The 144,179-nt window shown below is 43.2% G+C and overlaps 1 protein-coding gene across 1 annotated transcript; it reads right to left on the reverse strand.

The window, feature by feature from the left end:
- Positions 1-39,638: 39,638 nt before the first annotated feature.
- On the reverse strand, positions 39,639-91,300 carry LOC126198761 (cyclin-dependent kinase inhibitor 1C-like). Its single transcript, XM_049935317.1, has 2 exons — positions 90,107-91,300; positions 39,639-43,020 (listed from the first exon to the last, which is right to left on the reverse strand). The coding sequence occupies exons 1-2, from the start codon at positions 90,759-90,761 to the stop codon at positions 42,914-42,916; spliced, it is 762 nt and encodes a 253-aa protein (XP_049791274.1). The 5' UTR covers positions 90,762-91,300; the 3' UTR covers positions 39,639-42,913.
- Positions 91,301-144,179: the final 52,879 nt, after the last annotated feature.

Genomic DNA, 144,179 nt, shown 5'->3' on the forward strand with positions numbered 1-144,179 from the left:
TGTGTCGAATGTAATACCTACATTATTTAACGTACCAAAGAAGCCACCGCGACAGTAGCTCAAGGGTAAACCACACAGACGTGATGATAAAACGCCAAAGCAATAAAACTGTTTCCCAACACAGAAGAAACTAATTCCGTAGCTGTTTGTACTTCTGACATAAACTCACGATGGAAGAATGGACCATATTGGAAATCAGTAGGAGTGCCACGCAAATAATGTATTGGTCACTAAATAAGTAGCCACCAGCTGATAAACTACTGACTTTATTTAACGTGTTTCTGGTAAAATCCATCCTGAACGTAATGGACTCTACCTGAAACGCGTCAAATAGTCACTGCTTTATCAGCTGGCGGCTTATTAGTTAGTGACCCAATACAGCAGTTGCGTAGTACTTCTATTGTTCCACAATCGTTGCATCTGAGCCACAAATTACATGAATCTTTAACACATTCCCTTTTGAAGCAGAAGTAATAATTACGTTTACAAGTCTGTTCTAAATGTAAGAATGGCTAAATTATTAGTCTCTATAGAATATTTTTGTATCTCTCAAGGAACTTATCTACTACAATAAGACAACAACAGAAATATATGCTTCTCATGAGTGAAATATGTATTTATATTGTCCTGGTGTCAGCGCAGTAAGCTACAATTATACATATATTCGAAAGGATTTCTTCATGAGTAAGCTGTAGCTTATGTCAGTGAATCAGTCGTAGCTCGTGTCATTGAATCAGTGAGATTCGGCTGTTTTTGCATCTCTTTCACGATAATTCGTATCTCTTGGCATTTTAATAGCGCTTGGAACGCAAAAATATAACAATTATTTCATTAATTAAGTGCAAAATAATTTGAAACATACATTAATTTTACGAGATACGTGACTACTTTCTGACCGCATGCTTTCACACCGCTTGGAGCGCTAGTGTCGCTCCATCTGCCAAACGGTAACAGCTTTCTACCATAGAGTAAATATCTCTGGAGTGAGCATTGCGCTCTGTGCATGTTGTCAACATTAAATCAGGATTGTCACGTGATCTCGGGACTTCGCGGAGCCTGTGTGCTTTCTGCAGCGTTTGAAGTTTGTAATACCAAGAGTTTTTGTTGTGTTTCACCGTTTGTTGATAGTGTAATAGCGATGGTGAATTACGTTGTTGCTACGGATGGAAAGAAAAATATGTGAAAGGAGGGATAGTAACTTTTCATGGGTACATTCCATATAGCTCTAATTATAGTTTTCATTTTAGTAAGAGACACTGTATACGTTTAAAAATTTCGAGACGCATTATAATTAAGACTTGATTCTGTAGACCTATTTTTGTACGATTTTATGTCTATATAATAGATATTACGGCTCGTACAAAAGCTTACAAACAATCGCTTCCTCTCGTAAATTTGCTAGTGGAACAGGAAAGGGAAAGGTTAGTTGTTTCAGTAAATACTATCCTCCATGCATTTATCAGTGACTTGTCAATTATGTATATAGTTTACTCCGTCTACTATTTATTTAATGAACTGGGAGCAAGTACTTAAAATGCGTTAAATAAATACCTCAAAGTGCCACCAGTAAGAAAAATTGTGCTTTAGGTCGCAAAAACGAGAAAATAAATACGCAGAAATACAAGAAAAAAGGACGAATTAGCAGGGATATAATCGCTAATGTGTGGTAAATTCGGTGTTTTTCGGACACTTGCGGAAGTACTAACGTACTGTCAAGTCGTTTTGCAGGACTATCACTGCAAAAATGTACTTCAGGCTCTGTAATACTATAAAGTGCGGTATCATACCAAAAACTACCAAAAATCGAGTGCATCTGAACTATGACACCTATCGCAAAGAAGCTGAATGTAATATCACTTGCCCTTAAAAGTTACGTAGCTGGTTTATTCCCGGTATCAAATAGATACTGTTAAAATGTCTTCGCAACATATATAAATAATCCACGACACGTACGAAAAGAATCCGTCTGTACTAGGGATGTAGTGACATTCTAAATATACAGGGCGCTATACGAACACACACACGACGTCCCGAGATCACGTGACCAGGCCGGCAATGTATGTTGACAACACAAAATATGTTCTGCGCATGTGAGTGCTCACTCCAGAGATATTTACTGTATGCTTTCTACCCTTCGACCATAAATATAATAGACTGGCCCTGACGTCATTTTCGTGGCTCCAACATCTCTGGGCTGAAGTCACATGAATGTTGGCAAAACACGGTTGTTTCGTGTTGCGCTTATGGCTGTACTCAGCGTTTTGTCGGGGAAATGGCATTACATTTCACGTGTAAGTGTTTCTATGATAGTGCAGATGCGTTTATTGACATCTGCTGAAGTGACTTTTATATGTTTTTTACACTTGAAATAGAGTATCACGTAAATTAAAGTGTTGAAAGTGATGCCTGTAAAGTCAGACTCATATTACATTTTGGAAAGTATCTGTGATGATTCGGGTACAGAAGTAAGTATAATCGTTTCTTGTTCCTACTCATAGGTTCCGTAAGGATGAAAACCGAAGGCAGCTTTGGATACAGGCCCTGAAACGGAAAAACTTTAATCCATTTGCACATACGCGCCTTTGCTCGAAGCACTTCGCGGAGAAGTGTTTTGATAGGTTAGTTATTATTTACAATGTATATCTATAATTTGTATTTACAGTGTCTGTCATTTTTAAACCTGGGCTCCAAAATTACTTTCTGAAACTGCAAAGTCTCACCTTTCATCTAAAATATCATTTTTTTAAAACTGATAGTTTAAACTTTTGTAAAAATAGTGGGAACTGAACCTTTGAAGTGCACCTAAAATTTATACTCAAAAATGGACCTACTCTTAAAGTAAACAATTTTGACACCTATAGTTGACATAATTCTCATAGCCCATTTTCTCTTATAAGTGACTAGAGCTCGAAACGTGGCGAATACAATGTTTAAAGTTTTGACACGAGCCCACTCTTATTGTTTAAAAGAATTTTAACTTCTATTATAATTGATAGTTTATAGTAATTTCGTCCCGCTGCCCACCAGAGTGGCGTTCGATGTATTTGTTAGGTTTTATAAATGGTACCGTGAACAAATCCAGCTCAAATGTAGTTCTGGCATAATTTTTCACAAATAAAAAAGTAGTTCTTGTTGGAAGCGTTTGGCAGTCAATTGAGAAATGTGGGGAAAATCCGATACAAACATAGGATGTCAGACCGCTGATTTGAAATCCCGCCACGTTTTGCCAACAGTCACGTGATTTATGTTGGAGCCACACTAGCCCCATAGCTTCTGTACAGCAAGGCCAGTCTACTAGTATCTATGGTCGAAGTTTCTACCAGAGAGGGTCGCGAATATAATATCAGACTGTCTTATTATGTGTTTTACGCTGACGTTGTTTGTGATTAGTGCTTGTATTCTTTGAAACACAAGACACAATGTTTACTCTTTGTCAATAAAGCTGTTGTTAACGTAGAAAGTCACGAGCGTTGCGCAATGATTTGTGTTATTTTACAACATTTTGAATACGAAACACGAGAATCAAGAGATTTGAAGGACAAACGAGTTTCCTGTAGGCGAGCAGTGACTGGTTCTGTCCTCATGAGTGGTGGATGGAGAAATAGCAAGAGAAATACGTAGGATAAGGTACGTAATCCAACGCAGCGACGCCATTAGGCTATATGTATTATATACATATCAACTCTGCATAACTCAACACTGTGTTTTCGTACTGGCTCCGCGTAGGCTTTTAATGGTGGTAAACAAATGTAGTGAAGCGTTTGTAGCAGATTCAAAGATGCACGGATTAACCAGTGACTATTGTCGTTGATATTTAATTCTATCGACGCTCTAATTTACAGGGAGCAAAATTTTCATGTAGCAGTCGAGTTGTTTGACGTAATGCGTCGAACGTCAGAGTCTTAGGCACTACATAAATTATAGACCAATCATGACGTATTACATTGAAACCAAAATCTCGATCAGTTGAGTAGTGGTGGAATCCATTTGCAAGTGACTTCTGAAGTACTGTTAAGATTACCTCACCGGTTTCATTATTACAATGATGAAATCTCGTGCAGTGTTTAGTTGCTCTGAAATGCAGTGTTTAGTTGCTCCGAAGTATATGTGAAAGGAAGTAACATTTCGTTCAACAGGAAGGTAGTTTTTAAAACGCACAAAATTTACGAACACATTTTTCTAGATTAAGTCACTGAGTGTATAGTTCGAATCTAAGTAGTGATATCGTTACCTAGCAGATGCAAATGGTCTTCTTATTGAAAGTATTTATTTTCACCCTCTCTCGCTTCTCTTCGTCATTATACAACACAAACACAATACCGCATAATACACACATCCATTACTCTCACTTACATTACACAAATACACGTAAGATACAACTCTCACATTTACCCAAGAAATAAAGTCTAACAATAAGTAATGTGAATTGAATGATAACGGTCATTATATATCTAGAACACGTTGGTCCTCAGATCAAACTAACCGCGCGACTTTTTTTCTATAACAAACTATTTGCAATTTATACTGACGGCAAAAAAAAGTCACAACACCAAGAAAGACTGTACTTTTAAACGAAAGTTGGTAGGCGTGGTTTCTACATCTGAAAGATGATGTCTACTCAAATTTCGTGCCATTCTCATAAAGCCTAGTTTACACGACGACATTGGGTTGCGCCACTCGTTGGGTGGAATGAGTTACACGCAAATGGTTTCATGTTTGACTGTAGACACGGCTCCACCAGTATACACTTCAGTTTCGTCGTTTTGAGGGTCTCTGAGTCGTGTCTGAAATGAAAGTTTTGACACCTGCACGTCGCACGAGTTGTGATGGAGTTAAATGTAGTTGCGTGGAATCGCTGCATAAGAAAAAAATAAGAAACATGTTTCAATCCGTCTTCGGTCTTCATCAGTTATTTTACTGCCCAAATGAAAAAACTCCTCTAGTAGTTTGAGTGTATCGTTTCTTAATCTAAGCCCCTCAGCATTTCCTGATTCAATAGAGCTTCTTTCAATTACTCTTGTTTTACTTTTATTGATGTTCATTTCACTACCCAGTCCGTTTAATTGCTCTGCCAAGTCCTTAGCCGTCTCTGACAAAATTAAGTACCATCGACAAACCTCAAAGACTTTCTTTATACCTGAACTGTGACTCCTGCTCCAAATTTTTCTTCGGTATCCTTTACCACTTGCTCAGTGTATAGATTGAATAACATAGGGGATAGGTTAAAAACCTGTCTCATTCCTTTCTCAACCACTCCCTCCCTTTCGTAACCTTCCAGCCTCATAACTGCAATGTAGTTTCTCCAGAAGTTGTAAAAAACATTTCGGTCCCGTATCTTACCCCGCTACTTTTAAAATTTCAAAGAGTGTAGCCAAGCCCACATTGTCAAGATCTTTGTCTAGATTTAAAAATGTAAGTTTGCCTTTCTTCAACCTAGGCCTATCTTCCACAGTGTGTCGTAGGGTCAATGTTGTTTCGCGCGTTTCTACATTTCTGCATAACCCAAACTGTTCTTCCCCAAGCGGGGTACACAGGAGAGGGCTGGTTTTGATTTCCGTTCAAAGACCGCTGAGGAATACAACCAGCCTTTCTCTTTGTGGGAGTTGGACTCTGCACTGTCCATATCTCGGGATACCGCACCTGGTCCAGACCTGATATCGTATAGCATGCTGCAGCAGTTGGATCTGCGGTCAAAGGAAGTCCTCCTTCAACTTTTTAATGAAATTTGGAAGACAGGCGACTTTCCTAGTTCGTGGAAAGAATCGATTTTAATTCCCCTTTTAAAACCAGGGAAGGATCGGACCGAACCCAGTAGCTACCGTAGCATTAGTCTCACGAGCTGCGTCGGAAAGACATTTGAGCGTATGGTCAATAGGCGCCTGGTGTGGGTTCTCGAATCCAGATCCTTACTTACCCGCTGCCAGTGTGGGTTCAGGAGGTATCATTCCACCCTAGATAACCTGATCCTACTCGACACAGTGATACAAGATGCTTTCCTACGTAAGCAACACCTTATCGGGGTTTTCTCCGACCTGGAGAAGGCGTACGATACTACCTGGAGGCATACCATTTTGCGGCAGCTTTATGAGTGGGGTTTCCGTGGGCGTTTACCCACACTCATCAGATCCTTTCTGTTGGACAGGTATTTTAAGTATAAGGTTGGGAATGTCCTGTCTGACCGTTTTAAGCAGGAGAACGGTGTCCCTCAAGGAAGTGTCCTCAGTGTGACAGCTTTCGCAATTGCCATCAATAGTATTGCGTCCACAGTACGACGGCCCGTGCAGTGCTCCTTGTTTGTGGACGATTTCTCCATTTTCTGTGCGTCTTCCTCCCTCACAGCTGCTACACGCCAATTACAGCTGACACTCGTGCGATTGGAGGAATGGTCTAAGACCACGGGCTTTAAATTCTCTTTGGAGAAGATAGTTTGTGTAGATTTTAACCGTTCCCGTTCTCTTTTTAATCTCCCTGTTTTAAAACTAGGAGACACTGTTCTCCCCTTTATGGAAAAAGTGAAATATCTCGGGCTTATTTTGGATGAGAAGCTCACATGGTTGCCACACTTAAAGGATCTAAAAGTCCGCTGTTTAAAGGCTTTAAACGTCCTTAAATGCGTCAGTCATAGATCCTGGGGCGCTGACAGGGCACGTCTGCTCCAACTTTATAAGGCCTTTGTGCGACCTCGACTGGAATACGGATGTCAAGCTTATGGCTCTGCAAGACCTTCCTACCTCAAAATGTTGGATGTGATTCACCATGAGGGTATTAGGCTTTCAACGGGGGCTTATCGCACGAGTCCAGTTGCTAGTCTGTGTGTCGAGGCGGGAGAGCCTCCGCTGTCCATTCGGCGTCTTCTCCTCGTGGTACGGCACGCGTACAGGGCCAAGTCCACTCCTCTTTCATTGGCGTCCAACACTTTTTCCCAGCCGGCACTGGCACGTCTCTTCCGCCACCGTCCGGCGGCAACAAAGCCGTTTGGCATCCGTGCAAAGGAGAGTCTCGAGTCAGTACACCTGGAGGGCATTAAGGTACTCCACCAGGGATGGAGTAGGGGATCTCCCTGGCGACTACAAAGGCCAAGATTACTTCTTGATCTGGCTGCTTACAGGAAGTATTGTACCCCGGACCACTTTTTTAAAATTAAACTTACTGAGATTTTAGAACGTCATTCCGATTTTATTACTGTTTACACGGATGGGTCTAAACAGGGGGATTTTATGGGCTGCTCTGCTGTGTTTCCCGATACTGTCCATCGGATAGGGCTCCCAGAGCAGTTCTCAGTTTACTATGCAGAACTGTTTGCCATTCTCCAAGCATTAGAGCATATGCGCCGACATCGTGGCACGAAATTCATCATCTGCTCCGATTCCCAAAGTGCTCTACACGCTCTTGAACAGATGTACCCAGCAGATCGGATGGTGCAAGAGGTGCAGGGCGCACTCCTGCTCTTGCAACAGCAGGGTAAGGATGTAATTTTCTGCTGGGTTCCAGGGCACATAGGGATTCCTGGAAATGAACTTGCAGATGCGGCTGCCAAGGAGGCTTGCTCCATCCCACCTCCTGCTCGCTGTTCCGTCCCCTACAGGCCATTACGTCTTTCGTGACTCGGAAGGTCATGCGTTGGTGGGAGGCTCAGTGGCTGGACGGTGAAGGATTCTGTCCGACAGTGGCTCACCTCCTTCCGACAACGACGCGCTGAGGAAGTAGCCCTTACACGGCTTAGAATAGGACATTGTCCTTTGACACATGGTTTTCTGTTACGTCGTGAGGAGCCACCAACATGTCAGACATGTGGGACACAGCTGTCGATACGACATATTTTAACTGAGTGTGTTTTATATGCGGGTTTGAGGGAAGATTTCAGTTTCCCACCAGACCTACCCTCTCTTTTAACTAATAATGAGGCGAGTGTCGCTAGAGTTTTACGTTTTTGTGTGATGTCTGGCCTTCTTCCCAAAATATTGGGATTGAAGTCTTTAATGTGCTGTCCAGTGGTTTGGTCACCCATTATTTGTAAGTGGTCACTCAGCCACCGTTAATTATTTTTACCTGTTTGTACTGCTATTTTATTTTTAGTTTTATCTCCCTGTTTTGATGTGCTGTGTCCAATCTTGCAATTTGAACAATACCCATTCTCTCACAATTCGGCTCTGAATTGAACTTTTGGGAACGGGCGCTGATAACCTCGCTGTTGTGCGCCCTAAAACACTAATAATCATCATCATCATCATCCCAAGGTCAGCCTTTACATTTTCTCCACTCTACTGTAAATAATTCGTGTCAACATTTTTGAACCATGGCTGATGGTTTGGTAGTACTTACAACTATCAACACCTGATTTCTTTGAAATTGGAAATATTATTAATGATTCCTGAAATCTGAGTTTATTTCACCTGTGTCATATGTCTTGCGCACCATTTGAAATAGTTTTGTCATGGATAGCTCTCCCAAGGATTCTGAGGGAATGCCCTTTACTCCAGAGGTTTTGTTTCCACTTGGGTCTTTCAGTGCTCTCTCAGAGTCTTCTCGCATTAGCGTTATTTCCTATTTCACCTTCAACGACGTCCTCTTCCCTTTCTATAATAGCGTCTTCAAGTTCATTTCCCTTGTAGAAGCCCTAACCCTCCCACCTTTGAGCTTTCCCTTCTTTGCACAGCACTTAGTTGCTACCTGAGCTCTCCATATGCAAGCAGTTGATTCTTTTTTCTTCAGAGATCTCTTTAATTTTCCTATAGCCAGTATCTATCTCTCGTTTACTTATGTATGCTTCTAAAGCCTGGCATTTGTCCTCTATCCCTTCTTTCTTAATATTTTTTCACTTTCTGACAGTTTCATTTTTTGATGTCTGTGTACCCCTTCGCCTGCTTCATTTTTATATTTACTCCTTGCTGCACATTGTATGACGGAGTTGAAGAAAATAATTTATTTTACAAAATACCTTTATAGGCTTCAATGTAGTCTCCATTCTTGCTTGTGACAGTTTCCCACCATTTTGGCAACTTCTGTATTCCGGACAGGACACCTTCGTTGTTGAGCTGTCTGATTACTCCGGTCGTCTCACAGGAATCTTCATCCGTTGTATCAAAACGTTTTCCACGGAGTTGTTCCTTCGGTGTGGGAAACAAATAACGTCTGTTGGTCCATATCAAGACCGTACGGTGGGTTGGGGCATATTTCCCATCCATATGTGTTGAGCATTTCTCTCACTGATAGGGCAATTTGCGATCTTGCATTACCGTGCAAAATGAGAACACCAGCTGCAAGCATGTCACGCCTTCTTTGATGAATTTTAGGGTGCAGAACCAGCTTGTAGTATGCACCTGTTACAGACATCCCCAGGAGCACTCTATTTGTAGCTGTGATTCCATTCATGTCATACACAAAGATCATCATCAATTTCACCTTTTGTTGCTCGCAAGCGAATTTTTTTCAGGCGTGGAGAGGTAAAACTTTTCCATTGTGGCGACTGAGACTTCAGTTCTGGCTCAACATCTCGTATCCAGGTTTCATCAAGTGCAACAATCCTATTCAGAAACTGTTCTCCTTCTTTTCAATAACGCAGAAGCTCTTCTCTCAGATCATGTAGAACCCATCTTGCAGCAAATTTTCTCGTCTTTCATTTTACTGTTATGATTCTGTAAACTGAAGTGACAGATATTCTGTCCTCATATGCAATTTCATCGCACATTTTTCGTCGATTCTCTCTCAAAATGTCATTAACGATAACCGGGAGGTGTAGTTTGTTGCGGTTGACGGCCCTCCAGTTCTTGGTTTGTCCTCAGTGCTCACCCGACCTTCACGGAAACGAGTAGACCATCGTGATACTGCGCTACAATCCAGTATACTATTCCTAGCGTTGCAAATTTCCGATGGGTTCTTTCCATTTAGGGATTCGATTTTCATGAACCACTTGTCGCAACGCGTAATTCGATCTGTCTCAGTATCAGATTCCATTTTAAAACTGTATTACTCACGACATAGCTACGCAAACTCCAAGCCAGCAAACACATGTATAGTTGTCACGCCTGAATCTTGCTCACAACTGACGAAAGTCTCGACTTGATCACTCCACCGTAGCGGTCGCACTTGGGCAGTATGCAGGACTTTTGAAATGACCCTCGCAAATTCAATATCTCCTTTGATATCCAACGATTTCTACTAGGTCTTGTCTTTTCACTTACGTGAGCCTCTGCTGCCTTCACTATTTTACCTCTAAAAGCTATCCATTCGTTTCCTATTGCATTTCTTTCTCCGGTTTCAGTCGAGCGTTATCCAGTGTTCCTTTTGAAACTATCAGCAGCCTCTGGTTCTCTCAGCTTATCTAGGGTCCATCTTCTTAATTTCCTACATTCCTGCAATATTTTTAGTTTCAGTCTACAGTTCAAAATCAATAAATTGTGGTCAGATTCCACTTCTGCCCCTGGAAATGTTTAACCCTCCCTTTACACGGCACATTTAAAGTATATAAGTCAGCACCGGCGCCTCAAGTGTACAAGATGGAACTACAGACTGGTTCACGCCGATTGATTACTCGATATACCTACGTTGTTTGTCTGCACAGGCACCCTAAGAGAATATATTCGGAACTACAGTGTTGTTTATGTCGTCGAGTGCGAAAACTGATCGGTTCGTAGAACTGCTACTCATTCATATCAAATCGTCTGAGAGATCTAGGTTCATATTCATTAAGCTGTTGTTGTTCTCTTGTACAAATGGAATGAAATTGCATTATGATTATACAGAACTGTGGACTAAAGTGTTCTTTTTTATAACATGCTAGTGCACGAAAATTATTATCAATGTTTGCTTTCGATATCATGCTGGTGCATGAAAATTATGTTTGCTTTCGTTTCACAGCGTTTTAGACATGGAGGACGCTGTTTATGCTGCATTTGAAGTGACAGTAGCCTCTAGCTTCTTTAGTAATAAGGAGGACAGAACAGCGACGTAATGCCAGGGGCAGGAATTGGGTTTAGCCTTGGCTGCGAAGAAGGGATGAAGGCTGAGACGCATACTCCCTGTTAATGTAGGAGTTGACTGAAGATCCTCTGGAATTCAGGAATTTCGACAGGATTTGACAAGCTACTGACTATTATAGATGACGAGATTCGCGCATAACACTGTGGTGAGGGAAGCTATTTCACTTAGCGGGAGGTAAGAATCAGACCATTTGATTTATGCGTTTTGTGATTGGACCATCACATATCACTGACAACTGACGTTATGCCCTATTATGTTTCAGACTGGTTGTCACACTTCGATTCCTGGTAACTAGGGAATCATTAAAGAGTCTAGCTTTCAACCATAGAATTTCACAGTATTTCAAAAATTATTGTGCAGGTGTATGCTGAAATTTGTAACCAGCTGAAAGATAAATACTTGAAGGTAAACTACTGTTACTTTCCTAGTGTGGAATAGCTTTAGATGGCACTGAGACACTAATTTTGGTTAAACTGTTAACAGGTCCCAACAACAGGAGCAGAATAATCGAACTTCTGAAGAATTTGGTAAGTTGTGGCAGTTTCCAAACTGTATTGGCAAGCCGCAAAATTGAGCTATGTACTATTAAAAACCTGACATCAAGTGAACATAAATGTGTACAAATGGAATAGTATTAGTGACATATTCTACACTAGTAGAACTTTTCAGCAATTCATTGCAGCTACTATTATGTGTGTTCATTATTAAGTACACTAGTAGAACTGTTCAGCAATTCATTGCAGTTACCAATATAAGTGTGTTCATTATTAAATGTGTGTGCAAATTCTCTTTTCAGGTGCAATGGACGGGAAACGTGTTGGGTTTGTTCTTCATGATCTGCAGGCTCGACATATTACAGCTACAATAAGTTTCACAACCTTGTGCTGCTGGCTGTTGTAGATGCTAGATACATGTTCACTTTAGCTGACATTGATTGCAATAGCACAGTAAGTAATGGGGATGTCTGTGCCAACAGTTAGATCAGTGCTGCATTTAGTGAAAACTGGCTAAGATACCCCAGGAAAAAATACTTCCAAGCAGTAACATAAAAGTGTCAGACACACGAGAGGTACCCAGAAAGCCGGAATTATTTTTTAATAGCTATAGTTTTTCAAATTGTTTACAAAACAACCCCATCCGTCTCAAAAAACTCTCCTGTACAACTAATAATTCCACTGTTCGAAACATTTTTCGTAGTCACCTTTAGAAATGGCTAACAGCTCTTCCCTCATTTTTTCTTGACTTCTCCAGTGTTGTCAAATTAGTGTCCTTTCATGCCCCTTTTCATATGTGGAATTAAGAAAAAGCCAGGTCAGGTAAGAAAGGTGCGTGGGGCAGCGGAACCGTGCCATTTTTAGCCGAAAACTAACAGACGGCTGTGTGTGCATATGCGTTGTCGTGATGGAAGAAACAGTCTCCTGTCTGCCACAAATTGGGTCTTTTTTGACGAACTCTGTCGAATCTTCTTAAAACTTTCAAATAAAATATACGAAGATGGTATCAGTTCTTTCGAACAGGTCCGAAAGAACGGATACCATTGGTGATCTTGCAGCTCTCGAAGAATGAAATTACAATGAAATCCATATCTTTAGCTGCTTACATGCGTTGATAAATATCAACGGAGAGAGTTGAAAATGTGTTCCCCGACCGGGACTTGATCCCGGGATTTCATAATTACATGGCAGTCTCTATCTGACTGAGTCATTGAGGACACAGAGAACAGAGCGACTGCAGGGACTTAGCTCGGGCAAGCTCCCTGTGAGACACACACTTCCAACTTATTGTCTACACACAACATTTTAGTGCCCTTGCCCACTATACTCATTACTCGCGGCAGTTAATCTACCGATTCCCCTAAGAGTTACTTTCTTCATATAGATAAGGCTTACTGGCCAATGATCTTCTTCAGTGCGGATGCACTCACATTGCCTGAACCCTTAAGGGAATCGGTAGATTAGCTGCCGCGATTAATGAGTATAGTGTGCAGGGGCACTACAAATGTAGTGTGTAGACAATAAGTTGGAAGTGTGAGTCTGACGGGAAGCGTGCCAGAGTCACATTCTACTGTGTGTCCTCGATGGCTCAGTCGGATAGAGCGTCTGCCATATCCACAGGAAATCCCGGGTTTGAGTCCCGGTCGGGGCACACATTTTCAAATGTCCCCGTTGATATTTATCAACGCCTGTAAGGCCTGGATTTCATTGTAATTTCATTTCAAATAAAAGGTTTGATTGACAGTCTGGCCTGGGAGAACAAACCCTGAATGAACTGCGCCCTAAGCAAATCAGCATTATTTTGATGAATGATTTGATTTGACATTTTTTTTGGGCGGGATGACGATGACGTCTTCCATTGGCTTGACTGTTGCTTTGCTTGTGGGTCGCAACCATAGCACCATGACTCATCACCAGCAATGACCTTTGACAGAAAATATGGATCAGTTTCAAGCTGTTGTTTCAAAGCACAACATGCTTCAACTCGACGTTCCTTTTGATTATCAGTCACAACCTGAGGAATAAACTTGGCAGTAATCCTTTTCATTCCCAAATCCTCCATTAAAATTCTCTGAACCGAGCTCCAAGATAACTCACTCATTTCCGACAATTTATCAAGTGTCTGTCGACAATCTGTGAGCACAATCTCTCGAATTTTTCAATATTTTCATCAATTCGGGCTGTTTGTGGACGTTCAGAATGACGTTTGTCATCAGTCGACATGTCACTGTTTTCAAATCGAGCAAACCACTTTTATACCTGATTTTTTTTTCCAATAGCATCATCGTCGTAATCTATTTTCAACATTAAAACAGTTTCAGCAACATTTTTACTGAGTAGAAAACAAAATTTCACAGCTGCACTTTGTTCATATGTGAGAACAAAACAGTACTTGCAAAAACAATCACTGCAGATGAACAGACAAATATATATATATATATATATATATATATATATATATATATATATATATATATATATATATATATATATATATTATTATTATTCACGTTTGGGCCCTACTGGACCACGCGAAGTACAATCACGGGGCATTCAGTTATTTTCTTTTAGACTTTCTCTCTGCCCAAATTGTTTTCATTCTCTCGGAATGAGCTCTTTTCCTTTCATCAGACCATGTGGTTCCAGTTTTCTTTGGTTTTTCAGCTTGACCAACTACCCAGTCATGAATTTTTTTCCTAAATATTTTTCTGTCTTGAATTTCATCTTGTTTTATATCTGCCTCTTTCATGTCCTCTTTTATAGCAGCAATCCATTTTATTGTCTCAAATTTAGCTTTACTTCGATTTTCGTAGAATTCCACTACTTGTTTAGTTAGTCTGGTAGCATCCATTCTTTTAATATGCCCATAAAATTTTAATCTGCGTTTTTTCATATCTGAATATATGCTGGTGTATTGTTGAATTTCACTATTTGCTCTTAGCCTGTATGTTCCTTCTTCAGTATATTTTGGACCTAGAATTTTTCTGATTACTTTTCTTTCTCTTTTTTGGATTTCTTGAATGTCCTTTTTTCTGTTTAAAATTAGCGTTTCAGCCCCATAAAGGCACTCTGGTTTTATGACCGTGTTGTAATGTCTCAATTTAGAGTACCTCGAGAGACATTTTTTGTTGTAGATGTCTTTTGTAAGTCTAAAAGCTGTCTCCATCTTTTGACAACGAATTTCATTTCCAATTTTTTCTAGACCAGTCTCTGAGATTGTTTCACCTAAATATTTGAATTGCGAAACTCTTTTGATTTTTCCATACTTAGTTTCCAAAAGTTTGGGTGCCAGTTTGTTGCTAGTCATATACTGTGTTTTTTCAAATGAGATTTGGAGACCTACTCTTTCTGCTGTTTCTTTAAGGATTTCTATTTGTTTATATATATATATATATATATATATATATATATATATATATATATATATATATATATATATATATATATATATATGCTTCTAAAGGACTCAAAGTTCCCGTACTGATCTCATGATTCCTCCAGACTCTCCTATCTTGTGCTGCCTCTTCCAGCTATTTATTCCCAATCTTTCGCATATACAATCAATTTCATTGCACCAAGTACTCCCGGGTCTCCCCCTTGGTCTTTTGCCATATGGCTTCTCCCTGAATATTCTTAAAACAATTTTATCTTTTTTCATTCTCATCAGATGTCCAGCCTGTTGCAGTCTTTTAGCATTTATAACGTTTTATATCGTTGGTTGTTGTGACAGCTCGTGGATTTCTATGTTGTGTCTTCTCTTCAACCATTGGGATACATTGTCATAATGTGGACCAAAGATTTTTCTATAAACTTCAGTCTCAAACACTTGTAAATGGTGACTTATGACCACAGCAGTTGAGTCCCATAGTGCTCAGAGCCATTTTGAACTTGTAAATGGTGGTGTTCTATTTTCGTTAGGACCCATGTTTCTGCCCCATAGATTAGAACTGGTCTGATGATTGTGTTATATAACTGGTCCCAGAAATTTGAAGTGTTCAACATGCTCGAATTTGTGTGCACAAACTATTAGATGTGATTGGTTATCCCATTGATCTCTACATCTTTGAACTATCATGTATTTCGTTTTCTCGTCATTAGTTGCAGGCCAAGTCTTTGATGCTTCTGTTACAAGCTCCAGAAATAATTGCCTAATCTCTATTTCAGTGTTTCCAGTGAGCACTATGTCATCTGCGTATGCTAACACATTGATTTTGCTTTCTTGGAGGATTCCTCTCAACTCTTTCTAAAGCTAAATTGAAGAGAAGGGGGGACAAAGCATCTCCTTGTCTTAACCCAGTTTTATTTTTAAAATGGTCCGACTTTAATCCATTTAGTAAAACCCTGCTTGTATTTCCATCCTTGCATACTTTGCAGAGATTTATCAATTTCATTGGGAAACAAAATTCAGTCATTACATTCCACAAACTTTGTCTATGCATGGAGTCATAAGTTTTCATGAAATCGATGAACAGATAATGTACTTTTTGTTTATATTCACAAACTTTTTCATTTATTGACTTGACTACAAATATGTTGTCAGTGGTGGATCTGTTTTTGTGGAAGCCATTTTGATACTCCCCAATTACATTTCCAGCATATGGTTCTAAGCGGCATAACAGTAAACAGGATAAGGTCTGTTAAGCTGTATAGACTAATGATATTCCTCTATAGTTTCTGAGATCTTCCCTGTCTCCTTTATTATGTATAGGGACTATTAATGATTCTCTCCACTCTGTTGAAATGTTCTCTGTTTCCCAAATTATCTGTATAAGATGAAATAAACGTCTGTGCAATGCTTCTCCTCCACATTTTAGTATCTCAGCTGTGATGCTGTCACAGCCAGTTGCTTTGATACTCTCCTCATATGGTTCAGGAATTTCCTCACAGTTGTGACTGTTGCTGGAACTAGTAATTGCTGTTCCGGATCAGGACAGGTCAGTAGGTTGTCAAAATACTCCTCGCTTGTCGCTAAAATTTTTCTTGCTTCAACCATCATATTGCCATTTAAATCATTCATCACCTTGGTTTTGTAATGAAAACCTTTTCTAATTTTGTTAATTGTACCATACATTTTCCAGATGTTGTTATTTTGATGATATTCATAAATAGATTCAATCTGTTGTTTTAGGAATTATTTCTTTTTCTTCCAGTTAATTTTGTTTGCCTGTGAAACTTCCTTGCAGATTAAAACTGTGTGCCGGACCGAGACTCGAACTCGGGACCTTTGCTTTTCGCGGGCAAGTGCTCTACCAACTGAGCTACCCAAGCACGACTCACGCCCCGTCCTCACAGCTGTACTTCTGCCAGTACCTCGCCTCCTACCTTCCAAACTTCACTTGCAGAAGTAGCACTCCTGAAAGAAAGGATATTGCGGAGACATGGCTTGGCCACAGCCTGGGGGATGTTTCCAGAATGAGATTTTCACTCTGCAGCGGAGTGTGCGCTGATATGAAACTTCCTGGCAGATTAAAACTGTGTGCTGGACCGAGAGTGTTACTTCTGCGAGGTTCGCAGGAGAGCTTCTGTAAAGTTTGGAAGGTAGGAGGCGAGGTACTGGCAGAAGTAAAGCTGTGAGGAGAGGGCGTGAGTCGTGCTTGGGTAGCTCAGTTGGTAGAGCACTTGCCCGCGAATGGCACGGCACACAGTTTTAATCTGCCAGGAAGTTTCATATCAGCGCACACTCCGCTGCAGAGTGAAAATCTCATTCTTGTTTGTCTGTATTTGAGCCTGCCGATAAGCAAGTTCTATTTCAGGGTTCTTATTTGTTTGCAACCATTTTTTCTGTAGTTTCCTAACCATGTCTTCAGCTTTTTCACACACTTCATTGAACCATTTCTTCTTGCGTTTCTTAGCTCTCTTCAGGTTATTATTTGCAGCTGTGAGGATGACTTCTTTACATTGTTCCAGTATTCATCACTAGTCATTTCAAGGCTTTCTTCCATGTTACTTAAGGTCTCAAATAGATTTAAAACTTCAGCTTTGTACTTCATTATTCCTTCTGTCCATATAACATTTTTCAAATAAAATCTGTTCATGTTAACCAGCCTGGGTTTCATTTCTGGCGCTGCCTTCAGCTTGATTTTCATTGTGCTTATCTCTAATTATGATCTGACCCCATTTCAGCTCCTCGGAAGGATTGTATATCCCTAATTGTTTTTCTGTGTTTGCTATCTATGAGAACATGATCAATCTGATTTGCTGTTTTCTTATCACTTGAGTACCATGTTTCTTTATGTATTCTTTCATGAAGAATGCAGCGAAATTTATCACCTGAATGTCATTGTCATTACGTTTCTCATGAAGACTTTCTTTTTCAATAGTTGGTTTGGAAATATCCTCTTTTCCTATTTTTGCATTAAAATCGCCTATTACTATCTTGATATCATGTTTTGGTAGTTTGTTCCACAGGTCTGATAAGTTTTCATAGAAGTTGTCCTTTGTTACATCATCTGTGTCATTAGTTGGTGCATGACAGTTTATTAGTGACAAGTTCAACCACTTGGACCTGATTCTAAGATAGCATAGTCTTTCATCAATGGCTTCAAACTTTATTGCTGTAGGTAGAATATCAATTAGTACACAGAAGGCCATTCCAAATTCGTGATGACCATTTTCTTTACCACTGTTGAATATTGTGTACTTATCCATATCTTGGATATTCCGACCTAATGGTTGTGTTTCCGGTATTGCTAAATTGTTAATGTCTAGTTGTTTACTGAGTCTTTGGAAGGATCCTGTTTTAAATGTACTCTGTACATTCCATGTTACGACTCTCAAGTTTGATGCCCATTGCAAGGTCGTCATATTTTGGGGTCCATTTTTCATCCGAGGTGTATGTGAGATATTCGTAAAATTAGAATTTTCCATAGCTGGGTAATTGGCCCTGCGTTCAACCCCCAACTTGGTATTTTTCTGTACGGGTGTTCCTCCCTTAGCCTTTATAGATTCCTCTACCTACTACAAGGCAGTAGTGCTGAATTTGGTCCATCCCGAGTATTTTATTTCCTCCGTACCCGTCATATCTGATGAGTTTTCCCCTATCCGCCCCCCGGGGAGGCGCCCGATGGGAGACCAGCTAAGTGAATATAGATAGCATATTTCTGCACAAAAGGCAAAATGGAGGTGTGACTTTTTACTAATAGCAACTACATTATATGAGTTGCAGTGGTGTGATCAGATGCATTCTGGGGTATAATATGTCAATGGAGGAGATGCACATAAATATAAAAATCAGTTGCTTGAAAGTTCCTATTAAAGCTAATTTACGTCATCTGTTCTGAAAATGATAGAGAAGCATCTCCACAAACTAATGCACACAGTAGTGTATCTGATTTATCAAAAAGTCTTGTAGCCCCTTCTGTACAACAGAGCATAAAAAAAATGCTCTTTGTTGCACTGTTCTGCCTTACAAATACTTGGGCTGTTTTAAGTGAATTTCACTTATTTCTACCAGTGTGCCTGCATAAAAGTTTCCACTACTGTGCATTTGACATGTGAATGTTTTCATATACACAAATAACATGAAGAGCATAAACAAAGTGGAAGGATAGAATTTTAATGCAGTGGCAGATCATTCGTACACATCAACAGTTTGAGCACCAAGTGCATATTATGTCAGAACTCTGTGAAGTCTGTTTATAGTAAAAGAAATTAATCGTGGATGTCCTATAACACGATAATATATCTTATGTAATGCAGAACACATGCAATGGCAAGGTAACAACAATTAATACTCACGCTTGAGAGTGGGATATTTGGCAGCGGTTTTCTTGGACTGACATAATCCTTTAAAAATGCCAAATGCCCGAAGCACTACACGCTTGATTTTTTGGAAGGTGTGTATGTGGTAGCGCTTGAGCCACTCTGTGATGTTTCCCGAACCTTTCTCAGTTGCAGAGTAATGAGAACATAGGGGCGCCAATCGCGTCTTGAAGTCATCGCTTGTTACAGTCTGGACAACTGCTCTCACTTTTGTATCAGTTCTAGCAATGCTTTCCTTCCTGGCTTGCTGAAATAGTATAGAAGATGTAATGGAATCAAACATATGTGCTACTTTAACCAATTAATATGATATGTACACGTATAGCAAGTAAAATTATATGCACATTAACTTAAAACGTATAAACTCGGAATTAAACATTTGTAGATTACCTTATTATGTTACAAATATCTGTTGAGTCACACAGGAACCTTTTATCAACGCTTCCAGGCTTTCTCAGTTCCATTCAATTCCTACAACAAGAAGCTATCGTTGGGTATAGAGCTTTCTTTCAACTGCAGTACAAAAACAAGAATTTTCATTTGTGTCATTAGTGTATTAGAAAAATTTCTCGCTGAAAAACACACAGCATATTGTGTGCAATCGTCGAAATATTCCTCAACCGCCCACGTCTTTCTGCTACTGACGTAAACAATAAAAAACGGAAAGCCGCTGGAAATGCTGCGTTCTGCGCATGTGCGGTTACACCGTCTCTACTGCACATGTGCGAATACACGGCAATATAGACCACTCCTATTTCTGCACGGCGGATGAACCGTCAGCTAAAATCGTAGCTTCAACCGTTCTGCCGCTAGGTGGCAAGCACTCAAACTGTAAATATTAGCTGGGTCGTGTAATAAAGGCTTTACACTTTCAGATCTTGTTTCGAAATCTCTGTGTTATCATTTCATAAACACTAGGAAACCTTCAGTGTCTTCCACATATACAGTCTTCTTGCATGATTCTTGAATAAAGTATTGGCGATTAATCAATTACGCCCTGTACAAAATTGTACCAGGCATCTTCCTCTTTCATTCATTTCCCCCAGTCCGTATCCACCTGCTATTTTCCTTCTCTTCCTTTTGCTATTTCGAATTCCAGTCCTGCATCAAAATTAAATTTTCGTCACCCTTAACTGCCTGTATAATTTCTTGTATCTGTGAGCTAGTTCGCATATAAAATTGTACTTCTGTCGTGGGTGTTGCCTTTGTGTCTATCTTGGCTATGATAAAAGCATTCATTACGCTCTTCATGGTAGTGTACCCACATTCCTATTGTCTTACTTATTATTACTCCTACACTTGCACTATCTTTATATGATTTTGTGGTGATAAACTTGTGCTGATCTAACCACAAGTCATATTCTTCCTGGTACTAACGCCAGTTACATTTGATTTCAACCTGTCCATTCCCCTTTTTGAAGTCTCTAATCAGCCTACCCGATTTATATACCGGGTGATCAAAAAGTCAGTACAAATTTGAAAACTGAATAAATCACGGAATAATGTAGATAGAGAGGTACAAATTGACACACATGCTTGGAATGACATAGGGTTTTATTAGAACCAAAAAAAAAAAAAAATACAAAAGTTCAAAAATGTCCGACAGATGGCGCTACATCTGATCAGAATGGCAATAATTAGCATAAAACTTAAGACAAAGCAAAGATGATGTTCTTTACAGGAAATGCTCAATATGTCCAACATCATTCCTCAACAATAGCTGTAGTCGAGGAATAATGTTTTGAACAGCACTGTAAAGCATGTCCGGAGTTATGGTGAGGCATTGGCGTCAGATGTTGTCTTTCAGCATCCCTAGAGATGTCGGTCGATCACGATACACTTGCGACTTCAGGTAACCCCAAAGCCAATAATCGCACGGACCTGGGAGGCCAAGCATGACGGAAGTGGCGGCTGATCACACGATCATCACCAAACGACCCGCCATGTGTCGGACATTTTGTGAACTTTTTTTTTGTTCTAATAAAACCCCATGTCATTCCAAGCATGTGTGTCAATTTTTACCTCTCTATCTACATTATTCCGTGGTTTATTAAGTTTTCAAATTTATACTGACTTTTTGATCAGCCGGTATAACATACCGTGCTCCGACCAGTAGAAGTCCAGTTTTGTTTTTCTGGTGCCAATAGCTCCCTCAGTGGTCCCGTCCAGAGATCCGAACGGGGACCTACTTTATTCTAAACTGTTTTACCCGAGAGGATGCCGTCGTCAGAGGATGCCCTCTTCAGAGGATTCAGTACAGCAGGAAGCCCTTGCGGAGTAAAAGTCACAGCTGTAGTTTCCCCTTGGTTTCAGCCTTTCACAGTATCAGTACAGCAAGACCATCTTGGTTGATGCTACAAGACTAGATCAGTCAATCATCCGTCACCAACTGAAAAGGCTGCTACCCCTCAACAGGAAATACAGGTCAGTCTGGCCTCTTCGCACACTCCTTCGTCGCGGTTACAGCCGTGCATTGTTTCACCACGACTATACAGCCTATTTAAGAAAGTTTTTTTTTCAAAAACGCTTCATTTTTATTAAACCTGTGTTACAAATTACAAAACTTTATGAGTATATGAAGACAAAACTTTTTTTTTGGGAGGGGGAGGGGGGAGGGGTGCAGCCTTAAGTGTTCTGACACGGGCGCAGGATCGACTGCTACAACACATTAACAGTCATCTGACTTCTCTGATAATAATGTGTCTCCAGAAGTAGTAGATCACATCGAGATTGTATGTGAAGGTGTCATCGATGACTATATACGACAGCTGAGTGGTAAAATAGCTGATACTGTTCTTGTATCGTAGGTGGGAACCAACACCTGTATTTTCCTTAGACAATCCGACCATATTGATCGCTTATTATGAAAAGGCGGAATAACAAAGGGCCCTTTGCTCAGGTGAGACGCTTCAAAAGCTAAAGCATGTAAGTTGTTTCAAATGTGTATCCTTTATTACCTAATAGCTTGCTTATTAACGAACTGGCTTAAGTATGGCACTGGACATTAGCGTGAAGTACTATTAGGGTTTAATATACAGGGCTGTTTTCACAGAAAGTATTTTTGACGTAAAGCACAATTTATCAGTGAAGTGTCATCCAAACTGCAGACTGCATTCGAGAGAAATATTTTCACTCTCTGCATTTCTATGGCGGATGTAATTTGTTATAAGTATGAAACTAAGGCCACATAAAGGAAAACTGCCCAAATCTTGCCAGTAATATAGTTATCGTCATCGGTTTCCACGCATTTTCTGTAAGGCAACCTGTGCGAGAAGCGCTTACTGGACCGCAGACAGGATAGTACGGAACAAACATTCGGCATCTCTCCTTCAATAAGTACGGAATTCATCCCCAGCATACGAAGTGACGTCGCTCTCTTCTTCTAATACAGAACAATTAGAACGTAATACGAAGAGTTCAGAAGCTCCCATTATTCCTCAGGCATCAATTTATTGATGGGCCAGACCCAGCACAACGTAATCGAAGTTCCGACATTACAACAGACAAAACAGACGTGAGTCAGACCACAAATATCAATAACTCATCAGCTGTCTCATTTCTCCTAGCGACCATTTTCAGTTTGAAACAAGCATATACGAGGCAGTCTCTGTTTGCTATCCCATAGGGTCAGTCCATCCTCTTCTCCAATCTACAATTCGAAGAATATTGAGACAACTGTGTTGATAAATATTCTGAATGTGTCTGAAAATTTTTTGGATATGTCCGTGGGAGAAATGTTATCCTGTGCTGAACGACCTGACGAAAGCTCTTTACCAACAGACGAATTCAAATTAATTGTTAAGGGCACCAGAAAATGTAAAAGAATAATGAATCTCGAGAACATGGTTGACAAAAACATAGTCAAGCCAGAAGATATAAATGTACACAACCAATTACAAAAATTGTTGCTGGCGTTATAAAAGGAACTAGAATGCAAAATCGCGCCAACATACTTTCTATGTTAAAACAAGAGAACAAAAACGGCTGCCTTGTGAAAAATGTAGTGCAATCCCTTCAAATAGTACAGGGAATCCAGAAGAATATACCAAATGCTTCAAAGTAAATCTGTAGCATTCTCGAGCGGCTGCGAACAATCTTACGCAGCTTGTAAAAAGCAACACAAATTTTGTCATATTTCGGCGACAATCCTATTGTTTACACAACAACGTAGCTGGAATAGGATGAAATTATAGAGCACACAGTGCGGTTAATGTGAGGAAAAGAGGAGCACTGATTGTTACTAACAAATTAATAGGTGCCATAATGCTGCACCAGTTTTCAGATGACCAAGGTGTGGCGGTCCTAGAGCTCACTAAATGGCTTTACAAGTTTCATGCCGCCGACTGTATTTGGATATAACGCCAGAAACTAGCTAGCATTTTAATATTTAAAGGGGAAACTGGAATGCTAATTGCCGTAGACACTAACGCTCGATCGACAATGTAGCGCAATAAAACTTCCAAGTGACAATGGGGAAAGACAAGGAAATACATGTCAATGCTAATAATCTTTTCGTCGTAACGTAAAGAGTGCTCTGTTTTTTGCTTTCAGATGTACAGGGGTTAGACAAATGTATGGAAACATGCATGCTGGAATATGGAAGCTTACACATAATACAGATGTTATAGCCAAGCCTGCAGGTTACCCTGTTATATTTGACCACGAACGGCACCTGTACTACGTCCACAGTACGTCGCATGTGTCAGCCGTGGTGAAAACATTGTTCTGTGTAGCTGAGAGAAGAAGGGTTTAGGTTAGTGGAAACAGCCCGATTGACCTATCTTCCCACCAAAATTCTAACTTTCCGCCAAAATCCGCCATCTTGGATGACATCAACAGATGACATCATGGACACCATCTTGGATGACGTCATCGCCGCCACCTTGGATAACGCTACTTGGGGTGATGTCCCCCTTGTCGCCCTGCTGTTACCACTTTCACCCCTTCCTGTTCCAGTCGTGAAGTCTGGAAGAACGATTGTTGGTAAGCCACCGTGTGAGCTCAAATCTCTCCCTCATTGTCTTTTCGTGAGATCTATGTAAGAGGAATGAATATATAGTTTGGCTTTTCTTGGAATGTACGCTCTCAGAATTTTAATAACAAACCACACTGTGATGCAGAATGCATCTCTTGTAGCATGTGCCACTGAAGTTGACTTAGCAGCTCCGTGACACTGTCGCACTTGCTAAATAAACCTGTAATGAAACGCGCTGCTCATCTGAGTCCTAACCGATAGGGATTCCATACTGACGAGCATTATTCAGTTGTTGGTCAAACGAGTGTTGTGTAAACCATTTCATTTGTTGATGGACTAAATTTCCAGAGGATTCTTCCAATTACTCGTGATTAATGCTACATTGCTAGATATTTTATGGAAGTAATTCCTTCCATTGATGGTTGCGCGACTTTGAAATCGTATAATGAAGAGTCTTTCTCTCTATGTATACGTTGCACATTACATTTGTTTAGGTTGAGAGTCAATTGCCATTCCATGTACCAAGTGTCCATCCTCTGCAGGTGTTCCTGCATTCCGATGCAATTTTCTAGCATTGGCACTTTCTGTATACAATAGCATCGTCCACCTTTCAGTAAGAAATTTAATTTATACTGGGATACGTTTATACTGGAGACCACCGTTTTTGCGTTATTCAAGGAAAATGTGTTTGAAAGTTACTTTTGTACTTTTTTGTTGAATAATTCGAAAACTTATAGTCTGTAGCATAAAGTATCCCAGTACAAAATGTAACTACTTTAACTGCCCTACAAAATGGTCCTCTTCATTTTTTCTGTAGGTCCAATAGTTTGAGGGTATCAAGCATGAGAACATGAAAATCTCACACGAGGTTTTTGAAGGTATTGCGGATTGCCTAAAACTCATGGGTAGGGGCAGCTGAATCACCCTATATATTGTGAAAAGTAATGGTCCTATAACACTCTCCTGGAGCACAGCATGTCCTTTCAGGATGGCATGTTGTGTTCTGTTTGCCAGAAAATCTTCAATCCAATCACAGAGTTGGTCTAATATTTCGTACACTCATAGTTTGTTCACCATGCAGCAATGCGGAACTACACTCTCCATACACTGCAGGTTAAATGCATTATTATGCTGTCGGTACACTCGTCACCTTCCACCATTTAAAAAGAGGCAAGATTGCGACTCATCGGACCACACTACATGTCTACAGTCAGCTTCTGTCCAGTTTCTGTGTTTGACCCATTGAAGAAGTGTTGCTCGGTGTGTTGCTATTAGGTTCCAGACTCCATACCTCTATTTCAAAAAGTTTCTTTTGCTGTATTTGGTCAGAGGCTAGCTGGGAAATCCTGCATGCACTGACTGCAGCAATCCCTATTGGTTTTTAAACTGTCTGTCATTGACTAGGTGTGACACTCATGTCCAATCCATTTTGGTTAGTATATTTTCATGACCACTCATTTGACACCTGTCACATGGCTGTGAATTGTATAGTATTTCTTGTACATACGTTCGACAGTCCACTTTGACACACCAACAAATCGCGCTACTTCATAATGGTACGACCTTTGGTTCATCCTATCACATCTACACATCGATCCAATTTAATGTAATGATTCCATGCAATTGACTGGCATAAATTGGGGCACTGATCATTTACATCTTCATGCACAGCCGCATTAAAGTAAGTGGCGGAGCGCATCTAATAGACTTTTAATGTGATAAGAGTGCTGCCTTCTGGCAACCTGATTGTGGTTGTTAACGGAGCAAGACTCAGCATCCATCAGAGATTCCGTGAAAGATGTTCAGACATCCCATGGGTTATGAATGCCCAGTTTCAATGGCAACTTGGGGCTGACTGATTTGTTTCGTCTTATCAATGTAAAGTGTCGCGAAGTGGATATTGAAAACATATGTGAATGTTGTGATCGACACCTACACCTACAGTTACATCTGTATTCTGCAAGCCACATTATAGAGAGTGGTGGAGAGCACCATGTATACCACTGTTACTACCTCCACTTTCCAGTTCCAGTCGCAAATGGTGCGTAGTAAGAATGATTGTTGGTACTCTTCCATGTCAGCTCGATTGTCTCTAATTATACCATCATGGTCTTCTCCACTACAGATACATAGGAGGTTGCAATGTTTTGGCTGATTGTTCAAATGGTTCAAATGGCTCTGAGCACTATGGGACTTAACAGCTATGGTCATCAGTCCCCTAGAACATAGAACTACTTAAACCTAACTAACCTAAGGACATCACACAACACCCAGTCATCACGAGGCAGAGAAAATCCCTGACCCCGCCGGGAATCGAACCCGGGCGCGGGAAGCGAGAACGCTACCGCACGACCACGAGCTGTGGACTTTGGTCTGATCCTTCCAGTAGCATACACTCTTGGAATTTTACTAGTGGGCCACATAGTTACACAAGTGCTCTCTTGTGATGTTTGCCAATGGAGTTGGATGACCATCTTGGTGTGTTTTCATGCTTACTAGATGAACCTTCGATGAAATACCCTCCTCCTCTTACAATTTCCTCTACTTTTTCTGTCAGTCCCATCTGGTAAAGGTCCATATTGACGCATGCAAGCATCGTTTGAACGAGCGTTTTCTAAGCTACCCCCTCATGGATGGGCTGCGCCTTCTGAGGAGTATTCTAATGAATCTCTGCCTTTTCTACAGTCACTTTATGTGGTTGTTCCACATTAAATCACCCCTGTCCATATTTCCAGAGATATGTTGGATATGGCTGCTTCCACTGATTGTTCAGCAATTGTGTAATCAAACAATAACGATTTTCCACTGTCTCATTTAGGTATATAGTGAATAATAATTGTCCTGTCATGTCATACATCCCTAATTTCCGTTACATCTGAAGACTTATTTCCTTTATGAATGAAATCCTATATTCTCTTTGCTAGGAAGTTTTTCAGTCCTGTTACAAAGCTAGTCTGATGATCCACAAATTCTTATTTTGTTCTTTAAGCAGCTGTGTAGAACTATGGCAAACATCTTCATCTGCATCTTCACAGATACTCCACAAGTCACCATACGGTGTGTGGTGGAGGGTATCCTGTCCCACTAGCAGTCATTTCCTTTCCTGTTTCACTCCCAAAACGCTGTCTATGTGCCTCCGAAAGTCACTATCATAGCATCAACCTTGGTGTCAGAATCTGTCGAGTATTGTGGACAAACAGTCATTTGAGTTTCACACAGTCATTGTTTGCATGGTATATGATAATTCCTATGGAAGAGATTTTTGGTCTCCGGGAAGGAGGTCCAAATTATACAACAAACTGACATCAGTGATATAGACATATAATTCTTTGTGTCTGTTTGAACATCCTTTTTGAAAGTAAGAGTGATCTGCACCTTTTTCCAATGAATAGGAATGCTTCGCTTCTCCGGCAACCTATGGTACATTGCTGCTAGAAGAAGAACAAGTTCTTTTGGATACTCAATAAACAATGGTCTGAAAAACAACGACAGTACAAAATTATCTATTACAGTATGTGGCATTAATATGCGGGTGATGGAATAGTAATTTACTGAATATGTACAAATACACTTTTTGGGGTAAGTTAGAAATGATACATATTTCTCATTATAGTGCTGGTTAGTGTAACATACGGCATAAATTGTGAAATAAAATAAAAAATACTTGTCATGTTGATTAATCGTGTTTCTGCCAGTCATTCGCGTCTTTCCTGCATGATAATTCAACTGCGTGACTCGCAGTCGTCTTCAGGTGCTGTCCGATACTGATTACAGTGTGGAATGAGTCCGGTATTTATGCCTACATTGTGCGAGGTGTTCCCTGTGCGGTCCGCGCCACGTCTGGCGCTCTGTCCGTGGTGTGCGCCGACCAATAGCAACGGCTGTAGCGTTTTCTTCTAGCCGCGGCGGTTCCGAACGCTGTGCGCATACTTTGTGGTTATCATCAATTTGTCGATACAGCTGGATTAAGTTCTGAATGGCGTCCAAGCTGTGCTAGACGTTTTATCTTCTGATTTCCGTCATTTTGGTCCTTCGGTGAATTAGGACGTTCAGTTACCGTAGTGTGCCGTGTTAGGCGTTCTGTCCAAAGTTCTTGCCCCCCCCCCAGGAACGGCTGCATTGTTACCGTATTTTCAGGCCGATTGTGTTCAGATTGTCGCTTGAGACTCGGAAGAACGTCGTCAGATTTTGTGCCTGTTGTCTTACGTACCATTTCACGTACATCCTTTGTTACATGTGTTGTTGTGGTCTTCAGTCCTGAGACTGGTTTGATGCAGCTCTCCATGCTACTCTATCCTGTGCAAGCTTCTTCATCTCCCAGTACCTACTGCAACCTACATCCTTCTGAATCTGCTTAGTGTATTGATCTCTTGGTCTCCCTCTACGATTTTTACCCTCCACGCTGCCCTCCAATGCTAAATTTGTGATCCCTTGATGCCTCAAAACATGTCCTACCAACCGATCTCTTCTTCTAGTCAAGTTGTGCCACAAACTTCTCTTCTCCCCAATCCTATTCAATACCTCCTCATTAGTTACGTGATCTACCCACCTTATCTTCAGCATTCTTCTGTAGCACCACATTTCGAAAGCTTCTATTCTCTTCTTGTCCAAACTGGTTATCGTCCATGTTTCACTTCCATACATGGCTACACTCCATACAAATACTTTCAGAAACGCCTTCCTGACACTTAAATCTATACTAGATGTTAACAAATTCCTCTTCTTCAGAAACGATTTCCTTGCCATTGCCAGTCTACATTTTATATTCTCTCTACTTCGACCATCATCAGTTATTTTCTCCCTAAATAGCAAAACTCCTTTACTACTTTAAGTGTCTCATTTCCTAATCTAATCCCCTCAGCATCACCCGATTTAATTTGACAACATTCCATTATCCTCGTTTTGCTTTTGTTGATGTTCATCTCATATCCTCCTTTCAAGACACTGTCCATTCCGTTCAACTGCTCTTCCAAGTCCTTTGCTGTCTCTGACAGAATTACAATGTCATCGGCGAACCTCAAAGTTTTTACTTCTTCTCCATGAATTTTAATACCTACTCCGAATTTTTCTTTTGTTTCCTTTACTGCTTGCTCAATATACAGATTGAATAACATCGGGGAGAGGCTACAACCCTGTCTCACTCCTTTCCCAACCACTGCTTCCCTTTCATGCCCCTCGACTCTTATAACTGCCATCTGGTTTCTGTACAAATTGTAAATAGCCTTTCGCTCCTTGTATTTTACCCCTGCCACCTTCAGAATTTGAAAGAGAGTATTCCAGTTAACGTTGTCAAAATCTTTCTCTAAGTCTACAAATGCTAGAAACGTAGGTTTGCCTTTTCTTAATCTTTCTTCTAAGATAAGTCGTAAGGTTAGTATTGCCTCACGTGTTCCAACATTTCTACGGAATCCAAACTGATCTTCCCCGAGGTCCGCTTCTACCAGTTTTTCCATTCGTCTGTAAAGAATTCGCGTTAGTATTTTGCAGCTGCGACTTATTACACTGATAGTTCGGTAATTTTCACATCTGTCAACACCTGCTTTCTTTGGGATTGGAATTATTATATTCTTCTTGAAGTCTGTGGGTATTTCGCCTGTCTCATACATCTTGCTCACCAGATGGTAGAGTTTTGTCATGACTGGCTCTCCCAAGGACATCAGTAGTTCTAATGGAATGTTGTCTACTCCCGGGGCCTTGTTTCGACTCAGGTCTTTCAGTGCTCTGTCAAACTCTTCACGCAGTATCTTATCTCCCATTTCATCTTCATCTACATCCTCTTCCATTTCCATAATATTGTCCTCAAGTACATCGCCCTTGTATAAACCCTCTACATAATCCTTCCACCTTTCTGCCTTCCCTTCTTTGCTTAGAACTGGGTTGCCATCTGAGCTCTTGATATTCATACAAGTGGTTCTCTTCTCTCCAAAGGTCTCTTTAATTTTCCTGTAGGCAGTATCTATCTTACCCCTAGTGAGACAAGCCTCTACATACATTTGTCCTCTAGCCATCCCTGCTTAGCCATTTTGCACTTCCTGTCGATCTCATTTTTGAGACGTTTGTATTCCTTTTTGCCTGCTTCATTTACTGCATTTTTATATTTTCTCCTTTCATCAATTAAATTCAATATTTCTTCTGTTACCCAAGGATTTCTATTAGCCCTCGTCTTTTTACCTACTTGATCCTCTGCTGCCTTCACTTCTTCATCCCTCAGAGCTACCCATTCTTCTTCTACTGTATTTCTTTCCCCCATTCCTGTCAATTGTTCCCTTATGCTCTCCCTGAAACTCTCTACAACCTCTGGTTCTTTCAGTTTATCCAGGTCCCATCTCCTTAAATTCCCACCTTTTTGCAGTTTCTTCAGTTTCAATCTGCAGTTCATAACCAATAGATTGTGGTCAGAATCCACATCTGCCGCTGGAAATGCCTTACAATTTAAAAACTGGTTCCTAAATCTCTGTCTTACCATTATGTAATCTATCTGATACCTTTTAGTATCTCCAGGATTCTTCCAGGTATACAACCTTCTTTTATGAGTCTTGAACCAAGTGTTAGCTATGATTAAGTTATGCTCTGTGCAAAATTCTACAAGGCGGCTTCCTCTTTCATTTCTTCTCCCCAATCCATATTCACCTACTATGTTTCCTTCTCTCCCTTTTCCTACTGACGAATTCCAGTCACCCATGACTATTAAATTTTCGTCTCCCTTCACTACCTGAATAATTTATTTTATCTCGTCATACATTTCATCAATTTCTTCATCATCTGCAGAGCTAGTTGGCATGTAAACTTGTACTACTGTAGTAGGCATGGGCTTTGTGTCTATCTTGGCCACAATAATGCGTTCACTATGCTGTTTGTAGTAGCTAACCCGCACTCCTATTTTTTTATTCATTATTAAACCTACTCCTGCATTACCCCTATTTGATTTTGTATTTATAACCCTGTAATCACCTGACCAAAAGTCTTGTTCCTCCTGCCACCGAACTTCACTAATTCCCACTATATCTAACTTTAACCTATCCATTTCCCTTTTTAAATTTTCTAACCTACCTGCCCAATTAAGGGATCTGACATTCCACGCTCCGATCCGTAGAATGCCACATGTACTGGGCTGTTATCTCTAATTCCATCTTTATACTTGTGTCCCTTGGGGTCTGGATGTTGCCTACATTGCGTCTTCAGAAGATCGAGTGCTCGGTTCCACGCCAAGCTCAACTGGAAACTGCTTTCCCGGTTAATGAGATTCTCCGTGACCTTAATCTCAATAGATTCTTTGATGACGCTGTCCCAGTATCTCGATGTTCGTGTTAAAATCTTGGCATCATTATATGTCATAGAATGATTGAGTTCTAAACTATGCTCGGTAATCGCTGACTTGGTTGCCTGTCTCCGTCTGGTGCCCCTTTGGTGCTCTTTGCACCTGATGTCAAAGGTCCTGGTCGTCTGGCCAACGTATGCCATACCACATTCACATGATACGTGGTAAATGACTGGTTTCTGCAGCTGTAGGTCATCCTTCACACTCCCTAGCAGAGCCTTAATCTTGATGGGTGGATGGAACATGCTTTTAATGTTATGTTTGAGGAGAATTGTGCTGATTTTGGCAGATATCGGCCCAACATATGGCAAATGTGCAACCTACTCCATTTCTTCTTGTATCTCTTCAGGAACCCCTGGTGGGGAAACAGGGCACAGTGCCTTTTGAACATCTCGAGAAGAGTATCCATTTTTGTAGAACAAAGATTGTAGATGTTCTATCTCCATCGCCAAGTTTTCCGGATCTGGCAGAGTTTGTGCCCATGGATCAGTGTTCTGAGTACACCGTTTTTCTGTGCTGGGTAGTGGCAACTGCTGGCTTGCAGGTACAAGTCGGTGTGAATGGTTTTGCGGTACACACTGTGACTGACAGTACCATCTCCTTTCTTCTTAACTAGTACATCTAGGAAAGGGAGTAGTCCATCCTTCTCCAGTTCCATGGTGAACTTAATGTTAGGTTGGTGTGAGTTTAGGTGGTCCAAGAAAACGTCGGGTTTTTCCCTCCCATGGGGCAACATGACGTGTGTCATCCACGTATGTAAAAAAGGGCACTTGGGTTGATCTGGGGCCAGTGTAAATGCGTCCTCTTCAATCTTTCCATAAAGAGATTGGCCACCACTGGTGAGAGTGGGCTGCCCATTGCCACCCCTTCTTTTTGCTCTTAGAATTGACCCCGTTATAGGAAGTACGTTGAAGACAGTATGTGTCTGAATAAGTCCAGGAGAGCACCGTCAAACCTTTCTCCAATCAGCTCGAGTGAATCATTCAGTGGTATGCGGATGAACGGGGAGACCACATCAAAACTGACCATAATGTCAGAGTCCGAGATCTGTAGTTGCCTGAGGCATTGTAGGAAATCCTCTGAATTGCGAATGTGTTGGGCGCACACCCACATATGGCGAGAGCATCTTCTTAAGCTGTTGAGCAGTGAGGTAGGTGGTTGCACAATATTGCTGACTATTGGACGTAGAGGAACTCCTTCCTTCTGCCCCTTAGGTAGGCCATAAAATCTGGGTGATACTGGTGCTTTAGCACTTAACTGCTTAATGGTCTTTCCTGGATGGCCGGTTTCCTTTAGAAGAGCCCTAGTCTTCTTATTCACCTTGTCTGTGGGATCTCTTTCTATTGGTCTGTATGCCAGGTCGTCTAGAAATTGTTTCACCTTACTGTCATAATCTGCCTTCTGTGGGATGATGTTCACATTCCACTTATCTGCTGGTAACACCACAATGTGGGCCAAACTCTCATCACCAGAGATGTGTGATTTGGGCACCTTGGTTTTAGTGAGCGCCCTACGTGTGTGTGTGTGTGTGTATTAAAAATTAACAACAGATTCCAAATGAGTAAGATATGCGTGATCACACATAGAGAAGGAACTAATGATTAATGTAGGTTTTATTTGAATACAGATAATTTTCTTATTTTTGTAGGTAGTAATTACATTTTATGGCTTTGAAAGTCATAATCATGGCACACTGAATTGCAACATAATGAATGAGTACATGTTTTTATTGAGTATCAGCTGGAGCAGTGGGAATGGCAATTTAACATCCACTGCTGGTTAGGGCGTTGTTTACACGTGTCCATACGTAACAGATTGACTCATCTTTCTTGCTCCTTTATTTGATAGACTGGACTCTCCTTCCAATAGGTAGTCTCCTATACGTTTTCTTATCTTTTGGATGTCAGTCCTTTGAACACTGACCATTCATATTCATTACGGTAGTAATTATGTCTTTCATTCCAGTCAGTTTCCTAATACCTCTGTTGTTTCGATGTCTCACTTGGGAATTTCCAATGTACATCTCTAAACCTTCGTGGAGTATCTTCCAGTTTTATAATGGTTATCACATTAAAATACATATCTAATATAAACCAGAACTGGTAACACATTGAGAGAGTTATCTTCCATACCAATAAGGGAAGTTTTGTTTCGTAAACCCTGTACAGTTTACGAGAACCACTGCAGGCTTTTCTTTTTACTCAGTTAAATTATTTTATTGTCTGGGAAGACTTCTTCAGTTTACACACATAAAAAAACATCTGAGACTTCTTTATTAATTCGTATAATTTCTTTCTGATGTTGATAATATTTTAGCTTTCTTGTAACTGATTTAAATCTCAATCCTGCAGTTTGCTCTTGTATTAGCAGTTGACATTCATCTGAACCACAGGCAAATACTGGAATGTCATCAGAAAAACAAAGTTTGGTTATGAGATTTTCCATTAACACATATATTTCTTCAGTATTCCAGTTTAAGGGTCTGAAATCTTCATCTAGAATGGCTGAAGATCGTTTTCTTAACGTTGAATCTCCTTGACAGGTTCATGTTTCGGCACTGCATTTCACACTAGCCTACTTAAGTGTAGTGGGAGCTTTAGAATTGACTTTTATTACCTTTATTCAAGAATTATGGTAATTAGCTTGTTACAGTACCAATTTCTTACTCATTTTTCTACAGTTTCTTCAGTTGGTGGGTCGATGTATACAGGGTGTTACAAAAAGGTACGGCCAAACTTTCAGGAAACATTCCTCACACACAAAGAAAGAAAATATGTTATGTGGACATGTGTCCGGAAACGCTTACTTTCCATGTTAGAGCTCATTTTATTACTTCTCTTCAAATCACATTAATCATGGAATGGAAACACACAGCAACAAAACGTACCAGCGTGACTTCAAACACTTTCTTACACGAAATGTTCAAAATGTCCTCCGTTAGCGAGGATACATGCATCCACCCTCCGTCGCATGGAATCCCTGATGCGCTGATGCAGCCCTGGAGAATGGCGTATTGTATCACAACCGTCCACAATACGAGCACGAAGAGTCTCTACATTTGGTACCGGGGTTGCGTATACAAGAGCTTTCAAATGCCCTCATAAATGAAAGTCAAGAGGGTTGAGGTCAGGAGAGCGTGGAGGCCATGGAATCGGTCCGCCTCTACCAATCCATTGGTCACCGAATCTGTTGTTGAGAACCGTACGAACACTTGGACTGAAATGTGCAGGAGCTCCATCGAGCATGAACGACATGTTGTATCGTACTTGTAGAGGCACATGTTCTAGCAGCACAGGTAGAATATCCCGTATGAAATCATGATAACGTGCTCCATTGAGCGTAGGTGGAAGAACATGTGGCCCAATCAAGACATCACCAACAATGCCTGCCCAAACGTTCACAGAAAATCTGTGTTCATGACGTAATTGCACAATTGCGTGCGGATTCTCGTCAGCCCACACATGTTGATTGTGAAAATTTACAAATTGATCACATTGGGATGAAGCCTCATCCGTAAAGAGAACATTTGCACTGAAATGAGGATTGACACATTGTTGGATGAACCATTCGCAGAAGTGTACCCGTGGAGGCCAATCAGCTGCTGATACTGCCTGCACACGCTGTACATGGTACGGAAACAACTGGTTCTCCCGTAGCACTCTCCATACAGTGACGTGGTCAACGTTACCTTGTACAGCAGCAACTTCTCTGACGCTGACATTAGGGTTATCGTCAACTGCACGAAGAATTGCCTCGCCCATTGCAAGTGTCCTCGTCGTTCTAGGTCTTCCCCAGTCGCGAGTCATAGGCTGGAATGTTCCGTGCTCCCTAAGACGCCGATCAATTGCTTCGAACGTTTTCCTGTCGGGACACCTTCGTTCTGGAAATCTGTCTCGATACAAACGTACCGCGCCACGGCTATTGCCCCGTGCTAATCCATACATCAAATGGGCATCTGCATACTCCGCATTTGTAAACATTGCTCTGACTGCAAAACCACGTTCGTGATGAACACTAACCTGTTGATGCTGCGTACTGATGTGCTTGATGCTAGTACTGTAGAACAATGAGTCGCATGTCAACACAAGCACCGAAGTCAACAGTATCTTCCTTCAATTGGGCCAACTGGCGGTGAATCGAGGAAGTATAGTAGATACTGACGAAACTAAAATGAGCTCTAACATGGAAATTTAGCGTTTCCGGACATATGCCCACATAACATCTTTTCTTTATTTGTGTGTGAGGAATGTTTCCTGAAAGTTTGGCCGTACCTTTTTGTAACACCCTGTATATTCTACAGTGTACTAACATAGCTTGAATTAATGCCTTGTTTCTCAAGTGGTACTTGTACTGATTTTTTTAAATGACTACAAAGTTTTTTCGTCATTTGAGAACCTCACACATAGCAATAAATCATACCCAGAACTCAGCTATATTATTTCATTAAGAGCTGGTGAATGATGCACATTTCAATGTGCAATTTATGCTTCTAAGTCAGACTCATTCTTTTACCATATTAAAAGTTTTCTTCTGTGCAGTCGGTGGTAATTTTTGTGAATGTCTTGCACATTCTCTGTTATGAAGTAAAATGATACAACTTTCTTCCAGTTTGGGGGGAACAGACATTTTGCATGTTCCTGTTCCATTATTTTGCCTTCTGGTTTAACCATATACACACAAATGTCATCTCCTGACACCTTTCTTTTATTTTCATCTCAAATAGTAATGACACATCATCTGGTGTAGCTGCCAGAGTGTCATTACTTTGGTTAATTATCAGTTTACTTAACTGTTCTATTGAACTATGCATACATGTAAATACATTTCATAATTCCTTTAGAAATCTCATTGGCATTGTAAATGATAAAATGTTGTGTCCTCCCAACGTAACTCATTTGTTTTGCCCTTTTATTACTCCTATTGTTTTCAACTGTTCTCCTCACCAAATTATCATCGAATCTTCTCACTTAGACACAGAGAAATAACGCAGCACATTCTACCATGATTTTAATAATTTGCTTGAACTGTTTGCCTTCTCTTTAACCTTTTGTCTTCTCTTCTTGTTCTATTTAAGATTTTTTCTCTTTATTTCTTTTATACCTCAAACATCTTTAATGGTTTGCCCAATAAATCTGTCTCTTGTGGATTCGTATTTGTTTGTTCTCTGCACTTTACAAGTTTACGATTCCTTCAAATCAAAAGTGGTTTGTGACCTTCACATCCAGATTAATAAAGCATATTCTGATTTTTCTTTTGCCAGGATATAGTACTAAACTTCTATAAACAACAATATCTAAATTATAAATCCGATCTTTTGTAAAAAAAAAAAAGAGAAGTGCTCATAAAGGAGAACATGATCATGTCTGGTTAGCAAAATGGGCTCTCATTTGGGAAGACAACACTTCAGATCCCTGTTGAGCCATCCACATTAAGGTATTCCATAATTTACCTAAATGCTTCATTCAAATGCTGGCATGGTTCCTTTCAAAAGATCACGGCAATTTCCTTCCCCATCCTTTCATGATATGAGCTTGTGCTGTCTCTAATGACCACACTGTTGAGGGGACATTAACCTCTAATCTTCTTTCCTTTTTATAATAAGCTCTGTTTCAATTTTCATGTGTCAGAACTACTTTGTTTTATATAAATTTGAAGAATATAATTATGCAATGTTAACTGAAAGTGATATGGATTCTAATATACCAATTATTATCTGGTTATATGCGATGTTAAATAAGAAAGATAAACAACAAGAACAATATTAATGTACAGTTCAATCCTATGCATAGGTAATGAATCGATAAATTATACATAAAGGTATTTTGATGTTGATAAAACAAGAATTAAAGTGTATTAAGTTTCAATATATTTATTACACCACTGAATATTGGAAAACAATGTAGTATTAACTGGAATAACTGTGAGGATGTCAGAAGTATTTCTGCCCAATTAGAGCTACAACTTAACAATATCTCAAACCAACATAAAAGGTCACATAATCTCAAGTCAAATTACACTTCATAATTGTTAAAATATTAACACAAATGGTGACTTTGCTATTTGTTCATTAGCAACTCTCTTTCAGTTAATTTTTATGTGTGTACTAGTATTCTACTCCCTTTAAATTTTAGGGAAATATCACCACAAGCTGTTTCTCCTAGGACATCATTGTACATGTACAAACCCTACAGTAAATTTGCCTAGAGGAGATCCGCAACAGTTGCAGCAGACTTGGCACACCTGCTTGGTGTGTCTAACTCAACTATTCACGCAATGTGATTTTGTATATGTCTCTATGGTAACACCAGTGTTCTCACTGCTCTTCAGACAACTGTTTTTTTTTTCTCTGTTGCTGTATCTGCTTCACAGTTGAAAGATGGCAGCGATCATCTCTCATGGACTCTGCTACTGTGAGGAAGCACAGGATGACCTAATATAGAGAATAAAACTGCGTTTAAAACTCTGTCAAGTTATTCTTAGTGTGGGCTGATTTTCATTATGTCATCCAATGTATGAGCCTGATACTTCCGCAAAGCCACAGCCTACATCTTCCCCTTGGCGTCATCTATCTGAACTTAGTACTACATCACCAGTATCTGAGGCAAAGACAGCACTCATCATGCAATCTTCCAATTCATCGGGATATTAGCAATGACTATTTCTATGGTGTATTACTACTGCAGATAACCATATTTAGTTTCATGTTGTGAGCCAGTGAGAAGTATTGAAACTGATAGGCAATAAACAAAATTTCCCAGTAAATGTCTAGAACAAATTCTTCAAGTGTGTTAAGTCAGTATTAGTCACTGATTTCATCAGCTTGACATGTCATATTCAAGTGATTGCTGACGTTCCACTGGAGAAATATCTTGAATAACCAATGGCTTAACAAGGCTGAAAATGCAAGAAGTATGCCTTCTGTACTGAAACAGATTAGTAGTAATACTGGTAGGATATCACTCTACAATACTGAAAAATAGCACTATCCTAAAAGAGGTTTAAAAGAGCAAATATACATAACAAACACTCAAGGTGATGTCCTGTTGTGAATATAAGTGAAACGCCTTAATTTCCAATAATTTTCATTAAACACTGTCATATGTAACTGAAGCTCTATTAGAGCAGCTATTATAAATGTATATTCATAAACATTCACCTTATGAAGATGTGTCCTGAAACCTACTTGTGACAACAAAACAGTAATTAATATTCACCACAATTTGAAACTCATCATATGGCATTCACAGTCACAATGTAGTACCTTTCACTTTCTACAATGAATATGACGCCAAAAATGAAAACCCACAATATACCTTAAGGCTGAATGATTTTGTCATACAAAATAGACTACTTAAGTAAGTTAAACAGCAGTGTCAGACAATCGTATTTTTGTTGTTACTTGTGTTTTTCTGTGAACAGCCAGGCAGGTGATAAATGGCAATAATGCACAAAATGTACCTGGTAACACATTCTTCATATAAATTCCAAGCAGTTGACACTGATGTTGTCTTGTTTTTACTGTTCATCTGATTTGATGTAAATGCAATAAGTGCACTTAAGGCACACATTTCTAGCATGTATAGGTGGCTTATGGGTGTGAACAATTTGGTTATAAGATTATGTTATTTCATTGTACCAGGACACAGCATAAGACCTGCTTGTCAAATTGTGCAGTTTCACGCCATGTCTTAAAACTCTTCAGTGTGTTCAGTCCCTGTGCAAGCTGATTTTTCTCCTCTGGAATTCTGTCATTTAAGGTATTGTTTTACTGAAGCCTGCATTGCTCCCATATAATGTAAATATCATATATTCTGATTGGATTGTTTGATAATTTTACAGTTTACGTACCATTTGTGGTTTCCTTATTATAAACAATAAATCAGTACCTCTTCATACACAGTGTAACTGGTAAACACCTGGGAGTTCACAGATGACTACCAACCGTTTTCGTGGTTAAATGTTTTCTTCTGTAGGAGTAAGAATATGCTGTCTCCAATTAAAACTAGATTTTGAGGGACAAACAGATATACAGCAAGATGTATTTGAACTTCTATGGAAGATGATTTATGATCAACAGGGAATAAACCAGAGGTACAGTAATAATACAATGTAATGTTTTAATGCCAACAAGGGAAGCCATTTATTTGCTCGACTCTCAATATATATTTTTCTTAGTCTGCACAACTCTACAACAATCATTTACAATTATCATTACTTTTTACAATTTTAATATGTGCCACATGACACTTTCATTATAGGGTGACATACAAGTAAGAGTTTGAGATCATATTTTTAAATCACAGGTGTTAAAATAGATATATGGAAATGTATAATGGATCATGTTTACTGGTACACCACTACCTGTTAACAAAAACAAAAAAAAAAACACCTAGTATTTTCATAAGGGCAAAACAAAACTGAAGGACACTGCAGCAGTTCTCTTTTAGAGATCATATGGCTATGCAGAACATAGAATCTTTGACTCACATGAATGATGCTACCAATTATATTGCAAATATGAATTACCTACTATGAGAAAAGTGTATACAAGCTGTAATGATGAACAAATATTGATGAATAAGAGCTGCCTACTGTTACAGCATGGTGGGCCTGATTAACAGAAGTGCCACAGTCATACCTCTGCTACAGTAAACCTTCTGATACTACTACCACAATGTCTGAAGAAAATTTTTAACATTGTGTAACTGAAATCATTTTGTACTCAAAATTTCTTTGGACACTATACACAAAACATACATTACATTACTTTTAAAAATAATGTGAAGAGGCAAAGCATTCCTGTAATAAAATCATACACAACATGTCACTTGTGTCCAGACCCTTATTCTACCCACAGAGATATCTACATAAATTGCGTATTGTCAAAAACCTGTTTGAATTATAAGCTGTCATACAACCAACCTCCAATTACATAACAGTCCAAAGTCTGTACAGAGCAACTGCAAATTCAATAACCACAAAGTGTTTAATGATAACTGTGAGTAGTAACTTACATCATACGGAATGTGTTGGTCGCCTGTCACCACTACGCAACTTGAGAATAAATTCAGAGTTCTGATGAATAATATTTGAGTACTGTGTGATGAGTTTGTATACTAAAACTGAATATTGTCAATAAAAAATAATTTTAAAGAGGAAACTTGACAGCCATAACCAACACATTCTTACATAATATTAACAATATTCATTATGAAATCTGTAATAGTATCAAAAATATTAACAACATTGGAAATCAGCTTCTTCTGTGTCAATGCTTGTCTTTGTGATACACAATCATGCAAAAGAGTTGTTCATGGTCACAAGAGGGCCAAATACACATATTTTACAATTGCTACTCAAATTCAGAACAGGCAGTTTTCTAGCTCAGAAGTAATATAGATAATTTTGTACACAAAATATTCTTAAATCTGTTATAGTTACCTACAATGAAACCATGCAAACCTAATTTAGCTAATACTTTTCAGACACACAGAGCACACAAATCATACAACATTCATATATTAACTTTAAAAATTCTTTATTATAACCTGACTTGAGAAGGAAATTCGTTAAAATGCACCAAAATAATTTTGATGAGTGTCTAATAAATTACTTCATAGAATGCATCTTTATAAATAAAACAAATTATGAGAATACATTCACAAAAAATGAGCAACAGTGTGCCTGTTTGGTTGAAGTTATTGACTGAAATTTTTGTCTGAAACAAAGGCACAGTTTCTAATCCCACAAAATACTGCACATAATTTTTTGTTTTAGTTCTTTTTTTCTACAGTGTGTAGGGTATTACATCATCTATAGCTAAACCTCACAGAGTGCACTTCTGGAAAAACCTACACATTACAGAATAACATATCACAACAATCCGTAAGCACATATAAAGACATAAAAAAAATATGAATAATTGAATTTTGTTCATATTAAAAAGGTAATTACCCCTGAGATATCAACTTTCTTCACTCTAGATGAATGGTCCTAGTACACATTTCTTCTATAATGGCCCATTACTTGGTGTCTTAATAAGCTTTTACTATTTTCAAAAGTGCATAAACACACAAAAGAAACCTGTTTGTAAATTCATAAAAACATACTTATGGGTAAAAATATGTGGAGATCAAAGAACTGGGAGTGGTGCTAGATATGACATGGTATAATAGGTGGGATGTCAATCAAACAGGGCTTTATCTTTGGTAGATTTACTGCATATTCAACAATGGCAACTAAGATTATAAGAGATCAAGACTTGCCTTTAACTTGCCCAACTATAATCGTCTATTGATGTGAAACATGACTGCAGTATTGGACCCATCGCAGAAATCTTGCTTGGGTTTAAAAAAAAGAAGTGTGAGATAATATCTAAGTGGTTTTAACATTGGTGTATGGACAGTCATTGCAATGTGTATTTTCAAAGTTATCCATGATATAAACGATTCAGTTTCATGTTGTGTGACAGAAGTCCACTTTAATAAAAATTGTATGGCTAATGCCCACTTAGTTATTTTTTCTGCATCCTACCCACATTTTCTGTCAGAGAACAGTTCATGAATGATAGCTGTTCTGTTACAGAAAATTAAGTGTCTTCTAGATGAAGAAATGACAAAGAAGTTGTAATATTTCAAATGTTAATACACCAATTTTCTCAGAATCTAAAACTAAAATAACATAACCATGAAGTTTCTGGAATTAGTATTCCAAAAGCACCGTAGTAGAGTTATCTTGAGCAACAAGAAACTGAACCGTTGAAATCATAATAATGTGAAAATGGTTGTTTGCAACTGATGCGTAAGTTTTGACAATACCAATGAAGTTTCTGAAACAACTGTTTCAGAAGCATCACAGCAGTGCAAACTTAAGACACCAACATATAAGTGGGATTCTGTCTAAAGAAAGTGGAAGAGCTGAAATGTTAAGGAAGTATTCAACTGTTCATTGTTACAGAAGGCTTCAAAAACATTTAAGCTGTAACCACTTGTATTTACACTGCATCTGTTCTATCTACAAAGATAAAATAGGGGAAGAGGAAGAGTGACAGTGCAAGAGCACACATTATTACTTTCTTAGATGAAAGGTGTTACATGCATTGTCAGTTTACCACATCTTCCTTCTCAATATGATAAGACCAGCCAAAGAGTGGTTTTGCACTCTAATCCAGCACCATCCCTTGCTTTATTCAAAAACATCTAATAATAAAAATTTAAAACAAAATAAAAATAATTTACAATGCTATACATCTGCAGTAACAACTGCACAAATATACTCACATGTAGCTCAAATGATAAACTAAGTTACCAGCAAATAATTGTACATTTTAATTGTAATAAACTTTACGAGATCGTAGAAAGTATTGTTACTGGAATAGTGATGTTCTTAACTGTGTGTCTTCTTTGCTTGTTTTACGGATGGCCCCTCCTGTGCTATCTTGTTTGGTTTGGTGCCAGTGGGGCCACTTGTCCTCTTTCTGCTCTTCATGAAATCTGAAACAAGAGAAATGACACATGTAAAAGTGTGTTGAAGTCGTCAGATGAACTAGAGAACTGTCATGAAAATTCGCAAAGTACAGGAGAAAGTGTAAGATGACATGAAAACATAGCGGAAACATGTTACATAGATTACATGATAAATCATTTCAGATTATCACTTTGTTCTTACTCACAGACAAGGTAGCAAAAATTCCACTCTGCATCACTTTTAGCATTTCAGTAACAAAAATGTGAACCAATCTAGTTGAATGATAAGCAGACTAACACCTTTAAGATGCTAGTACATTGTGCCTTATTGCAAGCATTAGTGCTTATCTGTCTGCTTCCACATTTTTGCCAGAAAATACCAAAACCACAGCAAAAGAGATAAAAGGCCTTACTGGGACATTAATTATCATATGTATGTTCAGGAAGAGGAAAAATGTTCTAAGTAAGTACTTAGACAACACAGAAACAATATGCAATATAAGTGATAGTTGGAGAAAGTGATGAAATGAGCGAAGTAGCAAAGTTTGCAGCAGGGAGTGCAAATATAAACAATTGCAAAACTTTTGTTCACTACAATTATAGCTTCGTTTAACTGACAAAATGGTTGTACGCATCATTACTTTCATAAAAATGTATTTAGCACTGAAATTTTAGAAGTAAGTATCCTATCTCTGTCAAAACTGGAATACAGCACTGCAACCAACAAACTGGAAACCCCCATTTTCATCCACAATTAAAGAACTATAAAAAGAATAGTACCTCTTCTGCATCATTATGGCAATTTTGTAACATGCTGTAAGTTTGTGAATAAGTATCCTGATGGTTATAGACTAGCTACATCGTTTTTGTTTCTTGTTGAAGTCATCAATATCTACTGGTCACTATAGGTGAAACATCAGATGAGTAAGAATGAAGGAAGGAAGGAATTTCCTACGGCTTTGTGAGAAACTCCTCTACATCTGCTACACTTATTTTTAGCAAAGGCACAGAGAAACTTACATCCCCTGTCCAAGAGGGATGGCACTGTGGCTATGGCATTGGACTCATATTCTGGAGAAGGGGACTTCAAATACGCATTCATTCAGAAACAATGTGAGTTCAAGAGCTCAACATGTAAAAGCTTCACAAGTGATAACCAAAACTGAAAATTGTTTGTGCATACTCTCAGTACCAAAGATGACATTTTATTGGGTACGAAATAACAACTCCCATGCTTCCAATATGTCGAGGTATCTTCCTTAATGCTTATCTGTGTACACAGGTCGAGTCACATAACATAATAACAGTAATAAGCTTTTATCATACAAGTCGCCTATTTAGCAGCTTCGAATGCAGTTACAAAGTTTATACATAGTTGAACACACACACACACACACACACACACACACACACACACACACACACACGCTCTTCCTTCAATGTCTCAGTTGATAAGAGGTAAGACTACAGAATTACGTGCCCCGCTACATACTATCAGTTGCCGAAAAACTCCTGACTCCTCCTCTAAATAAATCATGTTTTATGTTTATGCCACTCACCCAGTACATGGGATGTCTCTCCTATGAGTTGACAGGCACATTTTCTCTGGTGTTTCGGCAAATATTTGCAATTTAGTTTTTGGAGTGTGTAGCTGGTGTCAGTCCTAACAAATACTGCTGATCACATATATCATGCGATGCGCAGAGTCGACGGAAAGCATCGGTTTGTTTCCCGTGACAAACCAGCCAATTTTTAATGTCAGAATTTTACGTGTTCATTGGATTGCGTGGTTTCACATTAGTCTAGCGCGATATTCGTGTCATCTACAGGGCGATTCGGTGATTTCATCTACAGGATAATTCTGTGACGATGTTACAAACTTTCATGGATGGATGGAGATGCGTCAATGTGTCAAGTTGAGGTAGGGGACCCTGGTTCGGGAACGACCGTATCAGAAAGTCAGAACCTGCTTCTTCTACAGATCAATACTGCGGACAGCGCAGACAAAGCTAACAGACGTGGAAAAGTACAGCGCTCGACTGTGGTGGGATGCCGCGACCAGATTAGCTTTCCGGTCGGTGGCAGAGCGAGGCGTGGGGTCGCGCGTGACCCATATTCCGACCGCCAGATGGCCGCAACGGGCAAAGCACACATCTGTACGACTGTGGCCGGATGGAGATATCTGCACGCGCGAGGCCGCACCGTTGTCACCCGATAACACTTGTGCTAGATGCGCAAAACCCAACGCGGGGCCGGCCGGAGTGGTCGAGCTATTCTAGGCGCTACAGTCTGGAGCCGCGCGACCGCTACGGTCGCAGGTTAGAATCCTGCCTCGGGCATGGATGTGTGTGATGTCCTTAGCTTAGTTAGGTTTAAGTAGTTTTAAGATCTAGGGGACTGATGACCTCAGCAGTTAAGTCCCATTGTGCTCAGAGCCATTTGAATCATTTGAACCCAACGCGGGGAGCAGTTCTGGACTCTCCCTGTTCGTTGTCCGAGTACGTCTCCACCCTGCCACGGTATATATCCGTACCGGAACACCGCGATTTGGGACACTCGCTAATACTCTGCTACGACGTTTCATGCATATTGTGCCTGATAATTCTATGATTTTCTATTGCCTTTCACTGCGTTCAGCGGCATCTCTCCACCCCCAGTCAGATAATATATCTACATGGTTAGGAAATTAGTAATGTAATGAAGAACACAGAGACACAATGATATCCACATGGCATTTGTTGACCCTCCGTAGGCCGCTCTCTGACACAGACGAAACTTTGCAGACTCAAAATAAACGGACAACTATTTTCGCTTAGGTGTTACCGAGAAGTTTTGAGAGATTTTCTGGCCCGCCGCTGTGACCGAGCGGTTCTACGCGCTTCAGTCCGGAACCGCGCTCCTGCTACGGTCGCAGGTTCGAATCCTGGCTCGGGCATGGATGTGTGTGATGTCCTTAGGTTAGTTAGGTTTAAGTAGTTCTAAATCTAGGGGACTGATGACCTCAGATGTTAAGTCCCATAGTGCTTACAGCCATTGGAACCATTTCGATTTTCTGCACCCCGTTTTCAAATACAATCTTACGTTATTTTAATCTTTTGCGGAAGTTGTAACATTAATAATTTTTGTGATGCCGTGAAATACTATGGAATTATTGACAAAAGAGATAAGTATTTCAAATCTTATCAGAAACAGATTTTATCATCACAAATATTACACAACTTTAAGTATTAGCAGTAATTAAGAATGAAAAACATATAAATTCTGAAATCATCTGTGTCAGAGAGACCTATCCAGCGTCCTTGTGAGGAAACGCCTTGGACTATGCGTATCTGAGGTGGTACAAGACATTCCGAATTCTGGGAATAACGGGTATAAAACAAAGATGGGAGTCAAGTATCTTATGAAACCTACGGTAACAAATTCGCAAGCTGCGAACAGAATGAGAAAATTAACCAAGGAAGCGGAGGGTGGCGGTGCTCGTAATGTTTATATGACACAAGTTATTCCTTATGAACCATCTACGACAACAGAGGAAAAAACTGCTACTTGTTGAGTACATCACTGAGACGCCGCTATCACAGCAACGTCAATCATATTGCTACGGGTTACTATGCCAAGCGATATGAAGTGTAGTGACCTCGCGAATGTTGGGGGCGGGGAGAATACTCTATTTAGCTGGAAGGTTTCAGGGTAAGTTTCGGTCAGCAATCAAGAAAATCCTTGTATTTGCTTGTATTTTGGTGGGAGGAAAACGTGACGCTCGAAAGCTCCGTCATTGTGCGACTATACCGGCTGTACTTTCAAAAGAAGGGCTCTTCAGTGTATGTAGGTAACAATTTAACAGTGCTTAATTACACGCTACTTAAATACTACAAGAATAAAGAATTACTTTGAAAAATTAGCTTCCATTTCAACTAAAGCAACGTGGTGGGAACTGTGAACTTACCCATACTTCGGGCGCCTTGCAATACATACGGCTAAAAAAAAAATTGGCAAAGCCGTTTTCAACCAGAAGCTTGGTTTGAACTCCACAAAGCTTTACAAGGCAAGGTCCTTTTGGTGGTAGTATACCCTTCCTTCTTCCGACCCAGCTAGTTATGTGGGACCTATAGTTTAACGTGGATTCCGAACAGTAGTGAAACTCTGAATTTTTCGTATTAATAAATCGTCACAGATGAAAGGAGCGATAGCCAAAAAAATCCTACTGTTTATTGATGATCGAACCCCTGACCTTTATAGCTGGTGACACTAAGCTGAGGAACTAAATTTATCCAAATCATAAATTTCTGTTAATGGGACATCCACAACTGTTATATAAATTGTTCATTATTGAAACTTCCGCTACAACTTGGCAAAATGTGTGTTGCCTGAAGTCTTACACGACCCGGTTTCGGAGTCTCGGCCCCATCTTCAAGTGTACCGAAAATCAGTACGAAGTGTACATGTCCAATTTCCATACTATCTCTGATGAGCCATGCACGACAGATGTGCTGCCTTTTAACTTAAAGGAGATTGGGTTGAGACCCCGAAACCAGGTTGTGTAAGATTTCAGTAATCAAAATTTTGTACAACTGTAGCGGAAATTTCAATTATGAAGAATTATTCAAATCAGTTTCACATGTTGCCACTGGAACATGAAACGGATGGATTCATGTGCACCAGACAATGAGTCAGCCAGCTGATTTAAGGCTTTCTTCATGTGACTCGAAAGATGATCTTCTTAATACCAGCCTCTTCACTGACATGTCCTGAAGCTAATACGGCACTTTCATCAGAAGTGCCGCAGCCAACAGGCGAGGTCAGATGGTGATACCGCTGACTCAGGCGGAGTCGGCGCAGTGGTAACCGGTAGCCACTCACGCGGAAATCACCGTCCGGTCGGTGACGCATCGGTGGGCCTGGGGACAAAGCCTCGGCTGTGCTGTCTTCAGCACGCGCTATCTCTTCCGGCCTGGCTACATTTCCAGGCAACTGATTCAAGGCGGCAGGGCGTGTCGCCGCCGAGGTGTAGCGTTGACATTTGTCAGCACCTGGTTCAACGCAATGTACATACGTTCTCCTTTTTCCATCTCATTCTGCGCATGCGCGTTGTAACTGCAGCCTTAGTCACTTCCTAGCAAAACGAGGCAGTCTGCCGCTAAACGACCTCCGAGCCTACCTCATCATTCATCAGATTGGTGACTCAAACGAGCCTGAACCGTTCTTATTTCTGGCGCCATCCTCAAACGTTCCAAGAACTGAACTATCCATCTATTTCACGGGGAGTTTCTCACTTTTACTACCCCGGAGGAGTCGCAAGGACTGAGAAATGGTGTTTTACTGATGTGTCCCCTGCTGCTAGGACTGCAGTTAAAAGAATTTATGCTCCATATTCGTTGAGGAAAGAAGAATCTCAACATCACTTGACGCTACAGGTCTTATGAAATCTATGTCGCCACATTCACAGCTCGTTTTTGTACACGAAAATTCGCTATACCAGTTGAAAATTAACTGAAAAAATGTGTGAAAACCATGGCATGTAATAATAATTCGCGAAGAAACATACCAAAGACGTTTATCCGTCAAAACAAAAAGCATACAAGCACATCAACCAATACAATCCCCTCTTTAAAGCTGACGCAGCTTCAAGAACTAAACGAGACCCACTGACGATGACAAGCAGTTGTCGAAACATGTTTGAATACAGCACGACGATTTTTTAACGGAAGGCGGTTTTAAGACCCAAATTTAAGTCGCAAAGGCAGAAAAGCGGAAAAAGGTCCTTACAACCACAGCAATATGACTATAGCCCAAAATGCCTTTCATCCTAACATGGGAATTAGCATCAAATTAGGGAAGTCAAACGGTGTCATTCCTACTCCTTCCCATAGGCATCTGGTGTCTGTTAAGCACAGTGACACTCTTCAACAAATAGCTATAATGTACATTATGAAATTTCTTGCGGGAAAGCGACGCAAAAAGTTTATCGTTAGTTGTTTACTTTTTTTCATGATCTCGAGCAGTCGTTGGATTTTCCACACGCCAAAATGCGAATGTTACTCACATAGCACCGTACACAGGACGTGTCGCGGCACTTTAAAACTGCCGGTTGAGACACGAAACTGGTCGTACTTTTTGCGTGAGTAATTCTGTTATCGGTTCGGCCAATACGTGAACGTGAGGCGATCCACCGCAGAGTTTTAAGTTGTAGCTAGCTGCAAGCTCGACATTCTCTGCCCCACCAACGTACCTTCAAATGAGAGCGAATTGGATGGCTGTTCAGGTCTTAACAGACAATCGTTTGCTGGGCAGTTCCTTAAATAGGCCTTTCGCCGAATTATTTACGTGCCAAACACACAAATCCTAATTATTTAAGTCCAACGCGGCTGTGGAATTCATCAGAGACTGGCAGAACGCCTTTGGCGTCTGCATGTCGCTAGTGTCAGGAAAGGCTTGAAAGCGTTTCTTGTTTCTGCCGGCTCGTTAGCTCATTATGTCCTCCGCTCGCGCCCGATAATAACAGTGGGGAACACGACTGGAGCACCGTTTAATTTGGGGCCAATCCGTTCACACCCGCCGCTGCCCTTTGTGTGCAAATGGCCGAGCTGAGTGACGTCCAATCCTTGCCCACCTCTTTTCTATTCTAATGTTCTGATTTGCAGGCGCCCTCCTCGCCGTATAAATATTCAGCTATTATTGTCTGGGCCACTTTCTCCGCAAACAGTTCCTGCCCCGCCCGTAGACAAGGCGTCGCGTCGGTTACTTTTTTTTTTATCGTTATGCAAAGATGTAATGTCCACTGTGGACGAACTCATAGACCTGGTTGCGCATCTCTGGTAATCCATGCTGTGTACAGGACAAATCTTTTACTCTGTAGCGGAGAGTGAGCTCTGCTGATAGTTCCTGCCACGAACAGTTGTTTGGTTGTTACCGTGGTACAAATAAGACACTCTTGTCCGGACCTGTGACTGTGGCCATCCAAGCCTATCTGAGACCAAAGCGGAATTCCCGGTTTGAATTCTGGGACTGTCAACAACGTTTTCCTCAGCGAGAGAGCACTGGCAAGGCCTGGATCGAACTCCTGAGGAAAACTGGAGAACTGCCCTGCTTTGGAAAAGCTATGAGTACTAATCCAACATGGTAAAGAGGAGAGAATTCGTGGCGTTTGGAAAGTTGTAGAGAGCCCCTGGAAGGAGTGAGGCTGCGATGCAATGTCGTTAGTCATCCCCGGATAATTCCGTATGAGCCCTGTACGTAAAATGTAAGGTTTTGCATTCGCATCCAGACCCGCTATAGAACCTAATGAAGTCTTAACTTGCAAGAACGTTTTTTTTTTCAGAAGTTTTATCTTTTATCTTTCTCCCGTGTTGCCGGAAGATACAAGATCGATAGCCGCTCAGTCCTGTCGACTGTTATTCCCCTGCAGCTACATGTTTCAGAACTGTCTGAGACAGCAAAAGTGTGCGAGTCTCTTCTCTTTCTTAGGCCCAATTAGGGACCCTCTCCGCTCCCGGTATCTGAGTGGTCAGCGCCACAGAAAGTTAATCCTAAGGGCCCGGGTTCGATTCCCGACTGGGTCTGAGATTTCCTCCGCTCAGGGAGTGGGTGTTGTGTTGTCCTAATCATCATCATTTCATCCCCATCGACGAGCAAGTCGCCGAAGTGGCGTCAAATCGAAAGACTTTGCACCCGACGAACGGTCTACCCGACGAGAGGCCGTAGTCACACGACATTTATTTTTAGGGGCCCTGCAATCGAAGCTCCCTAGCTTAGAAAGAGGTAGAGTGTAAGACATGTCAATGATAAAAAACAGACGACGCAAAGAAAAAAAAAAGGTCTTTCGTCAGTATTTCTTACTACAATTCCGCGGACTAAAGTGGTTGGTACGCAAGACCATATATGCAACCACGGTGATGTGTTGGAAATTTTGCGCAAACGCTATCGTGAGCGGTTGGCTAAGTAGATCTGGTTCACACCAAGGCTTGGAGCCAGCTTTCACCATCGAAAATAAAACACAGTGTGTTCGCGCCCTGGTTCGCATTCGGCATGAAAGCGGACATCCCCTCTCGCGTGTGCCTCAGTGTTCGGATTAAGTTCGCAGAAGTCGGCATGAGTGCACACTGGTGAAGCGGAAACTGTAAACCAGAAACCGCGGCCGGCTTGCATGTCCGCAAAGCAAATGCATAGCAGGCCATTTGCACATATCTTCCAGCGTATACCTTGCTCATTCTGTTAGAACGTGCGTGTTAAGTCAAGCCTTCCGACGTCTTTTGAAACACTGAGATTTCCCTAACAGCTGCCAATTGTACTGCGGGGCCAAATGTGAGACCAATCACACTGAACTGCGTCACTGAATACTACACTTTTCTCTTCACAAATAAAATGGGCCAAATCTCAAACGTTGCTGGTTTCCGGACTTAACAGAATATTAACAAATAAATAAAATATAAAACCGAACAAGTGACTGTAGAACTCGCCCGCTGACGATTTCGTACCAACTAAATTATGCTTATAGGTAGTACATCTGTAGGTTTTCATGAGTGATTTTGCGATTATCAAAATATGTTAAATAAATGGCCGATCTTTCGATTGCACTGACTTACAAGCTTAAATTTTTCACATCGTCAAGGAACTGTAGACTTTCGTATGCGACATAAATTTCAACTAAGTATATCTTCCGCTTCCTGAGAAAAAGGGGTCTTAACAAACCAAGAGGCAGACAGAAGTACAACAAAGTGATCCAATAAAAGTATTTCATATTTCAAAAGACGGCTGTATGAAACAAAACAAGTGAACATGGCTTCTAAAATGAACACTCAGCTTCAGTACCCTTGTTCATTGTAGCTGCCGTGAAATATCTTCTACTGCAAGCTCCTTGCTATTACGTACGCCGGCCGAAGTGGCCGTGCGGTTAAAGGCGCTGCAGCCTGGAACCGCGAGACCGCTACGGTCGCGGGTTCGAGTCCTGCCTCGGGCATGGATGTTTGTGATGTCATTAGGTTAGTTAGGTTTAACTAGTTCTAAGTTCTAGGGGACTAATGACCTCAGCAGTTGAGTCCCATAGTGCTCAGAACCATTTGAACCATTTTTTTTTTGCTATTACGTACGACTTACAGAATGCAGTAAACACACGAGAACCCATTTCTTTGTTACTGTGAAACAGAAGAGCTAATGTAATGTGTTTTCTGCTAGATATGATCTACACTTGTGCCACATCGCTAAAGTAATGATCAAAATGGTATCCACTCAAAGTAAGGCATGCTTCTCTCCGACTTCTTCGGAAATTACGCACACTCTTTAAAAGTCCGGATTGGTCACAGAAGCTCTGACCAGCATTGATGACGTATTCCTCTAATGTTTGTACATCGTTAATGGGGCCTGCATTCACCAAAGATTACAAATGTCCCACGAGCAAAAATCCAAGGGTTTAATAAAGATCTGGGGAACGAGCTGGCCGACGTACTAGACTTCCCCAACCAGTCCGTTGCCCACCATGCGTGAACCACACATCTCCTAACGTTGCTGGAATGGAACCGTCTTGGGGCAATAACAATTACAGAGGAATGTGTTCTCATTTGTTTACTGCATTCTGTAGGTAGCTCGTAATTAGCAAAGAATTTGCAGAAGAAGAAATGTTTCTGACAGTAGCAAAGAAGAATAAGAGCTCATGAGTCTTAAAGAAATGAACTTTAAAGCCCACGCGTGCTGGATATTTTTTGCTTGTTTTGTTTTACACTGCTACCTCTTAAAATATGAAATATTTTTTAACATCCTGTCTGATTACCGGAACTTTTCTTCTAAATTTCCATTTACATTAATGTGATCACCGCTTATACCGATGTCAGCGCCGGCCGGTGTGGCCGAGCGGTTCTAGGCGCTTCAGTCTGGAACCGCGCGACCGCTACGGCCGCAGGTTCGAATCCTGCCTCGGGCACGGACGTGTGTGATGTCCTTAGGTTGGTTAGGTTTAAGTAGTTCTAGGTCCTAGGGGACTGATGACCTCAGATGTTAAGTCCCATAGTGCTCAGAGCCACTTGAATCATTTTTTGATGTCAGCGTGCAAGAATGACTCACGAACGGTAGCACTAGCAGTGAGGAATATATAAAGCGTGTAAAGCATGTCCGGGGGGGGGGGGGGGGGGGGAACACAGTGGAGTCGTCGTTGCAAATGAGGAAATGATGCGATGGGGACACAATCATTGCCTTTCCAACCTAGGGAGGAACCATTTCCGAAATGTCTAACAGCAGTTAAAGTATACCATGCATGACAAAATGGGAGATGTTTACGGACGAACAGATGTGAAACTGTTGAGCTTGAGCAGCTGACTGCCTAGATAATCAAGGGACTACCAACAGTGTGTCCTCAACCACCGTTCAGCGAGCGATGCTGTGAATGGTCTCCACAGATCGGGGGAACGAGTTTCGCGTTGCCATGCTAACTGCTATTCATCGGCGACGAGGGCTGGAATTTGCTGGCCAATGCCGCACCCGGACGTCCACTCAGTATTCTTTTCAGATGAATCACGTTTCGTTCTCCATCGAGCAGAAGGCCCTTGACTTGTACGGCCCTGCAACAATCGTCGAATGGTTCTAGGCTGGAGGAGGGGACATTATGGTCTGAATAATGCAGTTTGCTTTTTCACTGGCATGTTGGCATCTACCAGCAGGACAACGCAACGCGTCCCTAGCTCGCTGTGTACGTCAGTGGTTCGAAGAGTACCAATATAAGTTTACCGTACTCCCCAGGGCGCCAAACACTCCGGATTTAAACCCAATCGAGAACCTACGGGACCTGTTCGCGCCATGGGTCCTCAACCGAGGAACCTATCGCAGTTGGCGAAGGCACTGGAATCGGCATGGCTCCATATCTCTGTCAGTGCCTTCGAGAACGTCAGTGATCTCTTTCTGGACGTCCGCACTGCAAAAGGAGGTTAATCGGGCTTTTGGAACGTCACTGGATAGTATAGTTTTGAGAAGTTGTGTCCTATATGAATATGCGCCCCTTTTTTAGACACACTATCTAGAGTGGCGATTCTGCTGAAATTCGATCCACGACCGTCTTATGCACGGCAGTCTTTATTCATCCGACATATATCTAAGTAAACATTTCTGCGTAACTGTCACGCGGTTGCAAAACAGCATACGTCAGCAAAACTTCCGTTTAGTGTTTCACCGCAGAAGACGCGGGGTATTTCCGGGGTGATATTCACGCCTCGCTGCGCTTTATTGCGACAAGAAGCCGCGCCGGCGTGCTGACACCGGCAGAGGGAAAAAATTTGGCAGCCAGCAGCCAGCGCAGCCGCCTGTCGGCCGAGTCCGCGGGGAGTGACGCTTCCGCGCTGCTGTTTGGGGACGCGGGTCAACGCTCTGGCCGAGCCAACGACCGCGCCCGCATCAACGCCACGACACAGCGCGACACGCCCGCCACAGCACCCTGCTGCACTGCGTCACTCGCGCAGCTGGCACGTGCAACGCTCACCTCACTGACGCCTCTACCCCTTGTTTTGTAGCCCGCGGCCTCTGCAGTCCTCATCCGACCATTAGCCGACAAGGTCAAATGGGGCTACGGCAAGAGAGAAACTACTTACACTCCCGTATCTGTTACCAAACATCGCTGGGCAGTCCCACATACCGGATGCGTTCTAACGGCTATGGATTTTCATTATTTCCTATAAATACCGGTATAATAAATGTATATTACATTTCTGTCATAATCTACTCATTAAGAAATATAATATTATATTTTCCGGATTTAACACAACACTTAATAAAGTTAGAAATTGTGTATATGTCTTGAGACAGGGTAAGTCAGGGCGCGCAATTTACCCAGACTGTATTGGTTCAAATGGCTCTGAGCACTATGGGACTCAACATCTGAGGTCGTCAGTCCCCTAGAACTCAGAACGACTTAAACCTAACCAAACTTAGGACATCACACACATCCATGCCCCAGGCAGGATTCGAACCTGCGACCGTAGCGGTCGCGCGGTTCCAGACTGTAGCGCCTAGAACCGCTCGGCCACCCCGGCCGGCCAGACTGTATTAATCCAGCAGTTAAGAATTAGAGCACTTAGCAATTCCAAACATTTATGAAACTGTGTCTCGCTCACAGTCCCCACTAAATGACGGAAGGAAAAAAAAATTATCGCTTACTAAGTTTTCGCTGTTCATGCAATGAAACTTCAGAAGCGGCCATGCCGTTGTGATTCATCAATTGTTTACTACAACGTATTCGCAATACATTTTGGAGACAGTATCCACGTATACCATTGAATGTAGCTGCAGAATTATCTATCATTGTACGCCAGTCAGGAGTTAGGACATAAAACATTGCAATGCGTGGAAAACTATTCTTTGCTTAAAACTCAGCGCAAATTATCCATACTATAATCATTCAGTCGCAGATAATGAGAGCACTTAGCGACTTACAACAAACTTTAAACAAAACTGCAAACCGAGCGAGGTGGCGGAGGGGGCGGGGGGGGGGGGGGCGGGAAGAGGTGGATTGTTATGCAGGAAGATTCTCACACGCTACATGAACAGATGATGACGTTACTGCCTGCAGAGTTGCTACGAGAACACACGCAGAGTTCATATCGTTTGCTCTACACTTCACGACGTTTCGTTAGCAGTATCCCTGAGCTGTAGCATGGTTTAAATTAGTTGGCATTTGACTTTTAAGGTCCTGGTCCAGCGGGGCTTTAAGTATCGAAAGGCATGGTAGACATGCTTATGCGTTAATGCGGAACCGATTTAGCCTAGAAAAAAAAATAAAATTCAAATTTTGGCTACCAGGTGCAAGTTTGGCGCTGTCGACGTCTCCGTTGCTCATATTCAACGAAGTGCGCGAGTATCTGTTATTAATAAAATCAACATTATGCCTTTATCACTTGTGACTTTTTCCCGTTCTCAGTCCGTTACATGTGGAAACATTTCTATACGACTATTTTGCATTCACAACGCCAGATTTGCAGCTGGTGGCCAAAATTGAAACTTAACTTTTCCTGCGTAAATCGGTCCCGTCTTAACGCATTACAACATCTACCAAATTTCGCTGCAATACGATACTTACAACTGACACTGGATCTCTGTGAGTTTTGTGCTTTAATTATAACCACCTCGTACTCACTGAAGAGACGTGTGGCAAAGAATCGGTACCTATTCAGCATTGAACATTTCTCTTGGGAAGACACCGTTGCCGGCCGGGGTGGCCGAGCGATTCTAGGCGCTACAGTCTGGAGCTGCGCGACCGCTACGGTCGCAGGTTCGAATCCTGCCTAGGGCATGGATGTGTGTGATGTCCTTAGGTTAGTTAGGTTTAAGTAGTTCTAAGTTCTGGGGGACTGATGACCTTAGAAGTTAAGTCCCATAGTGCTCAGAGCCATTTGAACCATTTTTGAAGACACCGTTATTTTCTCTTCTTCTCTCCCAGTGTTCTCGGTAGTTACCATAATGCGTAACAAATGCACAGTTTAAGGCCAGGCGAATGTATGGTAAATGGACGAAGTACGTTCCTTGCCGGGACTTCAACAAATAAGTCGGAGACCGTTCGAGGAGATGGGTCGATGCTATCAGAAGACACGCAGTAGCAGCATTTTCATCCAGCAGTGGATATCGTATGGCCACTGATACAAATGGCCAATTTCGGGAAACCAATGGGAACGACACACATGACTGTCACTTCTGCAGATGTGCCCAACAGCAAACACATATTGTTCATTAAAATTACGGCTGTTCGGCGTGACGGCAAGAAAAACTCACAGTGTCTCTCATTTGGAGCTCCCATTTAATTCGAAACCAAAAGGAAAACGGGGAGGAAACGAGAGCAACACGCACGCGGGGCGAAATCCGTGGCAGCGGAAAGGGGGACGCAGTAAAAACAAGAAGCCGATGGTCACGCGCGCCTAGAAAATAACGACCCATTGCTGCCGGCCACTGGCCACTGCCTCTCGGAGGAGCTGCTATCTGTTTTTTCCCTCTCCCTGTGTCATCTTCTTTCTGGTTTATTTACTGCTCCAGTTGCTCTAATATACAACTGCCGTTCTTTAAAAGAAAAAGGATACGACGGCTGGATGAGAGAAAGAAAGAGAAAGGAAAAATGAAGGTGTAGGAGCAGGAGAGGGGTGGGGAGAGGATATGTCCGGAGTACAGCAGTAGCCGCTGCAATAATTATCGCCGTCCATCTAGGGCGGTGGGCCGCGCAGCTCGTTACATTTAAATGGCCCCCGAGCGCAGCGCCGGGTCCCGACGCACAATGGCCGGCGGGCGAGCTGGTAGCTGGCCGCGCCGCCCACTCCCTCTAATCTGCGTTTCGGGACGGCTTGCGCCGCGGGCGAGTCCGGTGGACGTCGTAGGAGGAGGAGGAGACAGACAGAGAGAGAGAGAGAGAGAGAGAGAGAGAGAGCGAGGGACGAAGGAGCAGAAAAGAAGACAAGCAGCAGCAGCGGCCGGACGGTACAGTGGCTGACTGCCCGCTCTGTGCCCGGCGGACACAAAAAGGATGAGGATGAGGAGGAGGGAGAGGCGACACGAGGAAGAGAGAAAAAAATGCTGCGGCGGCCTGCAGCGCCGACGCGCCTCACCGGTTCACCTTGAAACTGTGCGTTCAACTTTGAGACGCCACTCTCTTACAACCAAATTTTGTACGAGCTGGTTGGTGGGGGGAATGGCATCCTGTTCTCTTTACGGGGCCCCTTCTTCTCTTGATCCTCTGTCCGACCCGTTCGTAAGTTGCGTACCACATCCGACAACAACAGCAACAAGGGTTCAGAAAATTTTGTTAGTAAAACTCCGTCATCAGGCACAATATTTTATTTTGTTGTTTTTTTTCGGAGCTGCAATTGTATTCTAAAGGCTACAACAACGATTTTTAGGAGGATTACGAGTACAAATGCTTCACTTAACCATCGGTTAGCCACAAAATTATCTGCGTGAGTGGAACACTTTCTCATTTGCAATAACACTGTAAGTAAAGTAGCATGTTTACGGTTGTTTTACAATGTTCAAATGCTAATGCAGTACAGCCACAAAGATGTACATTACTTAAAGTGTAACTGCAAATGAGGAAGTGCATTGTAGCGAACGAAAAACTGACCCCGAATACTACACTGCTCGCTGACGCCTGTCAATTGACATCTATTGTTTCGAAGCTGTTGCGACTACGTTTTGTACTGCCAGTACGAATTTGAATTAGCTTATTTGTTATTTCTTTATTATCTGATTATTACATGTTTATCTATTTACTGTTGTATCTGCTCGTGGCGGGCAACAATTCGTGCGTAACTGGCACGCATCCTGCGTTTCATCGACTCAGATGATGTACATTTCGTAGCCAAAGGAAGTTGGTACAATGAAGTAGATATACCGCCCAAAACATTCCCACTGTAGTCCTTGAGAATATAACTGCAGCTCCGAAACGCATTAGCGTAACACAGCGTAATAAAATATTGCCTTCACACGCGTTATATTAACAACAATACTACTACCCTAAGTTACAGTCACTGACGGCCCTAGACCGAATGTCTGCTAATTATGTCTAGTAACATACATTGCGTGCCTTCCAGTATCGTGCAGGCATTTCGATTCTTTGTCCAAAAATGGCTCTGAGAACTATGGTACTTAACTTCTGAGGTCATCAGTCCCATAGAACTTAGAACTACTTAAACCTAACTAACCTAAGGACATGACACACATCCATGCCCGAGGCAGGATTCGAACCTGCAACCGTAGCGGTCGCGCGGTTCCACACTGTAGCACCTAGAACCACTCGGCCACCCTGGCCGGCGATTATTCGTCACTGTGGCGTCATAGGAAACAGTTTTGTCGTTCCTTTGTTCGTCCATGTTTCCATTTGGCTCCCGTTCCGGACCTTTCCCACCTCAGAAATCCGAAGGGGACACAGTAGTCGACGTCACCACATCACAGAGGCAGTACACCATGGCAATGGTTGATTTTTTAGTGAAGTATTTAATACGAACAAAATAAGCTTCAACACTGAACCCTATTTGTCACTCACCATGATATCGATGCGGAACGCCTCACGCTGTTATCCGGGCATGCCATTACGGAAGTAAGTTGTCTACAGGAGAGATATTAACAATGTGCCATGAGGTTACACAACTCCCAGCCGTTCGTACAACACGGTGCAACTTGTCTGGCAACCATGGTTCTTTCACGTCTAGAAACTGTACCCGACAAACTATCTACAAGGAAGTGGTGACACGAACATAGAAATTGCAGTGTATATAAAATTACTGGTAGCTTCACAGTTTAGGTTTCAATCAGCTGACAACACACCCAACAAAACTCACGAAACAACATGGTATGCATATACAGTATGTAAAAGAAAACGCTGTTCCCAGGTTGCTTTCAAATGTGATTTAATTGTACTCTGAAAACATGATATATCTGGACTATAATAAAGTTCGCTTCAAAACTTGTTGCAGATACACGAGTTGGGAATTTGAGTCCCAGACGACCGGGAAGGTTCGCCTCCATAGTTGAGAAGGAACGTGTCTGTCTGCAACATGGAGGAACCGGATTCGTTTCCCGGAACTGGTAAACTCAGCCAGCTGAGGACAACTGAGAAGCTACCTGAAGCAACCGTAATGACTCAGATTCCAAAAGTGACATCAAAGGCCAGAAAGGACGTGTGCGATTGCTTGGCATCAACTAGAGATGTTCGATGGCGTCTAGAGCAGTATAGCGTGATACTATTGGTCTGCTAGTGTATTTACGATTCACAAATTTGGAGTATATGAACTCTTCCAGTTAATGGTAGAAACTGTACCACTTTTTTAATTTAGGAAATGATGGGTAATTCATTTAGAACATGACGTATTACTGCCACAGTAGCTGAGTACATCAGTGCAGTAAAATAAAAATACATACACAAAGTGGGCGTAACTTTGGCAGTTTAAATCATCCTAGAACGCTGCTGAAGGATACGTTCGCGTCCCACTACACCCCAGTTCGCAAGCTTTGGCGAAATCTCAAATTGGGTACGTGAGTCTTTCCCCGAGGGAACCGCGAAGCAGAGGGGAGATTACGAGGCACGCTTCGTGGTCTGGACGACCGACATGATTTACGGCGACAGGCTGCATAAAGAGGGACCGTCGCACGCACACAGACCAGCACCGATAAATCCTGAGCAGGCCCAGAGCGGTCACAAAAACTGTTAAGGCGGTGACTGTGCAGCAGTGAAGTTAAAGCATGCCAACCAGTCGTGTGTGCAACGTAAATGGGACGCTCTCTTAGTTACCAAGCGGGCGACGGCTGCAGACGCTTAATTGTCTTGGAAAGAACTGTATCTCTGTGGCTCTTGCATGTGCGATGAAACTGTCAACCGCAACAAGGAAAGAACGTCGCTACAGTAAAGGTTTCACTCTGTCTCTCTATCGCGATGTCTTCTGCAAGATTAATCACTAGACATTTCCCTAGCTAAAACACAACCGAAGTCGTTCAGCAGAGGGGGGCCCACAGCCAGTTTTTCTGTTTAGAATAAAAAAAATGCAGTCGAAGACGTGATAGCTGCACATGGATACTTATGATATAGGTGACTACAGAATCAAGTAGAGGGGGGTATTTTGGTTGGTTATAATTAGAAGTGCAGTTACTCACCGTGTCCAGTGTGGGTTGTAATTATCGTATGGCAGCGAAATTTGGTACATATTCTAATGTGTTAAAGTGGAACCGATTTACGCTGAAAAAAAATTAGTTCTAATTTTGGCCACCAGGTGCACATCTGGCGCTGTAAATGCAATAAAGACGTATAGAAATGTTTCCGTACGTAATGGGTTAGAAACGGAACGTGGGCAGCAAAGGCGAAACGAATAAGAAAGGCACAATGTTGATCTTATTATTAATTCCCGTTTAGACAATTTGTTCAATGTGAGCACAGGAGACGTGACCAAATGTTGTACAGCGGCACGTTTGCACCTGGTGGCCAAAATTGGAACTAATTTTTTTTCCAGCATGAATCGGCACCGCATTATCGCATATCTACAAAGTTTCACGCCATACAATAAGTACAGCCCACACTGGACTACCATGAGTATCTGCGCCTTAATTATAACAACTCGGTACCACAGCAATTACTAAAGCGTAACATCCACACTGAAGAACAAATGTAGGGAACGATCCTGCATTCGAACCACTGCTGTTCCTGAATGTTATGATGTGCCGCGTCATACGAATTTCATGAACTACACTTCTAAAATGCTGTCAACATTTTTACTGCGACAGGCCCATAATGATCATTGCCACGTTAAATAGTCCCAATATGCAATTCCTTTACAATTCTCGTCCTTCCTTACTCCACAGCCTCGGCAAATTCCGTCAATACTTTCACTGCTACCTTTTCACGGGTGACGATTTACGTATAATAAATTTTTTGGAATATATACTCCTTGATATGAAATTTATGGCAACTTGCTTGCAGAGAAGAAGCACACGAAATAACGCCCTGCGCTTAACGTAAGAAGGCAGCATGCTTTACGACAGGTTTAGTGACTAACAGCTGTAGTAAAGAAGTAACTGTGGGTAAAAAGGGGCAATGGTATAAATAAAATCAACAATGGCGTGGGTAAAGAAAGACAGAAAATACCGTTAGCCTTAGAGAAAGCTCGATCGACAGAGAGAGGTATCCACGGGCTCAGTATGACGTTTCTCAGAATGCATTTGAAATATATTACTGAAAGCGGTAGAACTTATTGCAGAACTGTACAGTAAGAAACAACGAGTCGCTAGAACGAACGAGGGAGGATATAAGTATATATAAAATCACTGGCACAAAATTGCTCAGGTTAATGCATTCCGGAATTCTTCATTCTTGCAACGGAAAAATCAGAATTGAGGGGAGGGGGATTATAGGAGCGGATGAAGATTAAAACATGTAGAAATGGAGTACTAATAGTACTGGAGGATGTTGAGGGTGTTGTTGAAAAGTAAAATAAGAAAACTCGAGTCACTAGAAGGAACAAGAGAGGTCAGGTTAAGGCACCCAGGATTGCTTAGTTGGCAATGGAAGGATTACAATGCGTAGAAATAGTGTATTAATGATGTGTGTAGTATGGTTACGTAGGTATGAAAAGATTGGCGTAAGAAGAGTGTATATGAACGGCGATACCAAACCACTCTATGCGTATCGTGGGATAGCGTGGATAACAGTATCTGCTCTCTCAAAAAACTGAGAGAGAAACGGATAATTTTTGTGAACTCATTCAACTATTGAAGCAGCTGAGAAGTGGTGGTCGGTGAACCAACCAAATTACGTACTCCCACAGCGTTCTCCATTTCCTGGGTACCTTCCGACTTGGTGTTCTTCAACTGTCGATAACATCTGACGGCCCCTTTTCCAGCCGAAACTGGAGCCGCGCAGCTCAGGCGTAGTTTTTCTGGCGTGACCGGCACGGGACACGCCCGTAAATTACCAGCACTGCGGTCGAGGTGCGGGCAGATGAAAATCACGCCGTTCCATTAACAACAGAGGCTGCTTACGTAACGTAACACCCCTCCAGTGACTCACGCCACGACGCGTTTGTCACCGCCTCTCTCCACTGGCGTCATCTGCTATTTGCTTCTCTCTCTCTCTCTCTCTTTGTGTGTTTGTGTCCTCACTCTTCATGGCAAGCGAAGAAAAAGTATACTAACGACGCACATCAAAACAAATGATGCTCTATTCGCATCCGCCTTTTGAGCAACGAACCACGTGTGAGGCATCGTCGAGTTGATGAGGTGACGCCGGTGCGGAAAGTTCTTAACATGCAGATCAAATGGTGCAAATGGCTCTGAGCACTATGCGGCTTAACTTCTGAGGTCATCAGTCGCCTAGAACTTAGAACTAATTAAACCTAACTAACCTAAGGACACCACACACATCCGTGCCCGAGGTAGGATTCGAACCTGCGACCGTAGCGGTCGCTCGGCTCCATACTGTAGCGCCTAGGACCGCACGGCCACTCTGGCCGGCACATGCAGAACAGAACGTATTACGCTCGACCGCGAAGGCTCATGAAAAATAGATGAACAAGTGTCAAGGAAAACTCAACTCATATTCCTCTGAATAGACCTCAGGCGAATGTACGTCTGCATCCTTGTCCTATCCGAAAATGTACTCCATCTCTTACTACCTCGTCACACATGGGGCATTACACCATAATTTTCCTGACGCACAATAATTTTTGCTTCTTTGCTGTTCTCGCAGTGAAAGCCTACATTCATGGACTGAACTAATATACGCATTCATTTGAATGCACAGGATTACTAAAAACCATTATGCACGTCCAGAATAAAATATTACATTAGACACATGCGTTAATGTCCGATGAAAATTTCTCTGGTAGAGTGGCCTACATTCAAAATTTCGATGACCTTCCTTCACCTGAGGATCAAGACTCGGAAACTCGTCGAAACGTTGCACAGACTGGGCGCAGTTGCTCGCTTGGGACTCCGAAGGCGAATATGATTTAACATTCCGTCTGCAACTAGTAGGACCGCACACTCGTATTGCGGAAGAAAATCATCAGTGTCCTTTTCAAAGAAACCATCGCAGCATTTGGCTTACGCGACGTATGAAAATTATCATCAGAGGAGAGTGCGTCAGCAAATTTAGAGTAGAAAATCTGTGTTTGCATGTAGGGCAGGATTTGTGTAATGGGAAAGCTGAGAAAGAAATTTAGTAGTTTTAATGTTTTGTTTCTTCTTTACAAATTGAAGGCTTTCATTCGAAGTAATGACTTCTCTTTGTTATATTTCCGATAGTTTCTAAATAAGAAACCGACGCTCTAACAAGGTACCAACTTGCACAGCGACTTCCAAGAATTTCAATAGTAATAAAAACATCCTTCAGCTACGAATGTTATTTTATTAACGTGTAGCCTATTTCCAGCCCTGTAGGCTATTATTTGTAACATGTGATTGTAGATTCTTTAGGTCGCGGTTAATTGTTCATTTGCGGGACAGTTTGAATGACACAGTGACTGTTTCAAACATCATAATACGTTTACACACGATCGACCACGAAAAAGCATCCAAACGTTCACAAAGGATTTGTAACGAACAACTTTTGTGCATTTAAAAACTGCCACTTTAAGCCGAGAAGGAAGTTTCTAAAACAGTTGCAATGTGCTTAAGCGATTACGTGATAAGACACTTACATCAGACCATGTGGTCGTGTTGAGTCTTATCTGGCAGTAACCGTGCAGAACGGCGTGAGGTGGGTCGTTTGATTATGATAAAGTAAAATGGTTAAGGATTACACTGTTGCCCACGCAGCAATGAAATTGTTATGGGATATTCTTTTAATACTGATTAACTCCCACTACAACGAGTTAAGTATTATGCTATTAGAAGGCAATTAATCAGTGATGAAATTGTTACGGGATATTCTTTTATTATTGATTAACTCCCACTAAAACGAGCTAACTATTATGCTATCAGAAAGCAAATAATCAATGTGAGTAATCACAGAAAAGCAAAGACTTGGTAAAGAATTCGTAAGTTAACTTACAACGTGCACAGAGAAAGTATTTAGGTATGTCTCGAGAAATAGTCGGAGGGGATTCGGATGGTGTAAATTACGGATAATTAAGAAGCGTTTATACTGGAGAAAGTCCCAGCACCGCTGACGGACGGAAAAGCTACAGTTCGGCCCGCATTAATATACACACCGTGTGCCAAGTTCAGCAGGCGTGTCGGGAGACGGAAAGGTTCTAGAGTGTCTCAGAGCGTGCCTAACCGCTCTAAGTGAGGTAACTGGGTCGCGAAGGGTCTTTGACCGCCAGCGCGGAACCAAATTGGTGTCGCTTAGCATGCGGGATAACAACGTGACAGTAGGGGCGCGGGAGGGGAGGGGGTAGGGGAAGGGACCTAGTTAGGCGGGGAGGGAGGGAGGGAGGGGAAGAGGTCGACCCACGTCTGAAGATGGCAGCGGTTTTCTTTTCTGCTAATCTTTCCCCGAAGTGTGTCAACAGTTAAATGCCCTTTCGCGTAGCCCGACCTAGATTCGGAGTTGTTTTCAAGCCTATTGGCTGCCCAGTGATAACGTCTCGATTATTGCGAGTCTCGCTTCTCCAACTGTCTTCGCTTTAAATACCAGACATTGATGTCATGTTTCTGCCGTTGTAAACAGGAAAGCCAAAGAAAACACTCGCTAAGACTTCCTTTCAACGTTAAGAAATAAACGCAAGGCAGTACAATTTTTGATTTATAGCTCCGTAGAAAAAGAACCTTTCCATCAGTCACAATTTTAACGAACGAATGATTTATTTCGCTGTAATTAATTTCGGGCATGAACCCATCTGCAGGTACACATTTCTCGTGCCAGTTATTGTTTCACCAACACGTTGAACAAATGCTATACAGAAACGTAAACTATACAAGGACGATGTGAAATTACCGAGAACAGGAGCTGATGTTTCAAATGACTTACAACGGCGTTTTCACTGTAAAAAAAATTAGAATAAGGCCCAGCAGCAGGTTATTTTCAACAGAACAGGAGCCGCTCCGTTGAGGATTTCAAAATAGACTGCATAGAACAATTCAACTTTCTCTAAAACAAGCGTTTGGCTGGCCACAGCTAGGATCAAGAATTAATTTTGTAATTCAGTGCTAGCCATGTACGATTACACGATTACAGTTAAGACTTAACCTATTCCTTGTTACCTCACTTAAATACAAAACGCACATATCTTTCCATTACTTTGCAAGCACCTAATACTCCAACAGACAGCAAGACCTCCCTTAAACAAACTGATTTTCCACGTTTCTTATGCTGTCCGATAACAAACGATGATGAATCATGTACGGCCGCAAGTGACCTAGTGAGGGTAAGTCAGACCTCGCAAATGCGAGACGAGGGCAGTCATGCGTTACAGTCATCAACGTTCTGCAGTGATCGTATGTAATATTATACTGCTGGTGGACAGTATTTTCCTCCTTTTCCAGCTCCGCCCTGTGTCTCATTCCTGAAGTCAAGCCTAGAGCATTATTGGGTCTTCTGAGACCAGTTGTCATAGCAGAAACAAGTGATAAGCTGAAACTTCTGAATCCGTTACCGACGTGCACATGTCTAGGAAAGACTGTTCGCGAAAAACAGTGATGCCCGTACAGCGATTAAACAGTCATCAATCGTCGGAAAAGCAGCACTGTTCCGAAGATGGCCGGTAATGATCCGGACGTTACATTGGGAAAAAAGACTCGCTTCTGATGGATCAGCATTCACTGAAAACTTAATAAAATAAGGATAACATCCTGAAGTTCTTTATGGATGTTGGTCGAGACTGGAAAGACAGAAGACTTATAAAGGAACTCTACACAAGACAGAAAGTCGTAGTAAGGATTGGCAGTGAAACAGATGAGGCAGGTATCGGAAGAGCTTTAGGAACAGGATGTTGTTAACGTTTTTCAATATTTACGCTGCGAATCTAACAGATCAAACACTTGGAAAAGCAGGAGGTATAATTCTTGTAGGAGAAAGGGTAAAGACAATTAAGTATGCAGATGTTCAAGCAGTGTTGGCTGATCCAGAGCATGGACTAGAATTTATGATTTAGAGGATCGTATAACTGGAATAAAGAGTATGGAATGAGGACTGAATGTAGACGTGACGGAAATAATCCATCCAGATAGAAATATGCGTTAGCACGCTGCTTTCGGGATTCATGGAGACGCGCCTGCCACGAATCGGTTCCGCACAGCGGACTAACCACGAGAATCCATGTGCCGGTCTGCCCGGGTGTGGTTTTTAGGGAGTTCCCACATCCAACTAGGTGAAGACCTGGCTGGTACCTGCACCCCATCTCAGTTATACTACAGTTCTCAAATATTTCGAAAACATTCACGCATTTCTCATAGGGTAACCACTAAAAGCAGACATTTGGGGTGTATGCAAATTTTGTTCCGAGTGAGTGGTGAGGGAGGGAGGGGGGGCAGAGGGGACATCCGGCCACGTTCTACATCTAACAGTCCCAAATCCAATAATTAACGTGCCGACCCCAATGAATATATGGGACAAGGGCCAAAGTGATCGCAGCGAACACGTATGTTCCATCTTTAGAAGGAAAGAATCTGGAACAAGTACAACCTTCCAGGTAGTTTGGAACCTTGGTGACAGAAAATGGAAGCTATGTGAAGGAAATGTTAAAAGAGATTATGAAAAAGTGAACGGTTTGTAGATAGCTAAAAAATTTCCGACTAAATTAAGAAAGAGATTCGCCAAATACTTTGTCTGGGGTGTAGTACTGTATAGTAGCGAATCATAGACAGTCAAAATTACTGTGGATGGCCTAACAGAATGACAACATTAAGAAATCCTTCTAAGAATAGGGCAGGAGAGAAAACTAGTCGAATTTACACGAAAACATCTTGGCTATGACAAATTGGCCTACTCCGAAGACAATACCTGCAACAAAGATTCACTGAAAAAAGAATGCAGGAAAGAGAGGGAGAAGAAGACTTCGGATGTTGAGTGACGTTACGAGGGTGGTTTGATAACTCTCGTAAATTTCCATTTTTGTTGTGCCTTCATGGTAGGTAAGCTTGATTATTCCCAGGATCATATAAAGAATTTCAACAATGTATAGCGTCTCGTTTACTGTTCACAGCTGTTTGAATTGGTCAATTGAAAATGGAGAAAATCGAGTTTTGCGCTGTTATTAAACATTTTCGTTTGAAGGGCTGGGCCGGCCGGGCTGGCCGAGTGGTTCTAGGCGCTACAGCCTTGAACCGCGCGACCGCTACGGTCGCAGGTTCGAATCCTGCCTCGGGCATGGTTGTGTGTGATGTCCTTAGATTAGTTAGGCTTAAGTAGTTCTAAGTTCTAGCGGACTGATGACCTCAGCAGTTGAATCCCATAGTGCTCAGAGCCATTTCAGTTTCTTCCTCGAAGTAAGTTTTATCAGACGATCTGAACACCTGTAACAACCACGATATATGAAAACTAGAAATGTAAATGAACCCAGATCAACAATTAATAACACTCAAAGTGGATTCTGCTAACAGTAATTGGATCTTGACCAACGCAAGCAGCAATGTCGCGATGCGATAAATCGCAATCGCGACAGGCTACAATTCGACATTTATCAAAGTCGGAAACGTGATGGTATGCATTTCTCCTCCTTACACGAGGCATCACAACAACGTTTCACCAGGCAACGCCGGTCAACTGCTGTTTGTGTATGAGAAATGGGTTGGAAACTTTTCTCATGTCAGCACGTTGTAGGTGTCGCCACAGGCGCCAACCTTGTGTGAATGCTCTGAAAAGCTACTCATTTGCATATCATAGCATCTTCTTCCTGTCGGTTAAATTTCGCGTCTGTAGCACGTCATCTTCGTGGTGTAGCAGTTTTAATGGCCAGTAGTGTATATATCGTCAGCACCAACATGAATTACGTGATTTATGGAAGAGTCGGTATATCGATAAGAGAGAAATATACTGTCGCTCGACATAGCACCTGCAACAAAAGTGACTAGTTCGGCACTGCGGGGTTGAATCCAACCTTGGGGCTGAGGACTGGTTTCAGCTTTAGTGTGCCCCGGGAGACGGTAGCGGCCGGTGTCAGTGTGGGAGCTGTGGGGTTCTGGGGTCGTTGCATTGTGCCACGGCGCGCAGCTGCGCCGCACCCGCCGCCGATATTTTTCCACGGGGCAGGACAGGTTGGACGAAAAGCCCCCTCCATCCAACCCCGGCGCGGCCCACTGCACCGCCGGCTCCACGGGCGAGATTAGCCGCCAAGGACGCGCCAGGCGCTTTGTGTACACTTGCTGATTCCGACTCGGGGTTGCCACGTCTCTCCCCCGCCGCCGCCGCCTCCGCCGATGCATCCGACTAACGCCGGTGGGGGCAGAGCGAGCCACTCATTATGCAGCAGTGCCCGGTGCTTGAGAGAGGGAGGAAGGCAGCCGTGGCAGCTACGGAGCAAGGCCAGCCGTCCCACCTGACGCCGACACGAAATGTTATCACAACTGTTTCTACTAAAATCCGACGGCGCCATGTCCGAGAGTACTAAAAGGTCGCGGGTGCGAGTCCCACAGAGTTTGCCTGAGTAGGGCATTCGCCCTTTGCTTCTCCCCCTAAATGTCTGTGGAGGCTGTGACATGCACGACTGTGCGTTGTAACGAATTTTGGGCTATGACATTTCGATGGGTATCGGTCTCTTCACATAGACTAGTCATGTGGTATCGGCAAATACAATTTCGTCATTTTCTCCACATGAAGTTTAACTGAACATTTCAGTTTCTTCCTCGAAGTAAGTTTTATCAGACGACCTGAACACCTGTAACAATCACGATATATAAAAACTAGAAATCTAAATGGATTAAGGATCAACATTTAATAATACTCAAAGTGGGTCTTTGAATTTTTTTCATCTTTATCCATTCAAGACATCCTCCACTATTTGTACGACGCCACCAGACAGAATACCTGTGAACATGTCAAAAGGCCGTATTTCTTAAAATAGAATGGAAATGAAAACCAATGTAACTGTCAAATAAAGAGTGTGTATCTCCTACTGACGAAACAAGTTTCGAATCCCATATAGTGTAGCCCATCACATTCCTCAATGTCAGAAACGTCTGGGTCAAAATTATACACACGGTTTAAAACCCACAAATAAGGTACTTAGATGCAAGGAATTACTGGAAGTAAGTGGATATGTGCGCAGCGTGTTCGGAAATTCCTGTTACAGTCTTCTAGGACTTGTAGATGGGACTGAATACATAATATTTTGAATACGAACCATGTCCGGGAGCGTACCGTTTCCATTCTACAACGGTTTCAGTTCAGATGTGTAATGTGTCCATATCTGCTGAGGGAAAGGGAAACGTCTCACAGTTACTTGTCTTGGTACGCAATAGCACAGGTGTCGTATGCAAAGTTCAATTTACGAGACAATTGTAGAGAAAGAGGGAGCTATGCTGGCACGAGTTCTGCCCGCAGCACTAGAAACTGTAGACATATCAGGTGGGATAGAGACTGTACTTCGAAGGTACAATATCTGTAATTACGTTGGTGGTTGCCACATCGAGGCGCGGTTGTAATGCATCAGTACCGCTCTGTACATTATGCTGGGTTCTTTTTCGTTCTGGAATAATGTTAACACGTAATGTTTAAGTGTTAAAACAAACAAATGTGCTTAAGTGATAAACCATGTTTCGTTATGTTTCCTCTCAAATTGCTAATAACTGACTGCGTCACTGAATTCCTCAAGCAGAACTGGAATTGAAGCCGGAGGGTACGTTTCCAGACATGGATTCCTCTTTAAGATAATATAATGTACTCACTTCTCTCTACAAGTTCTAGAAGTTGGTAAGGGGAACATCCTTTACAAGACTGACTCTCAAACCTCTTGTTGTTTGATGTACGTTGAGATACGCAGCCAGGAATGTGTCATTCAGTTCCGCAGTTTCTTTCCCCTGCGGTTTTATACATCAGCAACCTCATGCAACTGCATAGTAATGTAGAACAAATACTCTTTGCGATCCTGCAGCAGCGTACGTTAAAACTGCATCTCTGCTACTTTCTGTAACACGTTAAATTTTCATAGCGGACAACCAGCTATGAACTGTAACCAGTGGTTACTTGACATTCGGCACGTCATTGACGACTGTGCTAAATTTATTAGAAAGCTCCACCAACGTTGATGTGGCAGGCAGCTATTTATTATTTAACCTTATCCAGCTTACAAAGGCGTATCCATCTCAGACGCTACGGTTAGGTATAGATTTTATTCCAACTGTCACTTAACTCTGTTTCATGAGTACCAAATTTTAATCTGATACATAGGTGAAAGGTGACCTAAAGTGTAACGTGGACAGTCTGGCGAAAGTCATTCGATTCGACACTCGTTCAGCGGTTTGCGTGTAGATTTCACTGTTAATTTAATCACGCAGCTCATCAGTTGGTCTCGCAAGGCCGAGTGCTCCTGTTGCCGGCCTTTCCATCGCAGAAAGACGTTAAATGCTCACCAAGAATCGAACCCGAGACCTCCGCGTCCTAGCCACAAGACCACAGAGGCCAGTGAATGCAATGGCAGAAACGGCGTAGTAAACGCAATACAGTACGCGATCTAGACGGCATTATTCGTAAAATAGTAAAATATTTTAGGCCAAAAGCTTGTTGTTAAAAGAGTTTGTCGTGCTATTACTTCCGCACAGAAGCTTTTATTTTGACATCTTTGACAAGCTACAGCGTACGCTGGAACTGTTTACTGATGGAATACTTTTAACAGCAACCACGAAGACGACACGAAGCACGATAAAGCAACACTGCGTGCGTTTCATGTCATAATTCCGACACTAGAGTTCAGCAACGCTGGACTGTTGAGTCCCGTTTTTCGTTATTTTGGAATATTTTAGACCAGTGGTTCCCAATTACCCCTGAGGGCAATTGGACATTAGCTGTATCCTCTCTCCCCCCCCCCCCCCTCCATCACATATTTAGCACATAACGAAAGATTTTTCTTGGATCACTTTTATTTGTTAAATAATGAAAGATGAATGATATTTAGTTTGTGTGTGTTTTAGAATGAATGGCAAGGGAATCCATGGAGCACACCAAGTGCTACCCACAACTCCTTCTCAGATAAGAAAGCTAACCATCCATTGTGAGGGTAGACGTTACAAAACAAACTTCCCCAGCATTACTGCTCACCATTGAGGCTCTTGCTTGAACTGCACCTTGCAACCCCATTTAAAATCAGCCAAGTTAAAATGTGTGCACTATATTTACTGTTCACATATCAATTGACTGCTGCACTCCTTACTTCTGAACTGGCAGAAATTGTAAGACTTCAGGCTGTTAATGCTTTGTGTCTGACCACAGCTATTGGTAATAATAGTAGTAGTAGTCAATAATAATAATATTGTGTAGAGCAGTATAGTAGCCCTTATGTAGTTATTTCTGTGTCGTAGTGTCAATTAATTCATGTATCTGTTTCGAAGCTAGTAATGGAACACGTTCTGGACTACTCCAGGTATTGTCTACGACTTGGAAAAGACATTTTCTTGAGATATTTAGTTTTTGTTACACATAGTCTCACTTTTATCAACAGCGGTCTATGGACGAAGCACAACATGTATGTCTAGTGGGTGGAGGATGTGAGGAACCTGTACTCCACCGCATTAATGCTACAATAGCTGAGTCACGAACGATTGCGGTCGAGTTTAGGCTTGTTCTGCGCAACTACGTCACGCATTCTCCGACAGCCAATGAGCGTCCAGCATGTTCTGAGCGTTTTGCTGTGAATGCCGTAGTAGTGAATTTCGATTCCATTTGTTGCGAGTTGTCATCGCTGATTGTGGTGGTGAGTAATAAATTCTGCATAAGCAAGCGAGAGGCATAATTTGCAGGATATAAGCTTTCTTCAAGCGGAAAGCACGCGCATGCGCACACCGCAACTGTCGCTTGAAATCGTCAACAACGCAATCCGCGTCCGTGCTTGGACATGCAAGAACTGCCGTCGTTCGTGGATCGGACTATAATTGAAGAAAAGTAGTGATTGATATCTTATATAATCAATATTAGAGCCTTACAAAATTGTGGTAAGAGTAATAATCTTTTGAAAATAATTTAGTTTCGTGACTGAAACAGAATCGAATCTTTTAGTTTGTACCCCATCATATAATTTCATTTTACCCCCCAAAGGGTAATTACCCCCAGGCTGGCAACCACTGGTTTAGACAAAGCTTGCTTGGGACGCAGGGCTGCTAGCGAAGGCGAGATACGCGAAGTCTCATTTCCCGTAGTCAATGAAAAGTGACAGTAAAACGAAGCAATAAGAGTACTGCAGCGTACACTGCACAGCAGCTACACGCTGTCTCCGCAGCCAGCGATACCGACTCTTGGAAAGTTTCCACTCCAGCTAGCTACGTATCGATATACACAGAGGCGCGTCGCGGCTGTTATGCAGTCTTCCACAGCACATTCTCACTTTCCCTCGTACTCTGAATCAAGGACGGCGACACCGATATGTCAACAGCAGCGTGCATCGCGCAGTCAGGTGTAAACAAGCAACAGAGTCGCCAAACAATAACATTCCCACGCACTGCAACAGTCAGAACGTCGATCAACTTTCAGCACGAGGATTGTGCTTTTGCGTTCGTATAATATATCCGGTTTTCGATCTACTTAATCCATGAGTATATTTCCCAGTCTTCCCACAACCTCGCATATAAAAAAGACTTTGACCTATGTGTAACAGCAGCAAAGAGAATCCTACTACAGTGGCACATGCAAAACTTTTATCGCCACGAGAGTACGGAATAAAGAAAATTTTACTGACGATTTGTACCATAGCAACGCCAATACTTATAGAAACAATCGACCATTTTAGGTGTCAGGCTGTACAGCCCTCATCGTATAGGTTGTACAACTAACAGGTGTGGTAGAACATTCAGGACACATTATTCACACATAAAAATAGGTAAGGCTGTCATAAACCGAAGGTTGGTTTGAACATTACAGTGTTTCACGAAGGGTGGTTCTGCTGCGATACAGTATACCGTAGTGCTCTTCCCATCCATCCAGTCACGAGCAGAACAACACTTTAACGTGGAATTCGAACCAAAGCGTAACTCAGCATTTTTCACAACAACAAACGTTGTCATCGGTTAAATAACTGATAATACACGGAAAATAAATGGTTTAGGGTTGGATGAGGATCGAAGCGAGGGATTCTGCGTCCACAGCTTTGCACTTCATCACTTAGCCACATTGGTCACACACAGAATAACAAAATACGTTACAGGAACCTGTGTCTGGAAACGCTTTCCGTGCCAGAACTCATTTTCTACTACTCTTCTTAGGTCATTAGCCATGGTAAGCACGCTATAACGAGAACGTGCCAGCTTATCATATGAAACTCTCCCTCGCATGAAATGTTCATATTGCCCTCCATTGCATCAACCCGCCGTAACATTGAATACTGAATGAGCTGATGTATTTCTGCAGCATTGTGTATGATTTCGCAACGTTCCTCATTAAAGACACGAAAACGATCTTATGCTCACGAGATTTCAAATGCCCACAAAGTTAAGTACAGTGAATTCACACGCGGAGAACGTGGAGATCGGGTTATAGGTCCACCTTTGCCTGTTGTCCTACGATGAGCACTAGTAAACACATATGTGCTCGCAATGTCTGTAATGATCACTTTATCATCGGATGCTGTTTGTTAATAAAGCATTGAAGTGAGTCACGTGTGAACACAAGCAATGGCGTGACTCGTGTCAACATTACCTTCGGTGAAAGCACTTGCGGTGAACCTGAGAATTACAATTTGAATAGGCGTAACCAAGAGGGTACTTTGAGCATCTCAGAAAGAGTTTAATGATGTTTTCTGGTGGGTTCTGAAGATAATGACGATGTTTGGTTTGTGGGGCGCTCAACTGCACGGTTATCAGCGCCCGTACAAATTCCCAACCTTCGCTCAGTCCAATCACGCCACTCTCATGAATGATGATTAAATGAGGACAACACAGCCGGCCGAAGTGGCCGTGCGGTTAAAGGCGCTGCAGTCTGGAACCGCAAGACCGCTACGGTCGCAGGTTCGAATCCTGCCTTGGGCATGGATGTTTGTGATGTCCTTAGGTTAGTTAGGTTTAACTAGTTCTAAGTTCTAGGGGACTAATGACCTCAGCAGTTGAGTCCCATAGTGCTCAGAGCCATTTGAGGACAACACAAACACCCAGCCATCTCGAGGAATTGAGATCTAACATGGAAATAGTTTCCGTGTCGTCCATGCTACATATTGTTTTCTTTTTCTCTGTTTCAAGAACGTATCCTGAACGATTGACCTATCGTTTTATCGCGCAGTGTATGCACGCTGTCACGTGTACATGGAGCAGAATCAATGGGATTAAGAAGTTCCTTAAAACCCAATCTGCACGTACACCGAATGATGGAATACTAAGTTATATTAAAAAAAAAGTTCTGCAGATTGCAAAACAAGGTTGCAGGAAAGTTTAATCCTTTCATTGCCATTTTTGTCGGAATGAAAGGTATTAATGTATCGTTATTCTGATTAATGTTGTCGTCAGAAATTATATCATTAACTATTGCCCGCAGTTTCCTTTTCCAACTCAGGGAGGGATGGCACAATTTGTCAGACTGGTATTTTGACGTGGGGCCTACAGTATAATGTGGTATGAAATGAATGAACACCCTGTACTTTCATTTAAGTCATGCAGGGTGATTCAAAATTCCTTTTACAGACTTTTGGGGCTGTAGAGGGGACTTGGTTGATTAAGATTTTCTAAGAACCCCATGTGCGGAAATGGACTGTTTGGATAAAAAAAAAAAGTTTGAAAGTCGAACCACTTTCAAATCTCTCACTTCACGGTACACACATAAGTTGCGAAAAGGTCTCTGTTGTCAGTCAAAAAAAAATGGCTCTGAGCACTATGGGACTCAACTGCTGTGGTCATAAGTCCCCTAGAACTTAGAACTACTTAAACCTACCTAACCTAAGGACATCACACACATCCATGCCCGAGGCAGGATTCGAACCTGCGACCGTAGTAGTCGCACGGTGCCGGACTGCGCGCCTAGAACCGCGAGACCACCGCGGCCGGCTGTTGTCAGTCCCTGTTGCAATTATGGCATCACGTAACACCTTCGTCCGAGTGCAACGGCTGAGAGAAATTGCTACCCTCGAAACTAGGGGGGCTGGCTGGTGTTCCACGGACGTACTGCACTCTCGATTTTCAAGAGCACCTGAAAGAAGAATTCGAAACATTGCCCTTATCTTCGGCCCCTGTAGAGCACACAGGTTAAGAGTTCATTGTCTCCGCTGTGCGCGTACCACGAAGATGGGGATCTGAAACTGATCCGATCCTCAAATAGATTTTACATCCAAACGGTTCATTTCCGGACTTGGGTTCTTTATCAAAACTTCACCTCTACAACACCTAGAAGCGTGTAATAGAAATTCTGAATTACCCAGTATAGTTTCAGAAAAGCACTAGTATGGCATTTATGATAGAAGATATTTGACATTTTTGTAGATTATTCCAAACCCCTATCACTTTATCATTACATGGGAGTTCGAGTGTATCATATGACTGTCACATTTCGATACTTTTTGCGCAAAACAATGTCACATATGATACGTAGCAGTAACATGCAGAAATCCGCACTGGTTCTCTGGACCTATCGTTGGACACATACGTCCCAATGGTATCTAGTAAGAAGGTCTGTGGCGATCCCATGACTGGGCTACCGGCCTGACTCCTTCGCCACGGCACTAGGAGGGAGGGCGCCTTTTACACCCGGGAAATATCCCCAGTACTCGTCTGATAGCAGGCTGAGTGCATTAGGGGCTGTCCAGGAGGAGCGAGCAAAATCTCCACCTAGACTGGAGCAGAGACCTCCAAACCAGAACTCCAGTGCTTTAACCGCTCCAGCACTATTCTGATGAAAAGGCTAAAAATACCTTCATAACATACGAGAAGAGAAATTCATTTCCCTACGACGAACGTCTGCCCTTGTGGGAGTCAACAGGTGAACACACACAATACAAGCATCACCCAGCGCACACCACTGACCCCAGCGGACAAATTTGTGCAACAGGTGTGGGGAAGGGAAAGGCAGCCGCTGCAGGTTATCGCTGGGTCAGCTGCAGGCTCTCACAGCTGCACATACAAACGTTTGCAGTTACTTGCCGGCTGCTGATACGGGGCCTGCAAAGCGCTTGCGAGCTACGTGACCAAACGCTATCAGTCCCGTCAGGTTCAAGGCTGCCCGTTGCCTTCTGAACGAGCTGCGCCGATAAAAGACCACGCCGCAGTTTACGCAAGAAAATAGAGGCCCGTTACAGTCTTGAGCCTCTTAAACCCAATTTACACGAGCGACTTCCTAATCAAAACAGAACACACGTGGGAGAGTGCGCATCACGTGCCTGCTTGTAAAGCATGAGCCGACAACATTGCGGGCTCAAAAAATGGTTCAAATGGCTCTGAGCACTACGGGACTCAACATCTTAGGTCATAAGTCCCCTAGAACTTAGAACTACTTAAACCTAACTAACCTAAGGACATCACACACACTCATGCCCGAGGCAGGATTCGAACCTGCGACCGTAGCAGTCCCGCGGTTCCGGACTGCAGCGCCAGAACCGCTAGACCACCGCGGCCGGCCGACAACATTGCGGCGGCCGCGGTGGTCTAGCGGTTCAGGCGCTCAGTCCGGAACCGCGCGACTGCTACGGTCGCAGGTTCGAATCCTGCCTCGGGCATGGATGTGTGTGATGTCCTTAGGTTAGTTAGGTTTAAGTAGTTCTAAGTTCTAGGGGACTGATGACCACAGATGTTAAGTCCCATAGTGCTCAGAGCCATTTTGAACCGACCACATTGCGAGTGCGTCAGTGATCAATCGATTGCACAGTGTCGAGTTCGAAAATCCTGAGTGTGCTGAAGGTTGCGCATGCAAAGAAAAGTTATAATCGTGCTCATTCTTGTTATGCCACTGGATTTTGTGCTTTTGCCTGCTGTCTTTGATATTGTTACAAAGAAATTTTTTGCAAAAGGGATGCTAGATATCTGAACTTAGGTAATAGGTTTTACAATACCAAGGACAACCTATAATGAGCATAAATGACAACACAAATCATGTGTCTGTATGAAAATTGTTTGAACCGTTAAAATTCCGCTCTGCTGAAGAATAACAATAATACAGGTTTTTATTTAAGTCAACGGAAGTTAAGCGCTCTCGGACTTGGCTAACACTTGGTAGGGCGACCGTATTGGTGTTCCAGGCGCTGTTGACAATCGGCTGCACTCAGCCATTGTGAGACAAACTGAGGAGCTATTTGACTGAGACGTATCGGCTCCGATCACGAAAGCTGACAATGGCCGAGAGCGCGGTGTGCTGACCACATGTCCTCCATTTCAGCATCCAGAGATTCCTATCGGCTGAGTATACACGGCGGTTGTCGGTACCGTTGGGCCTTCCGGGGCCTGTTTGGAAAGAGTTTTAGCACTTCGGTTGTTATTTGGCAGAAAATAAACCAGATATAAAGGACAAGCTAAACGCCACTTTCGAGTATTCGTATCTGAGACTTGGTCCATCGTGGTGGCACAAACGCCACCTTGCGTATTTGCTCCCACATTTCTCAAATTAAGGCAGTGGGCTTAGTTTGTTTACACTGAACGTGAATTATGGAGGAACGATGTGGTCATAGTTAATTACTCTGTTGGTAAATTTCAGTTTTCCTATAGTTGTGGACCACTAGAATCCACGGGTAATACTATTCAGCTGGATGCGGAAGCATCTTGGGAAATCGGTACGCAGTACGCGCGGATGCTTTAAATAGCCTCCGGTCCCTGCGCCTCTGATTGTTTATCGCATGCTGACGTCGCCAGTCGCTTCCCGGAAGATGGCACAGACCGGAAGGAGCGTACGAGTACACACACAACGCTGGCTAAAAGGGAATGCCCGCGATAATGAGGAAGCATCGATAAGTCTGCACAGGATGCGGCTGCTATCAACGGCAATCAGGCGAAAGCGAAGTGTTCATTGCTGCTTTGGAAAATTATTGCTCAAATGTGCACTGTATTGGGTGCGACAGTGTGACCTGAAACTGTCACGTGCTTCTTCAAGGACTTTCCGCGACTGGATTTTATGTCAACAACTTCGGTTTCCGATCGCGCACTTATGTCGTCAGCAGTGCTTCATTGCACAGCGCAGTGCCACGTTGACTTTACCGGCTACCCACTTCCTAGTAGTTTGCCACTGTGCCGAGAGGTGGCAGCTGCTGCCGCGCCCCGTGAGCCAACGACTCTTCTGTATCGCGTAAACAGCGTACGACGCTGTAAGTCTGCTAGAAGAATACGTAAAGTATCCTGTCCTTCCTCGTCTCTTTATACACAGCATAATCTACACCGAACCGCAACTCCACTACCAAAAAGGAGAAAACGTTTTTCAGTATATTCATAATTTTTTTATACATAGACCCTTAATCAACATTCGCGTACAAAACACGTTTGTTCACTGGAAGGAAATACTGTTTTTATCACCGACCATGTTTGACGTTATCGATACCTTACTCCACAAGATAAGAACAATCGCACGCAAAATCTCCGATGCGATAACCTTTCTCTTTAAAAGGTTTAAACTTCTTTTTCTGAACGTCGTTTGAGTGAAGATTATGCTACACGCCACGCTATGGAAGTAAAATTTCACTCAACTTGTAGTTCCGCACTGTACTGTTGAGGAAAACAGGTAAAGTATTTGATAACCGCTTATGGAACAATAAAAGATGGACTGATGTGCTAGCTGCTTGCAGATGCAAAAGTATATGAAATAATAAGAGAAATAAAGCAGTTGACTGTAGAAGAGACTGACGAAACTCAGTCCACCAGCCAAAGCAGTCTTCAGCACATCCTGCGTAGGGTATTGAACTGCTACTCAGGGGAAGCAGAAACAAACAAGTTCTTACCCCAACAAAAATAATGGCTCTGAGCACTATGGGACTCAACTGCTGTGGTCATTAGTCCCCTAGAACTTAGAACTACTTAAACCTAACTAACCTAAGGACATCACACACATCCATGCCCGAGGCAGGATTCGAACCTGCGACCGTAGCAGTCGCACGGTTCCGGACTGCGCGCCTAGAACCGCGAGACCACCGCGGCCGGCTCTTACCCCAACACAAAACACTTCTCACTCTCAATTGCACTGAAGAAAGGAAATGTTGAAAGTGGGAATAAAAGTAGGGTAAGACTAAATCTAAGGTTGGATACAGTTCTTTGAAAGTAAAAAAATGCAGTGTAGTTTTTTAGCTCATTTTCTTGGTTACTGGGTAAAATGAACAGATTTCAACATGAAGCGAGCGTTTCATCTACCACACCACACAACGATCAGAAATTAACAGCAGGTCTAACCCCTAAACATATGGTACTGATTTCTTTATTACAAATTCTGTTCCGAAAAACAGAATTTTTATTTATGAAAACCGTACTTTAATGCCTAAAATTGCATATAGGTATATAAATATGCCTTTTAAAGCTTAAAATTATGAGTTAATTTTTTTTAAGATCACCAACAATAAAATCCCGAATATATTCATGCACCGTACTTTGACGAAAGTATCCTGAAATTACAGTTTTTTTTTAAATTTTTATCTGGGTATGAAGTCGGATCATGTATTTCACAATCGTTTCCTGTGAACAGAAATCTTGGAGGAGTTCGCTGGAGCGCAGTAGACGTTTTATCGCCTATAACAGGCGAGCACTGGTCCGTCATCTGACAAATTGTCATCAATATCAGTATCCCGTTAAGGGCTATCACATTCTTCTTAACTTTCTGAGCCGCTAAATTCAGTGTCAAACTGACAATACAGGACAGATGCTGAAGCCGATATTTTGTTGCAGAATATCCAAAGCTGTACACGGTAAAGGCGATGTCTGATGGCAACCACCTCAACCAAAACACGACAGCCTGGCTACATACAGATATGTAGGACTGGTTGTTCTCTGGTGGACGACTGCCAGTGCTGAAACAGATACATGCGACGTTTTGTTTCTTCGAAGGTTTGCAATGAAGTAGCCCAAGTATACTCAGTGTTATAAGTTTCTGTGAAAAGAATAAATCGAGATAAGGGATTAGCAAGGCAGGTAATTTTGACGGAGCCTCAGTAGTCTTCACCAAAGTTCGTGATGTTAGAATCGAGTCTTAATTGGCCCAAACGAATACTGGAAACGGCCTCAAAATAGCACCCCAACTCAAAAGCGCAATACGCTACTCGTGACTGGTCGCTGCTGTTTTGTCACCTTTCCCCTCCTCACAACCCGCCGCTTCCCAGTAAGCATTAAGTCGAGTCGGGCGCCATCCTCGTGCGAAGTTCATTCGCGCGCGCTGCGAGCTTGCGGTACCGTAACAAGGCTATTCCATCTGCGCTGCTGAAAGTCGTCCCTCGCTCGCTTCTGTAAACTGTGCCGCCATGTTGTGACTCAGGTCGGTCCGACCAATTAGCAGGTCTGCGTATGTGGTCATGGCTGCTGTGTGTGTGTGTGTGTGTGTGTGTGTGTGTGTACTTCGCAGCGCCAGTAGCTGCCGGCTAAGTGTCGGGCGTGAATCCAGTGTGTCTTTAGTCCACAGTGACATGCAAAAACATGGGACCAAAATTATGCAGATGTAACCTAGGCGGCTACACTTAATGCGTTCACATAGTGACTGTATTTCACGATTACCTACGACGAGAACTAAGCAATAACTAACAGGAATAAACAGTTTTGTCTATGAGAACACAAAAACGTTTCGAACCTATCATTATACAGGGCGTCGCAGGAGGAAAGGCCAATATTCACGGATATGACAGGTAAGATCATTCGGAAAAAAAAGTCTAGCAAACATGGGCTCTAAACTGTGTACCTTAAGTCCTATGAGCACTTCTCGAACTTTGGTATTGTGAAAGGAATCTCTTCTACTGTAATCTCTTTGCTTTCCATATCGTGGAAGGAAGTAGTACTGCTGAAAACAAAACAAAAAAATTGTCTTTTGTAAACATACACTCTAAAATGCATGTCTTAAGAGCAATGAGCACCTCTTCGGTAGAACTGTTTCACAGTAGCGAAGCTGAATAGGTGCTCATGCCTCTTAATGCATGCACTTTAAAGTGTCCATGGTTATTGAACTTTTTTTCTTATTCTGGTTCGTACTGTCACATTTCAAATGGTTCAAATGGCTCTGAGCACTATGGGACTTAACATCTAACTTAGAACTACTTAAACCTAACTAACCTAAGGACATCACACAACACCCAGTCATCACGAGGCACAGAGAAAATCCCTGACCCCGCCGGGAATCGAACCCGGGAACCCGGGCGTGAGAAGCGAGAACGCTACCGCACGACCACGAGCTGCGGACACATTTCAAAATATGGAAGGCAAGGAACATGCTGTAGAAGATATTTGTTTCACAATATCGAAGATGAATTGCTCGTAGCTCTTAAGGTACGCATTGTAGAGCCCATGTTTACCAGATGTTTTGCTTCAAATTATCGTTCCTGTCATATACCTGAATACTGACCATTCCTCTTGCGACACTGTATATATATGTCTTTTACGCCAAACAGTTTCCCAACCACTTGGGCGAAATACGAGAAACTATTCGCCTGACTGCACAGAGTTGAAGAAAGTAACGAACTTGAACATAAGTCTTGTTACAGGTATCGTCTTTTCATGGAGTAGTGTATTCCACATACGTTCCGTTATTGGTCCACAAAAGCCAATCGACCTGCATGAAAGATACTTGACAACCATGTAATAACGCAGTTGAGAGGCAGTGCAATGGGGCACTTCGAATTGTCCGGCTGTCAGATGTTTAATGTAATCATTGTGTTTATTTAACCTGAGGCACCCAAAAGTCCGTGAATTACATGAATTCGTTTGCCAGTACTCTCTCAAATGCTTCATTAGATTCTATGCTGCCTGCCGTATATGTGTGTGAATGTGTGTGTGTATGTTACGTGTAAAACAGTGAAAGAGCGAGTATCTTATCCGGTTTAATCGAGGAAAAGACACCAGATGAAGCAAAGTACACACTCGAGAAAGCTATGACATATTACGAAATACGATTATCATAGGGGAGATTAAAGTGATATTAGTTAACGTTATCGATGTGAAAGAGATTTCCTCAGGCACTGATAAAGAGGCAGCTCGCCTACTTGTCTCTGTGCGCAATGTAATTGCATCTTTCCTGATAGCCACTGAGACTGCGGGCGACCAATTGCAGCTGTTTGTGGTTCTTCTTCGTCCCTAGGAAGCCGGGAGCGGTGATTCATACCGGATGACCCTGAAATGAAAAGCCAGGGAGTGCGAACTAGCTTAATTTACGTCTGAACCTGTATCCCACAAGCCACCTTATGATGTGTACTAGACGGTACTTCTTGTTAACACTGTGACTTCACCCAGCTTCACCCAGTTGCTAAAGTTGTGCGGCAAGGAAGATTGTTTGGACAGCCTCTGTGCTACCTCGAATCTTTCTTATTTTAACGTCATGGTCATTTCGCGAGGAATGCGTTGGAGGAGAAGCAATACAGTCGTTGACTCTTCTTAAGAATTTTAACAGAGGAAGACATCGTGATGCACAACGTATCTCTCGTACTGTCTGTCACTGGAGTTTGATGAGCATTTGATGTGTTCCTCACTCGTCACATAGCCACTATTTACAAAAGACACGAAATATTGGAATTGGGGGGAACATGAGGGAAGATGAGTAGGAAGGGGCGAAAAACAAATGTATGCTGCTGATTTGACAATACTTTGCGAAAAATTCCTGGCTTTACAACGATCTCCCTAACCGTCATTTTGGAAAAAAAAAACATATATATTAGATCATTTTCATATTATCTAACGATCACTTACTCGGCCGCCGTAGCGTAGTTTTATCCCTCCTGTCTGGGAAATTATTTTTTAGTTATTGTTTATTTAATTATGCTGTGATACAAAAAACGATGCTACAGTTTGTGTGAGGGCCTTAAGGCACAGTCACTATCGAGTGAAATGTGTGCCGAGACTTTCCGTTCTAATTACTCTACCAACGGAAGTACCGCTGTATGACTTCACTGGTATATTATTAAAAGAATGAAAGGCGGCAAAACAAAATTACGGAACACGAAGGGGAAACTTGGTTACTGTGATAGTGGTCTTGCCAACTGGCGCACCGAAGTCTATGGGGAAACGACCGTTACGGCTCGTGGCGGGCTTTCGTGAGGACCCACGGCGGGGAGGGTCGCGTCCACGCCACGCGACCACATGTGTGAGCGCAACTCACCCCGTGGCACACAATGGGCCCACGTAACGGCGCACACACCCTGCACATGGGGGTTGCTCCGCCCCTTTAAATCTAACCGACGCGCGGCTGCACCATTTTTGAATTTTTTTCCCCTTCCCCGTGCGAACGTCCCGCTCACAGACGAGATTAAAAAACACCGCTAACCGAAATCACAACGTACATCACCCACTAGGGATGTTTTATGATAGCGTTTTAACGGTTACATGGCGTGCCTTGGCTCTCTATGAGAAACTAAGAATAACGACGTTCATGGATTCGACACAGCTTTCTTTCATGGTTGTAATCACTGAACAAGTAAACTTCGTCCTCATCATTTCAAGCGAAACACTATGATTCTAAGCCAAACTTCCATATTTTGTCGATTTTTTATCTAGACAAGGGGCCGAGGGAAGGCAAAAGTTCGCAAATTAACGGGAGAAAACCGCAGAAAGAATATTAGTTGGGTAAAAATAAAGGCATTCTGAATTTAGTCTCGCAAACTTTCCCATAAAATGGTTGTCCCGTAGGTAGCATGAAACTGTGATATAATCTGTAGAGCTAAAATAGCAATACTGCTAATGAAACTGTCACAAAATATTTGCACACTACTAAAAAATTTGCGGTTATATCTTAATGATAAATAAAACTGCAAGATTAGGTTGGTGTAATAAAATAAATCAAAGAAATTGTGAGGAAATACGAGAAGGACTAGTGCGACCAGTACAGTGATTAGCCAACGTTACATGTAGCATCCCGCAATCAGTGTGATAAGCACGGACTCCTACCACAGATCTTGTCACTCGGCTAGCGGAACACTTGGTCTGTAACACAGCATCGTTGGCTTGGAATTTGAAGACTATGAAACTCTGTTTATCCTTTTGGAAGAAAACCAGAGACGGAAAACGTAATCCTGAAATTGCCTTGGAACGACATGGAAGCAGAAAATGTTGCCTTGACCTGTTTGATTTGTTATACAAGAAACAAGCGTCACATAAACTTATAAACAATACAGGCTTGTTTGCAAACAGCACAATAGCGCCCAATGCGACGCTGCATTCGTTTTTCGACTGCTGTAGCACGTATAGCGTAGTGTCAATTAATGGCACAATTTGTGCGCTTCCCTACATGTCTACGCTTTCGCGCGCAGAACGAAGAGCCTGGTGTGGATGGGAAGGCTAGGCAATTCCCCGCGATCAAATACAACCCTGGAATCCTTAATAGTAGCCACTTCGCCCCTTCGCAACCGAAATTGGGCTTGGCCGCCAACACTGACCTCCCGACGACCCAAGTTTGAGACAAGAAGCCTGGCCATCTTTATTATGAAGCGTTAGCTTTGTATGTGTGCTACCGGCCTTTCTTGAGACAGTCACGCCGCAAAGTTTGTCCTCCACCAAGTTATTTGGAGACTAACTCTCTTTCTCTTGATAAGATAACCGCTCCCTGCCGAGGACACGAGGCGTTCGTCCTCGCAAAGACAATATTTAACGATGGTCCACACTCTTGTCTTAGTTAAAAGGAAAGAGCCACGAGCGCAGATGCTTTATTTTTTATTTTCTTGCAGTCCCAGCTTTGACCGTTATCAGTCTTACGAAACAGTAGAGATAATCTTTTGAGACAACGACTAAGCTGTGCTCAATCACTTTATCGATTAACAAAAGCCCGCATCTCGTGGTCGTACGGTAGCGTTCTCGCTTCCCACGCCCGGGTTCGATTCCCGGCGGGGTCAGGGATTTTCTCTGCCTCGTGATGGCTGGGTGTTGTGTGCTGTCCTTAGGTTAGTTAGGTTTAAGTAGTTCTAAGTTCTAGGGGACTTATGACCACAGCAGTTGAGTCCCATAGTGCTCAGAGCCATTTGAACCATTTGATTAACAAAACATGGAGATATGTGATGGACCTCTTAAACTTTCATTCCCCGAGCAGTTTACATCAGAGCGTCCTACCCTTAGAGTGTTTCCGCAAAATACTAATAACCAGTCAGTATTAAATGCAGGAAGAACAGTTAAGACAGTCATCGTTACAAACTTGCTGCAGTCATTAGCAAGTACATTAGTCATCAGCCCGAAGGCTAGTTTGCACTGCAGTTATCCGCGCACACATTACTGGTTAGGAATGTTAGTGATTCTTTGCGTTCGATCACATTATTTTGCTGTCTCTGTTGTAGCCCAACGCATGTCGGAACTAGAAGTCGCACTGTACTCACTTCATTTGATGTACTACTTAGGTTGTATATTAGAATGTAGTGCGGCTATAACAATGTTAGTGTATGTGAAGTGTTAAGAACATTTTGTGGCCAGATGAAAATGATAAACTGAAACAGATGCAGTCCCTGAAACTGGAGTTGTAACTTCAAAAACGCATTGGACTAAAACAGGAAAAAAGTATTGTGACAAGAGGCAGCATTACTAAAAATATATATTGCTAACCTTACAAGTTACCGTCAAGGGCAGTCCTTAATTAAACTTTTGTTAAGCTGGCTATTATCATCAGCAAATAGTTTCTGTCAAACTGGGTTCGTAAATGTATCATTTCCTTCTTCTTATGACGACTGAATCTTAACTGTGTCCTTTATACGAACAGTATTTCGGAGTACAATCAGTATGGGTTGTGATGGGTCAACTACAACTGCAGTAAAACCTTAACTACGAAAAAAAGTACTGTTGCAGAATCATTACCAATTTCTGACGTACAATTCTGCTGAAAGGGAGGCGGTCGGGGTGGCCGAGCGGTTCTAGGCGCTACAGTCTGGAGCCGCGCGACCGCTACGGTCGCAGGTTCGAATCCTGCCTCGGGCATGGATGTGTGTGATGTCCTTAGGTTAGTTAGATTTAAGTAGTTCTAAGTTCTAGTGGACTGATGACCTTAGAGGTTATGCCCCATAACGCTCAGAGCCATTTGAACCATTTTGTTGAAAGGGAGTTTCTGTTCTTTACTTTTGTATTTCTGGTATTTCCATATCCAGTTTGCTAGCACAGCTAAGAGCTTAACCAGCAAAACTCGATCAATCTTCCTAACAAGGATTTGCTTCAGTTTAAGCATTTGATTTGTGGTGACATCATCAGGAGTACGCAGATGCTTTTAGAACTAATTGTTAAGAAAAGTAAAACGAATACGTGATTTCCATACAACTTCGATACAATGTCCAAACAAAAACATCAGAGAATTTTAATCGGATGAAAGGGTTTTCACTTACGATGCTTTAATTTATTAACGTACAGTTTATTTAAACAGCAAACCAAAAGATTTTAGGTCTGAAGCTGGGAAGACTGTGTACCTTAAGACCTATGAGCACTTCTCTATCTTTGATATCGTGAAAGGAATCTCTTCTACTGCAATCTCTTTGCTTTCCACTGGTACCTTTAAATGCGAATTCGTGCAGCACCTAAGAGTTGTTTTATTTTAATGAAGTCCGGTTCAAAGATTGCACAAGGAAATGACACATTACAGCTCTCTCGATCGGTTTTACTTTTTTTGGCGGCAACCTGATATTTTGACATTTTAACGCATAGTACAAAATCTCCGAGAATTGCGAAGCACACCGCAATGACAGATATCATAGGCAGAGATGACAGTTTCTATATACCGGAAGACAATGACTATATTATTAAATCACCGTAGATTGTAATAACAAAATTTGCGCAACTGCATAACAAGCCGTTGATGGCGCGCTTATAATATGCATTCATGTCGGCGAGGCTCTCGAGAATTCGTTAGTGCAGGTTACGGGGAGAAACAGTTACAGTGATTGCAGAGGAGATCGGGGAACTGCGGTGGCAGTTTCGCGACGCTGTGGCGCGCGGCCGTTTCGTAACAGCGCGCCTTGATAATTGTGGCTCAGAGATGTGGCAACACGGCTCCAGCGAGGCTGCTGCTGCTGCTCGCTGGCAGAGGTTTGGCACCATCTCGGCCGCCGAGCTCGGAGGCAGCTCGCCTAGCGCAGGCACAGGCGAGGAAAGCAACAGCCTTCCGTGGTGGACACCTAGCCAACCAAGCCCGATAGTTCGTGAGGCGCTCATTACCCCGTGCGCGAAATTACGTAGCAAACAGGCCAGCGATACCGGGTGAGCGACTTGCTATTTATAACAATACGGCAACAGAATTCTTCAAGCAGCTATTGTTCAGCGGTCACACTCGTCCGTTAATTTCTCCCATTGTTGTGATTTGGCCTTACACTACAAACGGTGGGGAGTAAGTCAGTTTATAGCGGAATGAGTTTAAAATCGCAATCACTGGCGACAAGAAAACGCAAAATTAAACCACTGCTGGAAATCGAATAGAATGCCAACAGCCGTTCTCAAGTAGGAGACAAACAAATGAAAGCGAATTACATTATAGGCAAAAACTATCAAGAGATGAGTAAATGAAGCTTCTAGCTTTCTGCATGTCAAGAAAATATTTCTAGGTAAAACATTCCACAGAAAAAGCGGCAAACAGAAATTGCTTTCACCACAAGCTGTTAAACAGTTTTTCAAATGGAAGAATACCAGTTTAACTTTTTGCGTTGGTCAGTCCTTTTAACATGACAAGCGGAGTTATTTTAAGGATTGGCGTTGAAAACGTAAATGCTCTTTAAATCGAGAGTCAACAGTAAAGCAGCCCATTACAACCAACGCAAGGGTACCACCACAACGTCATTCGCCTATGAATTCAATATTTTGCTAGCGAACTTTCGAATGTCAGATAACCTTGCTAGATAAAATGAAATTAAAGGTAACTGACGTAAATATGGTAGACAAAATCAATCGTCCAAAGTCGTTTCTTCCCACAAAAATGCGCTATTTACCTGAAACCGCCTATAGTAAATTCGATAATCACTTTTATTATCTGCTAGTACTTAATCAGGAATATATTGCGCCAATGAGTACGAGCCAGCTACCTACTCGGCGCGAGCGGCAATATTCGACTTCATAAAACGACGGCTGCACAATCTAGAGAGAAAACTGCAGCGGCGAGGCGCATTAAACTATGAAAAATGCGCGACGGACGAGTAGCGTGTCTCTTCAAGACTCGCTTCCAATGCATGTAGCGAGTGTGTGTCTCAGATCGCCACACACACGCACACGCAGGACGCGTGTGGAAGCCGACCTTGGCTCGCATTTTTCGCGCCAAATAACTTCACACAACAAGCAGAGGCGTGCCGCTCGCTGTTGCAGACGCACGAAGGACATCTGAGCCGGGATTGCTAAGCGACAACGCCGTAACGTATAAAACGCCAGGCGAGGCCCAGGAGACGCGGGTATGAAATACACTCTGACATGTACATTTTTTTTTAACTGCATGAGGTACTTTGCTGCAATGAAGCTATAGGAACAGAAATACTTTGAACGGACAAAATGCTGCCTGTATGCCAAATTAGCGAGGGTTGCTAAGTATTCGACTTAGTCTACGGCTGCTGCACGACATTCCTAATGAGCCGGTATACAGTCGTACGCAATGGAGCTATAGTAAATGTTTCACTAATCACGCCAATAGACAAGCTCACGTAGCTTTCACGCCTGCTAGAAATCCAAGTTCCTCTTTCTGTCCTAATTCCATCAATGTTTCAAACGGCTTGATCAAAACAACAATATGACACGGGTTGTACAGTGATTTTCCGTTGATTTATGATAAATCGAGATACTGAACCAACATCCGTCTGGAAAAAACACGCACAAAAGTAGTATTTGTAGAACACGCGTAACTTTCTTACGAAAGAAAATATGACTCGTACCATCAGCTAAAGGTCCATGAGGACATACCGGTAAAAATGATGGGCTTTGATAATAGATATCTACAGGAAGTATTACACGGCTGCGGAATCATATCTGGATTACCAATACAGGGGCTGTAGGACTGGATGCATGGTGCTTCAAGTATAGAATAAAAGTTACGCAGTTCATGCACGATATGTGGTTCTAAAATGCAACAAAATACTCATCGGAGACTCGACCATTACCTAATATACGTTTTCCGAATTTACCTCGAGGTTGCATTTTTACGTCGAAATATGAGTTACATATTGCCCGAGGTAAACATTAAGAAATGCTGCAGACTAATCTATTAGCACAGGCTTTGTCTGGCATTCAGATTCGCTGCCTTCGAATCGCGTCCTTTCAGTAAATATACGCAATGCGATGTTCCAAATGGAACATATTCTGCAAATCCCGAGGATCAATCTAGCAATGGAATTGAATCATTGAGTGTCGAAGAAGGAATGAAGAAGTGGTTACGCAATTCGAGACTATTTTATTTGTTTATGCATAAGGCTGTCACTTCATTCATTTTATACGTGTCAAAAAAATGGGGTGCTTGGGCGGTATTCGTGGTCTGTGAGTAGTACCGAGATGAAAGCAATGTAAGTCAAAAAGATGCAGAAGCGATACTCACCAGAAATGCAAGTCTGCTTTGGGGTGCTGACGCTGTTGTTGTTGTTGTTCGACGCTTTAGCAAGCGCCGGTGCGGCGGCGACAGGCGTCGTTTCGGCCGACGTCGCGCTGACGCCGAAGGGCGCCGGAGACGCCGTCTGCACGGCCTTCTCCTCCGTCCCCCTGGGGGCGTCTTCTCCGTCCGCCGCAGCCTCCGCCACCGACGCCGCCGCTACGGCTGTCGCCGCGTCGGCGTGCGTCGCCAGGTACGGGAGGCGGCGCAGCGCGTAGGACGCGGGCACCGCCGCCTCCGGCTGCACCTTCTCCCACACCAGCCGGCTGCCGGGCAAGGGCGCCTCGCGCTCGAAGTCGAAGCCGTAGTGCTCGGTGTCGCGACGGCGCATCGCCTGCAGCTCGTCCTGTACGAAGCGCCGCGTCTCCTCGTGGTCCACGGGGCCGAACAGCTGCCGGCGCACGCGGTCCAGGCCGGCTACCGGGGGCGGCGGGGGCGAATAGCCGCCACCGCCGCCTCCGGAGGACGCCGCCGCCGCCTCTCCGCCGCAGCCCGCCGTGGCCGCCGCCGACGCCGCGCTGCCGGCGCCGCCGGCTACTCCGCCGCCCCTCAGCATCCTCCGCATCTCGGACAGGAACAACGGATTGTACACGCGGGCACTCATCGCTCGACTACACCGCACGGGGGCACGCCAACAGTACTTGCACTTCTTTTGCGTTATCGCGCCTCTCTTCTTCTGTGGCAGTAATGCTGTCTGGCGACGCACACTCCGCCTCCTCGCAACTTTCCTCTTCTTGCCACTCGGCACTTCCAGCGTTTATCACACAAGTTCCCAAAAACTTAAGAAAAAGCCGGCACGCCTCTCCTCGGTAGCAGGAGGTACTTCTCTGTCAGTAAACTTTGTCGGTCACAGCGCAGAAGGAGCAGTCGGGTCAGGCTTCTGTTCGTTTCGACACCACACACACACGCCACGCCGCACACGTTTTGCTGCAGTCCGCTCCGCCAAACTCTGCGCCTCCGCCCACTCCCGCGTCCCAAGCACTCACCTCATGGGGACCGACACGCCGACTGCTTTCCCGCTCAGCGCGCCTGCGTGATAGCGGGCGAGCAGCACTTCCCCCACCACGGCTTCCCAGCGATCGCCTCTCCGCCGCCTCGGTGGAGGCAGTGCTGTATCTCTGCTTCCCCTCGCGCCGCTGCTACTACGCAATCAGAGCACAACTGTGTGCGTTCGTAGTGCGGCGAACGCTCGTGCGGGAGCGGTTATGGGGAGGGGGGGGCAGCAGCAGCAGCAGCGTCTTGCTTCATCGTATTTTCGAGTTGACCAATAGAGTGGCTGCGAAGTGGTCGCCTCAGTGCTGTGGTGGGGAAGACGCGGCGTGGAGGGGAAAGTTGACGTCACAAGTCACCCGCACAGCTTTGCTGCACAGAAAGAAACCACGCAGAAGAGCGCGTGACGGAGGACAGCGAACGGTGACGAGAAATCGGGCGCTGCATATGTGCCCCTCTGTTATTTCTGTGCGAATATCCTCCGTTAACAGTGATCGTACCAGTTCCAAATATTATAAGGGATTTGGCAATGTTCTCTTCTGAGCAGTTTGTAACTTGAAAATAAATGAACAGCCTGTTTGAGCAACGAAAGCACAATTCACCACACTTCTGTCACGTCGCGTTTCGGGATCTTGGCAATTTGTAAAGTCGTATCATTTGCTACAATAATTTTGGGTTCTGTAAGTCACTCAGAGCTCCGAAACGCATCTTTATTAGCAAACGTAAAATCTAATGACTCGTTATTTTTCATTTGTTGTTCTGACAGTTTATCGTACATATAGCCTTACAAACTTAGTCCGGTGTGGACGAACCGTTTAAAAGAAACATGTTTTCCAAGTTGAAATGTCAGGCGTTTTGGTTGTAAAAAACAGTTTTTGTCTCGCTTTCACCTGCAATTGAATATATGTTGATTTAATTTTCTTGACTTTGTGTTCTACTGACTCCAGACCATTTATTTACCTTAAAAGGACGTTTATGAATCTGCTGTGGAAAACGACCTCTTAATTGTACACCGGTGATAGCCACAATTTATTATGCCGAACCGACATGCCAGCTTGAGGTTCCCTTCTGTAAATAGCCAGGTTTCCGTATGCCTAACCTGTCACTCACCCGAAAAGTCCTGATTTCATTTTTAATTATTGTCTGTTGTGCACTAATCAATCAATCTTTTTGCCATGAAAGTGATTTGGGTTTATGTTGGCGTTCTGTGTATTAAAACACGTTATGAAAACCGAGAAGACGCGGTCAGATGTAAATAATGACAAACCTTTTAGTGTGTGTGTGTGTTTTCCATTTGCGATGTCTTTGGCTTATTGTCCCAACATCCGTAAGAACTGTAACCAAACGCCTGTGCTTGTAGTCGCAGAGGTAGGCTACGCTCGTACCGTGCTGTCATCTAGCGGTGTAACCGGGAACTACGTGCCTGCTTGCAGCTTGGATCCGATGGTTGGCAGCGGGAAAATTCAAACGAACTTTCCCATCTGCTAAATCACTTTAGACGGAGTGGTTCGTCCGACACGAACGCAGTGTTTTTCTCCAGTAGAGCAGTTCCGCTTCTATAGACCTCTCTATCGACAATACCTCCTTGTTTTTAATTGGAAACCTTTTAACCTACACTGCTTGACAATTGCTAAGAGCAGTTGCATTGTTGTACAGATATAATCACAGGCAACGATGGACGACATGGAACACGGTACATAACGCCTAGGCAATACCGATGACGTTCATGGCTATTTTGTGGTGTAACGTGATCCTCCTGCTCTCCACACTAATTGGTGGCCAGAATCACTTGCCAAAGTGAAGCCGAGTTCGTCGGAGAACATCACTCTGGACCACTTTTGTCGACCCCAACCGAAGTGTTGCCTACATCAACGAACTATTTCTTGGTGGTGGCGCGGCTGCACTGAGATTCATTAACAGGCTACCGAACATACAAAGTAGCCTCATTTAATCGCCGCGAAATGGTCTGGCAAGACGTGTGTACCGGTATTGGCTGCATCTGCAGCGATCTGCCTAGGTGTGAGATGTCTTTTCCTTTTCGCCACACATATCGAGTCTCTTGTGGTGTGGTTGTCTGTTTATGACCACCGGCATGCTTTGGCATAGCATTTCCACTTTCAGCGGCCTTTTTTAAATGGCGATTACTGTGGAGTGACCGGCTTCGAGGCTTTCAACCGCTCGTCCACAGTCGTTAGCATTCAAATGACGTCTTGCAGACATGTTGCCGTATCACATGCAACAACTTTCGTCCCCGGTGCTGCATGGACTGCCGAATGCGCACGAAGCGTTCCTGCACAGGCTTCGCTGCAGTTAATATGTCCCGCTCTCTACATTTACTTTTGCTATCATTGATATGGTGTTCCCTAGGTCGTTATTACACTATCAAATTTCATTGTCAAAGATTTGATCAAAGATGTGATCAAATATTCCGTTAAATATATTTGACAAAGATCTTTGACGTAGTGCTAGAAGGGGTATTAGCCCGCAGCTCGTGGTCGTGCGGTAGCGTTCTCGCTTCCCGCGCCCGGGTTCCCGGGTTCGATTCCCGGCGGGGACAGGGATTTTCTCTGCCTCGTGATGTCTGGGTGTTGTGTGATGTCCTTAGGTTAGTTAGGTTTAAGTAGTTCTAAGTTCTAGGGGACTGATGACCACAGATGTTAAGTCCCATAGTGCTCAGAGCCAGAGCCAGAAGGGGTATTACACTGTCATCATATTTTTCGACAAAGTTCAAGATGGCTGACAACAACTTGTTATTAACCGCAGCAGTTGCATGTATCACAGTTGCACTGTGTGCATATGCGGAAGAGAAGCGAGGGGAAAAAAGGAAACATACCTGGGTGAAGCCGTGGGTTTTACGACGACACGATAAAAGCATTCAACAAAACTTGTTACGTGAGCTTATAGTGGAGGACATCAAGTCGTACATCAATTGGATGAGCATACATTTCTGTATGTGCTCAGTGAGGTGTATCCTCATATCACAAAGCACAATATTCACTTAAGAACTGCTACATCTGCAGAAGACAGGCTCACTGTAACACTCTGATTCCTTGCTATAGGAGAGGGTTGGGTTAAGTTAGGTTAGGTTAGGTCAGGTCAGGTCAGGTCTCCAATCTTCTTAATCTACTTTTGTATTCAGGGTGGCTCACGTTGTAAAGCGCTTCATCAGCTTCATACATCTCTATTAATTTTGTAGTTGTCGGCACACACCAATAGTATTTACCGGCAATGTTTATAAAAACACTACAGACGACAGAACACTGCAGCGATGCTAGCGCTCCATGTGGTAACATATCACATTGCAGTGAACAGAAGACAAGCGACTTCTTTGATCAAATCTACAGCGAGGCCCTAGATTTGATCAAATATTGGACGACATTTGACAAAGTTCCCTATTACACCATCAAATATCTTTGGCAAAGATTTTTGACAAAGAAATTTGATATTGTAATATCGGCCTTAGCAATTGCCGGTTGTTCCGTAGCAATTGGCAGTTGTTCCTTAGTAAGTGTCAGTTGTTCATTAGCCTTATCTGAAGGAACAGATATTGTAAAAATAAGCATTACAGCCTAGACGGGCACAGACTATAGTACTAATGTGGAACATGTTTGTCTTATTAATCCTGTTGTGGGAATTCAGGAAAGCTGAGAGCAGTGGAGGGGTAGACGCCGTGGCATATGGAGGTTTGGATAGGTCCTAGTAGCGTGCGTGGACAGTCGAGATGGTTAAGGCAACAGCTCACAATAAGCACGAAATCCGAATTCTAGACCCGGTCCGGCATAAGTTTCACGTGTCACTAACAGGTATTATTCCTATACCTAATACAGCTGATGTCAAAAATATTCGCAACTGAGACAAAATTTGGCCCCATTAATATAGTTTCAAAGTATGCGTATCATTTTTGTACGTTGGTGGACTTCAGCAACTCTCCTTAAGTAAAGGCTAACTGGAACGATAGATATAAACACTATTTCTGCCTAATTAGCACACAAGTCCGAAAGTTACGTCAGTAGCGTTACGTCCTTCATGCCTCCGAGAAGAACTTGTTATTTGTGTTAACACAGGTGCTTTGTAATAGCTCTGTTATCTTCTGATCGACACACTAGCTCTTACGAAACAAGTAAAAATTTAGGTTCAGATGTTAGCTGGATGCTTGGCTCTGAAATAGGACAATTTAAGTACAGATTCAACTTGGCACACTGGGAACTTATAAATTTTATTCAAATTACCACTTTACATCGAGTCCTGAAGCTCTTGATTTCATCGTTCCAGTTTTTCTGTTTCCTCAGACATGCAGTTTGGCTCATCTTGCCATGCTTTAAAAGTTTATTTGGCCCCCAACATATGCTGGCTTCACACCAAATGGATGTCTCTGTTTTTTACTGCGCGGAACTTTTTTGTAGCGGCAAGAGCGCAATTCTGACCAGGGAAGTGACGTATCTTTCCCCTTTCTCGAAGCTCAACCTCATGGACGGAGCCACAGGCCAAGCATAACAGTATGGTCGCTATAGCAACGTGACGTCATCCGCATAAGTTTTCCTGTGGAGGAGGCATGCAGTGTGATGACGTCATCCGCGTAATTTTTCCAGTGGAGGAGGCATGCAGTGAGACGAATGGAAATTTTATTCCCGTCTGCTTCCAGTTCCACACTGCACCGCGGTGGTTTTTGTGTGCATGGAGCACACTCCCATCAGTAGTGCGTATAGTGCTATATGTTGTAAATATGAATGCAACTGATGAAATAGGGTGTATTTTCGCGTTGTATCGACCCTTGTATTACGAAATTTTGGATCACGTTTTGATGTAAATGGATGAAAGATTTCGTGACGGTGAAAAATTGTTTATTTGCCTTGCCGATACCACATAATCTGAAGAATACCACACATCATTTCTTTCTGGCGCATCAGAAAATTTACAAGTTTTGTTTGAGCCAGTGTTCTCCAAGACACGGCTCTTAAGATTCGAACTCTCTATTTTGTATACCGATGAGAAGTACAGTAAGTTGTTAGAAATGCTCATTGAGGAAAATGATATTTTTACAGATACTTATAAACTGTTCTCCCTTATACTTGAAAAAAGAGACAGCATTGGTCGTATATTTTTTACTATTGCAAAATAGTAAAAAAAAAAATATACGACCAATGCTGTCTCTTGTTTCAAGTATACCTGTTATCTGGTCGTAGTGCACAAGACAACATGGAGTCGCCAATCAATACAATGTTCTCCCTTACTCTGTCCATCTCTTCTACTATAGCATCTGTGGAACAAAGCTTTTCTTGCCTGAAGCATATAAAAACATATCTGAGGAATGCTGTTTGAGGAGAGAGACTTTCTTCTTTACCGAATATCTCAATTCAGAAATAACTTCTGGTGCAGTTTATCAAAACACGCCATTCTATTGAGACATCACCGACAAGTTTGCAGCCTTAAAATACCGGAAGATTGATTTGATGTACCATAAATAGGTAGGTATAATTTTTAAGATAAGTTCCTGTAAGTTAAGATAAGTTCCTGCTAGCTCATCACCTAACTTCCCAGTCACGGAATGCCAGATACTACGAAACACTAATAAAGGATTTTATGTGTCTTTTAGCGATGTCTTTTAATGGCCTGTGTTTAAAGGTTTTGAAAGATACCGTTACCTGCATATAGGACTCTCTGGAGTTAACGGCAGAACTCCAGGGTACTCCCTGCTTCGTCCAGAGTTGGAAACAAAGATAACACAAGAGGACAAGAACAGATTATGGCACAATTTCAGAAGTTTCGTGCTAACACACTGATGATTTAAATGACAAAAGACAACAAATTGTCAGATTTCTTGTACAACGTGAGTGAGCTCTTTTTCACTTTGCACCACTGCAAGGCATACAGAGAAACAAGCTCGTAAATTAAGATACTATGTTCATTTTCTTTCAGTGATGTTCTGCTGGCATTTTAATCATCAACCCTAAGATTGGTTTAGCGTAGCCCGTCAGCTGTGCTCTTCATCATCAACGATTTGCACATGTATATGCATATCTGTGCCCTCTCCTTCGATTTTTTCTTACATCATCCATTAAGTAACAGTTTTTAGCAACGAATAAATCCTAATATATGTGGACCTGGTCGTCGGTGGAAATTTATGCACGTGGAGAGGCAAGATTCTAAAACTGCTATTTTTGAAGTAAATGAGTCAGTTAGTCTGGACACATGTCTTGGCATGAAAACAAAGTTGAATTAATGATACAGTTGACTAAACGAGAGGTTTAGCAGAGCCACGAGAAACCACCTAGATGCTTATGATAATTCTGTACTCCAGATCCCAGTAGGGAAAGTGTCTCCAGTTATACACCCAACCCACCACACTCCCTCTCCCTGCCACCACTCACCACGCCTATATGTGCCGAGCCATTGAATCTCTTAGACTGATAAAATTATCTTTTAGACATATTTTCTCGTTAACTCATTGCACGATTAGATATCGTGGTAGTTCATTTATGAACAGATATTACGAGGGATACTCTCAAAATATTTAGAATGCCATTGTTCTAAATGCAAATGAAATTTGTTTATATTTGACATCACTTACAATAGTTCGTGAGTTGATTGCTGTATGGTTTGTCAAGTTTGCTCTAGTAGTTCATTAATAATCACCCTTTAAAGTTTTTATGTGCACAGAAAAAAGAATCTAATTAGAGAACATTTCTGGGTTATGAACTTTTCCGATTTTAAATCGTCATTAACACATAAACAACACGAAAAGCAACAGCTTGGAAATGCATTTGGTGAAGAAGCGCCGTCTAAAGCAACAATTATAATTGGTACAGAGAATTCAGAAGAGATCGATTTTCTCTTAATGACGAATCTCGTGAAGGGCGCCTTAGAACTGTTGTTACTTATGAAAATACACTACTGGCCATTAAAACTGCTACACCACGAGACACTGTTGGTAGCCAGTTGGTACATTAGGGAGGCCAGTTGCTCAACAACTGCACATCTATTCGCTGTCGTTCATCCTTGTGTTCTATTGCCCGAAAGCCAATGTCCATGACCTTTTGGAAGCCAAATAAACCGCTCTATTTCCGCGTTACGACAACTGCATTGGTTTCCGTGTTGTTATTATCTGTATACAGTACCTTGCAAGCACCACAGGGCTTTGCTCGACTAACTTCCACAGTATCTTGGTGAGTTTTAAGGATATCAGGACTTGGGATCTAAGTGGTAAATTGAGGTATTTTCCTCCGAGAATCGAGAATTTTTCCAAGCTTGCCAAGCAGCGCTGTGAAGTTGAGGAGATCGACCGTTAGATGACAAAAGGTCAGGAATAACGGCCGGACTGGTGAATGAGAGCGCAAGGTCTACTACTCAGGATCGTTTAAGATGTCTATCATCTTCGGGAGTTCGACGTAGCTCCCTATCAGGAGCAGGATATAGTCTGCTTCCTTGTACCAGTCATCTTTAGAGATGTACTGAGACAATAAATCGAGTTTTCTGACTGTCTCATCGATTTCTCGTATCTCCTATCTACACTACAGGCCATTAAAATTGTTACACCACGGATATGACGTGCTACAGACGCGAAATTTAACCGACAGGAAAAAAATGCTGTGAAATGCAAATGATTAGCTTTTCAGACCATTCATACAAGGTTGGCGCCGGTGGCGACACCTACAACGTGCTGACATGAGGAAAGTATCCAACCGATTTCTCATACACGAACAGCAGTTGACCGGCGTTGCCTGGTGAAACGTTGTTTTGATGTCTCGTGTAAGGAGGAGAAATGCGTACCATCACGTTTCCGACTTTGATAAAGGTCGGATTGAAGCCTATCGCGATTGTGGTTTATCGTGTCGTGACATTGCTGCTCGCGTTGGTCGAGATCCAATGACTGTTAGCAGAATATGGAATCGGTGGGTTCAGGAGGGTAATACGGAACGCCGTGCTGGATCCCAACGGCCTCGTATCACTAGCAGTCGAGATGACAGGCATCTTATCCGCATGGCTGTAACGAATCATGCAGCCACGTCTCGATCCCAGCGACTCAACAGATGAGGACGTTTACAAGACAACAACCATCTGCACGAACAGTTCGACGACGTTTGCAGCAGCATGGATTATCATCTCGGAGACCATGGCTGCGGTTACCATTGACGCTGCATCACAGACAGGAGCGCCTGCGATGGTGTACTCAATGACGAACCTGGGTGCACGAATGGCAAAACATTTTCTCGGATGAATCGGGGTTCTGTTTACAGCATCATGATGGTCGCATCCGTGTTTGGCGGCATCGCGGTGAACGCACATTGGAAGCGCGTCTTCGTCATCGCCATACTGGCGTATCACCCGGCGTGATGGTATGGGGTGCCATTGGTTACACGTCTCGGTCACCTCTTGTTCGAATTGACGGCACTTTGATCAGTGGACGTTACATTTCAGATGTGTTACGACCCGTGGCTCTGCCCTTCATTCGATCCCTGCGAAACTCTATATTTCAGCAGGATAATGCACGACCGCATGTTGCAGGTCCTGTACGGGCCTTTCTGGATACAGAAAATGTTCGACTGCTGCCCTGGGCAGTACATTCTCCAGATCTCTCACCAACTGAAAACGTCTGGTCAAAGGTGGCCGAGCAACTGGCCCGTCACAATACGCCAGTCACTACTCTTGATGAACTGTGGTATCGTGTTGAAGCTGCATGGGCAGCTGTACCTGTAACGCCATCCAAGCTCTTTTTGACTCAATGCTCAGGCGTAACAAGGCCGTTATTGCGGCGAGAGGTGGTTGTTCTGGGTATTGATTTCTCAGGATCTATGCACCTAAATTGCGTGAAAATGTAATCACATGTCAGTTCTAGTATAATATATTTGTCCAATGAATACCCGTTTATCATCTGCATTTCTTCTTACTGCAGAAATTTTAATGGCCAGTAGTGTATTACCGCTGCTCGTGCAATTTTTGAAGAAAATGGAAGGACATCCTATGAATTTATTTGGGCGACATTAGGCATTGGTATGAATAAAGTCCAAAACATTTTACATCTACAGTTAGACGTGACAAAACTTTGTTATCTATTGATTCAGCATATCCTGACTCCCGATCAAAAACAGCAGCACTCTGATTGGTGCAGAAAACCCCTGGAAAAATTCCAAGGCGGCACCTGAAACTTTGCTTGGAATACTGCTACAGCCGATGATTATTGGATTCTGGGTGCTATGACGCTGGAAAGAAATGTCAAGGTACTCAGTGGCTTTTTCGAACGGATCCAAAGCCGAGTAAAGTCTGGCGAATTCGGTCTGTTGGTAATAAGCTTGTTGCTATTTTTTTCTTAAAACACACCATATTGTTACTACATCATTAGGAGACAGACGTGCCGTTACTGCTTACGGGTACGCAAACGACTGTTTACTGGTAACTTTTTGAAAAGGTTAGGGAATAAAAAAAAATTTTCATCACAACAACACTTGGTCGCATACAGTAGAACTAACAACCAAGTATCTGGATGCCCAAAGGTCAGCACCACAGACCGTCGAGGATGCAGTCCTGTCCTATCACCTTATGATTTCTTTTTTTATTTTTTTATTTTCAAAGATCAAAGCTGAGATGCGTGGGATCACTTCATCGTCATCAGACGAAGCCGTGGAACATTATAAAAGTTTGGTTTTTGAAATTCCTCACGAAGAGTGGCATCCTTACTTTACAGACTGATTTCACCGAATGAAAAAATGTATTGATGTTAAAAGGGGAAATTTTGAAAACGATAGTATCATTTAATTTTTTTATAACTATTCCTTGTTTAATTTACTGAAAGTTTTCACTGTCACCCTCGTGCAGTCGTGTGGAGAGGCGAGCAAAGTGCTACGGTTGGATTCTGGGATGAGTCACTTTCTCCTCTCCATACCCCCTCCACCAAATACACTCCTGGAAATGGAAAAAAGAACACATTGACACCGGTGTGTCAGACCCACCATACTTGCTCCGGACACTGCGAGAGGGCTGTACAAGCAATGATCACACTCACGGCACAGCGGACACACCAGGAACCGCGGTGTTGGCCGTCGAATGGCGCTAGCTGCGCAGCGATTGTGCACCGCCGCCGTCAGTGTCAGCCAGTTTGCCGTGGCATACGGAGCTCCATCGCAGTCTTTAACACTGGTAGCATGCCGCGACAGCGTGGACGTGAACCGTATGTGCAGTTGACGGACTTTGAGCGAGGGCGTATAGTGGGCATGCGGGAGGCCGGGTGGACGTACCGCCGAATTGCTCAACACGTGGGGCGTGAGGTCTCCACAGTACATCGATGTTGTCGCCAGTGGTCGGCGGAAGGTGCACGTGCCCGTCGACCTGGGACCGGACCGCAGCGACGCACGGATGCACGCCAAGACCGTAGGATCCTACGCAGTGCCGTAGGGGACCGCACCGCCACTTCCCAGCAAATTAGGGACACTGTTGCTCCTGGGGTATCGGCGAGGACCATTCGCAACCGTCTCCATGAAGCTGGGCTACGGTCCCGCACACCGTTAGGCCGTCTTCCGCTCACGCCCCAACATCGTGCAGCCCGCCTCCAGTGGTGTCGCGACAGGCGTGAATGGAGGGACGAATGGAGACGTGTCGTCTTCAGCGATGAGAGTCGCTTCTGCCTTGGTGCCAATGATGGTCGTATGCGAGTTTGGCGCCGTGCAGGTGAGCGCCACAATCAGGACTGCATACGACCGAGGCACACAGGGCCAACACCCGGCATCATGGTGTGGGGAGCGATCTCATACACTGGCCGTACACCACTGGTGATCGTCGAGGGGACACTGAATAGTGCACGGTACATCCAAACCGTCATCGAACCCATCGTTCTACCATTCCTAGACCGGCAAGGGAACTTGCTGTTCCAACAGGACAATGCACGTCCGCATGTATCCCGTGCCATCCAACGTGCTCTAGAAGGTGTAAGTCAACTACCCTGGCCAGCAAGATCTCCGGATCTGTCTCCCATTGAGCATGTTTGGGACTGGATGAAGCGTCGTCTCACGCGGTCTGCACGTCCAGCACGAACGCTGGTCCAACTGAGGCGCCAGGTGGAAATGGCATGGCAAGCCGTTCCACAGGACTACATCCAGCATCTCTACGATCGTCTCCATGGGAGAATAGCAGCCTGCATTGCTGCGAAAGGTGGATATACACTGTACTAGTGCCGACATTGTGCATGCTCTGTTGCCTGTGTCTATGTGCCTGTGGTTCTGTCAGTGTGATCATGTGATGTATCTGACCCCAGGAATGTGTCAATAAAGTTTCCCCTTCCTGGGACAATGAATTCACGGTGTTCTTATTTCAATTTCCAGGAGTGTACAATGTTGTTGTAACTGCTTCTATCAGCGTATCACGGTTGCCTAGGAATTAGTAACAGTAACATGTATAAAATGTCCTTATACACTGAAGCGCAAAAGAAATTGTTATAGCCATGCATATGCAGGTACAGAGATATGTAAACAGGCACATTACGGCACTGCGGTGGACAACGCCTATATAAGACAATAAGTGTCTGGCGTAGTTGTTAGGTCGGTTACTGCTGCTAAAATGGCAGGGTCTCATGATTTATGTGAGTTTGAACGTGGAGTTATATTCGGCGCACGAGCAATAGGATTCGGCATCTCCGAGGTAGCGATCAAGTGGGGATTTTCCCGTACGACCATTTCAAGACTGGACCGTGAATATCAGGAATCCGATAAAACATCAAATCTCCGACATCTCTCCGGCCGGGAAAAGATCCTGCAAGAACGGGACCTACGGCGACTGAAGATAATTGTTCGAAATGAGAGAAGTGCAACACTTCCGCAAGCTGGTGCAGATTTCAGTGCTGGGCAACCAACAAGTGTCAGCGTGCTAATCATTCAACGAAACATCATTGATATGGGCTTTCGGAGCCGAAGGCCCATTAGTGTACCCTCGATGACTGTATGACAAAAAGCTTTACACCTCTCCTGGACCCGTCAACACCGACATTGGACTGCTTTTGAATGGAGACGAGTTACGTGATCGGACGAGTCTCGTTTCAAATTGTACCGAGTGGATGGACGTGTAAGGCTTTGGAGACAACCTCATGAATCCATGGACTCTGCGTGTCAGCAGGGGACTATTGAAGATGGTGGAGGCTCTGTAATGGCGTGGGGCGTGTTCAGTTGAACTGATATGGGACCCCTGATACGTCTAGATACGACTCTGACAGGTGACACGTACATAGTCATCCTGTCTGATCAGCTGCATCCATTCATGCTCACTGTGCATTCCGACAAACCTGGACACTTCAGTAGAACAATGCGACATCCCACACGTCCAGAATTGCAACAGAGTGGCTCCAGGAAGACTCTTCAAAGTTTAAACACTTCCACTGGCTACCAAACTTCCCAGACATGAACAATACTGAGCATATCTGGAATGCCTTGGATGCCTTGCAATATGCTGTTCAGAAGAGATCTCCACCCTCTCGTACTCTTTCGGATTTATGGGGAGTCCCGTAGGATTCATGATGTCGATTCCCTCCAGCACTACTTCAGACATCAGTCGAGTCCATGCCACGTCTTTTTGCGGTACTTCAGAGTGCTCGCTGGGTCCCTACACGAAATTAGGCAGGTGTACCAGTTTCATTGGCTCTTCATTGTATAGCAACAACTTGCTTACATTAATAAACGACCGAGTCACATTAATGTGACCACCGCTTGTGTTCGACGTCAACGTGCAATAACCTCTCACAGACGGCGGGTGGCAGCACTGTCAGTGGAGGGCAAAAAGAGTGTCGAAGGTACACGGAAAACAGTGGACAGAGTGACCAACCAGTCTCCGTCTCCGTCGCCGTCGCTACTGAGGCGCCGGAGATGACAGATGAGGTCGACTAAACTGAGAGAGCCGAAGAAGAATGGGAAGTCTACGATGCGGACACCCAGACAACATGCCTACAGGGCGCCAATACTACACTACTGGCCATTAAAATTGTTACACCAAGAAGAAAAGCAGATAATAAACGGGTATTCATTGGAGAAATATATTATACTTGAACTGACGCGTGATTACATTTTCACGCAATTTGCGTGCATAGATCCTGAGAAACCAGTACCCAGAACAACCACCTCTGGCTGTAATAACGGCCTTGTTACGCCTCGACACTGAGTCAAACAGAGCTTGGATGGCGTGTACAGGCACAGCTGCCCATGCAGCTTCAACACGATACCACAGTTCATCAACAGCAGTGATTGGCGTAATGTGACGAGCCAGTTGCTCGACCACCACTGACCAGACGTTTTCAATTGGTGAGAGATCTGGAGAATGTGCTGGCCAGGGCAGCAGTCGAACATTTTCTGAATCCAGAAAGGCCCGTACAGGACCTGCAACATGCGGTCGTGCATTATCCTGCTGAAATATAGAGTTTCGCAGGGATCGAATGAAGGGTAGAACCACGGGTCGTAACACATCTGAAATGTAACGTCCACTGTTCAAAGTGCCGTCAATGCGAACAAGAGGTGACCGAGACGTGTAACCAATGACACCCCATACCATCACGCCGGGTGATACGCCAGTATGGCGATGACGAATACACGCTTGCAATGTGCGTTCAGCACGATGTCGTCAAACACGGATGCGACCATCATGATGCTGTAAGCAGAACCTGGATTCATCCGAAAAAATGACGTTTTGCCATTCGTCACCCAGGTTCGTCGTTGAGTACACCATCGCAGGCGCTCCTGTCTGTGATGCAGCGTCAATGGTAACGGCAGCCACGGTCTCCGAGCTGATAGTCCATGCTGCTGCAAACGTCGTCGAACTGTTCGTGCAGATGGTTGTTGTCTTGCAAACGTCCCCACCTGTTGACTCAGGTATCGAGACGTGGCTGCACGATCCGTTACATCCACGCGGATAAGATGCCTGTCATCTCGACTGCTAGTGATACGAGGCCGTTAGCATCCAGTACGGCGTTCCGTATGACCCTCCTGAACCCACCGATTCCATATTCTGCTAACAGTCATTGGATCTCGACCAACGCGAGCAGCAATGTCGCGATACGATAAACCGCAATCGCGATAGGCTACAATCCGACCTTTATCAAAGTCGGCAACGTGATGGTACGCATTTCTCCTCCTTACACGAGGCATCACAACAACGTTTCATCAGGAAACGCCGGTCAACTGCTGTTCGTGTATGAGAAACCGGTTGTCAACTTTCCTCATGTCAGCATGTTGTAGGTGTCGCCACCGGCGCCAACCTAGTGTGAATGCTCTGAAAAGCTAATCATTTGAATATCACAGCATCTTCTTCCTGTCGGTTAAATTTTAGCGTCTGTGGCATGTCATATCCATGGTGTAGCAATTTTAATGGCCTGTAGTGTAGATAGGAGATACGAGAAATCGATGAGACAATCAGAAAACTCGATTTATTGTCTCAGTACATCTCTAAAGATGACTGGTACAAGGAAGCAGACTATATCCTGCTCCTGATAGGGAGCTACGTCGAACTCCCGAAGATGATAGACATCTTAAACGATCCTGAGCAGTAGACCTTGCGCTCTCTTTCACCAGTCTGGCCGTTATTCGTGACCTTTTGTCATCTAACGGTCGATCTCCTCAACTTCACAGCGCTGCTTGGCAAGCTTGGAAAAATCCTCGATTCTCGGAGGAAAATACCTCAATTTACCACTTAGATCCCAAGTCCTGATATCCTTAAAACTCACCAAGACACTGTGGAAGTTAGTCGAGCAAAGCCCTGTGGTGCTTCCAAGGTACTGTATACAGATAATAACAACACGGAAACCAATGCAGTCGTCGTAACGCGGAAATAGAGCGGTTTATTTGGCTTCCAAAAGGTTATGGACATTGGCTTTCGGGCCATAGAACACAAGGATGAACGACAGCGAATAGATGTGCTGTTGTTGAGCAACTGGCCTCCCTAATGTACCAACTGGCTACCAACAGTGTCTCCTCAACGACCGTTCAGCGGATGTTGCGCCATATGGGTCTCCGCAGCAGGCTCCTGGTTCATCCACCCACGGTGACTGCTGTTCATCGGCGACGAAGGCTGGAAGTTGCGCGCAAATATCACAACTGGACGTACACTGATTCCATCGGACAATGGCCAGTGGTGTGTGCGGCGTCAACCGTCTGAAAGCAAACACGCTGCAACAACCGTCGGAAGTTTCCAGGTCGGAGGAGGGAGTGTAATGGGCTCGGGAATGTTTTCGTGTCATTCTCCTCCTCATTCTGGAAGGCACAGTAGATCAACACAAGAATGCATCTACTTTTGGGGACCATATCCACCCCAACATGCAGCTTGTTCTCCCTCGGCACGATGGCAGTTACCAGCAGGACAATGCAACATGCCACACTGCCCGCAGTGAAAGTGCGTGGTTCGAAGAGCGCCGGGACGAGTTTACCGTACTAACCTTGTCACCAAACTCTGCAGCTTTAAACACGCTCGGCAATCTTTGAGGCCACATCGATCGGACTGTTCGTGCCATGGATCCTCAACTGAGAAACCTAGCGCAGCTGGACGTGGCATTGGAGCTGCATGGCTCCACATCCCTGCCAGTACCTTCCAGAACCTCACTGAATCTCAGCATGTATGCGTTGCAACTGTCCGCGCTGCAAACAATGATTATTCAGGCTTTTGACAGGTGGTCATTTTTATGTTACTGGACAGAGTACTTAAACACCACTTTAAAATAGCTTACACGAATGTTAATTTACACGAATTAAAGCGAAATAGGCACTCAGCATTATCAATAGATCACTCGGTATTATGGTCATGAACAAAGGTTTGTAGCCTAATGTTATGCGATCGTATAACTGAGAGGAATGTTGTTTGTCTCTCCGACTGTGGCCAGGTAAGTCAGTTTTTCTGTTATTTTTATCTTAGTGGGGTGACTTTCCCTTTTTGTCTTGCCTCATTAAACTGCCTGTGGTTTGCCTGTCCTGCCTTTGGCTTCACGCACCGTGTCGGTTTACTTCTTGGCAGCAAATAGATTCAGCCTGTGGGAGGGCGCGTTTTCCTGGCTGGAACGCCCTCTGTAGCCAGTCAGTCCGCGAGCTCATACGCGAGCTATACAAGCAGGAGAAACTTGTAATTTTCTCCCCCACCCCCCTCTGTCCATCCCCCTGAATCTAGTGGCAGACGCCTGTGATAGTTATATTTGTTTGTGACGTTCAGCAGATACACCTGGCTTCCAACACAAATCTGGCGGAAATAGAGTTCCCTGCCACCAAAAGTAGTTGCTGTTATTGAGGTGGCTTGCTAGAGCGCAGCAACTAAGCAGCCTCGTCACAGTCTCAGCTAGCTTTGGGCAGATTATGAAAGGCAGCACCCGTCAGAAACACGTATCAACAAATGAAACTACATGGTTCTAGAGACCTTTTCAAGTCTCAAAGATCTATAATGTATTTGCGCAGATTGAAGCAGCGAATGAAAATTTGTACCAAGGCTGGCATTCGAATCTGGGTCTTGGTACAAATTTTCATTCGAGACTTCAGTCTGCATCTATACGTTATACATGGTTGAATCTGGAGATGGTCTCTCGAACCATTTAGTTTCACTGGATTAAAGCACCTATGCCTGGGTTTCAGGCAGGATTTCACTCGATGTTCAGGTGCTACCCCAATAAAGCTGGAGGGCTCTTCAGTGTTGTTCGAGTTTACAGGGAATACCACGTGGGCTAAGGCGTGAATGGAAATTGGACTGAGGCCGGAAGCGTGCAGGGGCAGCCCCTTGCAGTTGCGCAGAGCCACTGTGCCAGGGTGGCGTAGTGGTCAGCGCATTTGCGTTGTGAACAGGACGTAACGGGTTCGAGTCCGCGCCCTGGTACAAATTTTCATTCGTCTCTTTAACCTGGATGTTAACTTAACAACAGTTTGTTAATGGAAAACTGCATAATACTTAACTAAAATCTAGTAAAGCTTGGGAGTGTTAATGATGGGTTGAGCCGTGAGTGAACACTGTAAATTCTCTACAAAAATTTATCTGTAAATGAGAATACTGACTACTTTTTTCCTCGTGATACGTGTGCTTTAGATGTCGTATTTAGCTGCTGAGCAGCACTGACTGTTGGTTGGCCAGCCGGCCGCTGTGGCCGAGCGGTTCTAGGCGCTTCAGTCCGGAACCTGCTACGGTCGCAGTTTCGAATCCTGCCTCGGGCATAGATGTGTGTGATGTCCTTAGGTTAGTTAGGTTTAAGTAGTTCTAAGTTCTAGGGGACTGATGACCTCAGATGTTAAGTCCCATAGTGCTTAGAGTCATGTTGTTGGTTGGCCCTGTGCTGTGCATGTGAGCAGTGTCGTGAAACAAAGCTTTAAACTTAGTGAAGTACATGAATTTGAAATGACGAAAACTAATCTGATTAAATGCCGAAGTAACTAACAGTGTTCTGCGTGAACATTATTTTACTGAAACTGAGTTCTGAAGTACATTATGAAAGTTGGATGAGATGAACTACGAGGGTAAGTCAATTATTATCCGCAATTTAGTTATGTTTTTGTTAATTTTGGTAGTACTGTCGTTGTACGTTGACGACGCATGCTTTGTTTATTTGTTGTTACATCTTTGCGATTTTCAAGCTGCTAGGTTAACTTCGTTATCGCTGCCATGCTGTTAATCATGGCTGCTCCGCTGTCTATTTACACCAAAGAAGAGCAACTTTCAGTGATCAATTTTTTTTGGTCGGAAGACGTATCAAGGGCCGAAATTCATCGAAGACTTTCGCTATAGTACGGGAACAGTGTTTTGCCACAATGGAGTGTCTACGAATGGATTGAAAAATTCCGAAATGGTCGCACAAGTGTTACACACGACGAAGGAGTCGGACGACCGTTTACTGCCACAAATGAAGAAACCATTGAGCCGGCCGGTGTGGCCGAGCGGTTCTAGGCGCTTCAGTCTGGAACCGCGCGACCGCTACGGTCACAGGTTCGAATCCTGCCTCAGGCATGGACGTGTGTGATGTCCTTAGGTTAGTTAGGTTTAAGTAGTTCTAAGTTCTAGGGGACTGATGACTTCAGATGTTAAGTCCCATAGTGCTCAGAGCCATTTGATTTTTGAAGAAACCATTTAGCGTTCACGTAAAATGATTCTCTTAGACAGACGATTAACTATTGACGAAGTTGCACATCGTCTGCAAATTAGTCACGGTTCTTCCTACGAAATCATCCACAACAGACTTGGGTTTCACAAAGTTTGTGCAAGATGGGTCCCAAAACAACACACACACAGTTGCATAAACAAACGCGCTTGGACATCTGCAAAAAACATTTGGATCGCTATGGTAACGAAGGGGACAACATCATAGACAGGATCATTACTGGTGACGAAAACATGGATCCATTATTACGAGCCAGAGAGTAAACAGCAGAGTATGTAATGGAAACATCCAAATTCGCCGTGCAAGAAAAAATTCAGGACCCAACCGTTCGCGAGGGAAACTGATGCTTACAGTGTTTTGGGACGCACAAGGTCCAGTATTGGAACATTATGGGGAAAGGGACACAACAATAAACAGTGTACGTTCCAGTGAGATGCTTACTGCCAGGCTAAACCCTGCAATTCTAATCAAACGCCGAGGATTGGTACCAAAAAGTGTTGTGTTGTTGCACAACAATGCGCGTCCACATACTGCTGCCCACACTGCTGAAACGCTCCAGAAACTCAAATTTGAAGTACTGTATCTTCCTACATATATTCCCGATCTTGCCCCTTCCGACTATCACTTGTTTGGCCCACTCAAACAGGCATTAAGGGGCCTTCGATTTGCCTCTGACGAAGCAGTGAAAGGAGCGATGCATTCCTGGCTTGCAGCTCAACTGAGAACCTTCTTTTATGAGGGCATCAAGATGCTTGTACAACGATGGACCAAGTGCATTGAAATGCAAGGAGACTATATCGAAAAATGATGTTCTTGTAAGTTTCCTATTTGATTACAATAAAATTTTATAACTACGTTGCGGATAATAATTGATTTACTCTCGTAGAATTACTGGCCTGAAATGTACACTATAAAATACTGCTCTACTCAGAAGAAAAAATAATTGTTTGAGATTACCTACAGTGTTCACTGTAAATTAATGTGCTTGCTTAACACACCATCTGATAATTTTGACTGCGAACTATTTCCTCATCAGAATGCAAGCTAAAGGAAAAATAAACTAGTCACTATAAAATTTGTTTTTTTGCTCGTCAGAAAACAATCTGTGGCTTCGTGCGGCGTAAGGTGCAATGCATACCCGAAAAATATTCAATACCTTGCTAAGAATGGTGGAGGCGGGTTTTACATTAAGGAAAATCTTTCTAGAAAAATTAAACACTTTTTACTGACAAAAAAGGCTGTACAGCATAAGAAGATCCTAATGATTACAAAATTTTCTGGATATAAAAATTACAGACATTCAAACCACTTGTGTCATTTGTGAAATAATGAAAACAAAGGGATAAAAGTAACGCTACTCATGACTGTCATTTGTTATCTGAGGGACAAAGATTTCTTCATGTAATAGTTCTGACAAACAAACATTTCATTCTTGCACCAGCACTGGTTACCTCGAAAAACTCCAAAAATCTTTTCCGTCAATAGAATCAAAAACACATGTTTGCAGACAAGTTTACATCTGCATAACAAGAATAAAAACACATGTTTGCAAGCAAGTTTACATCTGTATAACAAAGTATCCCACATAATTTCTCTCATGTTCACAAGTATCAAATCTCCTTTTGTAAAATCTCAACTGCTGACTACTATGCCTCAAATATGAATGCCCCAGGGCTGCACAACTGACAGGTGCGCAAGCTAACCACACATAAACTTACAAATACGCTCGAGGATCTTATTCACTACTCCTGCAACGCGCTCATTCATCTGTGTCCCAGTACGGTAAAGAGGAATTATCTACGATGGCAGAAAACATATGAAAACTTTATAATTGTTCTGAAGAAATTTTTTTCACAAAAAGTTGTTGTATAAAAAAGGCACATCAATGACAAGAAAACTCAAGGAAATAACAAATTTGACTTATTGTCTATGGCTCATGCATGGAATTTAATCGTTGAAAGCTAAAAGTTCATACAACAACTTTACTTCCCCAAAAGTTATTTAACCCTTAATGATATAGTGTGTGCCTCTTGCACATATCAGCATCAATTTGCATAAATCACATGTAGCCGACCAGCAATTACTAAAATAGAATTATTCGTGCCAGATGTGTCGTGGTTTAACATGAGTTGTCTTAACAATGATTTAGATTAATAAAAATTGTAACAAAAGTGTAATCAATAAAACTGTAATACCACGTGGCTACGTATTCACTTAACACGCGTTACTTATGCGCTCTGTTTAACAACATACAGAGACTTTAAGCCCTCAACACAACCTCACGTTTAGGACTAACGAATCCTGCCTCCAGCTGCAATAACACAGCCAAGCCGTAATCTGGCGTATTTAACAAACTCTGTTACCACTTGCACAATTCTACAAAATGCAGTTATCTTATGCTAAAAAATTATACCATGAACATATCTGTTATCGCAGTAGGCCCACCCCTCCCCCTTCGAGAACGCAACTATTACTCAGCTACACTAATGAGGCTGTTCAAGTGAGTTTTAACACGTCATTTGAAATATCACTGTATACACAAGTGAACACCTACCCACAGTTACAGACCAGAATCATTAAAACGGTGATCAGATCGTCTCAGCGTTACCAACATCGAGCAGTTGTACAAATATTCCCTGCATCAGCGGAAAAATGCCCATATCGAAGCACAAAAAGGGCCAAAAGAGTCTGACTGAAAAGTGTGGTACCAGCTGCCTCTGCATCTCTACATCTACATCCATACTCCGCAAGCCACCTGACGGTGTGTGGCGGAGGGTACCCTAAGTACCTCTATCGGTTCTCCGTTCTATTCCAGTCTCGTATCGTTCGTGGAAAGAAGGATTGTCGGTATGCTTCTGTGTGGGCTCTAATCTCTCTGATTTTATCCTCATGGTCTCTTCGCGAGATATACGTAGGAGGGAGCAATATACTGCTTGACTCTTCGGTGAAGGTATGTTCTCGAAACTTTAACAAAAGCCCGTACCGAGCTACTGAGCGTCTCTCCCGCAGAGTCTTCCACTGGAGTTTATCTATCATCTCGATACACCACAGCATCATCTGCAAAAAGCCTCAGTGAACTTCCGATGTCATCCAAAAGGTCATTTATGTATATTGTGAACGGTCCTATGACACTACCCTGCGGCACACCTGAAATCACTCTTACTTCGGAAGACTTCTCTCCATTGAGAATGACATGCTGCGTTCTGTTATCTAGTAACTCCTCAATCCAATCACACAATTGGTCTGTTAGTCCATATGCTCTTACTTTGTTCATTAAACGATTGTGGGGAACTGTATCGAACGCCTTGCCTCGTTCTATCTTCCTCAGCACCTTCAAAAATTTTACCAAAAATTTTGGCATGCTGACATTTTCGTGCTCTTCGTAACACGGAGCTCACCGCTCACTATCCTAAGCTCCCCTAACAGAAACTCACTTACACCTACAAGTCCATCGCTGTGCACAGAGGTGATGAAGGTCACGGTATAGCGATATGTACATACACAGATGGCGCTAGTATCGCCAACACTAGACATAAAACGGCAGTGCATGGGTAGAGCTGTAATTTGCACTCAGATAATTCATCTGAAAAGGTTTGCGACGTGATAATAGTCGCACGACGGGAATTAACAGACGTTGAATGCGAAAAGGTAGTTGAAGCTAGAGGCACGGGGCACACAGTTTCGGAAATCGTTTGGAAATTCAACATTCCGAGATCCGCAGTGTCAAGAGTGTGCCGAGTATGCCAAAAGCCGGCCGAAGTGGCCGTGCGGTTAAAGGCGCTGCAGTCTGGAACCGCAAGACCGCTACGGTCGCAGGTTCGAATCCTGCCTCGGGCATGGATGTTTGTGATGTCCTTAGGTTAGTTAGGTTTAACTAGTTCTAAGTTCTAGGGGACTAATGACCTCAGCAGTTGAGTCCCATAGTGCTCAGAGCCATTTGAACCATTTAGTATGCCAAATTTCGGGCATTACCTCTCACCACGGACAATGCAGTGGCCGACGGCCTTCCTTTATCGACCGAGAGCAGCGACGTTTGCGCAAAGCTGCCAATGCTGACAGATAAGCAACAATGCGTGAAATAATCGCAGTGCGGCGAAATTTGGCGTTAGGTGGGCTATGGTTGCAGAAACCGGCGCGAGCGCTTCTGCTAACTGCGCGACACCGCCTGCTGTACCTCTCCTGGGCACGAATCACATTTAACTTGAATAGTCGCCCATGAGCCGTGCTGCGGCTCGCGTTGGTGCCGTGTGTAGGTTTTTGCCGGACTGTATCGTTTAGTTGGCATGGTTGCGCTGTTTGTCTTCTTCTCGTGTTCGCTGGCGCTACTCGGTTTTGTAAGCGTTGCCTGTCCGCTAGTGGCAGCAGCGGCGCTTATCGATATGTAGTTCTGCTGCCCTACCTTTGGGGCGAGCTCGTGCTTCTTCCGAGTGGTGTGGGTGTGGAGTTCGGTTGGGGACGCAGGAGCAGCGAAGTCTGCGCAGAGCGACAACATTCCGGTACCGCTGGCGGAGTGTATGGACTGCCGGATCGAAGGGCAGTGGTCACGAAGGTGCACGACCTCGTCGAAACCGGATCCTGCATGTTTAAGTTGCGTGCACTGCTATTCGCGTAGAGAAATCTCCGCCATTGTGAAATCTCGCGATTCTCCAATGACTTGGGTTCGTGTTGCTGCTCGTAGTGTCACTGAGGCAAAAAGCAGCGAGTGGAGTGCTTGGGGAAGGCGGATCTGATTTGCCTTCCTGGGCTTCTAATTACTCTTTACTATTTTCAGCTTCTTACGTTGTTAAGTTCAACCACCGATATTTTTCTGTCTTGTGGGCGCTAACGCCCCAGTTACCTGCCCTGGGGGTCGGTGTATGTAACGGCAGTGTACATTTCGTCGCCTTGCCGCCGCTGTCCGGTGAGGCGTGTAAGTTTGACAGCTTCTTGGTTCTAGGTTGGGTGGCGTTCTTCTACCTTGGTGGCAGTCATTCCTACTTGTTCCGGGCGCTCTAAGCACAGTATTCTGCGGACGGAGCCCAGACCGCCGGTTCCGGCTTTGGCGTAATGTTACATCTTGCATTTCTTTTGTTGGATGTCAAGATTATCATTAGTCGCTCATTAGACTGCCACTAGTCCGAGTTACCATCTTGTGATCTGAATGTAACTCTTGCTTGCCTTTCATTTCGCTCGCGAAAGTGTTTTTATCGTGACCTACTCAGAGGTCGATTCCTGGAGCACCGTCTGTCACTGGCCCTGTGTTTTATTTTGTTATTGTATTATTAAGTTACCATAAGTTGTCTCACCTGTCTGGTGATCTGTTGTTTGTTGTTTAAAATTAATTTTTCCTATGCTATTCGCCGTTTGACAGTATATTTGTTAAATTTTTTTATAATCGCCATTTTGTGGTTACTTGCTTTAAAATTCTGATTGCGATCACATTGGCTTGTTTTCCAAAATTATTTGCTGTTTGTATTTTATGTATTTGTCAAATTTTAAATAATTACCATTTTTCGCGTTAAAGGCCTTTAGCCGCGATTGTGGTTACGTGCCTTACAAATCTGATTGCGACCTCATTGGCTTGTTTTAAAAAGTTATTTATTAAAATAAATGAGTGAAATTGCAAAGCAAGCCAATAGTAATTGATTCGGGCTCCGTCCACAATCGTAACCCAATCCTGCCTCCCTTAATTACCAGGTCTCAGTCCAACCACATCGGTTGGTCCCTAGACGATGGAAAACCGCGGCCTGGTCAAATGAGTACCGATTTCCGTTGGTGAAAGCTGATGGTAGGATTCGGATGTGGCGCATACCCCACGAAGCCACGGGCCCAAGGTGTCAACAAGGCATTGTACAAGCTGATGGTGCCTCCTTAAAGTGTGGACTGTGTTTACATGCAACGGACTGGGTCCTCCGGTTCAACAGAACCGACGATTATGTTCGTTTACTTGGAGACCATTTGCAGCCATTCATGGACATCATATTCCAACACAGCGGTGGAATTTTTATGGATGACAATGTGCCATGTCACTGGGCCGCCACTAATCAGGATTAGTTTGAAGAATATTCTGAACAATTCGAGCAAATGATCTGGCCACCCATTTCGCCTGAAATGAGTCCCATCGAACGATTAAGGTACATAATCGAGCGGTCAGTTCGTGCACAAAATTCTGCACCGGCAACACTTCAGCAATTATGAACGGCTACGAAGGCAACATGGCTCGATATTTTTGCATGAGACTTCCAACGACTTGTTGAGTCTGTGCCACATGGAGTTACTGCACTATGCCGGGCCAGAGGGGTTCCGACACGATATTGGGAGGTATTCCATGACATTTGTCGCCTCACTGTAACTCCGCAGAACGATCCACTCCCGGCTACCTATTTTCACTCACTCATTCAGCCCATCTCATAGCATTATCTCTTTGCGTCTCTTTAACTTCACTGTCCCCTGTCTCAGAGCCACAGTCTCCTTCGTCCAGTCCTAGTCATTCTGCCTCCTCTCACTGTCATTGTCTCCCTTTCGCTCCCTCTTCCTGCTGCTATGCCATTCATTCCTTCCCACTGCTGCTGTCTCTTCTCACTGTTACTATCTATGTCGTTGTAGTTGTCATTGTGATATAGTCTGTCCCTCATTAACACTGGCTCTCATCCACTTCCTCTTTCTTCGTTTCTTTATTCTTCTCCCGATGGTAGTGTTTCCTTCATTCTTTTCTTAGCGCTGTTCCGCCACTGTCAACTGTCTTCCACTGCCAATGTGTCTTTCTTTCTCTCAAAATGCCATTGTGTGCTTCACTCTTTCTATACCACAGTCTCCGTCCATTACCTCCCAGTATTTATTACTTTTCTGTCTCCTACCCACTGCCACTGCAATCTTCTCCCTCGAAGACGTGAATATGTTCGCATGCCAAAATATTTGGGAAAATATTTGAAGGTAGAATGAAACAGCTCGTACTCCAATTTTCAGTCAGGGTCTTTCGAAATATAAGCACATTAGCCTTTTTTGTCCTCTGGTAGCAGCAGTTTTCCACTGTGTCCCTTCTTTTCCCTGCTACCGGAGGGCATTTCACTTATATGAAAAGAACTTTATGAGTCAGTAAAATTTTAATACGAGTAGTTAACTTATGTGAAATTAAAGTAACGCCAAGACTAATTTTACACCTCAGACCAGATTTTACATGCACAAATGCGGTGTATGTAATCCATTAGTACAACACTGGATTCCCAGAACCTTCCTGAGATAACGGAGATACTTTACAGCATATTTTTCCGTTTTATAAACTACGCGTTCACCTCACACAGGATATTATGTGCGTGTTTTACGTGTACAAGTAGGATAACTTTCAACATCTGTATCTCGCAAACGAATAAAGATACCAAAGAAAATTTTACAATTATTCGAGAACGGGATCCTAGGAATATATCGTAAAAATTTCAGCCATTCACTGTGCATAGCTGTTAAGGAAATCCGCGGCTCGGTTTGGTACCCAAAAACCAAGTTTTACAGATTTTTCTCAGGAACCGCCCATGGTGTCTCTAAAGCTCCTCAAGCCGCACCACAGACCATATATGATGCAAGAAGAATCAATCGATTTGCTTCATTTGCCTAAGCTGGAGGAAGTGTGTAATATTCACACTTTGACGCTGTACTGTAGGACAGTTACAGTAAGACGATCCTTCTGTTGGGTTTACAAATGGTTCCTAGAAGTAGGGCTATCTAAATCCCTTGGACCTACCTTTCTATCACCAACAGAACCCGAGGTATAAGCCTTGCAAAAATCCAGTTTTCATGCGCGGCGTTTTGGAACGTATTCTGTAGAGCATGCGTAACGATAACCACCATAGTGATATTAGATAAAAACATCACTGCTCATCTGGGGGCTAGTGGTGAAACCACTCTCCAGACAGGCATATCACCCGGTAATCTTAAACATCAGACACAAAAATCTTTCGATAAACCGACAGAGTTCACAACCATTCGGCCCTTGGTGAAATATGCTAACCATATAAGATATCCAGACAGTGCAGTAATTCCAGGCCCAAGAGACCAGCGTTCTACAGGTCGTGAACATTCACGTTGTGTGCACCGAACCATTGTCCTCCAAAGGACGCAGCTGACATTTACATCTAGATCTCAATCGATACCGAGCGAGGTGCCACAGTGGTTAGCACACTGGACTCGCATTCGGAAGGATGACGGTTCAACCCGCGTCCGGCCATCCTGCTTTAGGTTTTTCGTGATTTCCCTAAATCGCTCCAGGCAAATGCCGGGATGATTCCTTTGAAGGGGTACGGCCGACTTCCTTCCCCGTCCTTCCCTAATCCGATGGGACCGATGAGCTCGCTGTTTGGTCTCCCCCCCCCCCCCCCCAAACAACCCAACCCAACCCTCTCAATCGATACTCCGCAGGCCACCTGACGATGCCTGGTGGAGGGTACTTTTGATACCAGTAACTGATCCCTCCCTTTCTTATTTCATTCACGAATGGCAATCGGGAAGAATGATTGTCGGTAACTCTTTGTATTACTTCTAGTTTCCCGATTTTTTTTACTGTGGTCATTCCGCGAGAGAAGGAAGTAACATGCCAGCCGACTCTGACGACCGCACTCCATGCTCGTCGCGCAAAGAAAGCACCGGTTTTCGGATCACGCTATCAGAGGCGACCTTTATCAGCGCCGCCGCACGGCCATACTCAACAGTATACTTCACTGGTGAGACGTGCACTTCGCTTTGGCGCAGCATTTAAATCGCCGCGAATGTATGATATCTCGTGACGGTACATCAGGCATAAAGATGACGCATGGCAATGTTTTTAAAAAAGTTTGCTTACGCTGATCCAGCTGTGAACACTGGTGTAGTCCTTACTTCAGTGAACGATAAAGCTGGTAAAATAGGATATTGCAGTCTCTGTGTTATTCTGAATTGCGATGCAAAGTTCCTTCGGACATGCACCACGTTCAAGCTTTATAGAGACTGGCCGACAAGTTACTGTCATGTTCAAACACAGACACTACAATATCGTATTTATCCGCCAACACCGGGCAAGCCACTTTCAGCTAAAATGTCTCGCCCTTACGGGAATATACATAATAGATGCACGAGTGCAGGTTGTAGACGCATGGTTGACCCCATACAGAAGTTTGGGTGTGGCCTTTAGTCGCGCACGGATAGCCAAATGGTAGGGTAATTCAGGAATCACCTCTCACCACTGACGACGCAGTGGCTGACGACCTTCACTTAACGACTGAGTGCAGCGGCGTTTGCGTAGATCTGACAGTGCTGACAGGTAACACTGCGTGAAATAACCGTAGAAATCAGTGTGGGACGTACGACGAACGCATCCGTTAGGACAGTGCGGCGAAATATGGCGTTAATGGGCAATGGCAACAGACGACAGAAGCGAGTGCGTTTGCCAATAGTACGATATCGCCTGCAGCGCCTCTCCTGGGCTCGTGGCTTTATTGGTTGGGCCCTAAACAAATGGAAAACCGTGGCTTCGTCAGATAAGTCTTGATTTCAGTTGGTAAGAGCCGATGTTAGGATATGATTGGGGCGCAGATCCCACGTAGTCTTGGACCCAGGTTGTGATCAAGGCACTGTGCAAGCTGGTGATGGTTCCACATTGGTATGCGCTGTGTTTCCATGGAATGCACTGAGTCCTCTGGTCCAACTGAGCCGATCATTAACTGGAAATGATGACTTTCGGCTACTTGTATACCATTGCAGTACGCAGCTCGTGGTCGTGCGGTAGCGTTCTCGCTTCCCGCGCCCGGGTTCCCTGGTTCGATTCCCGGCGGGGTCAGGGATTTTCTCTGCCTCGTGATGACTGGGTGTTGTGTGCTGTCCTTAGGTTAGTTAGGTTTAAGTAGTTCTAAGTTGTAGGGGACTGATGACCATAGATGTTAAGTCCCATAGTGCGCAGAGCCATTTTTTTTATACCATTTGCAGCCATTCGTGGACGTCATGTTCCCAAGCAACGATGGAATTAGAACGCGGCCATCCTGATCGCCTGACATGAATCCCATCGAACATTTATGGGACATAATCGAGAGGCCAATTTGTGCACAAACTTCTCCACTAGCAGTACTTTCGCAGTTACGGACGGCTGTAGAGGCAGCATAGCTCAGCATTTCTGCAGCGAACTTCCAAGGACTTGTGGAGTCCATGCCACGGTGAATTGCTGGACTATGCCGGGCAAAAGGAGGTCCGACACTATAGGGCTGGCCGATGTGGCCGAGCGGTTCTAGGCGCCTCAGTCCGGAACCGCGCTGCTGCTACGCTCGCAGGTTCGAATCCCGCCTCTGGCATGGATGTGTGTGATGTCCTTAGGTTAGTTAGGTTTAAGTAGTTCAAAATCTAGGGGACTGATGACCTCAGATGTTAAGTCCCATAGTGCTTAGAGCCATTTGAACCATTTGCGCTATATTAGGAGGGATTACATGACTTCTTTCGCCTCAGTGTATTTGTGATTATGCATAATATCCATAGCGATATAAAATAACAAGGAAGCCCCGCACAGTAGTACAGAGGACGCATTAAGAAGGGCGTGTTACCAAGAACTAATATAAAGGGTTGGCCACCAAGAGATACAATTGGGAGCAGCTAATCATCCATAGACCGTCACAAAACAAAATAGACTCGAGAGGAAAAGAAGTTTTATGGTATGTCATAAATTTTCTGTTTGTCAAGCTAAATACACTCCTGGAAATTGAAATAAGAACACCGTGAATTCATTGTCCCAGGAAGGGGAAACTTTATTGACACATTCCTGGGGTCAGATACATCACATGATCACACTGACAGAACCACAGGCACATAGACACAGGCAACAGAGCATGCACAATGTCGGCACTAGTACAGTGTATATCCACCTTTCGCAGCAATGCAGGCTGCTATTCTCCCATGGAGACGATCGTAGAGATGCTGGATGTAGTCCTGTGGAACGGCTTGCCATGCCATTTCCACCTGGCGCCTCAGTTGGACCAGCGTTCGTGCTGGACGTGCCGACCGCGTGAGACGACGCTTCATCCAGTCCCAAACATGCTCAATGGGGGACAGATCCGGAGATCTTGCTGGCCAGGGTAGTTGACTTACACCTTCTAGAGCACGTTGGGTGGCACGGGATACATGCGGACGTGCATTGTCCTGTTGGAACAGCAAGTTCCCTTGCCGGTCTAGGAATGGTAGAACGATGGGTTCGATGACGGTTTGGATGTACCGTGCACTATTCAGTGTCCCCTCGACGATCACCAGTGGTGTACGGCCAGTGTATGAGATCGCTCCCCACACCATGATGCCGGGTGTTGGCCCTGTGTGCCTCGGTCGTATGCAGTCCTGATTGTGGCGCTCACCTGCACGGCGCCAAACACTCATACGACCATCATTGGCACCAAGGCAGAAGCGACTCTCATCCCTGAAGACAACACGTCTCCATTCGTCCCTCCATTCACGCCTGTCGCGACACCACTGGAGGCGGGCTGCACGATGTTGGGGCGTGAGCGGAAGACGGCCTAACGGTGTGCGGGACCGTAGCCCGGCTTCATGGAGACGGTTGCGAATGGTCCTCGCCGATACCCCAGGAGCAACAGTGTCCCTAATTTGTTGGGAAGTGGCGGTGCGGTCCCCTACGGCACTGCGTAGGATCCTACGGTCTTGGCGTGCATCCGTGCGTCGCTGCGGTCCGGTCCCAGGTCGACGGGCACGTGCACCTTCCGCCGACCACTGGCGACAACATCGATGTACTGTGGAGACCTCACGCCCCACGTGTTGAGCAATTCGGCGGTACGTCCACCCGGCCTCCCGCATGCCCACTATACGCCCTCGCTCAAAGTCCGTCAACTGCACATACGGTTCACGTCCACGCTGTCGCGGCATGCTACCAGTGTTAAAGACTGCGATGGAGCTCCGTATGCCACGGCAAACTGGCTGAGTCCGCAGCTCGTGGTCTCGCGGTAGCGTTCTCGCTTCCCGAGCACGGGGTCCCGGGTTCGATTCCCGGCGGGGTCAGGGATTTTCTCTGCCTCGTGATGACTGGGTGTTGTGTGTTGTCCTTAGGTTAGTTAGGTTTAAGTAGTTCTAAGTTCTAGGGGACTGATGACCATAGCTGTTAAGTCCCATAGTGCTCAGAGCCATTTTTTTGAAACTGGCTGACACTGACGGCGGCGGTGCACAAATGCTGCGCAGCTAGCGCCATTCGACGGCCAACACCGCGGTTCCTGGTGTGTCCGCTGTGCCGTGCGTGTGATCATTGCTTGTACAGTCCTCTCGCAGTGTCCGGAGCAAGTATGGTGGGTCTGACACACCGGTGTCAATGTGTTCTTTTTTCCATTTCCAGGAGTGTATGTTTTTCTCTTCAGTGTGTTATTTATTGGGAGGTGAAATCAAAATGAGTTTGATTTAATAATCATAAGACTCCGTCTTCGGGGACCTAAGTAGGACGCTGTGAGTTTCCGAGAGGGCAGAAGTCGCTCAAGAAACCAGAAAAGATGAAAGTGCCCGTGGATTCCGCATTTGCTGAGATCAATGTCGTCTTCCTAACAAGTGGCCACCTTGATCACAGTTCGATCATAAATACCACCTGCACTGAAGAATTCTTAAGAGAGCGTCCATTATGCGTGGCTGAATAAGCAATGTTATCTTTCCGAAGTCTACTGTGTTTTATATCAGTTTTTTCCTGTCTAAAACGTTAAGAGAATGTTATACTAGACGCTTTTCGCATTCATTGCCAAAGCATCATCAGAGGCGCTTCTGTAAATATAGAATATGCAATACGTTCCTCCATTTCTCTATTTATAGACTGAAAACAGTTTTTGATTACGAGTGTGGACCTATAAATATCAGAATGCAGAAATGTATTGTGTGCGCTCCATTTACAGGACCACTACAGATGGTTCATTGTAGAAAGGACAGTCAAGTGAAAACGAGACAGATGGAAAAACGTACGTAAACTGTGTATTACTTCAAAAATAATCACCCTGAGACGAGACGGTCAATGTCTTCGTGAAAAAATGTTTGCTGTTTCCTACCGAACCGTCCGCAGCTCGTGGTCGTGCGGTAGCGTTCTCGCTTCCCGCGCCCGGGTTCCCGGGTTCGATTCCCGGCGAGGTCAGGGATTTTCTCTTCCTCGTGATGACTGGGTGTTGTGTGATGTCCTTAGGTTAGTTAGGTTTGGCTCTGAGCACTATGGGACTTAATATCTGTGGTCATCAGTCCCCTAGAACTTAGAACTACTTAAACCTAACTAACCTAAGGACATCACACACATCCATGCCCGAGGCAGGATTCGAACCTGCGACCGTAGCAGTCGCGCGGTTCCGGACTGAGCGCCTATGAGTTAGGTTTAAGTAGTTCTAACAGGGGAACCTCCCCATCGCACCCCCCTCAGATTTTGTTATAAGTTGGCACAGTGGATAGGCCTTGAAAAACTGAACACAGATCAATCGAGAAAACAGGAAGAAGTTGTGTGGAACTATGAAAAAAAAGCAAACTATACGAACTGAGTAGGCCATGCGCAAGATAGGCAACATTAAGGACAACGTAAGCTCAGGAGCGCCGTGGTCCCGTGGTTAGCGTGAGCAACTCCGAAACGAGAGGTTCTTGGTTCAAATCTTTCCTCGAATGAAAAGTTTACTATCTTTATTTTCGCAAAGTTATGATCCGTCCGTTCGTTCATTGACGTCTCTGTTCACTGTAACAAGTTTAGTGTATGTGTTTTGCATCGCAAAACCGTGCGATTAGTAGGCGAAAGGACGTGCCTCTCCAATGGGCATCGAAAACATTTGCTCGCAAGGTCATAGGTCAACCGATTTCTCCACAGGAAAACAAGTCTGATATATTCTATACGACACTGGTGACGGCATGTGCGTCACCTGACCGGAATATGTTGTCGACCCATCTAACTTGTACACTTGGCGAATGGGTAAAACGATTCTTCTACCTTGCCCGATTTAGGTTTGTGGACTCCCAAAAAAGTGATGAAAACATAAGAGTTTGTCACATAAACTGCAACAAATTAATGCAACAGTTTCACAGTCGCACAGTTTTCCCTGTGCTCTGTCAAGACATACGTTTTTAACGTTTTCAAATTTTTCCGTGTGTAGACCGTCAAATCCTGCATGTGTCCAAGCAAATGTGAACATGTCCTGGAATTTTGGAGAGCGAAGTTGATCATATTTGAGTGCATGAACTTTGATAATTGTCTGAAAATAAAAAATTAAAACTTCACACTTGAGGTAGTATTGAACCATGGACCTTTCGTTCCGTAGCTGCTCACGCTAACCACGGGACCACGACACTCCTTACTTCCTGGTTTCCTTAATGTTGCTTATGTTACGCACAGACTACTCATTTTGTATATTTTGCTTATTTTTTTCATAGTTCCACACAACTTCTTCCTGTTTTCTCGATTGATCTGTGTTCAGTTTTTCAAGGCCTATCCACTGTGCCAACTTATGACTAAATCTGATGGGGGTGCGATGGGGAGGTTCCCTTGTAAGTTCTAGGGGACTGATGACCATAGATGTTAAGTCCCATAGTGCTCAGAGCCATTTGAACCATCCTACCGAACCATGATCGTATCCAGACGTGCACCTCTTCTCCCGGGGCAAATCGGCGGCCACGAACGTCTTCCTTCAGGGCGCCAAAAATACAGAAATTGTACGGGAGAGATCTGGACTAGCCGGCCGACGTGGCCGTGCGGTTAAAGGCGCTGCAGTCTGGAACCGCAAGACCGCTACGGTCGCAGGTTCGAATCCTGCCTCGGGCATGGATGTTTGTGATGTCCTTAGGTTAGTTAGGTTTAACTAGTTCTAAGTTCTAGGGGACTAATGACCTCAGCAGTTGAGTCCCATAGTGCTCAGAGCCATTTGAACCATTTAGAGATCTGGACTGTACGGATGATGTCTAAGGGCTTCACAGTGATACTTCTGCAGCGCAGTCGAAACAACCTTGGCAACATGTTGGCAGTCATTATCCTGCAACAGAACGATTCCATCTGTCAACATTTATGGGCGTTTGGGCTTGTAGGCGCCCTTAAATTTTTGCAAATTGTCGACAGATCGGAGCACGCCATCAAGTCCAAATGACCAGGAATGCTGACGGACGGTATCATTCTGTTGCAGGATAACGTCTGTCTGCATGTTGCCAAGGTGATTTAATTCAACTATTTTGCATAAGTTTCGTTTGGAAGCCCTTACAAGGCCTCCATACAGTCGCGATCCCTTCACTGCAATTTCCATATTTTTGTAGCTCTGAAGAAAGACATCCGTCACTGTCGATTTGCTTCGGACGAAGAGGTTCACTTCTGGGCGCAATAATGATTCCGTAGGCAACCGCAAACATTCTTTCATGAAGGCATTGGCTTTCTTGTCTCATAGCGGGACAAACATTTCACGAATGATGGCGATTAATTTTGAAATTATAAAAAGTTCATTTGCTTTTTTCCATCCGCTTCGTTTTCAATTGAGTGCCGATTATAAATAAAATGAAACCCGTCTGGTGTTATCACTCTCTTATCTGCGTACGTTAAAGACATGAGAAAGTATATACTAAATGATATATAACAGCTACTACGGAAGATGGTCATCAAAACATACATACACAGAAGAGCAAAAGGAAATGGTACACGTACCTAGTTTCGTCTAGGGCCCGCGCGAACAAGCAGAAGTGGCCTAAAACGACTTGCCATGGGCTCGAGTAACGTCTGAAGTAGTGGTGGAGAGAATTGACACCATGATTCCTGCAGGGCAGTCCATAAATCCGTAAAAGTACGACGGGGTGGAGACCTCTTCTGAACAGCACGTTGCAAGGCGTCTCGGATATGCTCAAAAATGGGATCCCATATCACTACAACTGCACACGCCCCACACCATTACAGAGCCTCCACCAGGTTCAACGGTCGCCTTCTGACATTCAAGGTCCATAGATCCATAAGGTTGTCTCCATACCAGTACACGTTCATCCTCTCGATACAATTTGAAACGAGACTCGTCCGACCAGGCAACATGTTTTCAGTCATCAACAGTCCAATGTCGTTGTCGACAGGCTCAAGAGAGGCGTAAAGCTTTGTGTCCTGCAGCCATCAAGGGTACTCGAGTGGGCCTTCGGCTCAGAAAGCCCGTATCGATGATGTTTCTACATCTACATCCATACTCCTCAAGCCACCTGACGGTATGTGGCGGAGGGTACCCTGAGTACCTCTATCGGTTCTCCCTTCTATTCCAGTCTCGTATTGTTCGTGGAAAGAAGGATTGTCGGTATACTTCTGTGTGGGCTCTAATCTCTCTGATTCTATCCTCATGGTCTCTTCGCGAGATATACGTAGGAGGGAGCAATATACTGCTTGACTCTTCGGTGAAGGTATGTTCTCGAAACTTTAGCAAAAGCCCGTACCGAGCTACTGAGCGTCTCTCCTGCAGAGTCTTCCACTGGAGTTTATCTATCATCTCCGTAACGCTTTCGCGATTACTAAATGATCCTGTAACGAAGCGTGCTGCTCTCCGTTGGATCTTCTCTATCTCTTCTATCAACCCTATCTGGTACGGATCCCACACTGCTGAGCAGTATTCAAGCAGTGGGCGAACAAGCGTACTGTAACCTACTTCCTTTGTTTTCGGATTGCATTTCCTTAGGATTCTTCCAATGAATCTCAGCCTGGCATCTGCTTTACCGACGATCGACTTTATATGATCATTCCATTTTAAATCACTCCTAATGCGTACTCCCAGATAATTTATGGAATTAACTGCTTCCAGTTGCTGACCTGCTATTTTGTAGCTAAATGGTAGGGGATCTATCTTTCTATGTATTCGCAGCACGTTACACTTGTCTACATTGAGATTCAATTGCCATTCCCTGCACCATGCGTCAATTCGCTGCAGTTCCTCCTGCATTTCAGTAAAATTTTCCATTGTTACAACCTCTCGATACACCACAGCATCATATGCAAAAAGCCTCAGTGGACTTCCGATGTAATCCACAAGGTCATTTATGTATATTGTGAATAGCAACGGTCCTATGACACTCCCCTGCGGCACACCTGAAATCACTCTTACTTCGGAAGACTTCTCTCCATTGAGAATGACATGCTGCGTTCTGTTAACTAGGAACTCTTCAATCCAATCACACAATTGGTCTGATAGTCCATATGCTCCTACTTTGTTCATTAAACGACTGTGGGGAACTGTATCGAACGCCTTGCGGAAGTCAAGAAACACGGCATCTACCTGGGAACCCGTGTCTATGGCCCTCTGAGTCTCGTGGACGAATAGCGCGAGCTGGGTTTCACACGACCGTCTTTTTCGAAACCCATGCTGTTTCCTACAGAGTAGATTTCTAGTCTCCAGGAAATTCATTATACTTGAACATAATACGTGTTCCAAAATTCTGCAACTGATCGACGTTAGAGATATAGGTCTATAGTTCTGCACATCTGTTCGACGTCCCTACTTGAAAACGGGGATGACCTGTTCCCTTTTCCAATCCTTTGGAACGCTACGCTCTTCTAGAGAGCTACGGTTACACCGCTGCAAGAAGGGGGGCAAGTTCCTTCGCGTACTCTGTGTAAAATCGAACTGGTATGCCATGAGGTCCAGCGGCCTTTCCTCTTTTGAGCGATTTTAATTGTTTCTCTGTCCCTCTGTCGTCTATTTCGATATCTACCATTTTGTCATCTGTACGACAATCTAGAGAAGGAACTACAGTGCAGTCTTCACACTCAGACAGTGTTGATGGCTCAGCTCTGAAATCTGCACCGCGTGGGGCAGCCGTGCGGGGTAGCCGAGCGGTCTTAGGTGCCTTGACACGGTTCGTGCGCCCCCCCCCCCGCCGGCCGGAGTGGCCGTGCGGTTCTAGGCGCTACAGTCTGGAACCGAGTGACCGCTACGGTCGCAAGTTCGAATCCTGCCTCGGGCATGGATGTGTGTGATGTCCTTAGGTTAGTTAGGTTTAATTAATTCTAAGTTCTAGGCGACTGATGACCTCAGAAGTTATGTCGCATAGTGCTCAGAGCCATTTGAACCATTTGAGCCCCCCCTCCCATCCCCCTCCCGTCTGAGGTTCGAGTGCTTCCTCGGGCATGGGTGTGTGTATTGTTCTTAGCTTAAGTTAGTTTAAGTTAGATTAAGTAGTGTGTAAGTCTAGGGACCACTGACCTCCTCAGTTTGGTCCCATAGGAACATACCACAAATTTCCAAAAAAAGAAGTTTCTGAAATCTGCAGCAATTTGCGGAAGGGTTGCACTTCTGTCACGCTGAACGATTCTCTTCAGTCGTTTTGATTCCGTTCTTGCAGGATCATTTGCGGCATCAGCGATGTCGGAGATTTTATGTTTTGCCTGATTCCTGATATTCAAGGTACAATCGTGAAATGGTCCTACGGGAAAATCCCCACTTCATTGCTACCTCGGAGATGCTGTGTCCCATGGCTTGTGTGCCGACTATAACACCACGTTCAAACTCACCTAAATGTTGATAACCTGCCATTGAAGCAGCAGTAACCGATCTAACAACTGCGCCAGACACTTGTCGTACACAGGCGTTGCCAACCGCAGCGCCGTATTCTCCCTATTTACATATCTCTGTATTTGAATACGTATGCCTATACCAGTTTCTTTGGAGGTTTATTAATAAACAGTTCATTTACTTTTGTTTCATCTGCTTAATTTTGATTTGACTGCCCTTTATAAATAAATGCGAAACGCGTCCGGCGTTATCACTCTCTTAAACTGCAGTACGTTAAAGACAGGAGAAAGTAAATACTAACTGATATATAACAGCTACTGCGGAAGATGGTCATCAACACATACATATTATCGCCTTATAATTTGAACACTGGAACAAATAACATAACTTAGGGGAAATATATTGGATGCGATAAATAGTCAGATCATAACCCCTGCTCATATTGGGACATCAATGAATGAACAAAAAACATCATAATCTTTAGTTACGGGACTACGATTTGTTATTTGTATTTGGTGGAATCCCTTGACCATGGCCTTAACAGTCTCGTTTACGTATCACAGAGGCACCAAAAGTACTTGGAGGACTTTGTGGCCTCTGGCTTATACAATCCACGCTCCGCTCTAAGTTCAAAGTAGCGTGAAAGATCCTGGAACCTTAGCGGTGTGGTGGGACCACAAAATATAGGTCTTCCCGCCGGAGCCGCGGCCACGGCCAGGTACGACCGCTAGCTACAGCCACTGCGACGTACCTGCGCTGTTTTGTTCCCAACAATGGCCTGTAGTAACGAGCAGTGGGCACCTCGAACTGCCCCCATAGAAATGCGCGTAACAATGGCCGCTTTAGAACTGCCAGGGCACGCGAACAGTTACGAAAAACCGCTTTCATCTGCGCCTCTACCATTCGGATTAACTAGCAAAGACGCAAAGCTCTCCCTCTATAGGCTAAACTACTGCGTTTATTGTTATATGAACGATGAAAATGCAGTGTTATCAGTTTCACTGCGGAAAATGAATGTTATTACTTCCCTCTTCACTTATTCGTCCAAATAGCTATTGTTTGTCTGCTTTCCACTTTAATGGCAATCGATTCGAAACCACTTCGCTTCTTCAGGCACAACTGGGGGAATCGACATAAAGTACATTAACAAGTATATCACGTGATCATTAGGTACTTCATTCATCTGTCCTTTTTTTATCATATTTGTTGATTAACGTGCATCATGACGAAGTAGTACGAGCACAAACTCAAGGTGAAGACCAGTGAAATTCATGCAACCCGAAAGCTACATATACATAACATGGGTTATGTAGTGAAACTGTTTCCCTTTGGATATGAAACGTTGATGAAGACCATAATTTGTGTTGCTACGACCGCTTGCTGTCCGATCACCAACACAATTTATTCTTTTACATGACGTTATCTGACGGTATACCGTTAATGAGGTGAATATCTGTAGCTTTACCTCATCTGAGAGAGAATATGATAAAGAAATGAAAATTATTTTCTATGGCACTTTCAGATATTGTATTTTTCGCTTTCGCTTTTCTGTGTAGCCCAGACAACCAGCGACCGTGTCTACCAGACACCCGACATAACCGATCAGGTTTGGTTTCTGCGTTAGCAGTTATAGTTGAAACTAATTATTCCCAACATTAATAGACCATAAGACTATTTCCTTTCTAGTATGAACGTAAACTTTTCATCAAAAAATTGTTACTATGCCATTCCTGTCATTGTAACACAAAATAATTCATTCGGATTATTAGTAAGCCACAGATATGCTTCTGGTTTCTATCACTTTTCAAAGTTAAACAAGTTTTTCGTGTGCCTCTAACCAGTTGGTTAAAATTTCGTAACCAACATACTGAAATAATCTTCTTATTGGATATATAAGATAGTATAAAATTAATATTAGTTATGTTTTATTAAAACACGTTTACATGATTTCTTTTCACCAACGATACGCATCATTGAGTCATGTAAGTGAATTTGATTCGAGAATGTTTATGAAGAGACATACATAGCATTGAATATTGATTCGTTTTTTCATTATAGTATCATAATCACCGCAGAAGATGTGTTATACCTTCAGATTTCTTGGCAAATTAACCAAATTTGTAGCCTGATAGCTATGTGCACGTCAGACTACAGATTCAAGTTTGTGGGGTACAGTTCCCAGTCGGTAGTAAAATTGGTTTCTGGCGCTTGGCGCTACTTTCACCTCATGCAGTAAACTGTACATGTGAAACATGCCACGCAACGCTACGGTTCGAAATCGACATTCAACTGTAGATCACCCTGCAACCGACTGATCGGCCAGTTCAAACGTTGCAGGATACCAAAGGACGACTGTGGAGTTGAAACCATGCTTCCGGTTCTGTACAACTTTCCATACCTAAAGTGACAAGTGAAGCAATCTTTTTGAGTAATGTTACTGTTATTACGGTCAAGGTAAGGACGCTTAATATCGTCTAATTATACCATTATTAATGATCTTGACGTTATAAAAGTACGGGGCAATCTAGAATAATATAGAATACAGCTTTATTTTGACGACCTAATTCGGCAATAAATTGACATAATCGGATATGCAAAGAGCATAGATCGAAATTACAAGCATAATGAGACAGATGTAATAGGGCATGGTACATATTTATATAACATGGATATATGCAACATATCTTATGCAAATACATCTGAATGCATTTCTATCATATATACAATAAACATGTCACATCATAAAAAGTTATTGTAGGAACATGAAGAAAGTGATATATCGGCATGTCATGTCGAGAATAAGGTTTACTAAAATGTCATGCCTGTTTCACCGACTACACAGGCTCATGCTTGTAGAAAAGATAAATGAAGGATGATAGCATAAGTTAACTACCACCAGGTGTCACTGCAGTAGTGAACAGACAGAAATACATCGTAACGTATAAAGCGTAAGAGAGAAGTTACATTCAAGAAATATGCTAACCGATGCAAAATAGACATTTTTATATGTACGTAGATAAAGCAAGTAATTCAAGTCAAGCCGCGCGGAGTGGCCTCACAGTTTGAGGCGTCACGTCGCGGATTGCGCGGCCCCTCCCGCCGGAGGTTCGAGTCCTCCCTCGGGTATGGGCGTGTGTGTTGTTCTTAGCAGAGGTTAGTTTAAGTTAATTTAAGTAGTGTGTAAATCTAAGGACCGGTGACCTAAGCAGTTTGGTCCCTTAGGAATTCACACACATTTGAACATTTTTGAATTCAAATCAGATTGTAATGGAATATCAAAATTCCTTTTATCAAAAATTAAATTTTCTAAAAAGTTCTTATAATTGAAAATGTTATAAAAATATGAAAATGGTGTTATATATCAGTTATACTAACTTAATCCGTATGTGAAGTATAATAGTACTGTACTAACAGCAGTTACTTTGATACTCTTTAATTAGGCAATCAGTTTCGACGTTCCAGTCACGTCATCTTCCGGCCTATGCAATGAAGTTACAAGACAGCAGATAAACACATAAAAGGATGTCACATACATATATACAGGGTGAGTCACCTAACATTACCGCTGGATATATTTCGCAAACCACATCAAATACTGACGAATCGTTCCACAGACCGAACGTGAGGAGAGGGGCTAGTGTAATTGGTTAATACAAACCATAAAAAAATGCACGGAAGTATGTTTTTTAACACAAACCTACGTTTTTTTAAATGGAACCCCGTTAGTTTTGTTAGCACATCTGAACATATAAACAAATACGTAATCAGTGCCGTTTGTTGCATTGTAAAATGTTAACTACATCCGGAGATATTGTAACCTAAAGTTGACGCTAGAGTACCACTCCTCCGCTCTTTGATCGTGTGTATCGGAGAGCACCGAACTACGCAGGGATCCAAAGGGAACGGTGATGGACCTTAGGTACAGAAGAGACTGGAACAGCACATTACGTCCACATGCTAACACCTTTTTATTGGTCTTTTTCACTGACGCACATGTACATTACCATGAGGGGTGAGGTACACGTACACACGTGGTTTCCGTTTTCAATTACGGAGTGGAATAGAGTGTGTCCCGACATGTCAGGCCAATAGATGTTCAATGTGGTGGCCATCATTTGCTGCACACAATTGCAATCTCTGGCGTAATGAATGTCGTATACGCCGCAGTACATCTGGTGTAATGTCGCCGCAGGCTGCCACAATATGTTGTTTCATATCCTCTGGGGTTGTAGGCACATCACGGAACACATTCTCCTTTAACGTACCCCACAGAAAGAAGTCCAGAGGTGTAAGATCAGGAGAACGGGCTGGCCAATTTATGCGTCCTCCACGTCCTATGAAACGCCCGTCGAACATCCTGTCAAGGGCCAGCCTAGTGTTAATTGCCAAATGTACAGGTGCACCATCATGCTGATACCACATACGTCGACGCGTTTCCAGTGGGACATTTTCGAGCAACGTTGGCAGATCATTCTGTAGAAACGCGATGTATGTTGCAGCTGTTTGGGCCCCTGCAATGAAGTGAGGACCAATGAGGTGGTCGCCAATGATTCCGCACCATACATTTACAGTCCACGGTCACTGTCGCTCTACCTGTCTGAGCCAGCGAGGATTGTCCACGGACCAGTAATGCATGGTTCAAATGGCTCTGAGCACTATGGGACTTAACATCTATGGTCATTAGTCCCCTAGAACTTAGAACTACTTAAACCTAACTAACCTAAGGACATCACACAACACCCAGTCATCACGAGGCAGAGAAAATCCCTGACCCCGCCGGGAATCGAACCCGGGAACCCGGGCGTGGGAAGCGAGAACGCTACCGCACGACCACGAGCTGCGGACCCAGTAATGCATGTTCCGTAGATTCACTGCCCCGTGGTTTGTGAAACCCGCTTCATCGGTAAACAGGTAGAACTGCAACGCATTCTCTGTTAATGCCCATTATCAGAATTGCACTCGATGATTAAAGTCATCACCATGTAATTGCTGATGTAGCGACACATGAAACGGGTGAAAGCGGTGACGATGCAGTATGCGCATGACACTACTTTGACTCAGTCCACCGGCTCTCGCAATGTCCCGTGTACTCATGTGTGGGTTCATGGCAACAGCAGCTAACACACCAACTGCACCCGCTTCTCCTGTGACGGGCCTGTTACGGACCCGTTTGCGTGCTACGACCATACCTGTTGCATACAGTTGGCGGTAGATGTTTTGCAATGTGCGGCACGTTGGATGCTCTCTGTCCGGGTACCGCTCTGCATACACCCTGCAGGCTTCAGCTGCACTTCGTCGACACTCGCCTTAGATGAGTATCATCTCCGCTTTTTCAGAGTTCGAATACACCATGGTCACAGTTCCTACAACACTACACTATCACAGACATCTGGTAACACGGCCTACTACAGTTGGTCTGCGTGCGGAGACGAATGCAGAATAACAATAGCAGCAAGCGCTACATGCGGACGCTGCGACAGCTAGACCAAACCACAACAGTGCACTACAGCCACACTCGTAAACACGGTCGTCATCGTAAACATGTCCCTGCAGATGCTGCTCGCCAACAGTGGCCCGTGTTTGTTACAACACGCAACTGAACGTCGGAGGTTTCAAGCGTCAACTTTAGGTTACAATATCTCCGAATGTAATTAACATTTTACAATGCAACGAACGGCACTGATTACGTATTTGTTTGTATGTTCAGATGTGCTAACAAAACTAACGTGGTTCCATTTAAAAAAAACGTAGGTTTGTGTTAAAAAACATACTTCCGTGCATTTTTGTATGGTTTCTATTAAACAATTACACTAGCCCCTCTCCTCACGTTCGGCCTGTGGAATAGGTTCGTCAGTATTTGATGTGGGTTACGAAATATATCCAGCGGTAACGTTAGGTGACTCACCCTGTACATACACTCACCAAAAAAAGTTTTGCATCACCCCGGTTCAGAGAGCTCCGGAAACTGTACAGAAAAATGGAATAGAGATCAACATAAACATCATTTTAGCCCTTTTTATTGCTCATGAAAACCACACATTGCATGTTGTCCTACCATACGGCGAGACCTTCAGAGGTGGTGGTCCAGATTGCTGCACAACCTCTGATACCCAGTAGCACGTCCTCTTGCACTGACGCATGCCTGTATTCGTCGTCGCATCCTATCCACAGGTTCATCAAGGCACTGTTGGTCCAGATTGTCCCACTCCTCAACGGCGATTGGGCGTACATCCCTCAAAGTGGTTGGTAGGTCATCTCGTCCATAAACAGCCCTTTTCAATCTATGCCAGGCATGTTCGATAGGGTTCATGTCTGGAGAACATGCTAGCCACTATAGTCGGGCGAAGTCGTTATCCTGAATGCGGTCATTCACAAGATGTGCATGATGGGAGCGCCAACTGTCGTCCACGTAGACGAATGCCTCGCCAATAAGCTGCCAATACGGTTGAACTATAGGTCGGAGGATGACATTCACGTATCATACATGTATCCTACATGACCACCAGCGGCGTACGTCGGCCCCACATACTGCCACCCCAAAACAGCAGTGTGTCTGAGGCGCTCAACCTGACCTGGGTGCCTTCAAACAGGTCTCCAATGATTGTCTGCTTGAAGGCATATACGACACTCATCGGTGAAGAGGACGAGATGCGACTCTCGAGCTGTCCATTCTGCATGTTGGGCTCATCTGTACCACGCTGCATGGTGTCGTGATTTCAAAGATGGACCTCGCTATGGACTTCCGAAATGAATTTCCGCATCACGCAGCCTATTGCGCACAGTTTGAGTCGTAACACGACGTCCTGTGGTTGCACGAAAATCATTATTCAACGTGGTGGCGTTGCTATCAGGTTTCCTCTGAGCCATAACCCGTAGGTGGCGATCATCCACTGCAGTAGTAGCCCCTGGGCGGCCTGAGCGAGTTATTTCATCGACAGTTCCTGTCTCTCTGTATCTCCTCCGTGTCCGAACAACATCGCCTTGGTTCATTCCGAGACGCTTCTCTTGTTGAAAGCACTTCCTGGCACAAAGTAACAATGCGGTCGCGATCGAACCGCGGTATTAACCGTCTAGGGATGGTTGAACTACAGACAACACGAGCCGTGTACTTCCTTCCTGGTGGAATGACTGGAACTGATCGGCTGTCGGACCCCCTCCGTCTAATAGGCGCTGCTCATGCATGGTTGTTTACGGCTTTGGGCGGTTTTAGTGACATCTCTGAACAGTCAAAGGGACTGTGTCCATGATACAATACCCACAGTCAACGTCTATCTTCAGGAGTTCTGGGAACCAGGGTGACGCAAAATTTTTTTTGATGTGTGTGGTATTACATAAACGAAACGAATGATACATATCATTGTATATAAGTAAAATAAGCCAGTGGTGAAGTAAAATATTCAGGTTATAACGAAAGATATACTAGGAGTGTACAACACCCATATACTAGGAGTGTACAACACCCAGCACGTCAGTCACCTAACAGAAGTAACAGTAAAACAGTGGTGTCAGTGTAATACAAACATCTGTGCTGTACGTAATATTTGACACGCTTATCTTTTACTTGTAGTTGGCTCACATTTTACACTCTCTTGCCCTATTTCTATTCTCATGGTTTATGGCACTAATACCTATTTGACTGAATTATTCATATTACATAGTACTAACAGCGTTGCTATACGATCTTTATCGGTTATTAGCCATGATGGTTATTTTTCCAATACGGTTATTAGTTTGTCTCTTTATTTCTAGGAGGTTTACAATTTCACCTCAGATATCGGACGATATTCTTCATGTTTATTCTGCGTATATATATACAAAAAAATGATCCTTGTCGCTTATACCTTCATATATTTGTGGAAAATGACTGTATAGCATTAATGTCTGCATGACACTGAAACTACTGTTTCTTTGTTATTTCTACTATGTGGCTGATGTGCTTATTTTTAGAATGCTTGGGTGTTCCACATTCATAGTATTTATTTCATTGTAATCTAAATACTTTACTTCACTACTCAATTCTTTTACTTATATAGGACCTACATTAGTATGTATCATTTGTTTCGTTTATGTAATACTATGTGTGACACCCTGTTATGTGTTTATCTGGCGTCTTGCAACTTTATTCTATAGGCCTGAAGATGACGTGACTGGAACGTCGAAACTGGTTGCCTAACAAAACAATATTGAAATAACGGCTGTTGGTACAGTATTATTACATTTCATCGACCAGCCGCTGTCCCCAGTTCCTGAATCCAAAAATGGTTCAAATGGCTCTGAGCACTATGGGACTTAACATCTGTGGTCATCAGTCCCCTAGAACTTAGAACTACTTAAACCTAACTAACCTAAGGACATCACACACATCCAAGCTCGAGGCAGGATTCGAACCTGCGACCGTAGCAGTCGCGCGTTTCCACACTGAAGCGCCTAGAACCGTTAGGCCACACCGGCCGGCACTCCTGAACCCAAGATGGAGCCACATTTACTAATTCATATCCAGTCAAGCCAATTATATGGCACTTAAAAGCAGAAAATATTTCGCCAAAATACACTTAAAAGAAGTCACTTGAGGTTTAGCTGACGGAAAACAAAAACAATTAAGAAAATACTTACCATAATATATGTAAGCAACAAAGGGAAGACATAACTGTTGCACTGTTAAACTATACTATACAAATCACAGTATTATATATCGACAGTACAGTACAAAGTCTGGTTGCTACGTAACATGATGCTCAACGTCTAGGTCTGGTTTAATAGAAGGTACAGCTACCAAAAGGGCATGATCAGCTGTTGCACTCTTAAATTACCATATACTAGTAACAGTATTATTTCTGATGGTGAAACTGTTGCCATTTGTGCCTCTGCAGAGATTGACAGCAGGCCGCGGTGGTCTCGCGGTTCTAGGCGCGCAGTCCGGAACCGTGCGATTGCTACGGTCGCAGGTTCGAATCCTGCCTCGGGCATGGATGTTTGTGATGTCCTTAGGTTAGTTAGGTTTAAGTAGTTCTAAGTTCTAGGGGACTAATGACCACAGCAGTTGAGTCCCATAGTGGTCAGAGCCATTTTTTAGAGATTGATAATAGCGATGCTGGTTTAAGTGACAAATCTGGAGCTCAGGCTGTAAACATCAGGACACCTACTCCGGCAACACGTTGCTGGTCCAAATAATTATTTATTTGCAAATCTGACAAAAAAAAAATGACGGAACTAATAGTAGCGTAACGCCTGCGTGATAGTGCTACGCATAAACGATGTTCGAATCTGGCTCAAAAGAAATTTAGTAATAAGATCAGTGTATAAAACTCACTACGTTTCTTTCCGTATCGGCTCAATATTTGTGAGAAGATAATGTAAATCTTTTTGTGTGTAGACCGTGTGATCCAAAATATCTGGATACCAGTTAGTGGACATTAATGTGGAGTTTGTCCATCCTTCGCGTTTATCACGGCTTGAAATCTACTGGAAAGACTCTCAACGAAGTGTCTGAATGTGTAGGAATGGCAGCCTATTCTTCCTCAAGGGCTGGAACCAGCGAAAGTGACGCTGCTGGATTGAGATCGGGACTCGGGGCAGGCCAGTCCATTTCAGAAACGTTCTTATCTAGAAATCATTGTCTCATATATGCTACTTTATGACGGGATGAATTGTCATGCTCATGCAGTCATCGTCTCCGAACACTGTCTCTACTATACGCAGTATGCAATACTGTTAAATGTGTTGATATCCTTCCGCATATCTCATTTTGTTAAGCGCAATTAGCGCACTGCACCATAACCTCGAAGAACACCGCGATACTGCAACGCCACCCCCTCCTTACCTCACTGTCGATAAGAAGGTTATTTAGTCGAAAACTGACATTCTGTGGCTGTGAAAAAAATATAGGTTGACTCTTAAGAGAAGATAACAGCAACCAACCACTGTTTATAAGGCTCTTTATTTCTTTAAATAGCGCCTTTACCGGTTTCGAATCGACATTTTCATCTTCAGACGGCTTGTTCACATAAAGATAAATTTTACATTAGCTTTCACTTTTTGTATTCCCAAACGATGAAATTTCCTTGGGGTGGTAGTGCCCTACAACCAAGATGTGAGACAATGTGTGTTTTGCGTGGCGCTATCACGGCACAGGACTACACTGATGTTTTAAGCACCCTTTTTGCTTTCCACTGTTGAAGAGCAATTCCGGGAAGGCGATTGGATCTTTCAACATGATCGAGCACCTCACAACGATTTTAAACGATTTAAACAAATTATTAAAGTGAAGATGTCTTGGTTACTTACGTTGAAAAATCCGCGTCGTTACGTTCCAGTTTGACTGCTTGTGTTCATGCAGCAGCGAAGACTGTATAAAGCACTTTCTTGATATATTTGTATACACATAATCTGAAGTACCACTCACACACCAAGAAATTTCACCACATGGAAGTACGTATACAACGATGGGGATATGAAAACCATAAAAATGCCAAAGACTGTCACTCACAGAGATATTTCGACAGCTACATAGATGTTACAATAGGAATTTACAGACTACTAAAGTTCCATTAAATTCTATTTGTTTAAAAGAGAACTGACTAAGATAAACAAATAAAACAGCTAGTTTGTTATAAAGGATAACTGCAGTGGTATTATGTAAAGATTATGAAATACATTGGAACCAAAGTAAATGATTAGGGATTGATGTACATAAATAAAAATTACAACTGTGGACATTTTATATAAGTATTATGATATACATTCGAAGCAATGTAAGTGATATGGGATAGATGTAGATAAACAAATGTTACAACTCGGACATTACATCTCGTTGAAGATACTGTATGACAAAGCAAGCTTTATCGTTTATTCACTATTTAATGTTGGATTACTGTCTGCATGTTGTTACTGTTAAATGGAGTAGTGTTTTCATTTTAAATTGGACAGCAGGTGAATGAAATTTTGAAGAAAGGCTTCATTGGATAAATGGTTCTGTTCATTGAGGAGATTTTGTGGTGATTTGGTTTTATGTACATATATTTCAATCTCTTCAGCAAATTCGTAAAGCTACCTTTCTCAGCATGATGCAAATGCATCAGTGAAAGCTAATGTAAAATATATCTTATCGTGAACGAGCCATCTGAAGATCGGTTGGAGACTCGTAACAGGGATATTTAAATAAATAAATAAATAGCGTCATAAAAATTGTCTGGTTGCCGCTACGTTCCCTGGAAAATTCAACCTATAACTTCAGGAGGGTTGAAATATCCGTTATAGATCTGCTACTCATGCGACATGCCAGTGGCTAATACACGAAGTCGCTGAACTCTGCTGGCCGACCCATGCTGCTGTTACTGGTTCTCTGCTGACAACGCAATATTCTCCGCCTGCTTTTAGGAGGGTTGGAACTTTAATAGTGGCAACTATCTATTTATAGCACGTACTAAATACATACGTGTTTCAAAGCTTTACTGACCTTCGAAGTAGTCACCAGCACTGTGTATAACCCGTTGCCAGCGACGTGGAAGTCGTAGGACACTCTTAGCATTGGCAGTTGTGTTGACAGTTCGAGCGGTACGGCCTATTGGCTGACGAATTTGTACCAGTTCTTAAGCGAATGCCGTGAAGTGTTCCCTTCAGTTTAGAAATCGAGATGAACTCATGAGGGCTTAAGCCAGGGGAGTGCAGTGGCTGGTATAGGACTTAGCAGCCCCATCAGTCAAACAAATCAGTAACAGCTTGCACTTATAAATATAAATTGTCTTTTTCGTATCTGAACTTCTCACACACAGAAGAAAGAAAACAGTACATATTTTACAAACTCCAAAGTTTGTCCGTTATGTTAATTATGACCGCGCTATTGCAGATTCACCTGATATATATATTTCGGACTTCGTATTTGAGATCAGCACCCGAATATGTCGATGGTTCGTGCTGGACGACTATCTTTTCAATTTACGGATCCTTTCTTTGCCAAGCCAAGACACTCAACAACCTTACAAATAACTAGTGACACAAAATAAAACATACCTGGATTAGTAATAATTATATTCTGAGATAGAAACATAGGTTAAAAACACACTTACATCATGTGATTACGAGTGCCTGTGATTGCAACTCGTGAATAAAATAATAAAATAATACAATGTTAATGGCGGTGTGCCACACGCGTCCGATCTGTACAGGACCTATCAAACAAAAAGTAACCTATACTTTCGTCATCTGACGATTGTAATTCTTCCTCTGTTTTCCAGCGGCTGCAGGCAATGCTTGCACAACCGTGGATTTCATCTGTGATTTTTTAATATATTTTTATTTTTCAACTTATAACTACGACTTTTTCCTAAATAACCGCTCAGCGTGCAAATGTGGCTTTAAATACTGTACGTGCTTGAGCATTGTCCTGAAAAATGACGGTCAGGTCCTGCAGAAAGTGTCATCAGTTTTGTCTCTAAGCTGGTCGTAGGTTGTGTTCCAAAAATGAACAGCATATAGAGACAGAAGCGATTCGCTTCAGAACTACTACAAATTCGTCGGGCAATAGACCGCGCCGCTCGAACTGTCAACACAACTGGCACTGCTAAGAGTATCCTACGACTTCCACATCGCTGGCAACGGGTTATACACAGTGTAGGTGATTACTTTGAAGGTCAGTAAAACTTTGAAACACATATCTATTTTGTACGAGCTGTAAATAAATAGTTGCCACTATTAAATCCAATCCTCGTACATTGCCGGATCCGCATACAGTGTACAATTCCGCATTACACAGCGGTGGTCGGATACTTTTAATCACGTAGCGTTTAACCGGTGTCATCCCAATTTTTTTCCAAATTTCCGGATTACTCTGATTTTCGGTTATCCGAATGACCTACAATTAGGGTTGCCAGACTGTCCGCTATTAACGAATTCTTGCGCTTTTTCGACCAAATGTTTTCTTCCGTTTATTTTTACCCGTAGTCAGACGTTCTCAGTGCTTGTGTTTAAGTCTATTACGAATTCTATTTTGTGGAATAAATGTAAACTTGACACGTTCGTCGCCCAGCGCAGTTCAGTTAAGTTTCACGCGGGGCCCAAATCTGACTGTCGGAGAGCCGGAACTCAAACAGAGCGATAAGGGGAAAAGGCAACGCTGCAACTGCAGTAGGTCCTTGCGTTCTACATCTACATCTACATGGATACTCTGCAAATCACATTTACGTGCCTGGCAGAGGGTTCATCGAACCACCTTCACTATTCTCTGTTATCCCAATCTCGTATAACGAGCGGAAAGAACGAATACCTATATCTTTCCATACGAGATCTGATTTCCCTTATTTTATCGTGGTCATCGTTTCTCCCAATGTAGGTCGGTGTCAACAAAATATTTTCGCATTCGGAGGAGAGAGTTGGTGATTGGAATTTCGTGAGAAGATTCCGTCGCAACGAAAAACACCTTTCTTTTAAAGATGTCCAGCCTACATTCTGTACCATTTTAGTGACACTCTCTCCCATATTTCGCGATGATACAAAACGTGCTGTCTTTCTTTGAACTTTTTCGATGCACTCCGTCAGTCCTATCTCGTAAGGATCCCACACCGCGCAGCAGTATTCTAAAAGAGGACGGACAAGTGTACTGTAGGCAGCCTCCTTAGTAGATCTGTTACATTTTCTAAGTGTCCTGCCAATAAAACGCAGTCTTTGGTTAGCCTTCTCCCACAACTTTTTCTGTGTGCTCCTTCCAATTTAAGTTGTTCTTAATTATAACTCCTAGGTGTTTAGTTTAATTTACGGCCTTTAGATTAGATTGATTTACCGTGTAACCGAAGTTTAACGAGTTCCATTTAGCACTCATGTGGATGACCTCACACTTTTCGTTATTTAGGGTCGCGTTGCCGGTGTTCTAACGCCACAGAGTCTTCGATTCATTACAAAGAATACAGTGCTTAGTGTCGGTGGTACTGTATGATGTAACAAAAAATTTATGACCCCGTTTTGTAATGTCATTCCCACTAAAGAGATGTGAAATGATAGTATGTGAACATGAAAACAGTATTTTGGTGCGATGTTACGATGTTATCAACAAAACATGCATCCAGTATGACATCAAGCTCGGATTCTACGCATCGCGGTCGCTTTCGCAAACAAACCTCTGGCGATGCTGGCGTATAACAATGGAAAAACTGGCATCGATGGAAGTTCAAATTGTTCAAATGGCTCTGAGCACTATGGGACTTAACTTCAGAGGTCATCAGTCCCCTAGAACTTAGAACTACTTAAACCTAACTAACCGAAGGACATCACACACATCCATGCCCGAGGCAGGATTCGAACCTGCGACCGTAGCGATCGCGCGGTTCCAGACTGAAGCGCCTAGAACCGCTCGGCCACTCTGGCCGGCTCGATGGAAGTGACCAAATGGCGGCATATGCCACAACGATACGGAAGGGTATCAAGTCGTATCGGAAATCAGCACTACGTGTGCTTTTAGGAATAAGTATAGTGAATACTGACGTCGTGTACCAGAGGACCACAAATACAAAAACTGATGTCAGAAAATTTCGGGAACGTCTCCGTACTTAAAGGTTGTCCGAGGAAAACGCTATGCCCCAAAAAAATTGAAATAAAACAAGGAATGTGTCCCGCCTTTTAAGGATTCGTTAGAATCAGCAGGGCAAGCCTATACGAAGAATGTGCGTCCTGCTGTGTTACCAGCAGAATAGGCAAATTGCCGAACGCCAAGAAGCGAAGAAAAATGTAGAAACAAAACTACGATCTATTCTTCCAGTTGTCCAACATGGTAGGCTTGTTTCAACAAACATCATGCGAAATAGTATAATGTAATAGGTTATGCTAAATATAAATGAATAAAACATTGTATTGTATTGTGTGGATGTTGTTTGTATGTTTATGTTGTGTATCCTACAGTTGTATTTCAGTGCTTATTCCATTAAATATCTTGGAAAATTACAACTGCAGACTCTGTTAACTTGAACAAGAAGAACGTCACCCACTGAAATTTACCCGTCACCCAGATATGGTTTCACGCGGCGACGAACGAGCTAAAACTTATCTAACTGACAAATAACGTTATTTTAGTTCCTTGGGTTGAGTTGAATTTCACGAATGTTGGCAACGCCTGAGCTTCCAAATTGTAGCTAAAACCGCCGGCCGCGGTGGTCTCGCGGTTCTAGGCGCGCAGTCTGGAACCGTGCGACTGCTACGATCGCAGGTTCGAATCCTGCCTCGGGCATGGATGTGTGTGATGTCCTTAGGTTAGTTAGGTTTAAGTAGTTCTAAGTTCTAGGGGACTGATGACCACAGCAGTTGAGCCCCATAGTGCTCAGAGCCATTTGAACCATTTTTTGTAGCTAAAACCATCGATACTAATTTACATTTCTTTCTCAAGCGAAGGTGGTTCGGTGTGTGTTCTTAATCAGTTAGTCTTCACTGGAAAATTAGTTTCACGTTTAAAATGCTGAGGGCGAAGAAGATCTACGAAAGACACTTCCTTCAAAAATTTTTAAACTCAAGAGAAACATCACCAAATATATCCCAAGGAATGAGGAAGATATATTTTCGTGGATTAAGCCAAGACCAGACGAGAATCGAACATTTTGTACTTTGTGTGGGAAGCATTTTAGTTTTTCACACAGAAGGTAGACTGCCCAGAGGCAATATACAAGAAAAAGCTCATTAACGAAAAGTGTAATTCTGGAAGTTCAAAAAGTTATCGGTCTTTTTTGTAAAATTTAACAGTTAGGAAGAGTATGATGAAACATCGCGCATGAACTTGGTTTAGGGTATCTTGCAGTGAAACATATCTAGCTGTTCAAATATAGATTGCGGAAACAAACTTATATCCCATTTTTAATGATTCTGAAATTGCTACCAAACTTTTTTCTTTGGCAACAAACACATCAAACAAAAGCAATCGAAAAATGTTCCCACTTTGCAGCTGGTACGTCGACCCTTTAAAGGGAATACAGAATAAACTTCTCGATTTTGTTGAAAGTGCTGAGGAAACATCAATGGCAGTTACTGATATGGTACTACAGAACTTAGAAAAAAAAACCACACAATTTGGACGTGAATTATGTGTCTTCTTACTGTGCAGACAGTGCCCATGTGAAATTTGGAACACTACATTCCGTATATCAGAAGCCAAGAAAGAAAACCCTAACTTACTAAAAGGTATTTGTTCTAATCGTATCATACGTTACACAATGAAATTTGCTATTGACAGATTAGATACTGATATCGAAAATATAGCCTTAAAGATGTATAATCACTTTTCTCTATTAAAAATGTGGAAGCGGTATGTAATTTTTATGTGATATAATATACACGTATGTTTTAGTTTTGAAAATCTATATCTAAAAATGTACGTGTGTGTACGTACTGATCGACTTTTCTTCATGACATCGCGCATGTGGTTGTGGTGGTAGTTAAGCCTTGGACTCATGCTGTTTGTATACGAGTTTGGTCTGTGTGTGTGGCGACGGGTGACTGTGGCCAGCGAAACATGGAACGGTAAATACTGTTAGGAAAAGCTATG

Source organism: Schistocerca nitens, chromosome 8, assembly GCF_023898315.1.
Source record: "Schistocerca nitens isolate TAMUIC-IGC-003100 chromosome 8, iqSchNite1.1, whole genome shotgun sequence".
NCBI lineage: Eukaryota > Metazoa > Arthropoda > Insecta > Orthoptera > Acrididae > Schistocerca > Schistocerca nitens.

Coding starts and splice junctions, on each gene's coding strand:
- LOC126198761 (XM_049935317.1), bottom strand. CDS start 90,761: ATGAGTGCCCGCGTGTACAATCCGTTGTTCCTGTCCGAGATGCGGAGG. Junction 43,021..90,106: donor AAAGCAGACTTGCATTTCTG/GTGAGTATCGCT, acceptor CTCTTGTTTCAG/ATTTCATGAAGAGCAGAAAG.